At 42.3% G+C, this 144,179-nt stretch overlaps 1 protein-coding gene and 1 long non-coding RNA gene across 4 annotated transcripts; both read left to right on the top strand.

Moving 5' to 3' along the window:
- Nucleotides 1-31,170: 31,170 nt before the first annotated feature.
- On the top strand, nucleotides 31,171-125,213 carry EML4 (EMAP like 4). 3 transcript variants are annotated; one of them, XM_079968534.1, is made up of 24 exons: nucleotides 31,171-31,529; nucleotides 46,212-46,394; nucleotides 67,118-67,247; nucleotides 69,471-69,650; nucleotides 73,768-73,896; nucleotides 74,939-74,964; nucleotides 75,838-75,870; nucleotides 85,856-85,979; nucleotides 87,980-88,129; nucleotides 89,426-89,495; nucleotides 91,092-91,202; nucleotides 94,409-94,504; nucleotides 95,336-95,470; nucleotides 96,848-96,983; nucleotides 100,323-100,474; nucleotides 102,711-102,836; nucleotides 103,325-103,456; nucleotides 104,811-104,878; nucleotides 110,499-110,587; nucleotides 113,561-113,658; nucleotides 119,829-119,916; nucleotides 120,891-120,989; nucleotides 121,404-121,534; nucleotides 122,280-125,213. In XM_079968534.1, the coding sequence occupies exons 1-24, from the start codon at nucleotides 31,463-31,465 to the stop codon at nucleotides 122,748-122,750; spliced, it is 3,024 nt and encodes a 1,007-aa protein (XP_079824660.1). In that variant the 5' UTR covers nucleotides 31,171-31,462; the 3' UTR covers nucleotides 122,751-125,213. The 3 variants fall into 3 exon arrangements, with proteins under 3 accessions (XP_079824660.1, XP_079824661.1, XP_079824662.1); XM_079968535.1 differs by lacking the exon at nucleotides 69,471-69,650; XM_079968536.1 differs by lacking the exons at nucleotides 69,471-69,650; nucleotides 75,838-75,870.
- Nucleotides 117,458-119,533, top strand: LOC307212050. The gene is made up of 2 exons (XR_013836769.1): nucleotides 117,458-119,025; nucleotides 119,221-119,533. It is a non-coding gene; the product is annotated as an uncharacterized lncRNA (long non-coding RNA).
- Nucleotides 125,214-144,179: the final 18,966 nt, after the last annotated feature.

Here is a 144,179-nt window from a genome sequence, read left to right as displayed (position 1 = left end):
CATTTAATACTCTTCTGCCAATATATCAGTCTTTGGCTTATGCCTATGCCAAGACCTATTTACTTTTTGCTACGCTGGACTAATTGCTGCTAACAGTTGACTGTTCCACTATCTTCACCACCATCAATATCCTGTTCAAGTAAAAAACCTCCTTTTATTGTATCTCGCTGCAAATATCACCCTTCTGTCTAAGCTTGTAGAATACTCTTCAGTGCTCTTATTTAATGTTTTCTAACTTGCTCATATATATTTGATTATGTTGGCTCAAAAAGTTGTGGGAGAAATTTCTCAGCAACTGAATGTTGAAAACAGGTTGACATATTTATGTAAATTATTTGGGAGAATTATTCTGTAATGCAGGGGCTATAATGAGCCCCCTTTTCTGATTGGTATCAAGGACTGCTGCTGTAGTATATATCCTGCCCTTCTTCCCAAAGGAGTCCAGAGGTGCTGTTCATACATGTGCGCTTTTATCACTCAGTGGTCAGCCTGGATAGCTCAGTTGGTTTGAACATGGTGCTGATAACGCCAAGTTTGCAGGTTCAATCCCTCTATGGGACAGCTTCATAGTCCTGCATTTTAGGGGGTTGGGCTGGATGATCATCATGGTCCCTTGCAACTCTACAGTTTTATGATTTCCAAGTCAAGGCTCAAGGGTTGACATGCACGTGTGAATAAGATATGGGAGATCAGACACGGGTGCAAATGCATTCAAAACAAGTTGCAAACTGCCATCCAGGTAAGCAGTCTTCTGAGCCAACAGCAGTGCTGTCTTACCTGGATCAAGTTTCAGTTGTACCAATAAAATGCGGAAAACCTCTTTGGAACTTGAATGTTCTTGTTTGGCAGTCACTTTCATCTCATAGTTCTAACTAGTTGTAATGAAAAAAGTAAACAAATGGAAATTTTTCCTGTCTGCAGTATAAAAAGCTGGTGGGCGAGATGCAAGCTATGAAAAGGTGATGCATTGTGTAAGTGCTGTCACAGTGATCCTGTCTAATGGGCATAATAGAGTTTCCACTGTAAGAATATTTGGCTATTATTTTTGTGGCTTTGCTTTAGGGTAGGCAGAGAGGAAAATTATGTGTATGTTGTAAGGGCAGTATGTTAATGCATCTTTCTATAATGACACGTCTCCTACTTAACTCCTTAGTTGTTTCAAAGGTTGTGGGTGGTGGCATATTCAGGATATTTTGAGGTTTGATTAGGGATCTGCTAAGCTTAGCAAACAATAATGTCTTGTGGTTCTACTTTCACTTCCTGGAGAATCCTTGCTTTGTCTAATGTACTTTGAAACACAGAGAAAGTACATTACTGTAAAATACTGTAAAATAAAATTAAAAACCCTCTCCAGTACTTAAGGAACCTCACACATCTTGAAGCTCAAGAAGCAAATTTCTAAATTAAGGTGTGGCAGATTAGGCCCCCCCCCCCGGCTAAATCCAACCCACTGAAGGTGTTGCTTGGCCCTAGAGCTAGGGGAAGTAGTGTTGAAAGAGGCATCTGCGACAGCAAAGGTTGACAGCGAACTCCTGTAAGGAAGGGATTTTGCAAGACTCTCTGTATAAAAAAATGAATGTAAAATACTTCAAATGTGCGTCTGGTTATCCCCATACTGATGTCAAGGGAGGTGAACCATTCACCCCATCTGCATGGACCAACTTGGAGACGCGAATGTTGTGATCCACCTGTCGGACACCTGATGCCATGATGACCAATAGGTGGGCAGTCTCATTCACTTGTCACTGTTGACCTGTGGGGTAGGTGAAGCAGCACCCAGAAGGTTTCAACTAGCTAGCCACTCATCAACCAATGTTACTTAGTCATGTTAGCTGAAAGACAGGTGGGCATGGCTTGGGAGACACGGTCTTGCTAGATGGAGGTTTCCCACTCCTGCCACACATTCTTAAAAACACACGCAGTGTCAATGGGGACAGGGAGCTGATTGTATAAAATGAGCTTGGGAGCGCTGTGTGGGTTACACCACTTTTACACACAAGGAAGAAAGCATAAATTCTCCACCCCTCCTTCCTTCCCTTATATAAACCCATGTCTTCATAGCCAGAGGCATGACTACCCTATGGCACTCTGAGCGTTTGCTTGAAACTAGTTGGGATTGCTTGGTGGTACAAAATATGGCCACATCCCTTCTGTGGGCCTGTTTTAAATTGTCCGTTGAAAACACAGCTATGAACACTTGAATGCAAAGTCTGTACTTGCTGCAAGTCTGTAAGGATCACAAATGTAAAACTTTAAGTTTGTCTGGTTTTGATATCTTCTGAAGCAGCAACTAGGAATAGATCAGACATCCACTTTTGGATTTGTTAGTGGGATGTATGTTGAATTTTTCACATCTGTGCCTTTTGAATTTGTAATAATAATCTAGCATATTTTATTGTGTGTTGGAGAGAGAGCGTGTGTGTCCAGTATCTTGTTTCTACAGCTCATTGTTAAACATTGTCCCAGAAGACATGCAACCTCCACTTGTCTTCCATCTCTGTAAACATTTTTGCTAACTCCTCATTTTCCATCTGTTATAAGGGGCACTAATTACAATTTATTGGCTACGTTAAAAGTAAATTGGCCACCGCACGGCTATTCAGGTTAGCACTGCTTTTGACAATTCACTACCTTGGGTGGTATTAAAATCAACACTTAATGGTCAAATGGGCGTCCCCTACTTTTGCTGTACAGAGCAGAAAACACTGGAAATTAGATGGTGTCATGGACTGTGAATAGCACTTGGGTGCTTTTTCAGCGTGTAAATAATGAGAAAATTCAGCTTATTATTGGTACAATATTTCCATATTAGTTCAAAATGTTGACTCAAGACCCTTCTCCATGCTCCTGTCTCTCTATAGGTGGGTGGGTGTGAGACAGAAATGGAGGAGGATTTGTTTGTGCATGTGGACATCTTAGTTTGTTGCCCCTGGCCCACTGGCTGCTGTTTTAGATAGCCCTGTGAGCAAGAATGCCTCCCACAACATGTAACTGCTCTCAGAGGTGTTTGTTCAGTTGGTTAGAGCATGGTGCTAATAACACCAAGGTTGCGGGTTCGATCCCCATGTGGGCCACCTGCATATTCCTGCATTGCAAGGGATTGGACTAGATAACCCTCGAGGTCCCTTCCAACTACCCAACTCTATGGTTCTTTGAATCTTTGATTTTGCTTTGTGAAACTCTATAGCACTTAGCCTGCTTATCTCTTAAAAGGATCTGTTCTGCCACATGCTTGGACAAGTTCCACACCTTGAGTAACTGTCCTGTACATATGCTAAATCTGCCTCCTTGTCAATTGTTGCTCTTTGATTGTGTTGTAATTATTTTTAGTGCTTTGAGACATGTCGAGCCACGACTTCAGGTTTTAAAACACAGATTCTGCAGCATTGTTCGGGTGCAGTGTGCATCTTTCCCATTTAGTTAGGGTCGAAAGGGACCGGTTTTGTTTAGAAATACATTGTATGAACATTACATCCAGTAAATGGAAGCTTGAGCTTGTGGATGTGTCTTGTCTTTTTACTCTCTTCAACCCACTGTCTGAATTGTGCATTGGCTAAAAGGCTCCTTTTGAATATCACCAGCAAATTCTGCCACCTGAAAAATAAAGCAGGTTTGGAAGTAAATACAGAATTGAATTGTGACCTTTCACTATAGCTTGAGTACAAATCATCCGTGTGCTGTCCAGTCTAAGGGCCAGCAAGAACCACCTCATATTAGCATGTGGTTGCAAGCATGCGCAAGAGTCCACAAAGACCACCACAACCATAAAATTTTAACTCGGGCAGCTTCCCCTCGTCCTCTGGATGTTCATTGTGAAACGATCCCCCTTCCACTAAGCAAAATGTTAAAATGCATTCTATGTGTCCTGTTTTCTTTCTACTTTGGATCAGGGTCAGGACCTCATTGCGCAGAGAAAAGGAAGTTTAATCCCCCCCCCAGCCCCATGTCCAAGCCTTAGAGAAAATTGCCCCCTCTGCCCCAAAGCTAATTTTAAAATATAAAGCCTGTGAAGTGTCCTCTCCTCCCATGTGGTTGCAATAAAAGTTAAGTGATATGGTTTGAAGAGATCAATTATACCACAAGAAGTAGCCTTCAGTGTGCCATTGTTTGAGAATCACTGGTTTATAACTCCAGTACCAGATTCAATTCTGCATGTCAAATTATTTTTCAAAGTAGGGGCCTTTGAATTTATATGCACAAGAAAACAAATATTTTGCAGAGTGGGATTTTGCAGGAAACTCATAATCCACGTGTGATGTAGTCCTACCCACACTATCCTGTGAGTTTGATGAGTGGTTCCCAAACCTTTGCTTCCCACACACCTCCCGAACATAGCTGATTGTCTTGGCAGACCACCTAATGGTCCCCCTGCTCCAGGTTGTAGCAACTGTTATACGCTGTGATAGATGCTGCATGATTTTTAATTGCTTTTTTATTTCTTGCATTGTATTTTATAGAACTACAATTTGCATTCCATAGAATTCCAGTTGCAATGCAACAAACTGCAATGTAACGAATAAAAGAAGCAATAAGAATACAGTTGAAATCAATATGAATATTTAACATAGACATGCCACTGACCAACCAAATGAAGCTTGCAGATCGCTGGTGGTCCATAGTTTGGGAAACCCTGTGTTAGATTATCATTTATACAGCCGGGGGGTTCTTGGAAGTTTCCACTATGCTAATGTGCCTTTCTTATAATATGTAAATTAAAAAGTGGGTGGCCTGTTTAACACTCAGAAGCTTAAAATCTACAGTCTTATTCTCCTTGTTACTGGAGAGGTAACAAGGTACAGTGAGGTACAGTGAGATCCATGTTCAAGTCTCTGTTTTATCTATGATCCCTCTGGGTGACCTCGGACCTTACCTAACCCACAGCATTGTAGCAAGTGGAAGGTGGGTGGAGAACCTCCTACATGAGTTCTGTGTCTCCTGCAAAGTCCCCCTCTTATTGATAGGCATGCCATCTTTTTCTAGGTGTTCTCATATTATTATTTATTAATTTTTTATTGCAACTTTGCTCTTGGGGGCATTTTTTAAAAAAATAATCATCAAAACAATACAATTCAAAATAAAATAGAACAAACAAAAGCATTTAAAATTGTGGTGCGTAAACGAAGTAGTTGTCTATGTGAGGTTCCTCCCCATTGTTTTGAAATGTCTAATTACTCTTTGCAATATGATCACTCTGCAAAAGTTAATGCTGTTTCTATTGAACAACTAGGAACGCATTGAAATCAGGTAGAGGAAATGTTGCAATAAAGGTATATTGCAAGGTATGCTATTTCTTAACTGAAGTGCTACTTTGTTACACACAATTTACCTGAAACCTATTTGCATTAATTGCCGAGGAGGGAGAGAGTGCACCTGCCCTTCTGCCAAAATTTGGCACATGGGGTGGCAGTGAGAGATAAAGATCTGGCCCAGAGGGTCAGAAGGGCTCCCATCCCTGCAACAGAACATTTACAGGATAATTTCCCAGAGGATAGTTTTAAGAGCTAAGACATAAATGAAGAACCAACCAGGTGGTTAGCAAAAATAACTTCTTTTTCTTCCTTCCTCTAAAAATCCCTGAGCAGTGTACAAGGCCACCCAACATCAATGAGAAGTGGGTTAAGCAGAGAGTGAGAGATATTTTCCCAGAACATTATGACTGAATAATAAGACATCTCCAAGTTTGATGTTAAAAGGATCCATGCATTTATTTTCTACATTTCCTAATTTTGGTGTAAATCTGCACTTTTCACCTGCCTGGTGACAGCTTTAGGCTTGAGCTAGTGGCTTGAGCTATGCTCAGTCTGAATTATTATTATTAATTATTATTATTATGACTTAAGCTACAAATGCGAGACAATGTGCAAACGTTCTGCTCAAGTGGTATCCTGTTTTGTAGTACATCTCCCCCCTCTGACCTTGAATGCAAATTAGTCCCAATAACTGTTTATTACTGTAAGAAAAGGTAGCCTTGTCAGGTTTTCTTTGAAGACAGGAAGCCGAGTGTGCCAAAATTAATTCTCTTTTGACTTGGCCATGTAGGGTTTTAACAACCACACCTCTTTGAAGCTGCCTTCAGGTCTTTCTTGTAATATTTGTCCTTTCCTTTTAATAATATCTGGTGCTTGTATCTGTTGGAGTAAAGCGACAGCTGAAGCGTATTAACGTCCATTCTTCTGGAGCGGTGCTGGAAGTTGTAAAATTCCTTCAAGTGAGCACAGTTTTGCTGGCAGGCTTTGTTTGCTAATTGTATTCAGTTGTAGTTGGGCAGCAGAGTTTGATGGATTCTGGTAGGTGGCTTTTAGTACAGAGTACTGTCTATGGCAACTCTTGGCAGCACTTTGACCTTTTGCAGATTCTTTATTGAGGTAGTAAAGTGGACTTCAAGTTCCCTCCCCTCAAGCAATAGTTTGGAACTGACTGCATGAACATATTAGGCACTGGTAAGGTTTTACACAGATGTAAAAATGAGTGGTGCCTGCCCTGAAGGGATGCCATGTGGACTGACTGTTCATTTGACCATTCTTCTTTATTTCATCTCCCTGTGCTGCCAATGATACACAGCAATCTGTGGCCACACTGTATCATGCCGTGTTAGAAACTCAGATATATAAGCTAGGAGCCAAATGGCTCCTTAAACCAAGGTTACAGTCACCAAATGTCTAGTTGCCATTTTGGGGCGAGGTGGCTCTGAAGTCTTATATTTCAAATGATGGGCTGACTGATTTGATTCTCGGTTAAACATCTGGCTAGTTCAGATGACAACCTTGAGTTAAGAGCTTAGAGAAGAATAGTCACTTGATCCAGGGACATATTTTGGCTCATTCTGACCTCTTTTTCCTAATGATGACTGCTGTTGCTCAGGCTGCACCAAAAAAAAAAAAAAAAAAAAAGCATTTTGGTCCCAGAAATCAATTCTGATTGTGCAGATTAAATATAACTTGATAGAATTCTACAGGATGGGTTATTCATGTGTAAAAACAGTGCAGATCCAATTGTCCCTAGGCATGTAACTCCAGACAGTGGAGATGTCACGTGCCATTTTGGCACCCAGGCATTTGGTCTCAAGTGATCAAAAGCCAGGTGTATTGTTTTTAACACTCGATTGGGAGCCGCCCAGAGTGGCTGGGGAAACTCAGCCAGATTGGCGGGGTATAAATAATTAATAATAATAATAATAATAAAAATTAAAATGTACCTGGTGCCTGGCTAATTTCGAACACTGTGTGTATGCTCAGTCTTCATTGAGTTACCTATCCCACCTAAGCTCACACACTCTCAGATACCTGTATTTTTTCAAACTTTGAGGCCCCACAAACCTATGGATTTAATTTTTATTTTATTTTATTTAAAAACCTTTATAAACCACTTAATATTCCATAATTCTGATACCTCTCCTTATTGCATGGATAGCACTACATAATCGCTCCGTGAATTAGCTTTAGTATTACAGGACTAGTTTCCAGAGTTACTTCATTTCCTCTAGAGAAGCCTTTCTCAGCCTTGAGTCACATTAATTAATTAATTAATTAATTAATTTCCTATCAGAGACTCAAGGTGGCTTACAGATAAAATAAGAACAGTTTAAAAGATTGGGGGAAAACAAACTTTTTAAAAAATTAAACATTAATAGGATTAAAACCATATATAAATTGAGTTTGTGTGTGTGTGTATGTATGGATATATGTATGTATATGTATATATTCTGTTCTCTGGTTGATGGAAATCGGTTTATGAAGAGACATTGCCCCCAAAGTCTGATATATTCTTATTTTGCTAGAACATTAGTGAATATGATAGGGCTTCCCATTCCTTTCGAGACCCCTGCACTCCCCCTCATCTGCTCCAGAAGGCACCCAACTCGCTGGAGCAGATTTTGGTCATGCACAGGGGGCTATGGGAAGGAGAAAGGTAATCCCGGTTTGTACAAGCTGGAGTATTAAGTGGAACACCAGAACCGCATATTTCCTGTTGCAACAGTGAATTGTTTGCTTGAGCATTGCATGTTCAGAACGTTTTCTCTTGCATTATGGTCACACACCACTTCACATCTCTATCTGGGATTGTTATAAAAATGTAGATAATATTTTCATTAGCTCAGTTGGTTGGAGTGTGGTGCACCAAGGTTGCAGGTTCAATCCCTATATGGGACAGCTGCATATTGCTGCATTGCAGGGGTTGGACTAGGTAATCCACCGAGTCCTTTCCAACTCTAGAATTCTATGATTTTAGCAATCTAATCTAAAAGGGGGGGGGGGAATTCCTACTTGCTAAATTTGTGGTTAAAACAGGCCATCAAAAGAATATGCACCCCTTTATGCCTGCAGCAGTCCACACAGATATAAGCAAATGTGTAGTTTGCATATCAGAACAGTTGAATTTTCCCATTCAAACACTTTGAAAATTTGGACCCCAGCGGCAAATACTTCTTTGCCAAGTTCATGATTAATCCTTTTTCTCCAAACATGCCTATACATAATGTTTGCTTGAATTAATGATAGCCATCTTTACAGGTGTTGTAAAAATTGTGAAGAACATCTCATTTTTGATCATTCTGCTTTGCATTTTCATTTAATGAATCTGTGTTTCCCATTAACGTATGTTCTCACCTAGAGAAGTAGTTTTTGTGCCATTCCTAAAAGGCCTCCTCATTGACATAGTCCTAATGGGTGAAAAATTCAGTTCCTTAGGTGAGGCTATTTGTCAATTTGTCTACTTCAACTGGCAGCAGCTCTCCGGGGTCTTGGGTAAAAAAATCTTGCTCTTTGCTTGCTACTGGAACTTTCTATCTGGAAATGCATCCAAATCAAGTTGCAGAGTAGAAATTGACACATAAGAAATGCTCCACTAGTGAAAGACATTAACCTGGACAGTGATTAGGGATAGGGAGATACATCTACCCTCTTTAATGACGTACATAAAAGTTAGGAGAGGAGCCAGTGTGGTGTAGTGGTTAAGAGCGGTAGACTCGTAATCTGGTGAACCAGGTTCGCATCTCTGCTCCTGCACATGCAGCTGCTGGGTGACCTTGGGCTAGTCACACTCCTTTGAAGTCTCAGCCCCACTCACCTCACAGAGTGTTTGTTGTGGGGGAGGAAGGGAAAGGAGAATGTTAGCCGCTTTGAGACTCCTTAAAGGGAGTGAAAGGCAGGATATCAAATCCAAACTCTTCTTCTTGGAAGTTGAGCTTAACTAGTAAGGTTCTTTCAGGCTGTAGATTGTACCCTTTCACATGAATATCAGCAGCTGATTATGCCGAAACCAGATAATTGTGGTCTACACAAGCCCTAAGATGATGATCATGATTGCATGGACCTTTGCAACATAAAATTGAGCAGTGAAAGATTTATACGATCAAGGAAAAACAAGCCGACACAATCTACTATTGTGAAATTGCTTTCAGCGTTGACTTTTGCACTACTCTGCAAATAATTATAGGCCTCAGGATATGCCTGAGCATGCAGATGTACCTGCTTGCATCTTAATGACTTTACAGTTTATTTTTATAGCCCAAATGTTCTGGTTCTTCAGCTTTTTGCTGGTGAGTCTAATCCCTAAGTCAGTCTTTGCTAACCTGGTCTCCTCCAAATTCGTTTTGGACTATGACTTCTAACATGGGGGTGCTGGCTGGGGCTGAAGGAGTTGTAGATCAGAACATCTGAAGGGCAGCAGATTGGTGAAGATTGTCCCAAGTCATTGGAAAGCTACCTATCTTCATGCCCTGTAGATCATGTTCAGATGAAATGCTTAGCTTTGTAGTACGGGTAGATACCTGGCAATGGCTCTTCAACCCTTCCTTTTGTTTAACTGATTGCCTTTAGTAACAACACCAGTTACTGTCCTCCTTGCTGGATCCCTATAGAACTATGAAATCAACAGATCTGTGGGCACTGTATCATCGGTAAATTAAAATTCCTGTCTTTGCTCAAGCCATTTCCTGCCTTTGTCTAAAGTGGACCTTTTTAGCCTCACTAAAGGAGAAGATCTGGGACATGTCTACTCTGGTCCAGAGAATATCAACATGGATGATGATTTTTGTTAGGAGGAATGAGGATATCTGCAGCAGCCTCAAATACATTTTAGGGAGTGACTTACATGCATCTCCCCCCTCTTTGTGCTCACTCACCTTATTGCAACTGCTTGTGGAAAGGTCTGCAGTTGTTGACTAGTGTTCTCGAAATCTATCTTTAGCATACCAGGCAATTTCTAATTAAAGTTTAATTGCCAACTGGGAGTCTTGGATCAAATTAAACCGTAAATTGTTCCAATTTACACAGGGTTGCAAAATCAGCCTTACGCTAATGCAAGATGAAGAAGTACAGTGGTACCTCGGGTTACAGATGCTTCAGGTTACAGACTCCACTAACCCAGAAATAGTACCTCGGGTTAAGAACTTTGCTTCAGGATAGAACAGAAATTGTGCTCTGGCTGCACGGCAGCAGCGGGAGGCTCCATTAGCTAAAGTGGTACCTCAGGTTAAGAACAGTTTCAGGTTAAGAACAGCCCTCTGGAATGAATTAAGTTCTTAACCAGAAGTACCACTGTATACCGAAGAGTGAGAGGACTCTGTATTTCCAAATCTGCTTAAAGTGTACAAGAGATTTGTGCACATAATAAAGTTAATTAGGTCTCATTTTGTATCCAGTCCTGGGCGAACATTGTAAGCCAGAGTCAATTTTCCCCAGGATGAAATGTTAATCTGAAGAAGCCTGAAGATAAATATTATTAGGTACCTAGTGTGTTCACTTGCTTTTATTGTTTGCAAAACTTTGATGTGGAAAATGCTCAATATTTTTGTTGTTAAAAGTCTCCCATTCCCACCTGTTACTGAACATCTTGTCCAGATAGTATTTGATTTGCATGTTCTAAGAACAAGAATAGAGTAGCAGCAGGGAGCACACCATGCATCTGATAAAATGTCAATGGAAGAGCTAAATTTATCCTGGGAGATATTTTTCTCCTAAAGAACAGTACATTTATGACTTCTCAGAAACGTCAGGAGTCAGAACCGTCAAGGGGACTATTGGGTTTCCACTAAGAATCAGCTATGGAAATTTGCCTGATCAAAGATGACACCGCAGAGGTATAGCATCTGTTCTTTAGATGCCAGAGTACTGGTTTTCTAAAATAAGCAGTACGCATTATGTTTTATGACAAGCTGATGTGCTGGGATAAAGGGATAGCCTTTTTGAAACAAAGGACGTCCCTTTGAAACTTGGGGTGAAAGTCATTATGCATGCAGAATTGCCTTTTTCTTTTTCTTTTAACAGATTGCACAATATTGCAGAATTCATTTGTTTAAGGGGATTTTAGTTTAAAGACAGACTCGTGGTTTTCATACATTTACAAAATGCTTCAGTCTTGAATACTTGGTCCAGAGGTATGTGAAAAGCATTATACTGTTCCAGTACTTGGCAGTTGTTTTTAACCAAGACCTAGGAATGTTGGCATTATCCGGTGATGTCCTTTGGAAGGCTCCAGTGCATGCAGATTGTTCTCATGTTTGGGATAGCTTCTTTACTAGAGGCAACTGAGGAAGTCATTCCAGATGTATATTCCTCCCAGGTGTGCTCAGTGAATTGACATTGGTAGAAAAACTTCTGCGCCCAAAGAGTATTCACAAGCATTTGAGTATATGCAGATTGAAGATTCACACGGGTCTGATCATTTTTACTAATTTTCAGAGGGGGAACTGTGGTAGTCCATGTTGCAGCAATGAACGCAAAGTGTTCTATGGCATCCTAATGGCTGAAGCTGCATTCCAAATCTCCAATCCACCTTGTTGGGTGGGGATGGAGTTGGGTTGAATGGAGTGGAGGCCTTCCACCAGCAGAAGCTCCACCAGCTTCTGCCCTCAGAGTGATGCTGGCATGACTCCTCTGGTGTGGACCACCTTGTTTTGGCTGACAAAAGTGCAGTCCTAACCCTGGAAACCACTGGGATTCTGGGGTAGCCTGTGGAAAGCCCTAAAGCAGAGTGGTGAGAGGCTGACCTGAGATCCACTGGATTCCAAGCCGCCCCAGCTCCAAGCTGAAGTAGCATCTGCCCCTGGCCAGTGTGAGTACCAGGGCTGATAATGTGGAGTGGGTTTGTGGATGCACCATCCCTTGCTGTTGCCCAGTCAGGTTAGTATTGCTGTATAAGAAATTCATTATGGCATACGCCTTTGTGGACTGTAATCTGCATCATCAGATGTATTCTCAGTAACAGGTAAGCCTTGTTGAATTACCACTTTGTTTTAGAATCACAGAATTGTAGAGCTGGAAGGGATCCCAAGGAACCCACTGCAATGCAGGAAACCCAACATGTGGTTCCCCATCCACATTTGAAACCATACAAGACCCTGCTTAGCTTTGCAGATGTGCTAGCCGTTTTATTTCTGCACCACTTCACAGTGGCCAGCCAGATACCTATGTAAACCCTCCAAGCAGGACCTGAATTCATCAGCACTGCTTGTGATTTATAGCTATATGTGCACACATATTTCTGCTCCATTAGTCTTTACCTCTTTAAGTATCCTTGGACTTGGAAATTAGCATTATTCTTTGGTTTTCCTTTGACCTTTTCCTGTTCACAGCTTGGCCCTTTTATCACCTACCCACAAACATGCTTACTGTTACATTCACTTCCTCATTTGTGCAACTATTTTGCCTTCCTTCCTGTATTAGCATCCTGCTTAGAGCAACTGAAGAGGATGAGAACCAAAGGAAGGGCAAAAAAAAATTCTTTTGCCTAATAAACTTAAAATCAAATTGAGTTGCCAACTTTGAGGCTTAATATTGAACCATGATTTTGTGGGGAGGAGAGCATTCTGTGTCCCATGAATCCTATTTCCTTGGTGGATTGTTTTATATTTTATGAAAATTGTAAATTTAAATGTTGCGTGCTATTCTTAGTAGTGCTTTAACACCAGAAGGGCAGGAAATAAATATAATATATGATTTGTTTAATGTACTCTTTTTGACTCCAGCTCCCAAATGCAGCTTAGCGTATAGTGCACTGAGGGAAATCTCTAACATGCATTAGGCAGGTGATTGGAGGCTACATTCACGGGACTGCATGCTTCCAAGAGAACGTAACTGGCCCCAGTGCAGTGGGACACACTCCTGGAAGAGGTATCCAATGCCCATTTATTTTCTTTGTCTTTTAAAGCAGCACATAATGCAACACCTGTTTCATTTGGACTTGGAAAGTTGGGTTTTAGGATTCTGCTGTGGCCTCTTCTCCCACCTGCTGTCTATAAGTTGACTCCAGCCTTGGGTTCACCATGCATGGAGCCAAGGAGTGGAATTGTGCTTGCTGGCTACAATCAAAGCATATTGATGTGAAGTTTTAGAAGGATGCTTGTGTGTGCACACTGCAGCTGTATGCGCACAGGCCCTTTCACATGTTTGGTAACCTTGGCTGACCAGTGTCCCTGGTTGCATGGAATTGTCCATGCCCATAGAAGCCCATTCATGCCTTTGCCCCAGTATATGGAGGTTGGGGGCTGAGGTCAGCCAGTGACATGCTGTTCCTCCTACCTGCACATCAAGCATATGCGAGTGTCAGGTTTAGATTGGGAATGTTAGTCTTTCATATGTAAAGGTTTTGATTATACAGTGATACCTCGGGTTAAGTACTTAATTTGTTCCGGAGGTCCGTTCTTAACCTGAAACTGTTCTTAACCTGAAGCACCACTTTAGCTAATGGGGCCTCCTGCTGCTGCCGTGCCGCCGGAGCACGATTTCTGTTCTCATCCTGAAGCAAAGTTCTTAACCCGAGGTAATATTTCTTAGTTAGTGGAGTCTGTAACCCGAAGTGTATGTAACCTGAAGCATATGTAACCCGAGGTACCACTGTAATTTTTTTTAAGTGGATTCAACTGAGATATGAGAAGTCCTGAGTTTTGGAAATGTAGGATAAAAATGATCAAAGATCAAACTTTAAACGAAAAAGCCCTAAGGCATCCTGGACTGTAGCTTATGCATTGGACTTTGGGACACAAACTCTTTGGGCGAATGAAGATGGCTTTTGCCTCTGTGCTTCCTTGTTTCTATGAACAAATTCTTGCTGCCAACAAATGACATCAGGAAGATGGGAAGCTGCATTATGCTGAGTCAGACAGTTATTCAGTGTAGCTGATCACTGTCTACACCGACTGGCAACTGCATTCCAGGGTTTCAGACTAAGATCTCTTCCAGCCCGAGATGCTGGGGATTGAACCTAGAACTTTGCTTTATGTAAAGCAGAGCTATGGCCCCTGCCCTCATGGAGATTTTACATTTTCTCCAATGCTATAAGTGCTGAATGAGAATCGCCTGCTTATCATCTTGTAGGTCGAATTGGTCTGTCAGGTAGCTAACACCTCTCAAGACTCACTCCTCAGCTTGGACTATCCTGACCTCTCCTGGTCTATGTTTCACATTCCTTGTGAACCAAGTTAATCAATCTTCATAATGCAAGCTAACACAGCTTTCAGGCTTCCTTGGAAACTGAAATTTAACGCTGCCATTCCTTGATAATTGCAGCAGCAGTATTGCTCCTCTTTAAAGACCCTTGTAAGAATCTGGTTCCCTCCATATGTTATTTGTCCAACAAGCACACTTCTTGCTTCTTTATCCCTCTTTTTTGCTGAAGCTCTGAGCTGGCTTCACTGGACTGGATTGACTTTCCAGTGCTGAGAGACATGAGGATTCAGCAGAGGAACTTGCAGTGATGCCTCTTGACATTCTGTCCGCACATTCTTTTGACACGACCCCTTTGGCCCTTTCCTCATCAGCAAATGTGGCGCCGAAAGAGATGTTCCTTTGCAGTTTTAGAGCTTTCTCTCTCTCTCCCCTCTCCTGTCTCCATCTCCCTGGTGATGGGTTCAACAAGCCCTATTAGGAGCACTATTTCTTTTTTTGATCTCTGTTGGAGGAATTCAACATAGCGCTGCGGTATTTGTTCTGTCAGTAAAGCTTTTCAGCTTGCCGGATGGAAAGACCCCCCCTTCTCCCCCTGCATGCATGCTGGGTTTTTTTTTGGGGGGGGGGTTTCTCCTGACCCCCCTCCCCAATTCAGTTTGGGAGGAGGGGAAAGCACTAGCAGAGGCCCTTGTGCGGACTTCCCCTCGCAGAACTTGTTAATTGAATCTGGCCTTTGGTGCCCTTAGAAATATATAGATCGAACACTTTAACACTGTCTGCTTAGTGCTGTCATTGCCATCTTTTTGGCACCTACACAAGACTCTCTCTTTCTCCTTGGTATTTGTTTGTTGATCTTTCAAGCTTCCCTGTAGCTTTGGGACTATCTGCTAGCTTGGTTATATTTATGAGGATCATGTTGAGGTTGCGAAGTTTCTTTCTTTCTTTTTTAATTTAGTGCATTGCCATTTTTTGTTGCTCCTGTATGCAAGTTATAAAATTATGCTGTATAAGTTTTTTGCTTTTTTTAAAATATTGCTTACTGTACATTACCTTGGGGCATTTTGGCATACATAATAATAATAATAATAATAATAATAATAATGTAGGTAGATATGCAGATGAAATGCATGAAAAGAAATGGCAAAGTTAGTCAGGCCCTGGACTTCCAATCCACCATACTGCTCTCTATAGTGCTTTGGAAAATGTTTCATGAATTCTCCTCCAAGCTTGAATGATTTGCTATGCAGAAATAATAATAATAATCTTCAGGCAAAACAGCAGGGAGACTCAGAGGGTAGGTGGGAAAGATGATAGCAATAGCCCTCGGGACCCAGCGGGGCTCAGTTGGATTTGTAACAACTTGGTTTTGATTTACAGTGTTTAGCTTTTTGACTTGGGAGGAAAGGGAAGTGGGACACACTGGGAGACAAGTGCTACATCCTGTATAACAACTTATTGAAGTATGTTTTAGACTTGCCCTTTCTCTGAGTCACCACTGCACAATAAAAATTCACAGAATGTTCACTGGGTCAAGACAATTTACTGCTTGCTGCTTCTATTCTGATCGTGTTAAGAAAAAAGGAACTGCGGACCAGATGGCTTGTGTATGCAGGGATGATACCAAGGGTTTTTATCCAGCCAAGTTTTCCGTGTAGACCCATTGAAATTAATGGACCTAAGTGAGTCATATTCATTAATTCTATGCCAAGCAGAACTTAATTAGGAATCTTCTGTATACTTCTCATTTTTCTTCTTCTTTTAAACACACACACTTTTTAATCTTTGTAACATTTTTTTAAATCCAAAAACTATTCTCAAAGAAACTCTCAAATGTCTACCCCTTCTTCTGGAAATTTTGTATTGGTCTGAAATGCCTGTAGAACTAATGACTAATGGTGATGAAGGATCTTCTGGGACCTTTGTACACAGAACCCTGATTGATTGATTGGTTGGTTGGTTGGTTGGTTGCTTGGTTGATTGATTGATCGATGAATATGTTCTCATAGATGCAGCTTTTCCTTCCTTTCTGCATGTTCAATTTCAGGAGCAGAAGCAGAAAATCCAAAAGACTGAGCGTTGTGTATGGGTTGTTTTTTCCCCTTTCCCCATCTTTCAAGAAAAGGGTTCATGTCTCATAGACTGTAAATCCTTATTAAATAGAAGCTGCTTTGAGTGTGTTGGCAGAAAGGCACAAGGTGTATAAATAAACATCAACATTGGTGTTCCTTGCAGGGCTGTTACAAAGATTATGGAGAGAATATCTGTGAAATGCACTGAACGCTTAAAACTATTAAAAATTATTAAAATATTAATACACTTGGAGAGTCCTCCAGGACTCAGGATTTGATATTTCAGAGCTGCATAAGCATATTTGTATGACTGGTGCAGATAACTGGCTGATCTGTTTCTGTCGTGGGGAATGCTAGAGCAGGAGTAGACATCTGTACCTCTTGGGGTCTCTTCCTGCAGTCCCAGGTCATCCAGCTTGAGCTTTCACAGCTGTTGCTCACCATGAACCACCATTGACAGGACTGGCAGCAACAGCAGCAGATACCATATTTATACAAATCTCATGCACCATCAAATCTAATGCGCACCTCAGTTTTTAAAACCTAGAACCAATAAAAGTACTTACTGGCGAATGTAAATGCGCCATCAAATCTAATGTGCCCCCTAATTTTCACAGCGTAATTTGGCCCAAAAAAGGTGCACATTACATTTGAGTAAATACGGTATGGTCTGTGCATAAAATTTATTATTTTGCTAATTGTGCAGCATTAAGTATTCAGTTTATATTTGACTACCTTCAGTAATGTTTTCTCTGAAATTTGTAAGTTTCTTTTTTTTTTTTTGTTAACTGCTGTGTTAAAGGTGCATTCTGTAGTTGGCTTTTTTAATGTTTTCTTTTGAAAAAAAGTAACATATTTTGGTTTCCTGTTAATTTGAATGTATGCTTTATTTTTGACTTACTTCTGGGTTGTTTTGTTTGATGTTTCAATGTAGGTTGTAAACTGCTTCAAGATTTTTTTCTTAAAAATATGAATCAGTATAGAAATGAAATTAACTATAATCTTTCATGCGTGCACGCGTCTCTCTCTCTCTCTCTCTCTCTCTCTCTCTGTGTGTGTGTGTGTGTGTGGGTGTGTGTGTCTCAAATAACTCAAGATTCAGACTTGCAGCAAATGAACTGCTGACCCTTTTCATAAGCTTGGTGAGAATGAGTTTCCCTATGAAGGAATTTATATCTGCCTCAGTAGCCTCAGACTCATTTGGTTCTCAGGAGTGACTGCAGCCTTGGAGTGGTGCAATATTCCTATTGCTTGGGGATTTCTATGGATACAAATTCCATCCCTGGAGCAGACTAGCTGCTACTAACACAGATGAGTTTTCTCTGATTAATGGGACAGTTTTATATATTTTGGACGGGCAGCCTGTGTAACAGTATTGTACAGTTATGTAGAGACAGGGTAGGTAGCAAGTGGTTATTCTGACCATTTATATTCTATTATGTGAAACTGAAAAGTTTCACTACTGTGGATAAAGCATTAACTGGTACTGGTCTGTGGAATGTGAGGTGCTGAAAAGTAGATGCCTACTGGCAAGAATCTCGCGTGCTAACCTTGCCTGGTTGACACAGTTTTCTCTCTTTGATCCCTTTTCAGATTAATCGTCACGAGAGCCATATATCCCCTTTTACGTGAAAAAGATCTGTCGAACTCAAATTTGGCGTTCTTGTTCTTGGCACAGAAACGAAAATAGTGAAAACATTCTGCTTTTATAAGCAAATGAAAACTATATTTATTGTGCCTAAAGCAACAACGACATACTTTTGAAACATCTGTCATTCTGAGGGTGTGTGTGTGTGTGTGTGTGTGTGTGTGTATTCATTCTCATGCTCCATTTTTTATAAATGAAGCTTGCTTTTTGAAAGCATAAGCACATATTTCTGATTTATAATTCTCTCCGTACTCACCCACCCAAAGGAAGACTGGAGTGTGCGAATGAAAACTGAGCTGCAGCAGACTAGCATTTTGTCCCATGTGTGATTTTGCCTGCTGCGTCCTCTAAATTGTGGTATTGTGGCAGGACATAGACCAGAGAAGCCTCAGCTTCGCTTTGAAGCTTACTGAGTGATTTGAGGCGTTCATTTCCCCCCTCTGCTTAACATGGAACACCAAATGGCTATAAAGATAAAATTGGGTGGGTGGGGGAACAGGAGAACATTCATGAATTTTTAAAAAGAAGTGTGGGATGCAAATATAATTTCAAATACTGTATTCTGAGTTTTAACTGTTAGAAGTATGGTTGTTGTTTTTACTTGAACAGGAATTGCAGTGTTTTGTACTACATGCATAGCAAACTTCAGCTTTCTGTGGGATGTAAAAGCATCTTAACTGGTTTTGGAACACACTTTGAAATTAAGGAGAAATGGGTACCAATTTTCAGATTTTAACAATACATTCTGGGTTGGATCCAAAAGCCTTTTCTGCATATCAGATTGGATACAGGAAAAGCTCTTCTATTAAAGTAAGGGCTCCTTCAGACTTGATTGAAGAGTGTTGCATGAGAAAAGTGACTCCAGATGCAGATGAGTTACTGTGTTTTGTGCCATTTCTTCTGTAAGGCCTTGATAAGCTCATTCTCAAGAACTTTTTATGATCCACTTGGGTTAAAATGCACGACAGTCTGCAGTATATGCATTTTATTAACTGTTTTTATACTATAATGCAACCCCCCCATGTATAGTGGTGCTGCACTGCATATTCATGGAATAGCTTTTCTGAATTTTCTCCTTCTCGTTGTTGACTGGTTTGAAGTGAAATGTGTATATTTTTAATGCATTTATTTTGGAGAAGGAAACCCAGGAGCTGAAACTTCTGTGATATGCTTGGGAGTAAATAGTTACAAAGTAAAAAATAGATACTGCAGCCCTAGCAGAATGCAAAAACTATGCATTCCTTTGTGGAACTCCTAAAAAATGTTGTTTGTTCTTTTTATTGTGGTTTCTGCTTTCAGTCTGTGCTACCAATAATTGGATCTATAACATTTGTATTTAAATCTTGCCCTTTCCAAAGGCTTCAGGGTGGGCAATTAACTTTTAAAGTAAAATCCCAATTACAGTAATTAAAGCACGCTCAACTCACCTTATGGCACCATATTCCAGGCTGACAAAAAGTTATCTGAATGGTTTCTTTTTAAAAAAAATAATGAGATAAAAGCTGTTGGATTTTTTTTCCATGGTAGAAATGTTAACAAGGTTAAATTGAGCCTCCCTAATTTCACTGAAATCTGACACATCATTGTCCTTGGCCAGATTCCTTCCGTCTCTCTTCCATAATTCAAGCTACATGATGCCTTATCTTGCCAGGTATTTGAAATGTACTCAATGGCACAATTACTTTACAGCATGGTAAATACACCACATCCCTTTCAGGTGGAGTTAATTGCAGTTTTGTTCCATTTGATCCATTGTTCACAAAGAGTTTAAAAAGAAGGTGTTTCAATGTTCTGTTGGAACTTGAACACTGAAGCCTTGTTGGGAAATTGCATGTACTACAATTCATGGGATTGTCAGCTCTTGCTTGTGCAAGAAGAATTGCTTGTGTGGCCAACTGAGTTTGATGTTTTACTGCCGTATAGTGAAATGCCTTCTGTAGTAAATGGTAGACCGTGTACACTTTTAAAATTATCCCAATAGCTATGAAAGTGCATGTTTTAGAGCATTGGTGTTTGGTATTCACAGTTGACACACAGGTTGTCAATGGAACTTAAACACTTTAAAAAAATATGTCCCCCACTGTGTTCGTCAGCTCCTTAGAGAGAACATAAAATTAACAAAACATACCCTTTAAGAACACAGTCTCCGCTTCTATAGTGCTCTGCATCTTTGGTAGCTTTGTCAAATGTGCTCTGGAATTTAGAATCTTTCTGAGTTGAAAATGTGACTGACTTTGAAGGGTACGAATTAAAATTTTCTGCTTCTGGAAGACTTCTTGATGAAACCATGCTGGAACTCTGTCCCAAGTCCATTCACTTGATTAACGATGGGTACCTAATCTTGGAGAATGGCCCCAAACACAGGTTGCTGGCTAACCAGTGTGTTACCAGTGATTGCATACCTTTTATCTGTCAGTTTGGAACAAAACAGGATTTCCTGTCCTGTCCTGTTTTATTTTGCATTGTGCTTTCTACTACCTGTATATATCACCTTGTGATTTCAGTGAAAGATGGTCTATGAATATTTTAAAACAAATCATAACATTGTTCAGGTAAGATAGCTCACTTCTTTAGATTCATATAAACACACACATATAAATATCCCCAAATGTCTTTGCCTTCCAAAGCCTGACTGGGAACACTTTTTCTGTAAGTGTAGTGTAACACCAGCCAGGTAGCAAACCTAAATCTAAACAGTATTTTACATACAGACTAGAAATGTTCTTTTCATAATTGCTGGTGTATTTTAAACAAGCAAGATATCCGTTTACACTATTCTTTGTATAATTTTTATTGCACCATAAAAATTCCAAAATCTAAAATTACCACCTGGCTATTAACAAACTTGAAAAAAGGTCAAGTCTCGAAATGGACTGTTGTGCTTATATGATAAGTAGCATCTACTTTAGCACTGGGATAGCAGGCTTTGTGGTTTCCCTATTGTTCTGGACTGCTATTCACATCTTTTATTCCATTGCTAGTTCTCTGACTTGCTAGTTAACTTGTGACTAGGTCACTTGGGATTTTCCAGAGGGCACCAAAACAAGAGTCTTGTGGCACTAATAAAACCTATCAAATTTATTTTGGTATATGCACACACACTCTTTTGGAAGCCACGAGTGGTGGCAGCAACAGACTGTGAACATCAAAAGGAGACAGATTTTGTTACACAAATCGAAATGCTTCCACTAATGGAACCACATCATTGGATGTTAAGCAGTAGCTGTTCCTCCAAAAACAGCTGGTAGCACTTAACATCTTGGAACTGGCAAACCAATTCACACATGAAGTGTGATAAAAATCCATTGTCCTGCTTCAGTCCACAAGTGATGAATCATAGAATAGTACAGTTGGAAGGGACCCCCGGGGGTCTTCTAGTCTAGCCCTTCAATGCAGGAATCTCAACTATATCATCCATGACAGATGGCCATCTCTGCTTAAGAACCTCCAAGGAAGGAGAGTCCACAAACTCCCAAGGGAGTCTGTTCCACTGTTGAACATCTCTTACTGTCAGAAAGATCTTCCTGGTGTTTAGTCGGAATCGCCTGTCTTGTAACTTGAATCTTGTAACTTGGCATTGGTAGTCTTGATGAAAGTAATTCAGTAGGTTCACATCGCAGTCTGCCTTTGCGGTTCCACTGTGTCCATTAATTCCAATGAGTCTGCTCTGAGTATGACTTTAGATACAACCCTTTGAGTGTAAAACTGAACTTGAACCAGTGAATTACTATGCCCTAAGCATCAAAAGCTTTGTAATTTCAGCATTAGGAAGGACTCACACATTAATCTTGGGGATGCAGTAGGAAACAAGCCTGCCTTTCTGTTTGGAGAGGCTTACAGTCAGAGCCGGGAGCAGCAGGAGACTCTGCGCTGCCCTGCTGACCACACAACCATTCTTGGCTTCTTGAGATGCTAATGACATCTGACTGTGGTCACTGACTGGCCCAGGAGCTTGTTGATGGAGCAGTTCTTTAAACACAGTCTATGGCATAATTGCAGGGCTTAAGAGCTGTGGCGATAACAGAGTGTCTGTTGAACCAGGTGACTTTACATGCTATTTTTTTTCTGACATCGATGTAAGATTGGGAGTTAGAAGGGGAAGCAGCAGGCGAGTGACTTCCTTCCTCCGCATCCCCACCCCCAACTGATATTAGCTGGAAACACTGTGCCAGCTTAGTTGCATGCCAACTATTTGGAGCTGCTAGAAGTTTTTTTAAATCTGTAATTCTTGCTAGCATAAGGGTAGAACCCAAAGTGGGCTGCTCATATACAGAACATGAGATTGGCGACGGGTGGGTAGGAACTGGGGGGAGATGGCTGCAGGCATATCTGCTCCTGTGGCGTATGCATCTATGTTCCTGAATGTGAAAAACTTAACAGGTGTGAGGCATATGGACTGCCTTTGTGCCAAAGGAAAATTGTCACCTTCAAAGCCAGCTCTTGAGCAGCTCAGATACTAAGTTAGCCATTTATTTGTAGTGGGAAAAGTTGTAAGCGAATGGGCTGAATGCGCAGATCTGAAGTTTGACTGGTAGACATGTTTGTTTGTTTATTTAGTAATCATACTGTAGTAAACGTTAACAACTTAAGTTTTGATTATTTTAATTTTTTTAGGTATGTTCTTATTGAGCGAAATGCTAAACTAGAACCTCCATGTTAAACATGTTGAATTCCATTTCCACAATCAAAAGGGCTCAATCTTCAACTCTTTCCTAAAGCTACTATTAAATACTGTTTTTTTTTTTTTACATTGCACCAATAGAGTTTCTAATTCTGTCCTTCTTTCCTTAATTTGCACAAAATGCAGGACTTCTCCCATTTCTGTGGTAGGGAAGGTAAAAGAAAATACTTTTGTCATCCCAAGTATGTGAATCTTCCCTGGTTCTGTCTTAAGTGTTCTGCTTCCAAGTCAATGCTGACTCAGGAGTGGGGAACCTGTGGCCTTGCACATGTTATTGGACTATAACTCTCATCCTTTACCAGTGGTATGGTGAATGGGCTGATGGAAGTTGCAGTACAACAAATTTAGGAGGCCCATAGGGTCTCCATCCCTGATTTTATTTGCCATGCAAAGGGTACTTCTGAATCTAACATTTTAAAAAGTAGGGCTTCCAACTTTCCTGTGTCTTACAATATCAGTCGGCTAACTAGCATTGGCATCTGAAAACCCAGTAAACTTCCTATGCTTACAACTGTTTCTTTTCTGTGGCATACCATTCCTGTTGAGATATGACAGGCAGGCCACTATCTGCATTTTTCCAGAAATAAATGAAGACATTTTGTTCAGACAAACTTCCCCAGTTGGAATATATAGCTCTCTGCCACGGGTGTCTCCTTTTTATTGTTTTCCAATTCATTTGCTTTTGTTTTGGTTCTCGTATTGTTTCAGAAAGTGCAAATTTAACCATCTGGCTTCACGTGTGAACTAAACCCGCCCCCCCCGCCGATTAGCACTATTATAAAAGACCTTGGGTTAGCTGTGAGCATGGTGTGGTTTTCTTGTCGCCTGTTGTTTCCAAAAGAGGTCCGGGGACCCTTTCAAAATATTGTGGGAGAGGCTGCAGTAAAAAGGGGAGTGACTACAAATCAGGCAGAGTTCCTTGCATGCCACACACCAGCTGTTCTGGAGGTGTCTCGAACCCAGTGTTCGAAACTTCCATTTTTCTAGGCACATTTTGAGACAAAGAATTTCATTAGAGTGAGCAGTTCCTGAGCTCTGGGCGCAGTACTGTGCCTCAGATTTCAGATTAAAACTGAGGAGTGATTGTCAGAAATGCTGGAGTAAGATAGAGTAGATAAAATGCTTATACTACACAACAAGAAATGTGCTGCAGAGTTAGAAATACTAAATGGTCATGTTCCACAGTATCAATTGTCAGGTGTGGAAGCAACTAATAACATTTTATTGATTTTGAATTTTGTTGTCTATATTTTTGTGCTGCTCTCCTAGAGTGGTTATTACGTTTTAAATTGTACTATGAGCCCCCGCTCCCAACATTTTAAATATATACCTTGAACAAAATAAATTTAATCATATATGACTGAAGCCTGAGGCAGACCCATTTTTAAACTGAAAAGCATAGGCTGATCTAAGTGCATTACTTGGGACTTTGAAGCTCTTTTAAAGCAAGACTCTTGTGGAAGAGAATTCCTAGAGGGCAACACGGTCCTACAACAGACACACTGTGGAGAACCTTCTCTTTTAGTCACTCGCACCCTTTTTGCCAATGTCCCAAAGCTGTTGTGTGAGGGAGGTGGTTTTGGGTGCCATGAAAGGGAAGCAAATGGTTAGTTATCATGGGGAGGGTTATTTTTTTGTTTCTTACTATGTTATATATTTTTGGTTGTTTTTTAAATTGTAAACCTTCCTATTTTCCTTGGGTGAAGGGCAGTATAGAAATTTAATAAATAGTAATAAAGAATTGGACCTTTATTTATTATGATAAATAGTAATAAAGAATTGGACCTTGCCAACAAAGGTCTCTATAGTTAAAGCCATGGTTTTCCCATTAGTGATGTATGGAAGTGAGAGCTGGACCATAAAGAAGGCTGATCGCCGAAGAATTGATGCTTTTCAATTATGGTGCTGGAGGAGGCTCTTGAGAGTCCCATGGACTGCAATAAGATCAAACCTCTCCATTCTTAAGGAAATCAGCCCTGAGTGCTCCCTGGAAGGACAGATCGTGAAGCTGAGGCTCCAATACTTTGGCCACCTCATGAGAAGAGAAGACTCCCTGGAAAAGACCCTGATGTTGGGAAAGATGGAGGGCACAAGGAAAAGGGGACGACAGAGGACAAGATGGTTGGACAGTGTTCTTGAAGCTACCAGCATGAGCCTGACCAAACTGCAGGAGGCAGTGGAAGACAGGAGTTCCTGGCGTGCTCTGGTCCATGGGGTCACGAAGAGTCGGACACGACTAAACGACAACAATAAAGAATAGCTTATTGTTGAATTTTTACTACCAGGAGGCACCTGTGGGATTTTTCTGCGTCAGGTGCCAAAATAACTTGATCAGCTTTAGGGTGATTTTCAGTTGCTGCGCCACCTCAGGCACATCCCAATTTTGCCTCTGTTAAAGGGGCAGTTTTTGGGTATTGTTCCGAAACCTTTCAAACTCTGTTTGACCAGAGGCAGCAGTGCAGTTAAATTAAAATGCCCAACAATATGAAATATGATGCAAGTGTCATTCAGGAAGAAATATTGTCTATCTTCACTCAAAATTCCATCATAACCCCTCAGAATTTTGACTTTATCAAACTGTCAACAGCAGCCACCTAAGTATAAATATTTCTGTGTAGCACTTCCAGTTGCTCATGAATCAAAGCACATTTCCTCTGTCTAAGAAAGATGAAGTAAATCATGAGGGGGCAAAATAGTCTACAGAATGTTCAATTAACCGCAACAGAACAATGGCAATATTCTGGTAGAAAAATTACATTAGTATTAAAGAAAATTCACACAGTGTGATTACAAGCTGGCTGTGCATTTCTTACACTTACTATATGTATTGCACTGAATAGTCGGTTCATAAACCTGCTCTTTTTAAAGAAGTTAAAAATCATTATTTTATTTTTATTTTATTTTTCAGATCTGAATTTTCGCCTCCTCCTGAAAATGCAAATGCAGAAGCATCATACTAAATCAATACTCTCAAATATTAAGAAATCCCCACCTCTGTCATTAAATTAGTTGACATTAAATCCATTTACTCAACTCCTTGTCATGAAATGCTTGCAAAGACAAGAAAAGAACCTCATGGAAACATAGCGGGGGAATAAGTTTTGTTGCTGTGGGGGTAGTTCAGATAGAACAGTTACATTTATGAGTTATGGGAGATAGTGGTTTGTTTTGACGTGGGTGTATGCCTCATACCTCCATAAACAGGAACATTTAAACTTATCTAAAGGAAATGGTTTAGCAGAGCTATTTTGTTTACGCATCCTGCAATAAACCTAACTGCTGGGGGGGGGGGAGGATTACAAGCCAATATGTACCCTGCAGGGTGGGGCAAAGAGAGGCAGAAAAGATGTGAATAAGGGTTATTACTTTAAGTAGATATATTAGTGGTCTACTCATTCACACACACAAACACACACAAGTGCATGCATGCACACACACACACATACGAAGGAGACAGTGTTGGACAGCCACAGAGTGCACAAAACTTGCCCACATTTGAACTTGTCATTTATGGGTGAAGGGTGAAGGGAGTGCCATTGGAATTTCAAGGATAAAGTGTTGGACCAATACTTGAGTGAGTAGGAGGCTATATGCACAGTAGGGGCCTTCCCTACTGTTGCTTCTTGTAGCATCCCAAAAAGAAATTCTGGAAGGTTAGAGACATGAAAACTAGGAGCAAAATGGCACCTTAAACCTAGGTTATGGGCGCAACAATGGAATGTCTAGGTATGCTTTTTTATAACAAGAGTACAGTCATACCTCGGCTTACAGACACTTCAGGTTGTGTTTTTTGGGTTGCGGACTGCCGAAACCCGGAAGTACCGGAATAGGTTACTTCTGGGTTTTGGCAGTCGCGCATGTGCAGAAGCACTGAATCTCAACCCGCGTGTGCACAGACGCGCCGCTGTGGGTTGTGGACGCTACGGGTTGCGAGCGTGCATCCCACACGGATCACATCCACAACCCAAGCGTCCACTGTACAAAGCTGAAAATCATTTAACTGCAGCTAAAATATTATGTTCTAGTCCTTCCCCTGCGCACCCCCTAATATAATAGAGGTCTCTTCTCCAGTCTTCAGAGAGTAGCTGGAAGTGGGGAGGCAGAAAAGGGTCTTCCTTTCCTTTCACTCTGCAGTTTTAATCTGAAATCATAGGCGCAGTACTGCGCCCAGAGCTCAGAAACCGCTCGTGCTAATGAAATTCCCTGTCTCAAAATGCACCTAGAACAATGGGAGTCTTGAAAACTGGAAAAGTTATTATCTGCTTCCACAGGTGACAATTGATACTTACTGTGGAACATGACCATTTAGTATTTCTAACTCTGCAGCACATCTCTTGTTGTTGCATGTAGTGTAGTATAAGCATTTTATTTACTCTATCTTTCTGACAATCGCTGTCTTGTAAAACATTAGTAATTAACTGTAATGCCAGTTTAACCTGATTTTGCCTCTCTAGAATTCAGTGATTCCCAGTAAGCTCTGTTGGAGTGAGTAAATCAGTGCACTGAAACGTGATGACAACTGAGGGCTTTTTTAAATGCATAGTTATATTAAGTGTGAGAGAACAGTGCTGCAGTAGCGCACTAATTCACTACTGTATTATATGCTACACACCAATTTATGAATAAAAATGTCGTGTCTCTTTGTTAGCCAGTAAACATTATGCTAGTTCTTTTCTAGGGTTCCTTTTCTTTGTATTAAAATCTTTCGATGGCTAAGCGCTTGGAGAGATGTAAATTTCTTTTAACATATTTAAGAGATGTTGGGGGTGGAGAGTTCTCCACACAGTAAGATTGCTTTGTTTTGACATTTATCTTGCTGTGATCGTTCTGCCAGTTGGCTTTAGGCACGGCTACCAAAAGAGTGAACACATGTTGCATTCATTAACTTTCCTCTGGCTCTGCTCAGTTTTGCAAGTCAGACAAAAGCATGATCATATTAAATGGACTGTAGTGCAGTTGTAATATGAGTTCTCTCACACACTTAATGAAATGATAATCTTGAGAAACCTGCATCTCTCCCCATCCCCAATTGTTGGGAGTTACTATGCCTCTCCAACTCGGTGCAAATTCTTGTTTGTGCATGTGTTGCCCCCTCCTTCTAAATTAAAACGCTGCAGCTGTAGATGTATCATTCAGCCTTATTTGCATCTTCTCCTTCGTCCGTGATGCATTTGTACATGGGGAAATCCCATGTCATCCTTACAACGGTTGTGTGAGGTTGGCCGGATTGAGAGAGTGAAATCGACCAAAGTTTGCCCAATGTGCTTCTTCATGGTTAAGCAGGAATTCCAACTTGGGTCTCTTCCAGCCATTTGTAGTGTTCTGTCCAACCACACTAGATGTAAAACCACAGACTTAATGCCTTTTCAAACTGACTGTGTTGGATAATTTTGTTTATGTGTGTGAGCAAGTCCGCTTAGGTGCAGCTTGTTTGCTACGCACATTGATCTTTCAACGTGGATCTTCTTTTATCACTTATTTGTTGGATCTGTTGGCTGCCTTTCATCAGTAGTGGTCCCAGGACGAGTTGTAGTAGTAGCTACATAGCAAATGCCACAGCTGTATGCAAACTACAATTCAACTATACCATACCCTTCAACATGTTGATTCCCAAAATGGTGATGTACTTCTTCCCATAAGTGCTCCTGTATGGGTTAAGTGACCCGTGTGAGATCAAAGATGTGCTTTTTGGGGGGCTGTGCTCTCACAGCACCCAAAAACACATGTTTTGGGGTTCCGTGTGAGATCACGGCCACCAAAATGACCACTGTGCTCTCACCAGGGCAAAAACCTGGATGTCCTGTTTTTTTCTGGGACACGTGCATGGTATGCTATAATCATAATGGTAAAGGTAAAGGTACCCCTGCCCGTACGGGCCAGTCTTGACAGACTCTAGGGTTGTGCGCTCATCTCACTCTATAGGCCGGGAGCCAGCGCTGTCCGCAGACACTTCCGGGTCACGTGGCCAGTGTGACAAGCTGCATCTGCCGAGCCAGCGCAGCACACGGAACGCCGTTTACCTTCCCGCTGGTAAGCGGTCCCTATTTATCTACTTGCACCCGGGGGTGCTTTCGAACTGCTAGGTTGGCAGGCGCTGGGACCGAACGACGGGAGCGCACCACGCCGCGGGGATTCAAACCGCCGACCATGCGATCGGCAAGTCCTAGGCGCTGAGGTTTTACCCACAGCGCCACCCGCTATAATCATAAACATCCCTAAATATCAAAACACTAAAACTATAATTATATCAGCAGTAACAGCTGCAGTACCCCTGACTGGCAATACCCTTGCACAAAGAAAGGAGACTGTAGCTAATGCTAGTCAATAAGGAGGCAAAATAGGAAAAAGGCATAGCTGGGGGACCACTACTAAGAAACCGCTGCCCGAAGCCCACTTCCCAAAAGCTTCACTTGCTAGTGGGCCTACCAGAAGAGGTGCCACTTCAAGTGTTTAAGCCCCAAGTCATGCTTTTAGAAAGCACATGATAATATTTTTTTATCAACATTGACTTAACATGATTTCAAACCACTAGTGTCTATTTATTTTTTATTTTCTAGGTGCATTCATAGGAAGTACAGCTCTCCCTTGGCATACCTTTTGACTTTATTTCTCATTTTTAAAAGTAAAAATAAAATATTGCCCCTTTATTTGCCTCTTTCCCGGAAGTGACTAATTGTAGACGTATATATTTTATAAATCAAATTATGAGTTCTCTGACCGTAATAGAAGAAGAAGAGTTTGGATCTGATATCCTGCTTTATCACTACCCTACCCTACCCTACCCTACCCTACCCTACCCTACCCTACCCTAAGGAGTAAAAATGCCCAACATATGAAGGGGCCAAATTGCCCATCTCCTTATTTTGATGCTGCAGGAATGCAGCATTTGTTTATTTAACGTCTGATCTGCTGATTTGTGGGACATCTTTGGGAAAAGAAAAGGCTAAGTAGTAAACCCTATGCAAATCCGGAGTGGACTCCCTAAGACGGTGGGATGGCATCACGTTACACCTCTTTCTGGCAACTTTTGCAGCCAAGCTGTTGCCAAATGTATTGTTCTGCTTTACTTTGGACCACATCAGCGATGCTAAAAGTGGGGTCTTGTCATCTAAGAAGAAGAAGAAGAAGAAGAAGAAGAGTTTGGATTTGATGTCCCGCCTTTCACTCCCCTTCAGGAGTCTCAAAGCGGCTAACATTCTCCTTTCCCTTCCTCCCCCACAACAAACACTCTGTGAGGTGAGTGGGGCTGAGAGACTTCAGAGAAGTGTGACTAGCCCAAGGTCACCCAGCAGCTGCATGTGGAGGAGCGGAGACACGAACCCGGTTCCCCAGATTATGAGACTACCGCTCTTAACCACTACACCACACTGGCTCTCTAGGCATACACACTGTCCATGCTTGCACCCCGGAGACATCACTTCTGTGTTGATAACACAGCAAAAGCCATGTGGGAGGCAACCTTAACGAGTTACCGATCTCTGCATTCACAGCAGGCTCTCTGATTCTCCCAGCCGTTTAATTTCAGCTCTGGAGACACACTCCATTGTCTCTTGAGACAGAAGGATGCCGCCAACAACAACATTAAAAAAAATTTATACCGCCCTTCATCTGAGGATCATAGGTGGCTTACAAAATACAGAAACACAAAAATACATACCATAGTACAAAAACAAAAACAATACCCCCCCATTGGCTACAATTTGTTAAATTAGCCAAAGGTCTGGGAAAGGGGAGGGATGTTTTTGCTTGACGCCTAAAGATATGTAGTGAAGGTGTCAGGTGAGCCTCCATGGGGAGAGCATTCCACAAGCAGAGAGCCACCACGGAAGGGGCCCGTTCTCACGTTTCCGCCCTTCTTGTGGAAGAGGCAGATGAAGAAGAGCCTCCGATCACAGGGTCCAGGATGGCTCACACGGGTAGAGATCTGTTAAGCTGCCTGTGCAAATTGTGGCAGCAATTCAGCCTGATGTGAAGAAAATAAAGGAGCTTAAGATTTAGGGCTTCAAATGCAATCTCTTGTTTCAGCTGCTTTAAACAAAAGATTGGTCTCTATTATGTTGACACTGTTGTGTCCCAGTCAACTCAGCATGCTAGCTAATAATAATAATAATAATAATAATAATAGTAATAATAAATCATATAGCCTGCTTAATCACCAACTTTTTTAAAAAAAAGAAAGAAGAAAAAGCAAACTTTTATCCCTTAGTGAGCTCTTTAATTCTTACTTTGTACTGCAAGACAGATTACTGTGTTGTGTCTGTGCTAGTAAGTGCCTTTATTAGTGCATTTGTGACGTCTAAGGTTTAGCCACTCCTTACAACAGTCTCAGATTTTCTTCCCCCTCTCCCCTTATGTATCCCACCCCCTTCTGCCTCTCTCCCTCTCTCTCTCTAGCACGCACACACACACACACACGCTCGCTCTCAAACGCAGAAAGCTCTTTTGCTCAGTAGAGTTCCAGGGCTCGGAAGGAGCAAAACTGATTGTCGGGACTTCTTGCTTGTGCTCTGCATAAGTGCTTTTGTGGCGGGCCATCTGGACTGGCAGGATTTCCTCAGAATATTTAAAGTATGTTGTCTGATTTGGAAAACTCGGGATTGCCGTGAAACTCTGGGAAAGGCAGCAAGCAGGGAACGCAGACAGAACTGGTTCGCGGCTCGTAACGTAGGTGGCAGGAATGGAAGACACGTTGCCTTGCCTTGCTTCGGTGTGCAATTCATCAGCACTTATGAACTTCTGCACCGGTAAAGTATAACTTCTTTCCCTCCCTCCCCCTGCTTTAATTGGGAACACCAGTACAGCCACCGCAGTTTCTTGCTAACCCACAAGGGGAAAGGACTATCTCCCTCTCGTCTCTCCCCCCCCCCCCAAACCTTGGTTTTTTATTTTATTTTTTGTAAATCTTCCTCTACAACTTCCTTCACAAATACATACAAAGTTTGAAGAAAAGTATATACCTCTTTGCAGTCTTAGTTCTTTCCTAGCCTTAAAGGAAATTTGTGTTTTTTTGTTTTGGTTTTTTTTTTTTTTGCTAGTTAATGCCTTTCATGTACAATGGAAAGCAGAAACCAAACGATTTCGTTTGGTGAGACTACTCTTGCGGTATGAAAAATCCCATCCCATGAAATAAATCTGAATATTGCATGCTTGGAAAGGGGGGGGGGAGAACCTGTTGTATCATTGAATTTTAACATTCAGCATGTGTTAAACATGTTTCCATATTTGTGTGCAAGATGCTTCAGTTAGACTTAACTTTCAGTGAAAGGTTGAACCCCTAGAGGAAAGTTTTGGATTGCATAGGGGGCCCCCTCAGGAAGTAGTACCGTAAAACATCTATGCACAATAAGTCATTATGTATGCTGCAGTCTTGAGCATTCGCAGCACGGTTTGTATTTCTGCACAGCATGTGATATTTTCCAGACCAATTTATTCCTGGCTTTCTTGTGATTGTTAATCTGCAATTACTGAAGCATCTCAGCACAACTTCATATGCATACATCATTATCAGTAGCTAGATCTGTGTATATAGCAGAAAGCTGCCTATAGAAGCTCTTACTTCATAGAGTTTTTGCAGTGGTTGTTTAGAAATATTGGGCCAAGAGTACAGAGCCAAAACAAAATGTGGAGGAGCTCCAAATGTGGAGGAGCTTACAAATGCACCTAATGATAAGTGAGTATAGAAATATTCATCTTGCTGATTTGTCCAGATTAATACATGTGTAAAAAAGGCAGGCTCTTTTCTTTTTTTTGGGGGGGGGGGGCAGTTTTAGAGCATTAAGATGAAGAGAAAATGACTTCTGCAGAAAGATATAAAATGTTAAAATAGAAATTGCTTCGAACACCAAAAAAAGTTATATCTTTCCACACTTACTTTTATTGGTAGGGAAAAAACACACTTTTGAAAATAAATTCTGTAAGTAATGTTCAGTGCTGCAAAAACAACAAAAAACAATGATAGCATAATATGTAATACCAAGGTGCTGAAATCCTGGGGTGGGGGGGTGGGGGATAGTTGGATTTTGTTGGTTTAGAATGCTTGCTAATACAAGAAGTTAAGTACTCCCATGCAGGATAATATTTGTTCCCTTGGATTATGCAGATATGTGGCAGGAAATGGAGTGAGGGAGGCAAGAGATTCACCTTCTTTGTTTCCACTGAGTTCCATACTGGAGATTGCAAATCCAGATCCTGTTGATACTGCTGGCACTGGGTTACATTTGTGGGCTTTGATAACAACTTTTTAAGGACTATTATTTTCCAACAAAAAAGCACTAAACATAGTTGGGGAAGGGTTGGTTAAAGTTGAATGACGAGCTTGAGTTGCACATGCCACATGTCGGTCTACAGCCCTTGAAATATTTGTGCTTACAGGTAAGCAAGCGGGGAACCTAGTTTGCCTGTGGCTGACATGTACATTGCATTTGTATTTATTTTGACACCTGTAACCTTGCTTTGTATGCTATTCCAGTTCGCCCCAGTACAGGTTTGGTAACTGGTTGTGTTTCATTTCATGAGCAAAGCAGCTTTTAAGTGACCTAAATCATTAGCACTAGATCAGACATAACCCACAGATATTATAAAGGATGCTTTTAGATGAATATAACAGGGGAAATAGTTCCATTTGTAGCATGTTTTTTTGTTTAAAGTGAGTTGTACCCTTAACATAAAAGGTCGTTTCAACCTTTTTAAGAGGGCAGAGTATAGAATCCTGTGCAAAAGCAAAATTTGTATAATTGTGGGGGAGGAATGCATAAAATAGCTATCGGGCTTTAATTGTACATGTTCACAATTTCATTTTACTTGGGAAGCTGGTGGGTGTTTGTTGTTGTTCATTTTTAACACTTGAAACAAAGTTGAGCACTCATTTTAAACCGGTCACCTGATTTTATTTTAAGGCTATGGTCCGAGTAAAGTTGGAAAAAACATTTTATAGAAGTTCTGGTTCTGTTATGGTTCACAAACAAACTTTTTTATTAGTTCAGTTTGACTCCCTGCAGGTAAGTATGTTTTGTGCTGTAGCCACAATTAACATAGAAGTAGTATGGGCCACATCCTGTCACACATTTCTGCACTTAACGAAACAGTAGGGGAGGACACTGAAAGGTCATCTGTGGATCAATGTTGTGCAAAATCAATTCATTTGTGGTTGAGCCAAATTAATAATGCAGGATCAAAGAGCTTTGCAATACAACCTGTAATTTTGATTACAATCTGACATTACAAATCAAACTGGTGAAAGCAAAATAACTAATACAGTCCACTCCATATATTCTTATAGTCTTACTGTGGACAGATACATATTCTGGAAAATCATTTTCCTGGTGGTGACAGTTACTCTCTGTAAGTTACTGTTAAAACTATCCACCAGGCAATAAGGATCTGTCTATAGGTGCCACTTCTAGAGGATAGTGCTGTATGCACCGGATCTTTCATAGAACCCGAATACAAAACAAAGCCACTTTTAGTGTAAGGTCATGATTAGGAAAATATTTCACAGCTGTTCACCCCACTGCCTGGAAATTGCTTGACTTAAACACCCCATATATAAGAACCCCGGGTACCTAGTGGCCTGGAATGTTTCCTGCTTAAGTCCCAGGCATGACAGCAAGAATATCTACAAAGACCAGTGTTCAAGCCTTAATTTGAATATTGTGCATACTATGGTTGCTGTGTCTCTTAATACTAATTGTTATTTTATTTTTAAGAGAACTAGCAGTGAGAGTAAGGTTCACATCACAGGTATAAATTTGTGGCCCAGGTTTCAGTGATGAAGCATATTCCCGCAAAGACTTTAGGAGTGTCTATTGCTCACATATGATATCATTTTTCTTGTTTGTTAGGGTAGTGGGGAAAGATGAGGAAACAACAAGATTTTGAGAACAAATGTGTTTTTGCTATCAGGTGCTATGTATCTCCAACTTTTGCCCTTGATTCCGAAAAATAATCCTAGGTGCTTCACCTGGTGCCATGAAATGTATTTATTCCATAACATTTATATACCCTTTGATAGTAAAAACAAACAAAACAAACCTCAAACCAGTACTGAATTGGTCTTGTGTAGGACTGATGCCTGAAAGAATTATAGTTGGTACATAAGAAAGTGTGCAGTGTGCTGTTCAAAGAGTCTTGAGTCTAAAGGTTCCCAGATGGGATAACTCTCGAACTGTGTGGAAATTGATCTAAGCTCCTCAGATGAAGAGTGGGGTATACACCTAACTCATAAAACAATTTCCCCTTTATTCCTATTAATACCTTTGATATTAAATAAAACCAAGTTGGACCAGCAACAATATATTGCAGGGTAGAATACTTCCTGCTTAGGATCCCAGCTCCATTCCAGTCTGCTTGGTTTGGTTTCTTCAGCCAACATTTAGTCAGTATTTCACAGATATTGAGATGGTGGTGGTTAAATTTATTGAGGTTGCTGAGTTCTTATTTGGCCATTTTGTCCAGCTTAGGTTTTTCTCCTCCTTAAAGTTCCCCTAGGGCTGAAGATTTCGCTGTCTTGTGGGTTGATGCTGCCATTTTGGCTGCATGAATAATGCCCCTCGCACCATGAACTTTAGAAATAGTGGAAGTGATTATTCTGACAAAGGAGGTGAGAAGGTGATTTTTTATTTTTTTGGAGTTCCAGATTCAATATTTTCATCTGACAGGATGAAAGGAAGATTGTGGTAGGATGGTTGTCATCCAAAGAAAGTTGCTTGTTTACACTTTGTTGTTTAATCGTTTAGTTGTACCCGACTCTTCGTGACCCCATGGACCAGAGCACGCCAGGCACTCCTGTCTTCCACTGCTTCCCGCAATTTGGTCAAACTCATGCTGGTAGCTTTGAGAACACTGTCTAACCACCTCGTCCTCTGTCGTCCCCTTCTCCTTGTGTTTACACTTAGCTATGGCATTATGTGCAAACTGGGCAAATGAATGGCAAATAAAAGCAGCAAATAACAACTTGTGCCTCTAGAGGTTTTAATTTTAATTTCTAAAAAAGAAAGAAAAGACCCAACCTGTAATGCTATCTTGAGAGGTAGCTTAAAACACTTGCAAATATGTTAGGCTTGTTCATTATAAGTGAGAAGATGCACATATAGATAAGTTTTGCAAACTGTGGTTTCCACTGTGTATCAAAAAATGAAGGGAAGTTAGTAACTGCTTTTCTTCAGGGTTGTCTGGATCAGGCCCACAATTTTTATATTAAACATACACTCTGAATGCTTTTCTGATTTGCGTCTCCCTTTTCAGGTAACTGATACCTCAGAGCATGTCTTGCCTTTTCCAGCTGTGCCCAGAATAACCTAGACTATGTCAGAACTGTGCAGAATGATGAGCAAAGCCTGCCTTTAAGACTGAACAAACGATTGTTTAGCTGAGCAGCGTAAACCAGATAATGTAATGCGTAGCTTACAAAGGCTCTCCTTTTTGGGGGGAGAGAGGAGACATGGCTCTTCCGGCCTTAGTGTGGTTTCTAAGGCCACTATATGGTTTGGTATTTGACTGCAGGAAGTAATTTCATTAAAGAGATTAATACTTGCATAAGATAAATATGCAGAGATTATAGGAATTACAGTTCCCCTCTCACACTTCTCTTTACATAATGGGTTACCTCTGTGTAACCTCAGAGAGCAACCAGGCAACATTAGTTAATTATTATTATTATTTTGAAGCTGCTGGTCATAATTACACTGGTGACATCAGCCATCCATCATGTGCTGCTTGCACTCCCCCTTTGTAATGACCATAATAATTCATCCAAATAACTAGGAGCAGGGAGGTTGATCAGAGTATGATAATGAGTAATATACAAAAAAGTATTTAACATTAAAGCAATCTTTGTTTTAGGAAAGAGTAATTCTGGAGTTAATTGATTCTTAATGAGTATCTGTAAATCAAGAAAGTGCATAACCTAGATTCCCTATTTATTATTACACCGTATTATACATACACCATATTATTACATACTCTTTACACAATTTCACAGAAAATGCCCATGTTCCCAGTTTGCCACCTTAGTAAACCAGAAACGATGAATTCTCCTTCCATGTGAGGTTGACCACCAAGGAACTGAATGAGCACGTCTGATTCCTATCTGAAATGCAGAAGATACTTCCTTAAGGCTAATTCAGACATGCAGCAGAATCTCATGGCACAGTATTTCCATTGGACTGCATGCGAGGGAATTTGCAACATTTTATTTCTCCACTGAGCAATGGTTATCCTGAACCAAGGATGGGGAACTTAGACAACAACTAGCATGATCTCTGCCTTGGCCATGTTTGGCTTGTGGCTGGTGGGAGTTAGAACCCAAACGCACCTGGAGAACCTCACGTTTCCATCCTTCACCTGAGCTATTCTCTGTGAAATGTTAGGTTTTTGTATTCTTCATTTTCATAGTAGAACTTATAAGTATGTGAGCTCCACAATAAACAAATATTTAGCCGGATAGTGTAGTATTGTCTAGACTGAACCTATGTGATTCTGGCCATGCATTACTGCATCTCTTGGGATTAGTTGTAGTTTTCCCTCCTGACCTATCGTGTGTGTGTGTGTGTGCGCGCGCGCAACAGTTTGAGCAAAATAGACGTAGATCCATTACACAGGGTCTCCTTTTTATCAGTTGGAAAGTGCTTTTTAACCTCACAGGAAACAGCATGGAATCTGAGAGAAAAGCAAGATTTGACAACTGGGGCACTGAAACTGTAATAGCTGAGGTCTGATTTTCACTTATAAAATGCACATTCACTGCAATAAGTGGCAGTGGCGCATGCCTATGGATTTGAGTGAACATTTTCTCCTACACATACACAAACACCCTTTTTAAAAAATAACTAAGTGACAACCTGCATCTTTCCCAGGTCCTGTTTCTGAGTTTTTTTAAATAATAATAATAATAATAATAATAATAATAATAAATTTTATTTATACCCCGCCCTCCCCAGCCGAAGCTGGGCTCAGGGCGGCTAACAACAATCAAAATTTTCCCCCTTTAGAGAATTGTGCATCTAAATAGTGTAAATGTGTGCCCTTAAGACCTGACACACACACACACACACACACACACACACACACACACACACTTTGGACATGTGCTGCATGTTTCCAAAAAGGAAGAATAGGTCCTGTTGTAGCAGGTGAGGGTGATCAGTGGGAGCTCAGTTAACTTGGCCTGGGAACGGAGGGTTTTTAACGAGCGTATGTAAACGTGGCTGGTGAAATTATTCTCCACCTGGTACCAGTTAGTCCACATAAACAAAGCCTTGTATGACATCCTGTATTTAAAAACAAAAGCGATGTGTAAAACAGGATTTATAAATAGCACATTCATGCAAATGATCCCATACGTGGAGCTTTTCTAAACATACCAAGTCTATGATGTGGGACTAAATTAGAACTCTGTGTGGAATAATGGGAGCAGACGTCCTGGAAGTCTAGGCCACTGAAATGCAGCTGTGCTCTTGCTGCATGTGATCCTAACCAAAGGGTCTGAGCAAAACTTTCCCATGCAAAAAGATTGTGCAGGTGGGGTTTGGGGGGTTGTTGATTACGGTACTATCAAAACACGTCCAATAGCATATGGAATCGAGAAGTGAAAGGTTTTAAAAACTTATTTTCAAAGCGGAGCTCGTTGGAACAGGAAGTTCCAAGAGCAGCTTGTTGTCATTTCACATGCGTTTGTTGCAGAAATGATAGGGTAGTAGGATGTGAACAGTCTGGTCTGAAGTTCTTTCCCAAGGCCACACTTCATTTGAGTTTTAGAGTCCTCACTTCTGCTTCAGAATTTGTTCTCTTGGTGACCGTTCTTCGGGAAGGTACCTTTAATTACTTCTGCAACTGGAAAGCTAAAATTACACCATGGGAGAGGAGATAAGAGGGAGAGTATTCCAAAAGCCACTTTATATCCAACGCCTGTGGATCCTGTGCACATAATATGTCCTTACTGCCACAAGTATGTGGTATGTTCCAGTATTGTGAACCGCCCTGACATCTTCGGATAAAGGGCATTATACAAATTCAATAAAATAAATAAAAAAACCAAAATATTGTGGGATTAAAAACAATACTTGCTTCTGCATGTGGTGCCTGAAACACATTCACTTGAATCTCTCACTAACCATTCATTGCGTGTGCAAAGACCGTTCTCTGTCTGAGTGTTTTCAGTATTGGTTAACCTCAGCAACTCACCCCCAAAAAGAACTGTGTGTTTTTTGTCAGTTTTAAGTGGTTGTGTGGACATCTAGCTGGTTATTATTTTTTTCTGCTGCTCAAGTGTTTTGTTAGACTTACCTTGTACAGTGGAACCTCTACTTAGAACCATAATCTGTTCCGGAGGTCCGGTCATAACTAGAAATGGGGCCTCCCGGTGCCGCAGCGCAATTTCTGTTCTCATCCTGAAGCAAAGTTCTTAACCCAAGGTACTATTTCTGGGTTAGCGGAGTCTGTAACCTGAAGCATCTGTAACCCGAGGTACCACTGTAACATACTCTTTTGGAAGTTCTAAAAAATAATAATATAAAGATCTATGTACAGGGGGATGAGCATGTAAGAACTATTCTCCTCCACCCTGTGCACCCAAATGTGCCTAGTGCAGTCTACATGCTTTTTCTTTTTCTAATTAAATTTCGAGTTTCAAGATGACTTAAAATTATTTGAAAAGTGTCATGAAAGCTATGAAAGGAGGGATACAGAAAGAGAGCTAAACCACAGTAGTGAAGGAAGGGGAAATTACACTAGTCAGAATTGGGTTAAAAAAAACACCTTTGCAAATAATAATGTGTTACTGAAAAGAAATAAGGAGTTAGTGCAAACGAAGACTAAGGAGATGGCTTTTCACACTCATCAATACATGAACAACTGCATTTTGCACCAGTTGAAGCCTCCAATCCGTTTTCAAGAGCAGCTCTGCCTAAAGTACACAGGAACCAGTGCTTAAATAAAAGATCAAAATCTGAGAGAGGAGCTCGGCTAGCTTAAGCTGGTGAAAGGTACTTTGGGCCTCCACAATCACTACCTCTGAATCCAGCAGTAGTACCAAGTCTTGAAGAGATTCCCCAGGATTATATATCTGTACCTTTTAAGGGAAGTGTAAACCCATCCCAAATTCCAACCCAGCACTCTGAATCTGCTAAACTATCAAGTTCTCTTTATTGGCCCTTAAACAGCTCATAATGGTACTTGGGCAGTATTTGGGGAAAAAACCTGCCTGGCTATTTACTTCTAGTTCTGAACTAAGTAAGAAAAAGAGTCTTACGCCAGAATATTGCCTGCCCTTCCTCACTCCTGCAGAATTTTTTTTGGGGGGAGGGGGGTCCTATAGTTTGCCTTTTTCTGAAAGTTCTTTGAACAGGCTTCCCAGAAAGATTGCCTGACTTTTAATGCCTCTTCCTGTCTTGAAGCCTCTCCACATGATTCCCTTCGAAGATGTGGAGTTTCTCATATGGCACACACTGCTGGAAGCTGGGATCAAACAAGAGCTTTGAAGAACCACTTGCAATTCATGAGTCCCATTGAAATCAACCAGACTTCCTTCTTAGCAGGTGTTTGTGATTATGTTTAGAAATGTTGCTGCTTAGATAAGTGAGCACCGTAACTTTAGGGCTTGGGCATCCCGCCATCCTATGCCCATTGTGTTTAAACTCTTTGCTGCGACCTACTAGCATGGCTGTTTCACAGAAGCTAATACCTAGGAGAACAAAAAGTCCAGGGAGGAATTCAGTGTTGTGCTAAGGCGATTATTCCGTATGGGAAAGCATTTCCACTTACCAGATGGAATATGATCCCTGTTCCTTCCACCTGCTTGCTGTTCTGCCATTTCTCCTGGCACACACACACCATGAGCCAATTTCAAGGGAGCGGGGAAACCCCCCCCCCCCCGTACAAATGGAGGTCCTTCTGCTGATGGGGCTCAATTGTTGAATCCCACCCATCGTTTGATAACGTGCAGGTGAGTTTCAAGCCAATCCTATGCCTAGTATAATAGCTTATACTAGTCTTCCTCAACCTATTGCCCTGCAGATATTGGTGAACCTGCAGCTCCCATCTTTTCCAGCCAGCATGGCAAGTGGTCAGGAATGATGAGAGTTGCAGTCCATCAGTGGGGGCAAAAGCTGGGGAGAAGCTGGCTTAGTGATCCTTGAATAAAACTTGGCTGCAGAATAGTGGCACAGGCTGCAAGGGTCTGTAGTGCTTACCTGTCTATATCTTGTTCATTTCAGCAAGATGTTAACATCAGCATATCACTGGTACCTTTCAGTGCTAATTTTATTAACAATGCTTGTTTTTCTTTTTAAAAGCAACTTTAAGTGGAGCTGGAAGAGCTGATTCAGGTTAATTTTTCTTTTGAGCTGACTTCTCCTTAACAGCAGGATTTTCTTGCTTTACTACCTTGAATGGGAAGAGGTGGGAGTGTTCTGTGCTATTTGCATTTTAAAATTTATGTCTGAACAGCAGTATATTTCTTTGTCTCCTCCTGTGTTGGTTGTTGTGAAATGAAGTTGGTGGTTGTTTTTGTTAGTAGTAGTAGTTCACAATACAATAAAAGAATACAGAAAACAATTGCATGTATAACAATGATTAAACAACTACGTATATAAAAACAATTTCAAATCCAATCCAGATACTACCTGGGATAAATATTCCCATTTAAAAGGCTTGTTATAAAAAACAACAACAAAAGTCTTCAACAGGCATCTAAAAGACAATAGGGACATGATTGATATATAATGAGAGAGAATTCAAAAGTGTAGACCTGATTCCTATATTCTGAAAAATGGACTTCCTGATGAACTATTATCTTCAAGATGCACATTCCTGCAGAGCGTAGCAATCAGCTGTGTATATATTGTATGAGACTAACCGTTAGGTATCCTATTGGAATATTGGATCCTGTTGGAATATTGTAAAATTGGGAAGTGTTCCCCATAGAGTGCCAATGTGGTGTAGTGGTTAGAGTGCTGGACTAGGACCCAGGAGACCAGGGTTCAATTCCCCTGCTCAGCCATGAAACACACTGGGTGAGTTGGGCCAGCCACACTCACAGCCTTAGCAAACCTCACAGCGCTGTGTTAAAATGGGGAGGAAGAGAACCACGTATTCCTCCTTGAGCTCCCTAGAGGAAAAGAGGGGTATAGGTTTGGCAGATAAATAAATGTGACCTTGTTTTGGGAAGGAAGTTCCCTTAATTTCAGACTGCAAGCATGTCTCTGAGTTGGGAGAGCGAATAGTTGCAAACTAACATCAGTGACACAATAAAATAAACATGAGTTCATAAATGAAGTGTCAAGCGTCCACTGTCTTAGATTATCTAGCATAATTACTTCAATATTTTTTCCTGTTCTGTCTTTGAAATGTTCCAGAATTGATCAGGAAATGATGGGTTTAAACAGCACAACTCTGCTTCTAGGCAGAAATGTTCTACAGGCCACACACCACTTTTTTTTTTTAATTGCCAAAGTTTGTTATTGGAATAAGCAAAACATGTTTACTAGGTTTGTAAAAGCTTTCTGTGGTGGTTTGAATAAAACTTCTCCTAGCAGTACTTTGGATTAATGTAGTTTACAGCACAATCTCTGTCACAGGAAAGTTGCTATGTGCACACAGTGCAAGCAGGGCACATTTGCTCAGAGATGCATGCAATTGAAGCATGCAGTCAAAGACTCTATTTACCCAAGCAGTATTCAAAATTCATTCTCTTTTTCATGTCCTTCTAGTTCACAGTCATTATGTTTCTAAAGCTTTTACTTCCTGCTAGCCCCATATGAAGCCAGCCAATGCTTCTTTCGATTCCTTCAGCTCGTTAACTCTGCTGGCAGATTCCTGCAGGGGGCATGAATCACAAAAATCACGATGCAGGAAAAAACATGAAGCCAGCCCATGCCTCTACATAACTCCATCCATACTTCAGGCATCATTATATCTCAGTATATTGTGATGTTTAGGTGGTGATATGTCGCAGTGTTAAAAACCAGATATTGCCCAGCCCTAGCTTAGAAGCAAATTGCCTTCTCTTGAACATGAATCATATAAAGCTGACTTCGTCGGTTCAGCCCAGTGTTGTCTCCTTGACTGACAGCTACACCCCCAGGGGTCTTTTTCCACCACCTGCCACCTGAGTTCCTTCTAAGCAGAGATGTCAGGATTTAACCCTTTGGGCTTTTGTGTGTAAAGCAAAGAGAGCCAATGTGGTCTAGTGGTTAAGAGCGGTAGACTCGTAATCTGGTGAACCGGGTTTGCTTCCCCGCTCCTCCACATGCAGCTGCTGGGTGACCTTGGGCTAGTCACACTTCTTTGAAGTCTCTCAGCCCCACTCACCTCACAGAGTGTTTGTTGTTGGGGAGGAAGTGAAAGGAGAATGTTGGCCGCTTTCAGACTCCTTAGGATAGTGATAAAGCGGGATATCAAATCCAAACTCCTCCTCTTCTTCCACTGAGTTATGACCCCTTCTCCATGAGCAGATGCCAGAAGTTCATCTTTCTAAGACAATGTGCAGTTGCTAGCTTCCCCATGTTCCCATTTGATTGCTCCTGGGATACCCTCACATGATGATGATGATGATGATGACGACGACGACGACAACAACAACAACAACAATTATTTATTATTTATACCCCACCCATCTGGCTGGGCTTCCCCAGCCACTCTGGGCGGCTTTCAACAAAATACTAAAATACAATAATGCATCAAACATTAAAAGCTTCCCTAAACAGGGCTGCCTTCAGATGTCTTCTAAAAGTCTGGTAGTAGTTGTTCTCTTTGACATCTGGTGGGAGGACATTCCACAGGGCAGGTGCCACTACTGAGAAGGCTCTCTGTCTGGTTCCCTGTAACTTGACTTCTCACAGTGAGGGAACCGCCAGAAGGCCCTTGGCGCTGGACCTCAGTGTCTGGGTAGAATGGTGGGGATGTAACCATGACTTAGCAGAGGGGAAGAATATCATGGAAGAGAAAAAAAGAAAATTTAGCTTCTATTCTTTCTCTATTCAAAACGAGATGCAAGTTCAAGTAGTTTCTCACCCAGGACTTAAACCTCGGTGGGCTGTGTGCCAGGAACAGCAACTCTATATAGAATCAGAGAGTTGGAAAGGGTCCCCAAGGGTCATCTAGTCCAACCCTCTACAATGCAGGAATCTCAGCTAAAGCGTTCATGACAGATGGCCATCCAAGCTCTGTTTAAAATCTCCAAGGAAGGAGAGTCCGCCGCCTCTCATCGGAGTCTGTTCCACTGCTGAACAGCTCTTACTGTCAGAAATGTATGAGAGATGTTGCCATAATATTTTTTTAATGGTTTACCAATTTATTATCTTCTACTTGCTGTTAAAACAACCAGTTTCTTTCTACCACTTATAAAACACATCAAGTATCTCTGTCGCCAGGAGTACAGCTGCTCGAGACCCCAGGAGGGTGGGGTTGGCACGTGAGATGTAAAATGTTAAACAGTTCTGAAATGTCCGTAACGGCGTGATATTTGCATATGTTTGCAAGCTATTTAAATCCCCTTTAAAGTTACATGAAAGCCAGAAATATGTATCTGTTGAATCTGGCTCCTGTTGAAATAGAATCAGGAGTTGGAAGGGCAAATTCTCTAGAACATCGCTAGACATAACAGGTGTTATTCATCCTCTCGCTAATAACCTTTAGAGATTCCACAACTTCTTGACTAGTCTGACTCCCCAGCTGTAAAGCTTTTCCAGCTCAGGCTCTTTATATTTATGTGATGGCCCCCAACTGCCCATTGTATTTCAGCAGAGCTGAATGTATATTAAAGAAAGTGTTCTTGTTACTTTTGCATCTTGCACGTTTTGCTTCTGATAGTAAGCCCAAAATAGCACTTTCCATGCAGTGGAGTCACATTTCTGCCACGAGTCGCTAGCACTTCTTTAGATTCTTATCTGTGGAACTGCATTATTGCCGGTTGATTTTGCATTTGTAAATCGGGCCTGTTTCTTCTTCAGTCACCATTGTATTAACTCGCTGATGTAGGTGCTGAGCAGCTATCATAATTATCGCTTAAAAATATAAATCAGTTGATAATTGCCAAATTTAAAAATAATACTGGCAGTGGAACATCTTGAAATGATCAGCAGTGGGAGATGTGAATCAGACACCAGTATGAGTAATCTAGAAATAGACCAGTGATACTTTGAATTGAGTCTGTGGTAGCAGATTCGCTTTAAGTACTGATTCCTGAGTAATTTCATCTTTCGGTTTGTTTTTGTGTGCCTTCATTTGATTATTACAGGAGAGTCTTTAAATGTGTTTCTGTGTTGCTCACTAGCATCATTTACATTCAATATTCTGCTCACGAAGAACACCAGTTGTAACTGGAGCAGGATGGTATGAGAGTAGGGGCATGAGCCAGAAATTAATGTTGTTCAGCAGGAAGGATCAGGCAGGTGGTGGTGGGGTTCACTTCCTCAAATTAATGAAACAGTGGTGGTAAGTTTCATTCTATGGCTTATATCCTGTCTAGCAATAAGTAACAACCCCGTCAACACAAGGATTTCTGCTTATGCAACAGGGCTTCTCACTGCGCACCATTTAAAACCATTTTGGGGGTTCACACAACCCCCCGGAGCAGATTTAGGGGAGGGGGCAGGGCAGGTGGAGGACAGTTCCCGCTGCGCAAGAAGAAATCCTTCCGCTGATTGAACACTTACTTAGCGGTCCTTTGGATACAAGCCAATGTATTTTTGACCCAGTGACCTCAGCATATTCCAAGGGCAGGTTTTGAATGTCTACTTCATATAAGATATCCCCTAAGATCTCAGATTGTCGTTAATAGCGATGCTCTATTCAAGTTGAGATTCTGCATTTCCAAAGATTAAGATTCTATAGATGGTTCATCCCACTTTCTTGTTCAGGAGCCACCCTTAAAAGAAAATTTTAAGTCTGATGTTTAGAGCAGCTTCAACTCAGCACTGTGTCGGATCACATTTGCGTGGCACTCTACCCATGAGATAGTCCACTGGGAGAGGCGATTTTCATCAGTTCCTTTTGCAGAGCCCTGCTGTTCTCCTGAAAAGCTGCTTCAGAAGGACAGAGGACCGCCAGCACTGGGAGCTCTAAGGGAAATTGGCAAAATCTAAAATGCTAAACAGTTCTGAAATGTCCATTAGCAGTGAAGCTGTTTAAAGCTGCCCCTGTGTGGTGGTCCTAACACAAAGCCAAATGTCTTAGAATTGAGCTTCAGAGCCTTTCCTTCTGTCGTGCATTTTTGCTGACTTTACATTCTATACTGTGGCATTGCTTAATGGTGTTAAGTGGACTGGTTATTTTTCATGCCGATTTTGCTGCCTTCCACTTTGGGCACTTTGTATAGAAGGGTTGGGGTATATACATGACTAATGATTTATTTGCATTCATTTCAAAACCCTGCACAAACAGAGCTTTAGAACGCCGCATGACTTTCCTTCTGATTATTTCTTTCTTGGCAGATGACAGCATTTCTGCAGCAAGTACATCCGATGTCCAAGACCGCCTTTCGGCTCTTGAACTGAGAGTGCAGCAACAAGAGGATGAAATCACAGTGCTGAAAGCAGCTTTGGCTGATGTTTTGCGGCGCCTTGCCATCTCCGAAGATCATGTCGCATCTGTGAGAAAATCGGCACCAAGTAAAGGTAAGGCAGGCCTCGAGTCCACATGGTTTGGCGTTCATTTGGGGGGTGTTTATTGATTTAAAAAGAATTTGAGAGTGGTGCGCAAAAGCACGAAGGAAAAAGAAAAGCTAATTCACAGAACACATTTTAATAACAATCATTAAAATACAAAGCAAGACAAAGGCAAAAAAAACACCCACATGAACAAACAAACTAAAAAGCAGTTCTTGTAGAAGATTAGTGAAGCTGATTGAGCTTGACCCAATGTACCATAGGAATGTAATAGGCTCGACGAAAGACGAATGGCAGACGAAATTAATGGACTAGGCAGAATTAGATAAGATGACAGGAAGGATTTGAAACCTGCGGGACCAGAGATTCTCAGAAGACTGGAATAAATATGTGAACTATTTGAAAAGCAACTGTAATCAACAGATTACTAGAAGGACTGCAAGCAGTTTTGTAAGGAGGAATATATGAAATATTGTAAGGAAGGCTATGATGAGAGAGCTAATAGATAAGATAATTAAAAGCAACAGTGAAATTAAGAAATGTAAAATAAGTGAAGAAATTGGAAAATTTTCAGATGTGGTTGATGGAAGTCCAAAAGATTGTATAAGGTGTGAATTATGTTGAATGACTGTTGAAAATGATACATTAAACAACTAATGTAAAAGGCTGCCTTGTGCAGAGTCAGACCATTGGTCTATTAGCTCAGTATTGTCTACACTAACTGGCAGCAGCTCTTCAGGGAAACTGAGTGCATTTTTATTAATGTTCTTAATTGTTAATCATAGAATTGTAGAGTTTCAAGGGACCCTGAGGGTCATCTAATCCAACCCCCTGCAATGCAGATGACCATCCAGTCCTCTTAAAAATCTCCAGTGATTCAGAGTCTACCACCTTCCAGCAGAGTCTCTTCCGCTGTCAAACAGCTCTTACTGTCAGAAAGTTCTTCCTGAGGTTTAGTCAGAATCCCCTTTCTTGTAAGTTGAAGCCATTGGTTCGTGTCCTCCTCCCCAGAACAGGAGAAGACAGACTTGTTCTATCCTCCATGTGACAGCCCTTGAAGATGGCTATCATATTTCTTCTCAATATCCTCTTTTCCACGCTAAATGTACCCAGCTCCCTCTATTGTTTCTCACAAGGCTTGGTTTCCAGACTCTTGATCATCTTGGTTGCCCTCCTGCACACATTCCACCTTGTCAATATCCTTTTTAAATTGTGGTGCCCAGAATTGGACACAGTACCCCAGATGTGGCGTGACCAAGCCATAATAGAGATACTATGACTTACCTTGACCTGGACACTAGAATAGCATTAGTTTTGTTCGCTGCTGCATTACAACATTGACTCATTTTAAGCTTGTAGTCTGCTAAGATCCCTAGATCCTTTTCACGTGTACTAATGGCAAGCCAGGTGTCCCCCTGGCTTGTTATATCATTATTGGCATAGCAGTCACTTAGAATGAACATATGGTAGGTAGGGTTGATAGAGTGGCTGGGGAAGCCCAGCCAGATGGGTGGAGTATAAATAATAAATATTATTATTATTATTATTATTATTATTATTATTATTATTATTGGTCCTTTCCCCAAGGTGCTTACTTAGAGTAGGCTCACTGAATTAACTGGGTCTACGCTGAGTATGAGTAACATTGAATAGCATCCTAAGTTCATTGGCTAGACTATGGCTTAGAATCTTCTGTAATTCACCGAAATTCTGTGGCAGCTTGCCAGCAGGTTCTTCACAGACAAGTCGGCATGGACGTTCCCTCAAGGCAGAAACTCAGAAAACCACAGACGCGCTTTCTCTAACACAACCTTTCCCAACCTGGTGCCCTCCAGATGTTTAGAACTGCAGTTCACATCAGGCCCAGCCAGTTTGGCTGCACTGGTTGGATCTGATCAGAGCTGTAGTCCAGAACATTTGGAGACCACCAGACTGGAGAAGTCTGCTCTAAGAACTAGTTTGTGAGCTGTTTTCAACATGATACTGTAGAAAATGTATGAAGCTGTTCTCTGTATGGACAGAATATTTGTCCATCTGTCTCAGAATTGTCTATTGTGACTGTTAGTGGGTCTCTAGAGTCTCATACAGGCATCTTTCCTAGTCTACCTGGAGATTTTGTGACCTTTTACATTCAGAGCATGTACTCTACTGCTGAGTTGTGTGCCTTCCTCATAAAAAATATGAGAAAAGCTAGCGCTAGAAATGAAGGAAACAAAGTGTGCATGTTGGGGGGTGAGGAGGATTTTAGAAGTACATGTAAAATGCAATTTGCAGATTTTTTAAACAAACTGTAATTTTCTTTTGCAATCTTGCCACAAATTAGCAGTTACTTCACCTGCATACTATAATATTAGTAATGGCAAGAATTGCCGTGCTGCATTGTTATAAAGATTTATTGGCCGTATTCCACAGTAAGTGTCCGTTGTCATTTGTGGATGCAGTTAATAACTTTTCCCAGAAACGGTTTAGCAGCACCAAGAAAGCTATACCGCAGAGGTAGGTGCTAGTTCCAGTGTGGTGTAGTGGTTAAGAGCGGTAGTCTTGTAATCTGGGGAACCGGGTTCGAGTCTCCGCTCCTCCACATGCAGCTGCTGGGTGACCTTGGGCCAGTCACACTTCTTTGAAGTCTCTCAGCCCCACTCACCTCACAGAGTGTTTGTTGTGGGGGAGGAAGGGAAAGGAGATTGTTAGCTGCTTTGAGACTCCTGAAGGGGAGTGAAAGGCGGGATATCAAATCCAAACTCTTCTTCTTCTTCTTCTACTTGCTAATTTGGGTCATTCATCTGGCTCTACCGATAAGATATGAAGTAAATACCGTATTTTTCGCTCTATAAGACACACCAAACCATAAGACGCATCTAGTTTTTGGAGGAGGAAAACAAGGAAAAAAAATTCTGAGAATTCTCAGAAGCCAGAACAACAAGAGGGATCACTGCGCAGCGAAAGCAGCGATCCCTCTTGCTGTTCTGGCTTCTGGGATAGCTGCGCAGCCTGCATTCGCTCCATAAGATGCACACACATATTTCCCCTTACTTTTTAGGAGGGAAAAAGTGAGTCTTATAGAGCAAAAAATACGGTACTTTGCTGGCAAATAATCAAATGCATATTTGGGCATGGTACAAACATCACCGTTGTAGCACTAAGTCTGCTTCCTGTAGGTATTTGTTCTTCCCTCCCCATAAAATAACAAAAAAAATAGCAATATTTATTCAGTCCAATGTGAATGAAAATGTTTCAGCTATTGGAACTTCGCAGTAGTTTTGATACATAAAATGGGGAGGATTCACAATACCTCCAGAGCACATGTCTGTACTTAACTTGAGAAAAGCTAATGTATGGAACTCCTTGCCACAAGCAAAACTCTACAGTAAATATGTTAGCAATTTCCAAAGATAAATTAAATATCAGTTTTTTAAAAAGTTAGTAATTACGCCAAACTCTGACTCCCATCTGCCACCATTTTGTTACTGGTGTGTTTGCAGTAATTTCTATCTTTCTCAGGTGGGGTCCTGGGGGCAGAAAGTTTGAGAAACCCTGATATAGGCCACATCTTGTATTCTTGTGCATCATTCATCAGTAGGAGGACAGCTGATATTTCATCTGTAACTCATGGGACATACATACCACAGTTTATTATATGTACTATAATTTATGCATTGGCTGATACACCATCCATAATATAGCCTAGTGAACTGATCAACAGATCCACTGGAAACTGTTTGGCACCTGAGAGCCCCAGGTGAATTTTACTATATTAAAAGCTTGTAACTTTTATGTTAAAAAACCACCCAGGGTCTTATTGGCTTTCTGTAGGCCACCTCCTGGCCAGACACTCTTCTTTGAAACCTATGGAAGGGTGTCCTGATATCTTGCCCTCCTATGGGCTTAATAATGTTTTTAAGGTAAGGGCAAGAAGAATAGAGAAACCTCGAATCCTGTTTCCTGGTTTCCCACAGGCACCTGAGGGACCACTGTGAGAACAGGATGCGATACTAGATGGGCCACTGGCCTGATCCAGCAGGCTCTTTTATGATTCCAGGAACCCCTCCCTGAAAACTGCCCTCACGATAGTGGGAGGGAGGGAAACAGCCCTCCATTCACAGTTTCATGAATGTGTGGGGTTTTTTCCACAGCGTTATTTAAAGTATCTCTGTTGATCAAGGAGTTAATCTATTATGTGTGGGGAAGGGGGGAATGGTTATTTAAAAGTATTTTGCATCTAGTTTAAAGCAGGCCAAACAGAATGAATATAATGAGTTGGCTGAAGGCTGTAATCCCACCCAGAAAATGCTTTTGATGAAGTAAGCTGATATCATAAGAGGATCCATGACAAGTACATGAAGCAAGATGGCATTTCTAAAAGCAAATTTGTTGTTTTAAGAGCCATTAGCAGCGTTCTAGTGCCTTTTGTTATTGGCAGCAGTTACAAAGAAATTCTTATTCCAAAGTAGAAAAGCATAATAAATGTGTGGGCCATTAATTACAGGAGCAGCAGGCTGTTTCAAGGTCTTAAGAATTAGATGGGTAGCATGAAGCAATCTTGTAATCTTGTGTGGAAAGCACATTCAGCACTGTGGGCCACAATTAAAATATATAATATATGCAAGGCTGAATGCTTCTTGGGTGTTGGTTTTTAAATGTAATTGTCTTTATATGAATGCCTTGCTTGCAAAGCCACTCACGTGTTGTTCATGTTATATTCATTCTGCATATGGTCCTTGTGCTGGCAGCTTCTTGTAGCAACACAAGAGCTCAGTTCAGACGTCACACCAAGCCATGGTTTACATGAACCATAGTTTAGAACCCAAACCATGATTTGTATTTCCAAACTATAAGACAAACCAGAGTTTTGAACTGTTTGTCTGTTTTGATTTTCCGTCTGCTCAGCTCTTCTGCTTGCAGAAACAGCTGTACCATAGAGACATAATTATGGCTGTGTCTACAGTTTGTCAGTTCAGATGTCAGTCATGGCAACCATACTTAAGATTCCTTTGCCATGGTTTGGCATGATGCCCAAAGGAGCAAAAAAAGAGAAGACAAGTTTTATCTCAGACGGCTTTAAAAACCAGCCATGCTATTTGGCTGATTGGAAGAAATATAATTCCTGTGGCCAGCAATGCTCATGGCAAGCCTTCAGGAAAAAAAAGAGTTCAAGAGAGACAATTCTGTTTCTATTAGATCCTTAAAAAGCAGATGGGTGTTTTTTTTTTAAAGTCTCAGTAAAAGAAGAATTTTTTCTTCTGCAGCATCAGTGCAGCAAAAATTATTTCTGTAAGCAAGCACATTCTAATTTATCCAATGTCATTGTGAATTTTGGGTCATCTTATGTAGAAACAACATTTATTTGAAGAAAACTAGAGAAAACTGAATGGATTCAAAATTGATAATCCCTCTCCCCTCCCCCCACTCCACTTATAAACAGAAAAGGTCAATTCAGTTATTGGTATAGATTTTACAGTACTGTACCTAAACAAAATAGGGTGCAAATACTGTGACCAGGAAAGAGACTTGAAGATTCTGAAGCAGCTGTTATTACTTGCACATTATCGATGGAAACCACTTCAGCCACTGTGCATTTAAACTGAAAATATATATTAAAAAATTGGAAGCAGAAATCTTGCAACAGAACATTAATTTGGGGGGGAGGGGAGCTTCCAGAAAACTGTCTGGCAAATCACAGAAGTTGGTCTAGGTCCAGCAATATTTCAAAGTGATTCATGCATGGTTAGCCTGTTACCCAAGTCCAGTTTGGGGAATCTTGGTGGCCTGGCCACAGTTCAAGCTACCATCGTGGCTGAGTGTATTGTCTAGAGTCTAGACCAGTCATTTACCTCATTGACTGAACATTGCAAGGGCAACAGAGGGCCCTTTAAACGCTTTGGATTGGCTGTCCAGCCCAAGGTAATTCTCAGGTACTCCATGAGTTTACCTACAATGCCCACTTCTCTCTTGTCAGTCAACCAGTTGGAACATCAGTTACGGTCTATTTCACATGTACAAACGTCACATTTCTGAATGTCAGAAACTTGGTTTAAATTGCCTTTCCTCAGTCTGGTGATCTCAATATGTTGCAAGACTCTAACTCCCATCAGTCCATGTCAGCATGGCAATGGTCAAAGGTTATAGGGATTGTAGTCCAACAACATCTGGAGGCACCAGGTTGGTGAAGGGTGGATTTTTTCCAGCACATTGTGTTTCACTGCATCAACAATTGCAGAGCCTTGTTCGTTGTACAAGTTTTCTAAGGATGCAGAAATCTACATATGCAAACCAGAAACCTACAGTTCCCGTTTCCTTTTTTCCCTTCTATTGGTTGCCTTGAAATGGATGTGTATGCATTCTGTGAAGTATTAAACTGGAATGTTGGGACGAACAAACAAATATGGAAGGAACAAAGTGCTAAGTTCAGTTTTATTTCCTCATTCACACTGAAGGATTGTTTCATCATAAGCTTAAGACTCAAAGTCTGTTTCTTTAGGGGTGATTTTTTTCAGTACTGAGTGTTGTCTTGTTTTGTTATGCTGAAATAATTTTAATTAATCTGTCTTCACCCTCTGTTTGTTTAAGTACATTTTGTCTTCTGTGTCCTTCTCAAACCCCATGACTTTTCAGTTCCACCTGCATGCAGTTGACATCCAGGTCTACCCTTCTCTCTTTCACTACCCCAAATTATCCCCCTCACCCCATAGAATCATAGAGTTGGAAGAGACCACAAGGGCCATCTAGTCCAACCCCCTGCCAAGCAGGAAACACCATCAGAGCACTCTTGACATATGGTTGCCAAGCCTCTGCTTAAAGACCTGCAAAGAAGGAGACTCCACCACACTCCTTGGCAGCAAATTCCACTGTCAAACAGCTTTTACTGTCAGGAAGTTCTTCCTAATGTTTAGGTGGAATCTTCTTTCTTGTAGTTTGGAACCATTGCTCCGTGTCCGCTTCTCTGGAGCAACAGAAAACAACCTTTCTCCCTCCTCTATGTGGCATCCTTTTATATATTTGAGCATGGCTATCATATCACCCCTTAACCTCCTCTTCTCCAGGCTAAACATGCCCAGCTCCCTTAGCCGTTCCTCATAAGGCATCGTTTCCAGGCCTTTGACCATTTTGGTTGCCCTCCTCTGGACACATTCCAGTTTGTCCGTGTCCTTCTTGAACTGTGGTGCCCAGAACTGGACACAGTACTCCAGGTGAGGTCTGACCAGCGCAGAATACAGTGGCACTATTACTTCTCTTGATCTAGATGCTATACTCCTATTGATGCAGCCCAGAATTGCATTGGCTTTTTTAGCTGCCGCATCACACTGTTGGCTCATGTCAAGTTTGTGGTCAACCAAGACTCCTAGATCCTTTTCACATGTACTGCTCTCAAGCCAGGTGTCACCCATCTTGTATTTGTGCCTCTCATTTTTTTTTGCCCAAGTGCAATACTTTACATTTCTCCCTGTTAAAATTCATCTTGTTTGTTTTGGCCCAGTTCTCTAATCTGTCAAGGTCGTTTTGAAGTGTGATCCTGTCCTCTGGGGTGTTAGCCACCCCTCCCAGTTTGGTGTCATCTGCAAATTTGATCAGGATGCCCTTGAGTCCATCATCCAAGTCGTTGATAAAGGTGTTGAATAAGACCAGGCCCAAGACAGAACCCTGTGGCACCCCACTAGTCACTCTTCTCCAGGATGAAGAGGAACCATTGATGGGCACCCTTTGGGTTCGGTCAGTCAGCCAGTTACAAATCCACTGAGTGGTAGCATAGTCAAGTCCGCATTTTACCAGCTTCTTTACAAGAATATCATGGGGCACCTTGTCAAATGCCTTGCTGAAATCAAGGTAGGCTACATCCACTGCGTTCCCTTCATCTACCAGGCTTGTAATTCTGTCAAAAAATGAGATCAGGTTAGTCTGACATGACTTATTTTTCAGAAATCCATGCTGAATATTGGTGATCACAGCATTCCTTTCTAGGTGCTCACAGACTGTTTGCTTAATGATCTGCTCCAGAATCTTCCCTGGTGTTGATGTCAGACTGACTGGGCGGTAATTATTTGGGTCCTCTCTTTTCCCCTTTTTGAAAATAGGGACAACATTTGCCCTCCTCCAGTCTGCCGGGACTTCGCCTGTTCTCCAGGAATTCTCAAAGATGACTGCCAGTGGTTCTGAGATCACATCTGCCAGTTCTTTTAATACTCTTGGATGCATTTCATCTGGCCCTGGAGACTTGAATACATCTAAACTAGCCAAGTATTCTTGTACTATCTCCTTAGTTATTCTGGGCTGTGTTTCCTCTGCTGAATCATTTGCTCCAAATTCTTCAGGTCGGGCATTGTTTTCTTTATCGGAGAAGACTGAGGCAAAGAAGGCATTGAGGAGTTCAGCCCTTTCTGTGTCCCCTGTTTGCATTTCACCATCTTCTCCTCCGAGTGACCCCACTGTTTCTTTGTTCTTCCTTTTGCTACGAACATACCCATAAAAGCCTTTTTTGTTGCTTTTAACCTCTCTAGCAAGCCTGAGTTCATTCTGTGCTTTAGCTTTTCTGACTTTGTGTCTACACGTGCTGGCTATTTGTTTGAATTCCTCTTTGGTGGTTTCCCCCCTTTTCCGTTTTTTGTACACATCCTTTTTTAATCTTAACTCAGTTAAAAGTTCTTTAGATAGCCACCCTGGCTTCTTTAGGCACCTTCCATGTTTCCGTCTCATTGGTATTGCCTGAAGTTGTGCTTTTACTATCTCCCTCTTAACAAACTCCCAGCCATCATGAACTCCCTTTCCTTTTAGTATTACTGTCCATGGGATCTCACCCAGCACTTCCCTAAGTTTTATGAAGTCGGCTTTCTTAAAGTCAAGAAATTGAGTCCTAGTATGCTTGGCTGCTCCTTTCTGCTGTATAGTAAACTTCAGAAGAGCATGATCACTCGTGCCTAATGATCCTTCCACTTCTACCCCACTAACCAGGTCATCAACATTGGTTAGGACCAGATCTAAAATGGCTGTTCCTCTTGTTGCTTCTCCCACTTTCTGGACAACGAAGTTGTCTGCAAGGCCAGTGAGGAATCTGTTTGACCTTATGCTCTTGGCTGAGTTTGACATCCAACAAATATCCGGGTAATTGAAGTCCCCCATTACTACTATCTCCCTTCCTTTTGCATGCTTGGCCATCTGTTCCAGGAATGCATCATCTATGTCCTCTGTTTGGCTTGGGGATCTATAGTAAACTCCCACAATGAGGTCCCTGTTATTCTTCTCTCCCTTAATTTTGACCCAAATGCTCTCACTTTGGCTTTGAGGTTCTAAATCTTGGATCTCTTCACAGGTATACACATCCCTGACATATAACGCCACTCCTCCTCCTTTCTTGTCTGTTCTGTTTCTCTGAAATAGATTGTATCCCTCCATTATTACATTCCAATCGTGGGACTTATCCCACCAGGTTTCAGTGATGCCTATTATGTCATATTTAGTTTGCTGTACCAAGAGCTCAAGCTCATCTTGTTTATTACCCATGCTTTGTGCATTAGTGTACAGACATTGAAGTCCATTAATCATTCCCCCGTGTCTCTTATTTAAGGATTTTTCCTCCCACCACTAGGTCTGCGTGCTGTTTGCTCCATTTGGTCTATGACATTTGGATGATCATCTTCATCAATTGATAGACTCCTACCTTCAGGAGCACTGTCTCCCTCCCCCACATTAGTCAGTTTAAAGCCCTCCTGATGAGGTTTCTGAGATTTTTGGCAAAAACATTCCTCCCAACCGTTGTGAGGTGCAGCCCATCACTTGCCAGAAGTCCATCTTCAAGAAACTGCAGTCCGTGATTTAAGAATCCAAACCGTTCCTGTTTACACCATTTGCGAAGCCAGCTGTTCACTTCCACTATTTTCCCCTCTCTCCCTGGGCCACGTCGTTCAACTGGGAGGACAGATGAGATGACAGTTTGTGCATTTAATTGCTTCAATTTCCTGCCCAGAGCCTCGTAGTCTCTTTTGATCTTCTGGAGGCTATTGCTTGCAGTGTCATTGGTTCCCACATGAACCAAGAGGAAGGGGTATTTGTCAGTGGGTTTTATGATTCTTTGCAGTCGTTCAGTTACATCTTGGATCTTAGCCCCGGGGAGACAGCATACTTCCCGAGACATATTGTCAGGCCCACAGATCACTGCTTCTGTTTCCCTCAGTAGGGAATCCCCTATCACCACTACACGCCTCCTCTTAGGTTTGGTTGGGGTTCTTCCGTGAGCTGTCCGTTCCAAGGTCGCCTGCATATTCCCTGAGGACTGACTTTGCTGCTCGTCTTCATATACCTGATCGACTGTAATGAGGGAGAGATCCTCAAATGGAGTCTGCTCTTCGTCTTCCATGCTAGGGGAGAGGACCTCAAAGCGATTGTGTATTTCTAAACAATCAGAGCGAACCCTGGGCCTCCTACTTCTTTGAGTCATGTTTCTCCATATATCTGGCTCTTGTGTTGGTGAACTAGCCTCCTTCTCAGAGGAGTCCCCTGTCTCCTCCTAGGTGGAGACGGTGTGCTCTGTTGCTTCCAAGAAGAGCTCCAGCTCTCTAATTCTTTGGAGCGTAGCTACACGTTCCTCCAGTTGCTGGACTTTGTCTTCTAAGAGGGCAATCAACATGCAATTGCTGCAGGTAAAGCTGCCTGCAACCTTTGGCAAGATGGCAAACATTGCGCAGGAACCGCAGGCGACTGCAGCTGTTCCCTCACCCTCCATCTTGAGAACGTGTCGTTGGGGGTGGCTACAGCGGTCCTCCATCATAAAAAGCGTGAAGACAGGACAAATAACCCCCCCCCAAAAAAAACCTAGGTCTCCCCCAACAAACGTTTGAGACTAGCTCCCCTAAATCTAAAAGATGGATCAAACTCTTTTTGCTCCTTCTTCAGCTGCTGCCCTGCTGAAGAATTCTACAAGAATTCTACTGAAGAATTCCCCAATTCTACATCTCTGGTATTTCTGCTTTGTTGCTTTGTTGTTGTCTCAAACACAGTCTGCGCAAGACTTAGCTTCCCTTAGTTTCTCCCAAGCCTTCTTCTCCTGTGCACATTCTTTATCAATTCTTTGGCATCCACCCTGTGGAACAAGCACACAGCCTTGACTTTAGCTTTGATTGCTTTCTCTCTCTTGCTTTCATTACCCATATCCAGTCTGTTGCCAAAACGTGTAGCTTCTTCCTTTTACAGCACTGCAAAAATATGGCCCCATTTCTCAGTCACCTCAGCAAAACTCTGGCTTCCTAGCACCTAGACTACAGTAATCTTTTCCTTTCCTTGTTATTCTCTTTCATTGTTTCATCCTGGTCCCTCCCCTTCTATCCAACGCTGTCCTGCAAAAACCAGTTTGCAGAGACCCCTCTTTTTTCTTTGATCATACAACACACGGTCTTAAATGCCTTCACTGGATTTCTGTCATCTGGATCCAGCACAATCCCCCATGTCCTTGCCTTCAGAGTTCTCCATGGTCCTGACCCAAGTCTCTCAGCCCTTGCATCCCAATATATCCCTGCACCTGAGCTTCTCTCCTCCAGTTCCACCATCCTCCAGTGGCTGAGAATCTCTTTCTTCCGCCAAAAGACTTCATACTTTTCTTTCTTGCTGCCTGTACGCTTGGAACTGTCTCCCAGAACACCTGTCTTGCTTTCTTCACATTTTCCATGAAGACCTAATGTGTAACTGAGCTTGCAAATAAGCCTAAGTAAGTGTAATTGAAATACATTGCTATCAATGTGCAGATGACATGCATCTCTGTTACTCCTTTTCATCTATGTCAGGGAAGCAAAGTGTCTTGGAAGAGGGGGAGCTGAATGAGTGCTAATAATTTGAAGCTTATTCCAGACAAAACAGGTGCTCCTGGTTAGAAGAGAGGCGGATTCTGGAATTGTTTTGGGATGACTTTTAATGGATAAAACTAATTAGCACAAGGATTTCTGTCTGTGCAATGGGACTTCCGCTCTTTGTCCAATCTCCCCACCCCCTGTTCTGGGGAGGAGAGGAAGTCCTGTTGCACAGACAGAACTCCTTTTGCTTAAACCCTTTATTTTGGATGGGGTGTTAATCCCCTTGAAAAATCAAGTTTATAATCTGGAAATGATCCTGGATTTGGGGTGCCTTTTAGTCTTCTAAATTTGCACTTAGATTAAAACCACAAGGTGATCTCTTAATAGGTATTTAAGAGCTTGTGTGTTGTAGCAGTTAGAGTGTTGGAACAGGAGCTGGGAGATCGTGGTTCGAATCCCCATTCATTGTTGAAATTTACTGGGGGCCTTGGACCAGTCATTACCTCTCAGCCTAACTTACCTCAAAGGGTTGTTGTGAGGATAAAATAAGGAGAACTGCATACGCCCCCTTGAGCTTCTTGGAGAAAAGGCAGGATATAAATGAAATAAACAATTTTGAACTCTGACCTTCCACAGGTGTACTTTTTTGTAGTATTTTTTCATGAAGAAATTATTTACACATGATAGGTTCCTATATATCCCTACCAGCAGAGGTTCATGCAGGTGTGTATTATGCAGTGGGACAAACAGAGAGGCAGATCAGCAGCATCTCTTGTTCCTGCTAGGATGTTTTGCCTTCTGGAAAGTCTCGGAATGTCAGTATTTCATGACTTTTCCCTTCACACTACAAAATGTTGGCACTTGCATAGTATGCCAGAAAACGACAACCTGAAAGCAGCGGAGGAGGAGAAGGAGGAGGAAGGTATACTCTGGCGCTTGTGGCTGCCAACGAGATAGATTGCACCACAGCTGGTGTCTGGGAAATGCATTAGGACCTCATAGGGTGTCAAAATATATGTAACATAAGACTGCAGGCCCGGACTGCAAAGACATGTCCACAGCACACACAATGGCACTAGTTAGAGACTGCTTGGATTAAGCCTGCATTTGAAGGGCAAGATGAAGGCTACTGTGCCCCCTCTGAAAAAGCTGCTTCCAGGCTGAAAGCCTAGGGTAATGCATCTGACCCCAGAGGAAGATAAATGGACCAGCCTCTCTTGCTGAACGTGGAGGCAAAGAGCTGAGAGTTGGCTTAGATGGAATCTCTAATGGCGAAAAATTCTTTGCACTCTGTGTGCGGAGAATAGGAGAGTATAAGAATGTGATATGTTATCTGTCTCCCACATAAGCACCGTTTCTGGAGATGCAAATGTGTGTCACAGCTGGATGGAATTGTCTTACAGGAGAAGTACAGCCAGGGTTCAGTTTACATTTGAATGAATGTACAACTTTTGTAGCGACTTTGAAACTAGATGGCTCCCCCCCCCTTCTTTTCTTTCTTTTTTTAGAGAATTTCCTGTAATATCAGCTAGAAACAGAATCTTTACATGTTGATTTGGGGAATATGTTGACAAATAACCAAAACCTTTTTTGAGTAATGATCTATGGTGCAGATTTACCCCCCCCCCTGCAAATTGCGGTTTTAAAATGAAAAGATCTCTCCCCTTCCTGTTGTTCAGTTTCCTTTCTTTATGTGCTTTAACATTGCCTTATCAGTACAAAGGCTGTACCAGAAGAAGAAGAGTTTAGATTTGATATCCCGCCTTTCACTCCCCTTCAGGAGTCTCAAAGCGGCTAACATTCTCCTTCCCTTCCTGCCCCACAACAAACACTCTGTGAGGTGAGTGGGGCTGAGAGACTTCAAAGAAGTGTGACTGGCCCAAGGTCACCCAGCAGATGCATGTGGAGGAGCGGGGAATCGAACCCGGTTCACCAGATTACGAGACTACCGCTCTTAACCACTACAGCACACTGGCTAATGCTAACCAGAGTTTTCATTCTTAACCAGGGTGCGTACCCCGGTTTCAGATGAAGATAGAACTTCCTCAAAGTTTACAAGGGAAGAAACTGAGGAGTCTTGAACCTACCTCCTCACCCTTGTGGGGAACCCCTGGTTGTCTTCTGCATTGAGTTTAATTATTTTCTAAACAGTCACTCAGAATTTTGTTGTTGTTTAGTCGTTTAGTCGTGTCCGACTCTTCGTGACCCCATGGACCAGAGAACGCCAGGCACTCCTGTCCTCCACTGCCCCCCGCAGCTTGGTCAGACTCATGCTGGTAACCTCGAAAACACTATCCAACCATCTCGTCCTCTGTCGCCCCCTTCTCCTTGTGCCCTCCATCTTTCCCAACATCAGGGTCTTCTCCAGGGAGTCTTCTCTTCTCATGAGGTGGCCAAAGTACTGGAGCCTCAGCTTCACAATCTGTCCTTCCAGTGAGCACTCAGGGCTGATTTCCTTCAGAATGGAGAGGTTTGATCTTCTTGCAGTCCATGGGACTCTCAAGAGTCTCCTCCAGCACCATAATTCAAAAGCATCAATTCTTCGGCGATCAGCCTTCTTTATGGTCCAGCTCTCACTTCCATACATCACTACTGGGAAAACCATAGCTTTAACTATACGGACCTTTGTTGGCAAGGTGATGTCTCTACTTCTCAAGATGCTGTCTAGGCCTGTCATTGCCTTTCTCCCAAGAAGCAGGCGTCTTTTAATTTCGTGGCTGCTGTCACCATCTGCAGTGATCACGGAGCCCAAGAAAGTAAAATCTCTCACTGCCTCCATTTCTTCCCCTTCTATTTGCCAGGAGGTGATGGGACCAGTAGCCATGATCTTCGTTTTTTTGATGTTGAGCTTCAGACAATCATCAAAAAAAACCGAAGAATTAGCATTTTGCTAACATTTAAATTGATGAGAGAGAAAGGATTTTGCACAGATTTTTGGAAACTCCCCAGTATTTTCTAAAGAATTCAGTAAAGAATGCACAGGGAGGTTTTATGCATGCATTTCTTGATCAGACCTGTGTTGGATTTGAGAATCTGGTTAAAGCCACTCATTGCAAATGGATCTTGCAATGGAGAATTACTGGTAGTATATTTTATTCTTAACTGCTCCTAAATGCTAGAGGTCAGGGGCCATTTAGTCGCTTCAGAGATACTCCCAGAAGCAATGGGATGGATAGTGCCAGAGTGCTTCTCTTTGGATTTCTTTTGTAATGACATGGAGAGATAAGTGGATACCAGATGCTTTGGACACTGCCCAGGAAGTATGAAAAGCGGAAGCGCTTCTCATTCACACTTACTCACAGCTGCCGTTTCTATTTTAATGTAGAAGAGCCTACATTTGTTTCCCTTTTGAAGAAATTATTTGTGAACGTAATAAAAAAATTCCCTTGATTATATTTTTCAGTGAGTATGAATTATGAGTAAAATGATGGACTTCTGATTAAATGTGAAAGATGCTTCGATTTTTGTTTTTAAAAATTATTCATAGGATGAGTTTTGCATTAACACACATATAGAGGCCATCATGTTCAAATAGGGAGTTTGGGTGGGGAGATGATATGAAACAAACCAGTTAATCAACAGTTTGTGTGCCTACAAAATTGAGTGTTGTGAAGTATGTCACAAGGAAAATAACAGACCTGACAATAGCCCTGTCCCTACAAAACTCTCACTCTCTCAACTGACAGGATCACGCCAACTATCTTAACCACATGTCACGCACAGTGCCCCCTGATGTCTGAGTATCTGTGCAAAGTCTTCTGGAATCTAGAAGGGTTCCAGATTTTGTGGACGCCGTCATGCATACAGCTGTATACGTGAAAGCTTCCTCACTGCAGACATGCTAAATGGGTAGGCATCAGAAGGTGAGGCAAGCTAGCATTTGCTAGTAAAGGCTAGTTAGTATGGCTGATCTGTTCATGCACTGATGGAACATGTTCTTCTTATGAACAGTGCTAATATTTTTAGTTAATCTGTGGGGTTGGTTGGTCCATCAGCCGCTCATGGCAGACAGCATATCGGAAATTATGAATCATAGGCTGGAGCAGTACAGTCATACTTACTTTTTGATAAAGCTAGAAAATCTGATATCCCACCCCGTGCATTGAGTTTGTGCATTTGTAAACATTAATTAAAGAAAGCAAACAAGTACATTTTACACCCCCGAATATACTTTTGGTGCAGCAGTTTTTCATTGAGGAAAGCAATGCTACTATTATGCATGTGCATTGGTGCTAAAGAATTATTAAAGTATAGTAATAGCCATATTTATAACATATGTTACGTATCAGGGCGGTCGGGGATTTGGATGGCAGATTTGTAGCAAAGTGGAAGCTTTAGGGTATGAAAAGTGAAGTTTGGTTTTTAATAAAGTCATTTAGTGCACAGCCACAAGGTACTGACAGCTTTATTTCCCTTTTCTTGCCTCACCCTTACTATGTATGACCACCCGGTTCCCTTAATCTCTGTCAGTTCTATCCTGACTCTTCTTGATCTTTCTTCCAGTCCTGTGGCACTGAGCTGTCTTAAAGCTTCCAAGGGTTTTCATAGTAGCTTTCTAACGTACCCTGTAGTCCTCCTGTCTGTAATTTTTCTGTGTATCTAAAAATGCATATTCACCGTTGTTCTCTAATGGCAACCAGTTCTGCCCATAACAGCCTGTAGCCTGCAAGTTCTTCTCTGGGTGCAAACATTCTCAAGTTGTTCTAGAGTGAAGATTGTAAGATTCAGGTCAGTTCAGACTGTGAAAAACAAACAAACAAACAAACATATTTTTTATCTCTTTGCAAAAAGGGTTGTGGAAAAAGAACGTTTTGTTACTTTATTATTTTTATTGTTCATTCGTTACGGTTGTATTCATTTCATGATAAATTCCATTTGTCTTCAATGTTCCTTTTTGTTGCTTTTCTTTGTACTTAATTTCAGGGGGAGTATAAGAGACAACTAATGATGTCTGTTATTTTTGGTGCTTTTCACTTATTGACACGGAACGTTTCAGATCTCCTTACCTTCCAAAGCATCAAATGTGCCAAATTTCAGACTGGCAGAGTGGGAAGAAGATCTCTCTTTTCTTACAGATAATTAAAAATGCCATTGCAGGCACAGTGTTAACTCTTTTCTAAACTGAGAGGGGAAATGGGGCAGGTAGGGAAAAGCACATTGTGGAATAGATTTTAAGAGCTTAAAGGAACTATAAGGTAATTGAGAAGCTGGAATTTTTGTGAGGACAAAGGCAAAGCCCAGAGGAACCCACAAATGTTCTGTTTCCCAAAGAGCAATGTTCATGCATTCTTGCAACAAAATTGGCCTTAATCTTTCTCTAGCCATTTCTGTTCTCTGATTATGTGCCTGTAGGAGCAACATAAAAGGTTTAAAGAGGGCTTTGTCTAAATCTATGTTATCTTTCATTCACACACACATACTTGACAGGTTTTTAATGAAAGGGGTCTCTCAAGCTTGGCAGATATTATTCTATGAAAATTATCAGAATGGAGATGGAATCCATTATCTGTGGAAGACATTTTCACTACTTTGATCTCCAGCAGTTTGGCTCTAATCCTCATTGCCCAAACACAGGATCTCATTTTACATTCAGCTTGCATCTGGCTCCTGTCCTGAGCCAAAAGATAACACCGAGAGCTAGTCTAGCTGTAATGGTTCGTTCTGGTTTGGCAATTTACATGCAGCATAAAATCAGATGGTTGTATGTATAGTAAGTGCAAAAATGTTACTGTGTTAGGGCTGTTTGAGATAACCAAGTTCCGTTTGGACTTTCATAAATGCCCCCTGCAGTGGTTACACAAGCTGGATTGCTCAGTTGTTTAGAGCATGGTGAAGGTTGCAGGATTGATCCTCGTAAGGAACAGCTGCAATATTCCTGCATTGCAGGGACTAGAGGGTCCTCAGCGTCCCTTCCAACGCTTATGGTTCTATGATACATGCACATGGTCATTTGTGGTGGCTAATGCAAATGGAAAGCGTCACCAAGGCATTGTAAGATTGATGTCATGTAACATATCATTCCAGAGGGCTTATTTGTCTGTATAAATGCTGCTGACACTCAGCAGAGTTTAGCCAGGTGTAGAGCACCTTCTTACCTGAAAATCCCCTTTAGAATAATGACTTGGGTCTCAGCATCCTTGGATCATGCTTCTCATCTTGGAACAGGGCTTCCCTGCTTTCCATCCGGAGTCTGTTGGATCAAGCCAATGGCTCATCTATTCCAGCATCCTGTTCTCATAGTGCTCATCCAGATGCCTACAAGTAGAACTTGAGTGGGAGATCACTGTCCTTTCTGTAGTTTCCAGCAACTCCAACCATGAAGATGGAGCATACTCATTGTGGCTAGAAGCCATTGTGATAGCCTTAATCCCCCATGAATTTGTCCAACCTTCTTGATGGTCCTGTTGTGCGCCTTCCTGGAAACCTTTGGGTGAAGGGCCATCTAGAAATATAAACAAATACAGTGGTACCCTGGGTTACATACGCTTCAGGTTACAGACTCCGCTAACCCAGAAATAGTGTTTCAGGTTAAGAACTTTGCTTCAGGATGAGAACAGAAATCATGTTCCGGCGGCGCGGCAGCAGCAGGAGGCCCCATTAGCTAAAGTGGTACTTCAGGTTAAGAACAGTTTCAGGTTAAGTACGGACCTCCGGAACGAATTAAGTACTTAACCCGAGATACCACCTGTATTTGCAAACAAATCACACAACGCTACCTTTTATGCATCCAGTAAGTAAAATCTATCACCCAGGACAATTTGTTCTGTTGAATGTCATTGCAACACAAATTTAGCCCTTTCCAGGTAATTCAGTGTGACCAAGTGAGGGGAAAATTGATGTGGGAGGCAGGGAGCTCGTGTACCAGCCCTTCCCCCTCCCAAAATTATAATGCCTACTGGTCTCTCCCACTCCATTCCCATCTCTCACGTATTTAACATAAAGGTCAGATGGGGGCTTGTAAGCATGTTTAGCAGAGCAACCTTAGAAGCCTCTCCCCAATCAGGAAGCCTTTATTCTTCAGTTTTTATGGATGCTAGTGATTTTAGGATAAATGAAAGGGGAAAACATTGACATCTCCCCCACCCCAATTCTTTCCTTTCATCAAAGCAAATTTTATTCCTCTTGAACATCTGATAAATGCCTGTTTAGGTTCTGAATTTATATATTTCCTGTGAAATTTGAAAGCATGTTTTTTCTTTCTTTCTGTCTGACAGGAAATTTAGAGCTGTGGTAGTTGTGTCCCTCCCATTCACAACTCCATAGAACTGGCAGCCTCTGAGGTATTGATCTATTATGGTAATGCAGAATGGAAGGGAGTTCACCTACAGTTCAAGGGCGAATGAAGCGTCTCAGATATAGTTTCTGCCTTTCTGATCCCTGGGAAGGATCTCAGAAATAGTTTCGTTAATAGTACTCGATGGCACCCAGCCAAAATTTCCTCAGGTTGCTGCGTGCAAAAGGAAGTTGCTTTCGCTCTGAAGTGGCCAGGGCAATTCCTGTTCTCATTGAGCAATGTCTGAGCCCAAGTGACTGAGTACACATCAGACCTGTTAAATTATTTTCATAATGTTCCATGTGCAGTGGTAACATTTAGACATTTAAAGAATATCATCATTCTCCGTACCTGGAATTCTCATCATGGTGTCTGTGGGCATCACAATACCCACAGACACCCCCTTGGCACCCACCAAGGCCCCTGGTCCTTCCCAGTTTTTAAATGCTTTTCTGAATTTCCAGTTCAGGGAGGGGGAGTTGCCTCCTTTTTTGTGTGTCGTTGTGTAGCTGCTCTGCCTGTTGGGGAGCTCTCTTTCAAACTTTCTTCTGTGAAATTTATGGTGCCCACAGCAGTTGGTTAGATTGCCAAATATGCCACCAGACTCAGAAATATAAATATATTAGATATCGTCGCCATCTCCTTATAGAACAGACAGGGCAGTACGAGCTATTAGTGTACATTCTTACATATTCATTGTCATCAGACCATATTAAGTAAATAAATGTAATGGTGAGCTGTCATGATCAGGTGTGCAGTGGGAAAATATTGCTATGGACAGTAGCTCATCTTATTAAACTGAAGCAGTATGTTAATGATGGTGGTCATGAAATAAGAGCCATCTGGTGGCCAAAACCCATGCAGGGTTTTGAAGAATAAGTTGCAAGGCCAAGTTATTAGAAAAGAGAGGAAAAATGACAAAGACCTGGAATCTTTTCTGTAGATGACAATGTACTCTGTCTTCCATGGAGTCACAGTGCTGGGCAAAATGCATTTTAGTCTGACTTAGTGTGTGTGTGTGTGTGTGTGTGTGTGTGTGTGTGTGTATAAATATATTTGTATTCCTAGACTTCACTTTAATTGTAATCTTGCTCTCTGATCTAGAGTATGGGAGGATCCTTTAAAAATAATAACCCAAACAATCAAATGACATCTGGCAACCTGATGGTATTTGGTTTATTTTTATTAAAAGAAAGAAACTTTAAAGTTAAATTTTCCATTTCAGTATTTTATACAACAACAAATGCACTCCAAGTTCTGGTCAGCAAGTTACTTGTTTTGTTAACTGTGCATATATAGAGTTTTGATTATTAGTTTCTACAGTATTCACAACCTTTGCAGAATAGGACAATGTTGAAAGCTTGGGTGGGCGGAAAAGTGATATTTAGTTTGTGTGAAGGAAAAATGCTTCCTGTATAAAACGGGGGTGGGGGGAGCAAGTTATAACTGTTTTTCCAAATGGTGGTTTATTGAGTTTTAAGGATATCAAAGGGCTGTTTTGCTTGGATTCTGCTCAAGTACCGTTGTTGACTGACAAGCCGGCCACACATATACCAGATGTGCAGCCTTTTTATCTTCACTCTTGTTCTATCAAAGCCAATTCAAATGTGATAAATCTCAATTTGAATGTCAGTGGGGGATGTTTTTGAAGGCTGTTACGAATTACCTTCTCATTGTGTTTCTCGTAGGTCAGCCGGGCCTCCGTGAAGCTATCTCCCTGTCCTGCATCACTAATGGAAGTGCAGGAAGCAGAAAAGCTAGCCATAGCCCTTCCATACCAATAGCTCGAAAAGAAACACTTTCGTCTGCTGCTAAAAGGTATACCTCGTCCTTGAAACAATAAATACATAAACTTGAGAAATGTGGAACACAAGTCAGAGTGTACTCAGTTCACAGAGCAGGGTTCAAATCCCTATCCATCCAGGAACCTCACTTGTGAATAATTCGCAATAATTTATGTGCTGCTTAATTGTAATAAAAGCCTCAAAGCAGATTACAAAAAGAACAAAACTATAAAATTAACCATCGAAAAAAAGCAATTTATAACATTCCAAAAATAAATAAAGTCACTGATAAAATTAAAGCACATTTCTACATTCTACAGGCACAAAAAAAAAAAGGAGTCTGACTGATGTCAGTTGTCAGCACGGATATTATTATTGTTATTGTTATTGTTACTACTACTATTACAAGTATTACTACTATTATTAGAAATTTTAAAAAATGGCTGGCTATATCACTTTGTAGCCTATTCTGCCTTCATTCTCCCTTTGTTTTGCCTCCGTTTTACCTGCTTCCTGATTTAGGGCCAATTATTTCCATTTTTGTCTATCGAAAGCCCAAGGCATAAAAAGAGATAGGGAGGATAGAAGTTGAAGTTAACTACTTTTCTTAACCATTTGCCTGATGGCCAGAAGCTAACAAAAACATGTTTGTGTGGTATTCTGATATATTTATAGGTCCTGGGGATTCTGGGCTTATTTATTTATTTTAAAGCTTTCTGTTTGTTGCATTTGAAAATCTCAGGGCTTTTCCTAGTAAAGACACAAAGCTGAAGCAGTTTCTCTGAAGGTCTGTGTCATATATCTGCCATGTGCCCATTTGCATGATGATGATTGTGTTGGTATCTGCATTGTTTGTGGTTTAAATACAGCCTGTCCCTTAATCCCTTCTGCCTTTGACCTACAGGAATGGCCTGTGTTGTTGTATGTGCAAATAAGTCCAAATTGCTGTTCTTTGAAATTTCATTGCTCTATCCATGATGGAATAAGATAGTTTCGCAGTATAGCAGAGATGAGGAACCTGTGGCCTTCCAGAATGGCCAGTGATCAAGGAAGATGGGATTTGTAGTCCAATGACATCACGAGGATCAGTTTTCCCATCTCTGCCCCAGGAGTTAATGATCTTAGCTCATGCATGCTGAATTTAATATTCCCCATCAAGTATGATATATGCCATATTAGTAGAAATGCTGCTTAAATCATAAATATTTGCAACATATTTTAATAGCACGCAGAACATCAGTGGTTCCTTTTGAAGTCTAGCTGTCACTTCCAAACGAGTCTTGATTCAGGATGTAATTACCCTGGAAGAGACAAAAAAGAAAGAAAGACAATATTTGATTCACTGTAGGATAACTGGCATGATGACTGTCACAATACCAGCAAGCAAGAGCTGCCAGTACATCTGTCATAATAATAAACTTCAAAGTTGTTTTCTCTAGTGGTAAGACATTTCCTACGGTTTGTTTTTCCATACAATATTGCTTTGTCAGAGATCCTGGAAAAATTTGAAAGTTAATTGCAGCAGTGGTTTTACCCACCCCTTCTTCTTAACTTTATTTTTCAAAAATGTAAACTATACTTGCATCCAACAATATTGCTTATGCCGATGGAAGGTATTTTGGTCCAATGGGGGCTGTAGGGGCTGTACAGCATGGGGGCTGTAGGGGCAGAAATCTCCTCCTCACTGTTCTGCTGATGGATGATCCCTGTTGGATCAAAGAGCCTTCCATCAGCAGAAAGGAAACCATTGGATTCAACCCTTCAAAAAATTCATAAGGAAAAGAAATATGCATGATGCATTTATTTCTTAAGCAATGAGACCAAAGCTCTAGTTTATTCTTCAGAACACTAAATGTGCATCTACAGAAGGTGAGGACATATAATTTTGATGATTTAGAAGTATATTAGACATAAAAACTACTCTGTTGCAACTGCTTGCTTTTTGCAAAATAATAAAAATGATATGTGAACACCAATACAGCACATAACAACCTATACTTGTGAGTTTCAGATGATTTATGTAATCTAAAATAGAGCCACTTTTTATGTTTGGTAGATAAATAAAAGATCTTAAAGCAAGCTGTTTATGAAGAAAATGAATTCCATATTTGATTTCTGTAGCTGTTAACCTGACATATTATTTCTTTTGCACAAATGTTTTCATTGTGTTGGGTTTTTTTTCCCCTTTCGCTTTTCTCCATTTTGTGTTCATTTTAAAAATACAATCTTTACCTCTTTCTTATACTTTGTTTTTCAGTGGTACAGAAAAAAGGAAGGAAAAACTTCACGGACAAACAGAGAAAAAAGAGGACTCTCATTCTAATGATCAAAACCCACAAACTCAAGCATCACCTTCACCTTCTCCCCAGCCCTCTGCACAGACTCTCCCAACACACAGGCAGACCCCAGAAGTCAAGAGCTCTGCTCCAGGCAAAAGGTTTCCTAAGTACCCAAGTACACAGCTAGGAAGTGGTTGCAACGATACTAACATTGCGCTTTGCTCCCAATTAAAAGCATGCCTATGTCTTTTATAAAACCATTTTCCAAAAGATTAGCATAACGGGTTGGTTTGCACATGGTGCTAAGTCATGCTTTTAGTGGCACAGCATATGTGTGAGGTGGAAGAAGTTTTAGGAGAATCACAGACTCACATGTTGTCTCTCTGACAATGACGCTCCCCAGCTCCAGTCCCTGGGAAATGGACTACTTCAGAGTTTAGGTTCACTTTTCATGAATCCTGGCTTGTTGGAACCAGGGGTCCTGGTTTATGACAAGCTCTGGTCAGTTTCAAAACAGCTTAGCTGCACACTGTGACTTTATGACGGTGGCTTTTGATGAAGCACAATCCATGGTTCTTGTCCAATGGCTAGGGAGGTTTTGTGGAAAATAACACTTGAACCCGAGCCAAAAGGGGGGCAGAAATGAGCCCATGGAGCAGGCCCATTCCAGGCCGTGAGCATAACTCAAAGCCATGGTTTAAAGTGACAGCCAAATGAGGATAGATATTCCCTTTCCTCTTTTCAAAGGAATGGTATTCCACTGTTTGCCAGAGAGTAGCTGTCCCCCACAGGTCCACTTCTGAGCCCCAACCCCAGGGCTTTATACTACAGTAAAGCATCTGGCATGAAAGGGGAAATTCGTGTGAGAGTGATGGGGCTGACCCAATCAGCCCTGTTGAGCATGGACTCCCTATTCTCAGTGGCATTTGGCCACTCAACTGAATTCTTTATTTAATGGGGAGGTAGAGGGCAAGAGCTGGCACATCATGGTGCAAACATACTGACCGAGCCCATCCAGAGCTCCTGCTGGTACATAGGCATCATGCCTGCCCTGCTGCTGCCTCGCCCCTCTGCATCCTAATAAGAAGCCGCAATGCAGTCCCACCAGCCACTGCTGCCACCTACTCTGACTGTATCAGCCTCTACCCAACCACCCTTGATACAACTGATTTTCTTGTAAACGCGGTAGAGACACTTTCAGTTTAATGAGCTCGAGCCCAGCATTCATGTCTATGACCATAACAGAAATCTGCAAAGATTACATTTGAATCTAAATGCGTTCCATAGTTTCTGTAAACATATCTAACTAATACTTTGTGCTGCCTGTGCGTGATGGCATACTAATAGCTCTTGGGTCTGCTTGGTATAGTTTGCAAACTTTAATTTTGGCTCCTTGACTGGATGCTATTGCACACTGCTAAACCAAGCAGCATAAGAAAGTGAGTTCATGGCTGGATGATGTGTGCATTACGACCTCTGCACAGGACTGTTCAATGGACAGATGGGTTATAAATTCCTGTCTGAAGTCTCTGCACCATTCCCCACAGGGTGCTGGGAGAACGGGGACAATCCAGAGGCACCCCTAGACCAGTGCACTGGACTTTTGTTATCCCTTTTTCATCAGTTTACAAATTCAAATGTTGCTTGCTGCTGTACAAACATGGGGAGTTTCTTACACCAACCGGGTCAGACTGTCCAGTCCAGTATCTGGTTCTCCAGGCAGAGGTCCTTCAGAGTCTTAGAAAGAAATCTTTCTCATCACCTGCTACCAGACTCTTTTGGCTGGAGATACCAGGGATTTTCTGCAGGCAGAGCATGTGATCTATCGCTGAGCAGTGGGTTCTCAGCAAGGTTAGGGCAGAGTGCAGAAACAGCAAGCAGCACTCCCAGTGCACTTGTAGTTCTGGGGCACACACCTCTCTGGAAGAGAACAATAAAGCTGGGGAAAAATGAACTGCTATGTCCTTGGAATAAAAATTCTCAGTGCTTCTGAGCAATAACTATATAAACTGAATATAAACAGAAACAGACTGAACAACCTGAAAAAATACAATGCATGTACTTTTCTAAACCAAGAAAAACTTTTAACAAAAAATATACATAAAAGATAAAAACGAAACAATAATCCTTTCGCAACTGAAAGTAGCAGTTGGAACGGTCTCCGAAATTATTCAAATACAGTGGTTGTTGTTATTCTATCTTGCTGTTCTTTTTCAAGAGAGTGAAACCCCATAGCAGGTCACGACTATTAAACCTTACCTTCAAAATATATCAAATTTTAGTACCCTAAAATAACTCCAGAATTGGATAATTGAATCCAGTTCAGTTGGATAATTGAATCAAATTGAATCAAATACCAGCTGCCTGACCATCTCCTTAGTTGCTGCATAAACACCATAAATTTAAAGCACACAATTTTCCTGCCAAAGAATCCTGGGAACTGTAGTTCATTAAAGGTGCTGGGAATTGCAGCTCTGAGAGGAGCAAATTGAGTTCCCAAGATTATGTGAGGGAATAAGTGTGCTTTAAGTGTATGGTGTGTATACGGCCAGTATTGTCTCATAGGCTCTCAGGGGCCTTAAGCAAAGTTCTGTTCCATTAATTGCTACCCATTCATGTTAATTAAAGATGCCAGGCATTGGAATCTGGGACCTTCCAAACGCAAAGGAATATGGTCTGTTACTGAGAGCAGCGCCAGAAAAATAACCCTTAAAATCTCTTGCTAAAATCAGACTTAAATGCTTTACACAGAACAACCAACCGCATCAGCAGTTAAGAGTTGTCGAAAAACAACGATAAGAGTTACATGAATTAAAGCAGAAATTCTAAAATTCATTTAACTTGGTGGAAGGTGCTTCAAGATCAAGGGGGGGGGGGGAATAACTTTAACTCTCCCTTAACAAAGGATTTCAAGAAGATGGTTGCATCAGTCATACTTCCAAAAGGGGGAGCGGGGAGAGATTCCAGAAATTCTTACTTCAAAGTTAATTCAATTATTATAAACTTTCCTACACCGCTTGGCTCCTAAGACACATAAGCAGAATTCCTCTTACTATACTGGTCTTTCCTGCCCCTTCCTTCTCATTGCATCATTCTGCATTCCTTGAAAAGCCCACGTTGAAGGTCTGAGGACCCCCAGCAGCGTGAGATGGGGCCCTGCAGGCTTCAGCTTAAAGAGGGTATCTTGCGTGAGTGGAAATGTCTGCTTATTGCCAGAGTACCTTTGAACTGAAGCCTTTGTATACCTGTGACTCTTTCTGCATATGTATACCTGCTGGGACACTGCAGCCACATATCATTTCCCAGCACCTGGACACATAGCAAAGTAGATAAACTTGTAATTGCCACACATCCGGCTTGTGTGTTTTTCCTCTAAATGGCAATGCTTCCTGCGTAGGAAAAGCATAGTGTTTGATATAGCCCCAACTAATGCATGTTTAAGTCTTTCATAAACTCTTTCTCTGTTATCTTGCACAAACTTAAAGTGGACTTTGGTCTGTTCTCCTGTCTGGCATTTGGCTGTACGAAGGCATTTGTTCTTGGGTTTAGCATATTAATCTGCCAAAGCAAAAAGAAATGTCTGTGTGCACTTTCCCCCCTAACGTTTGACTTCCTAACTTTTTTGTCACTTTCCCCCCTTTTTAGCTTCTGAAGGTCTTGCAGAAATAAACTTGCCGTTGGTAGCTTTCGCATACCATCCTTCCGGAAATTGTTTTAACTGGATAAGTTGCTAGGCTGTCTGTTGGGCAACTGTGGAATTGTGATGTGAACTAGCATCTTCCCCTATAACCGTTCTAAATCTAAAACCAAACCGAATTAGAAGCATGCTTTTAACAAATCTGCATTTGCAGAGTTTTGAATTGCAGATGGTGCATTGGATGGTCAGACTACTCATCCATGAAAGCCTTTGTTACATTTAGCATGAATAATAATAATAATAATAATAATAATAATAATAATAATAAATGCAGATTGCCAAGTATGAGAAAGCATAGCGCATAATTTTTAAAAATGGCATTTACATTGCACTTGACAGTGTTCCAACATTATACTGATGAGGTTTGAAGTTGCCCTTTTGACGGTTTTCAAACATCCATTTAGATCGCTTTCTCTTATCCTTATTTCTGGGGTCTTCTGGATTTGCTTGAAGGATGTCCTGGCCTGGCCTCTCTTTCATCTGCTGCTGCTTGAGCTGCTGTGTTTCCAGTACAAATTGTTACGTGGCAGCATTCACTCCTGCTTTAACATCGGACATAAAATGTGCTTGTTTTCTAGTGTAAAGAGATCATCAACACTTGAAAAATCACACAGTGCATGGGAAAGTTCAGAAGAGAGTCGTAATAAACTAATGAGGGCAACCTCTGCCTCAAAATTGATATCAAAAAGTGGCAAGAATGCAGACAAGTAAGTGCTTGATTCAGTGCCAAACATTTTCTCCTGAGTTAATGCTAAAGTTCTGTAAAATGTGTATTATATCATTGTGTGGTCCTTCACCCTGATTTATAACTCCTGTCGTTCTTCAATACAAAACTGATGCTCCTGAACATTAGAATTTCCCGCTTTTCCAGTTCGTGTGTTACACTGAATGAGTATACAATCAGAGTATACAAACCCTGTGTGCACAAATAGTTAAGCTATACACTCATACAGTTACTCACATGTAGCATTCAGTGAGTGCACAATCTGTACACAAGCGTTTGAGCTGCATACTGTTTCACTCAAAAACTTGTGCATTTGTAGAGACAGCTTGCACCAGTCTTCAGTGCAATGTATGATCAAAGCTCAAACAATGCAGCTCTATCTATTGGGTGAAGCGCTGCATGCATTGCAGCCTTCTACAATAAATAAATAGATGATAGATAGGTGATAGATAGATAGATAGATAGATAGATAGATAGTTGGAACCGAGTACTCTCCCCCCCCCTTAAATACCTGGCTTGGAATAATCAGCTCTTTATTGGATTAGTATTGCTTAACTGGATATTTTAGCTTGAATTCCACAATACACCAGGTTACTTTAAGAAGAGAAATTTATTTAATTAGAGCTTTTAGACATGTTATGTAATTGTAAAATGCCATTTTAAAAAATGTGTTTTATCCACCTTTCTGATAGAGCGTGACTATGTAATTCTACTCACTATAGTTAGGTGTCTGTTCCAAAGCTTTCTTTCCCAACATAGTTTCATAACATCAACAACTTTGGGGTAAAATTCCCCAAAAAAACTCAACAACTTCAATCCTAAAAAAAGGGCAACAATTTTACAACTTTGTCGGCCCTCACACATGTCCACTTCATCAAATCTGGCCCTCTTTGGAAAAAGTTTGGGCACCCTTGACTAGGCTCTCAAACTAACATTTAATAACATCTTTCATTTTCAAGTTAATGTTTATATATATAAATATAAATATATATATATATTAATTGAACCTGCATTTCTCTCCCTAGACACAAAGATGTCATCGTCAGCCAAGGTAATTGGAAACATTTGTTTTTGAGTAGACCTTTACTCAAGGTCAGCTTGTTGCTTCTGCTAAGACTGATAACTCTATTTCTATGTCCAGTTCAGATAACTATAATAAACCTACAAGTCGAGCCATGTTTTAATATGATGATTAGGGCTTGCTTCAAAGTACAGTGGTACTTCAGGTTACAGACGCTTCAGGTTACAGACTCCGCTAACCCAGAAATAGTACCTCGGGTTAAGAACTTTGCTTCACGATGAGAACAGAAATCGTGCGGTGGCAGTGGGAGGCCCCATTAGCTAAAGTGGTACCTCAGGTTAAGAACTGTTTCAGGTTAAGAACGGACCTCCAGAACAAATTAAGTTCTTAACCCGAGGTACCACTGTATACTGCATTCAGCGGCATTTCTCTACTGGCTCCAGACCTATAAAGATGAAAAGAATATCCGTGTCTCAGAGAAACTTTGCATGCATGAAGCTCCACCTGCTTATAAGTGGTTTCCCATTTAAGCTGCTCCACATTCACGTTCCTTTGTGGGTTTGTATCTGCTGCCTTCATGCTTATAAACCAGCGAGGCTTCTCACATGTCCAAACACTCTGAAGAGCGCACATAATTCACACGAGGCTCTGGATCAGAGCGAGAAACTCCTAAGCACTCTTGAAATTGGCTTGGTCTCAGCAAAGAGGATTCTGCCTCTTGTGAATGTTGTATGCTATTCATTAAAAAAACAAACCAAAAAACAGGAAAATCTGCAATGCGTATATGATGTGCTATATCTGTTTCCCATGTGCATTTTAAAAATACTAGATTGGGTTTGAATGGTAGACTTCACCCAAGGCAGGAGACACCTGTAAGCTGTTTTATTTCTGTCCCATAACCAGCAAAAATGTCAACTCGAGAAAAGAACAGCCAAGGTAAGGATTAAAATTATGCAAGCTGGTTGCTTTCCTAGTTAAATGCTTTTTTGATCTTTTATTTGGCTTTTTAGTCTCCCAAAGCACATGGGTTCAACCTATTCAATTTCAATAGAAACCTATTCCTGTATTTTTTACCTAAATAATGCAATATTGTAATTAAGAAGCATCATATCCCTCCCCGCAACCCACACCCTCAAAATCTGAAATGTTAATTGATATATGCTTAATTTCCTCTTTTCGAGAATGGACATGATATACATGTACATTAAACATTATCCAGGCAATTGTCTTCTAACAGTATCCTGAAATGCCAACTAAAAGATCCCTTTTGCCCTCGGTATTCTGGGTTACAAATTGTGTACTATGCAGTCAAATAACAGAAAATATCCTCCTTTGGTAACAATTAAAAAAAAAAAAAGATTAAAGTTTGTTTCTATCAGTAAATTCTGTCTGGCTGCTGCTGGCTTGTTGAAAGAGAGAGAGAAAACAGTGTATGCATCGTTACTGTCTGCTAAGAATATTATTCCTGATTGAGAATGACTGGCTTTGATCTGCAAATGTCACTGAAGCATGAAGCTTGAAACCTGGAGCATGTTGGCTCATGTGCATGTCATTATAGAGCATAGCCATTGCATATATTTCTTTAAAAAAAATCACACACACAAATTCTGTTCTTTATGCTTTCCACAAATCTGTAGTCTGCACAATTCCCTGCTGGAAGAAATCTGGGGATTCCTTTCCCTGTACTCGGATCACTTGCTTGCCTTGTAGCAGCTATCTGTTCTGTTCCGCAACTGTGTCATTTGTTTGCTTCTGCACTCCTCTTGTGGCACACTGTATGTAGATTATTATATATAGGGTATATGATATGTAGCAGAGCATAGACCTTAATGAGCTTGTGGGTTTCCCTATCCCTAGAACTCAGGACCATGTTTGGGTCCAATCTTACTGACTTGCTCATTTGAACAAACAAACAAAAATTCAAAATGGGGATAATGGAGTACAAAATAGGTCTGAGCAGGTGCTGATAGGACTGTTTCTGTTAGATCTTGCTTTTTCAGTCTTGTATTACTTAACTGTGTGCTTAATATCTTAATTAATGTTGTTGGTTAGCTGGTTTGGATGCAGATGTGAGTAGCAGTTCAACGCAAGGTGTCTCATCTGATTTTCTTACGTAACGACTGATACGTTTCAAACGGCAAGATGTTGAGAAGGAAAAAAGTGTGATTGTGAAACTGAAAGGCTATGACTTTTGGTAATTGACATATTATCCCTGTTGGAGCTTTCTCTGGTAGCCTTACAACTTTATAATGCCCTTCAGGCATTTTCCTAATCTTGCTGGTGTAGTTGAGAAATCATATTGGAAGAAGCTGTAAATTCTCATTCCATTGTGAAACCCAGCTTTAGAGCTCTGAATGTCATGTGTGGAGGTTAACTACCTGCCTTTTTCTGGCACCTCAAATGTGTAACACTTACAATGGCATCAGCAGTCATGCACTAGAGTCCCCTTTGTCAGATGTATGAACTAATGGGGCGCTGTCTCTCATATACCCTGTGTTGCAGTGAAGTGATGGACTATCTTAATGGGAACGAACCTACATGATTCTTGGATTCATGTGCTTCCCTTTACTTGTCACTTCTGGTTCGTCTATGTTCTTTTGAAACAAGGCAGCTTCCTAAGTCAAGATTTGAAATTGGTTTCAATAAACCGTAAATAAGACTGACCTCAGTTTGCCCAAAGTTGGACATAAAATTCTTTGCTCGGAATCTGTTGTCTCCATGGTTTTTCTTTACCTGATGACACCAGAGATCGAACATGGAACCTTTTCCGCAAAAGCAATGCATGCCCCTTCTCCTACTGACCAGAAGTTTCTAAGCTATGGCCCTTCCCCCTGGTGACCTGAAAGTTTCTGTTCTCATAAAAAATCAAAAATAAAATCAAAATGACATTCCAGAGTAGAACTGATGAATTAGAACTTGTCTACAAGCATTATTTCTGTTTGTTTAGGCCTTCATTACATATCGTTAGGTGCCAGTCAAAAATGTTTGTCTGTAACCAGAGCTTCGTTTAATCAGCCAATCCATGGCCTTTTATATGTGTTTTGTAGGAGGCGAGTTATTGGTTTGTTTTCATTATGTATTATGTGTCCTCATTTTGTAGTTTTATGTTGTGATCTTCAGATGAAGGGCATTATACATGTTTAATAAATAACATAATTATTATTTCCTCTCCTAGCAGTGCTAGAATAAATTACAAATTACTGATATTGCAAGTGGTCATTGTTCCAGTTGTGTACACATTTAAGGTTTGCATGAGTTATCATAGGCTAGCTGGTGGTTTTATTTTATTATATTGCTGTTTGGCCCTGCTGTCTACTTTCTCTCATTGCACCTGTATATAAATGTACTTGCCAGCTGAGGATATCTGATGAGGTAGACTCTGGTCATGAAAGCTTATGCCAACCTTCTTACATTTGGGGGTGGTTTACATACAGCCTCACACATCCAACTATAACAAGTTCAACTGTGGGCACTATAAACACATATGTAGATGGGAATCTTATCGTTACTCATGTTTCCTGTTGCCCTCCCACGGTGTTGAGTCCAAGCCACTCGGCAGCTCTGAATTCCTTCTAGTTTTTCAGGAGTCTCTGGTCTTCAGAAATAACAGCAGTTACGAAGGGGCAATAGCATTCTTTCCTCTCTGGCGTCTGCTGTCCTTTTGTAATTGTCGCCTTCAAATTCAGAAGATCGTTTAAAATATTTCTTCTGTTTAAATAAAAGAATTCATCATGCCCCTTGCATGCCCGTGGGGGCACCCTTGCCTTTAAACCACTTCAACTCTCGTAGCAGCTATAGCCAAGTGTACGTGCATTTTTTAAAAAGCGTACAAATTCCTTGAAACTAACATCTAGAACATGCCGTGACTTTTAGAATCTGTTCTAACGGTTTAATAAATTTTCTGCCATGTTTGGCTTTAGATCAAGGATGCAGTTGTGTGCCAGTACCTATTTTAAGGACTTTGCTTTTAACTTGGCTGCACGTGAAATACAGCCTTTATGCTTGGCTGCCAGTGGCAGCAGGTCTCTACATGCAGATGCCTTCAGCAATAATGGTGGAAATGAGATACAGGATTACATGTTTAAGTACCTGATTTGAATGTATGAAATTATGAGGCCCACCCCCTCCCTAAAGCTGGGTTTCTTCTTGAAGCACTTTGCAGTTTGTACATAGAGCTTTTTTTAATGTAGGGAATTTATTTATTTTTGTTCCTTAAAACCAACAGAATAAATTGAAGGAAGGGTTTTTCTGACCTCTTATAATTCCGCACTTTGCAATTTACCTTTCTAGTGCAGAATGGTTCTAAAAGAGCTCTAAAAATTAAGACCATGTGCCCGTTCAAACATTACTGCCTTTGGATTTCTTTTAATTTTAAAAATAGCACATTGAAAGTGGCCATAGAATAGAGGTGATGAACATCTCTGGGTCTCTTCCTAAATGCACATCTAACTTACTCCGCATTGCAAAGATGCGTATCTCATCTCTTACTTGGTTGCATTGTTGCATTTATTTTTTTCCACCTCGAGTTGCAGCAAGGAAACATTGGAGACAACTCTGCAATTATTGTAGAAGGAAAACCTCCTGCAGAAAAGGCTGCCAAATCAATTAAGTGCTACTACAACACCACAGATTGGTGCCGTTGTTTTTCCAAAGTGGAAAGAAGACCATTGGATCAGAATTTTAACAGTAGGATCTCTTTCCTTAGGAAAATAAGAGTTGGTCTCAACATGGCCTTAAATCATATAGGGACTGCTTGGAATTGCCTCTATGTGACGGCTTTCCCCCACTGCAGTATGTAGAAGCATTTCCATTTTGTACTGCTGAACTGTGTGGAGTGTTTGGATACCAGTGACGTGTGTTGCTGACATGCATACCTCATGATGCCCAAGTACGTTATGGCAACCGGCTCACATCTGTTAACAGCAGCAGCAGAACTAAACCACTGAATGGTCCATTTCAAACTATCATTGCATGATAGTTGAATTAGCAGCTGAATCACCATGGAAAACACCAGCTTTCCCATTCCCCGCTTGAACATGACACCAATAAGAAACTGTGAAAGATTCTTCCTGATTGCTCTAATTATGCTATGGTAGCGAGCTTTTGGGTTACACGATTTTTCTGCAGGCAGCAACAAGAGAAAACCTCCGTGTCTTGCTTTCATGGGAAGAAGAGTTCTGTGTACATGGATGTAATAGCATGCAATCCATTTAATATGCATAAAACAGGGGTGGGCAACCTGTGGCCCTTCCATAAGCCCCAGCCAGCTGTTGCAGCTCACCAACATCAGAAGGACCAGGCTTCCTCAGCCTCGGCCCTTCAGATGTTTTTGGCCTACAACTCCCATGATCCCTAGCTAGCAGGACCAGTGGTCAGGGATGATGGTAATTGTAGTCTCAAAACATCTGGAGGGCCGAGGTTGAGGAAACCTGAGAAGGACCATAGGTTTCCCATCCCTGCTATGTAAGGTATCATCTTGAAGCAATTCAGGGCAGGTTTTTTGTTACAAACATTCCATATCTGCATTTACAGAGCTTAATAAAAGGTTGCGGCTCCCACCAACTGGATGATGACATTTAAAATTAAACCAGTGTCTCCTCCTTCTTACAAATGCTTTGGGTGTTTTGTTTTGTTTTTCATTTTGGTTCTATTTGTTTTAAAACGAGGCCTTTTGTTTTCTTATTTGGACGAAAAAGGGCAGGGGACAAGAGGGTATAGGAAGTATGCTTGAGGTACACATGAAATACTTCATCTTATTATATCCTTAAAAAAACCCCCACAGTTAAACAGTTTGGGAGGGGACCAATAAAGTTCAGTTTGATGTTCTAGAACATGGCAATTAAGCTAATATAAATTAAAAGGGAGTTCAACTGCTGCTTCTCCTAGCTTGTATTTACAGGAATTTGTCCCTGGGCAACAACCTTCTGTTTGGTAAAAATGCTTTTGTTGATACGCTGCCATTATCTGTACGGTTTCCAAAAAAAGTTTTGCATTAATGCTATAATTGCCCTGTGGGCTTGTATACCTAAGAGAACGTTTTGTAGTGTTGGATTTCAAAAAGAGAAACAAGGATGTGTGTGAGAGGCTTTACTGCCCCCATGTAAGGTCAATCAAAATTTGTTTATACAGACTTTTTAATTTAGAAAGGTCTGAAAATGCGCTCAGTGAGTTCTGTGAAGTTTGCGTAGCCTACCAGAAGAAAACAATGCTACTTTGGTTTTCCTGTTATTTCTTTGGGGTGAGGAAACAGGAGAGATGCTTGGTGTCTTTTGTCAGTGCTATTTATAACCTGAACTTCCACAGCACCACACTTGAACCTCCTGTTTCTCTCGTGACACTTCTGAGTTCACTTAGGGCAATAATTGCATTTCATTTATTTCAGTCAATAACCAGTTGAGAAGGAGAGAAGAAAACAAAACACATAAGGCACAGTATGGTACATTAAGTACAATCTTAAATATAGAATTTAAAAGCAATGTAAAATATCAAAACACTAGGAAATATAAAATAATTACAGTGGGGGGGGGAGTTGATGTGCATTATAATGAGTGAAATAAGTATTTGATCCCCTGTCAACCAGCCAGATATCAGGTTACGTGGTATCTTCACTGTATGTAACAAGCTGAGATTAGAAGCACCTGCTGTAAGGGAGAGGTCTTACCTGTAATCCCAGCTCGTTAACAGTACCTGTACAAAAGACACCTGTCGACAGAAACAATCAATCCAGCAGATTCCAAAGCAGCCACCATGACCAAGACCAAAGAGCTGTCCAAGGATGTCAGGGACAAGATTGTAGACCTGCACATGGCTGGACTGAGCTACAAGACCATTGCCAAGCAGATTGGTGAGAAGGTGACAACAGTTGGTGCAATAAATCGCAAATAGAAGAAACACAAAATAGCTGTCAACCTCCCTCGGTCTGGGGCTCCATGCAAGATCTCATCTCGTGGAGTTGCAATGATCAGGAGAACGGCGATGAAGCAGCCAGAACTACACGGGGGGAACTTGTCAATGATCTCAGGGCAGCTGGGACCATAGTCACCATGAAAACAGTTGGTAACACACTACGTTGTGAAGGACTGAGATCTTGCAGAGCCCGCAAGATCCCCTTGCTCAAGACAGCACTTGTACAGGCCCATCTGCAGTTTGCCAGTGCACATCTGAATGACCCAGAGGAGAACTAGGTGAAAGTGTTGTGGTCAGATGAGACCAAAATCAAGCTCTTTGGCATTTGTAGGAGGAGGAATGTTGCCTATGACCCCAAGAACACCATCCCCACCATCAAGCATGGAGGGTGACATATTATGCTTTAGGGGTGTTTTTCTGGTAAGGGGACAGGACACCTTCACCGCATGAAAGGGATGATGGACAGGACCGTAAATCATCAAATCTTGGATGAGCACCTCCTTCCCTCAGCCAGGGCATTGAAAATGGGTCAAGGATGGGTATTCCAGCATTACAATGACCCAAAACACACGGCCAAGGCAACAAAGGAATGGCTCAAGAAGAGACACATTAAGGTCCTGGAGTGGCCTAGCCAGTTTCCAGACCTTAATCCCATCAAAAATCTGTGGAGGGAGCTGAAGGTTCGAGTAGCTACACATCAGCCTCTAAATCTTACAGACTTGGAGAGGATCTGCAAAGAGGAGTGTGACAAAATACCTCCTGAGATGTGTGCAAACCTGGTGGCCACCTACAAGAAACATCTGACCTCTATAATTGCCAACAAGGCTTTTGCCACCAAGTACTAAGTCATTTTGATTGGTTCAAAATTGGGAAAGGAGTACGACAAGGCTGTATATTGTCTCCCTGCTTATTTAACTTATATGCAGAATTCATCATGCAAAAGGCTGGGCTGGATGAATCCCAAGCTGGAATTAAGATTGCCGGAAGAAATATCAACAACCTCAAATATGCAGATGACACAACCTTGATGGCAGAAAGTGAGGAGGAATTAAAGAACCTTTTAATGAGGGTGAAAGAGGAGAGTGCAAAATATGGTCTGAAGCTCAACATCAAAAAAACGAAGATCATGGCCACTGGGCCCATCGCCTCCTGGCAAATAGAAGGGGAAGAAATGGAGGCAGTGAGAGATTTTACTTTCTTGGGCTCCATGATCACTGCAGATGGTGACAGCAGTCACAAAATTAAAAGATGCCTGCTCCTTGGGAGAAAGGCGATGGCAAACCTAGACAGCATCTTAAAAAGCAGAGACATCACCTTGCCAACAAAGGTCCGAATAGTTAAAGCCATGGTTTTCCCAGTAGTGATGTATGGAAGTGAGAGCTGGACCATAAAGAAGGCTGATCGCCGAAGAATTGATGCTTTTGAATTATGGTGCTGGAGGAGACTCTTGAGAGTCCCATGGACTGCAAGAAGATCAAACACATCCATTCTTAAGAAAATTAGCCCTGAGTGCTCACTGGAAGGACAGATCGTGAAGCTGAGACTCCAATACTTTGGCCACCTCATGAGAAGAGAAGACTCCCTGGAAAAGACCGTGATGTTGGGAAAGATGGAGGGCACAAGGAGAAGGGGATGACAGAGGACGAGATGGTTGGACAGTGTTCTCGAAGCTACAAACATGAGTCTGACCAAACTGCGGGAGACAGTGGAGGACAGAAGTGCCTGGCGTGCTCTGGTCCATGGGGTCACGAAGAGTTGGACACGACTAAACAACAACAACAACAACTAAGTCATCTTTTGCAAAGGGATCAAATACTTCACTCATTATAATGCACATCAGTCTCTGACTTTTGTCTTCTGGGTTTCTGGGGGTTTTCCTGTTGTTATTCTGTCTCTCACAGCTACAATAACCCTACCATTAAAATTATGCACTGGTCGTTTCTTCGTCAGAGGGCAAACAGGCAAATTTAGCATGGGATCAAATACTTTCCCTCCCTCACTATATATTAAAATGATGAGGGACAACTTAAGTGTTAATAATTTTAAAATTAGGGCAAGATCCTGCTCTGACAAGCTATGGCTACCACACAAAAACTAGCTTCCTTGGCAGTAATCTCAGGAGACCGGTCAGCCAAAGGATAATCAATATAAAACACTTGAATCAGCCTTCATAAACCTTTGATCTTCAAAAGTTGTTGGACAACAGTTCCCATTATCCCTGGCTGTTGGCCATGCTATGTGGGGATGATGGGGGCTGTAGTGCAACAACCTCTGGGGACCCAGAGTTGCAGCAAGGCTGCCTTAGACAATAGAAGGGTGATCCCACCCCTTGAAAAATATTGATTTATGCAGATTTAAGAAAGCTTGAATAGAATAAAACTATAATCCCTTTAAGTCAGTGACAGCCGTAGTTAGCTTTACGTGAACGTTTATCAGTCTGGTGATAATATTGAGATGCGTAAAAGTTCCCCCTTGGTAGGTATTACAATAAAACACCTGAAGAAGAATAAAGCTTGCTCTTAAGAGTTTAATTGGGATGAGGTGTATATATTATTTACCGCATAGGCCTTACCTCTCATTTTAATAACATATTTTCTTAATAGACTTGGCCTTACCTCTCTCTCCTATGAAATACTTTCTTTTTAGGCTCTAAAATGTAATGGTCTCTGTTTGTGGTGTCATTCACACTGCAGGCTGCATACATCTTGACTTTTTCAGTGTGTCTAATCCATGGGTGGGACGTGCGGGTGGCACTTTGGGTTAAACCACAGAGCCTAGAACTTGCCGATCGGAAGGTCGGCGGTTCGAATCCCCACGACGGGGTGAGCTCCCGTTGCTCGGTCCCTGCTCCTGCCAACCTAGCAGTTCGAAAGCACGTCAAAGTGCAAGTAGATAAATAGGTACCGCTCCGGCGGGAAAGTAAATGGCGTTTCCGTGCGGTGCCCTGGTTCGCCAGAAGCGGCTGAGTCATGCTGGCCACATGACCCGGAAGCTGTATGCCGGCTCCCTCGGCCAATAAAGCAAGATGAGCGCCGCAACCCCAGAGTCGGTCATGACTGGACCTAATGGTCAGGGGTCCCTTTACCTTTACCTTAATCCATGGGTAGGCAAACTAAGGCCCGGGGGCCGGATCCGACCCAATCGTCTTCTAAATCCGGCCCACGGTCAGTCCAGGAGTCAGCATGTTTTTACATGAGTAGAATGTGTCCTTTTATTTAAAATGCATCTCTGGGTTATTTGTGGGGCATATCATTTTTATTTTTCTTCAAAATATAGTCCAGCCCCCCACAAGGTCTGAGGGACAGTGGACCAGCCCCCTGCTGAAAAAGTTTGCTGACCCTAATCTATCTTTTCCATTCAACGTGCAGTGGGTGGGGGTGAATAATCTCAAAGTGGAGACAGTCTTGTACTCAACCACAAAGGAAGTAAATTTTCTATATGGTCCAGAGCCCAAGTTGGAGAAAGGTAATGGGATGGTTATGCCAACCTGAAAAGCAGTGGGATGGCATCTCACCCACCAGGCACGGCTTAATGAGCCTCTTCCTGAACCTGTAAAAATTGGTCCTTGCTTCCTGCTACTTGCACATTTTGCTTTTTCTTAAGTTGTGCCTTGGGCTGGAAGAAGAGAGGTTTCAGTCTTGCTATCCTTAGAAATTTTAGGAATGGCCATGTAGAACTGTTAAATGAATGGAGAAGTGGGGAGAAGCAGCAAATGTTTACAAAGATTCAGTGCCTTTCAGTAAGAGGGCAGCAGCCCATAGATTACATCCATCGGGCTTTGAAGTTGATAAGATGGTCAGAAGCATATCTTGGTGGGTGGTGAGAAAGAAGGATGTATTTGTTGCACCTCATTGGGTCTGAGCCAGAAAAGTTGTACTGATGATGTCCCACCAGGATCTGTATCAAATCCATAGCTTACAATTTTTTAAAAATGTAGTTCTTTACAGGGTCTGTTAACATTTCTGCTTGCAAAGCAAACTCACTTACAGTGCATGCTTTTGTTTTGTTTTGACAGAAGGAGAGTACATCAAGATGTTCATGCGGGGACGACCAATCACAATGTTTCTTCCTTCGGAGGTAGACAAATATTACGAAATCAAGACAGAGCTGCCTTCTGAGAAATTAAAACTGGAGTGGGTGTATCCTTATCACAAACCTAAAAAAACCAGCAACTTGTTTTTTCCAGTGGTTTTTTCTTTTTTCTTTCCCCACCCCTCCTTTTTCTGTCTAGTTTCCTGTTTTCTTTTATCACTGTGAAGCCTGCATAATTTAATAGTAGTGTAAAGAAAAAGAAAAGTCCTTCCTCTAAGGGAAAAATAATTTTGGGATCACTAAATAATAGGCTATTGGTTTTCATCTGGTAACCGCTCATAGTTTCCTGGTGCTGTTTGTGTTGACTTCTTCCTTCTTGCTTGGCACAGGCATTTTCCCACAGTCCCTCCAATGCTTTGCACATTCCACACAGTTAAGCACTGGGTTACTGTTTCGTTTGAGAACATTTAAGAGTTTCTTTGCAGGATCAGATCCAAGCGCCCATCTAGTCCAATCTTTTCCAACCTGGTTGGACCTCCTGCCCCTTCATCCCTGAGCGTTAGGCATGTTGTCTGGGGTGGTGGAAGCTGGAGTCCAGCAGAATAGGGGGTGCCAAGATTGGGGAAGATTGATTTAGTTCAGTAGAGGATATCTAGTGCTGACACCCCAGAAATGTTTCCAAATAAAATATATCAGTGCAACGAGATGTATTAAGGCACCTATACCTTTGTAGCTTTTAGTTAGCCTGGAGAGAGCGAAACCATCAACCCAGATTTGGTCAACATACTAAGCCAAACCATGGCTTAGCAAAGGAGCCATGATCTCCTCTAGGTGATGCATCCTTGCTAAACCATGGTTTGGTTTAGCATAATATGCAATTCAGGCCAGTGACTTAGTGCTAACCATGGTTTGTGAAGGTACCAGCGCAGATACTATGCTGCCGCTATGCTAATCTCCTGAAATAATAAGGGTGTGTGTGTGTGTAGGAGTATTTTAGCTTCTAATCTCCTTATGTTTTATGTGTATTTATTTAAAGCATTTTTATCCCACTCTTTAGTCAGAAAAGACTCCCATGAGTAGTTGACAGATTTCAGTAACCAGACAGTCACTGCACAAAACAAGACAAAAAGGTAAAAGAGATTTGGAGGGAAGCAGTAAAACGACAACAGCTAGACAGAATTATTGTAAGGAGCAGCTGGAGTTTATAAAGATTTCAAGGAGAGGAGAAGGCAAAAGTTGCAGTTTTTTCTGCAGAGCAGGTGGAGAGGCCCTGCAGCCCCATCTCTCTGCCTCCCTCCTTTACCTGGGCCTCTTTTATTCATTTATATTAAAAAAAGAAAAAAGAATATCCCACCTGTCTGTCATGTATACAGAATTCAGGGCAGCTCACAACTGAAACCAACAATATAATAATAAATAGAGACAGGTAGCAGAAACTAAAAAGAGGCGGTGGATAAATATTTTATTTATTTTCTTCATGTTTCTATTGCGCAGAAGTTGTTTTATTTCACACCATATTTTTAAAAATTACCTTTCTCCTGCTGGAATCCTAAAAAGGGTTCTGAATATTTTGCAATTGCTTAGCGGTGTCTTGCCACCTTGCGAGGAGCTTTTGGAATTTTCACACACTTCTTTTAAAAGGCCAAATGGAACTGATACACTTCCTCTCCGGAATGGAGCAATAGGAAGGCCTATGCTGTCTGATGCAATTCCGTGGCTGCAAAACAGGTTAAGGTACTTAAAGGTTGTGCAGCGGCTTCTATTATTGTCTAATGAAAATTTCATATTTCAGGTTTACAAACTTGACTCTGTTTTAATCTTCATACTTTTGGGTAGTCTTCGTGTGTTTGTTTTATACTCACGCAACTTGCAGTACATTTGTTTCCTATGTGGCTTTTATTTAACACACACCAAAAAGCAAGGGGAATCTAAGTTCCCAAAAGTTAAAATATATGTATGGCGGAGGTACTGTGTTTCACATCTGAGGCAGATTATGAAAGAATGGTCTATTCATTCCCATTTCCACAGACCTTCACGGTGTGAGATTTGTGGAACTGATTCTCTCTTAATATTCATGGATTTTAAAAACCTTGACCTAAAAAAAAAGATACGGCTATCGTGGAAGGGACTGTCGAGCCAATGTTTACCTCCTTCCTACTGGAGAAATAGTATATTTCATAGCATCCGTGGTAGTACTGTTTAACTATGAGGAGAGGACTCAGCGCCACTACTTGGGACATACAGACTGCATTAAATGGTTAGTGTTGTGAAGTTTCTGTGGTATGTCTTACAAATGTGACTATTCATATTCTGTACCAGATTTTGCATACGAATGATCTGCTGAAAATAGTAGCAAGGTCATTCGAATCTGAATTAGAGCAACAGGTGTTTTTTTTAGTGAGGAAAAAGAAGAGTCTCCTTCTCTGGAGCTTGGTCCATAGCAGGCATGTGATACATTTTTCAGCCTTAAGACCACATTTCCTCCTGGGAAACCTTCTAAGGACCACAAACCAATGGCAGGCTCTTCCAGAGGGAGAAGCAGGTGGAGCAACAAATGCAATTTTTTCTCCATTGTGGAACAGGATTGGTTCTGGGCACATTCACACACACTCCTCTCTGTCCAGACAAACAAGGGTTCAAGGACACATTCCAGCCAGGCAAAAGCACTTCAGCTGCAAGGCAGATTCAGTGAGGGTTGTGGCATGGAGAGAGATCTGAAGGCTACAGAGGCCTAGGAATACATTGCAGGCTGTTGAACTAGATCAGGCATAGGCAAACTTGGCCCTCCGGATGATTTTTTGGGACTACAACTCCAATGATCCCTAGCCAACAGGACCAGTGGGCAGGGATGATGGGAATTGTAGTCCCAAAAACATCTTGAGGGCCGAGTTTGCCTATGCCTGGACTAGATGACCCTTGTAAAGGTAAAGGTAAAGGTACCCCTGCCCGTACGGGCCAGTCTTGACAGACTCTGGGGTTGTGCGCCCATCTCACTCAAGAGGCCGGGCGCCAGCGCTGTCCGGAGACACTTCCGGGTCACCTGGCCAGCGTGACATCGCTGCTCTGGCGAGCCAGAGCCACACACGGAAACGCCGTTTACCTTCCCGCTAGTAAGCGGTCCCTATTTATCTACTTGCACCCGGGGGTGCTTTCGAACTGCTAGGTTGGCAGGCGCTGGGACCGAGCAGCGGGAGCAAACCCCGCCGCGGGGATTCGAACCGCCGACCTTTCGATCGGCAAGCCCTAGGCGCTGAGGCTTTTACCCACAGCGCCACCCGCGTCCCTTAGATGACCCTTGTAGTCCCTGCCAATTCTATGATTTTATGAAATCTTCGCCTTCATCACCATATAACAGATTTAGCACACTCCAAGCTGCACACGGACCGCACAAGCCTCAGAACCAATGTGCTGCTGTTGTGCTAAAAGCTGTTCAGTGACACACTCTTCTTTTCTCAGAACAGGGGTTCCATGAAAGGGCATTTGTAAAAGCAAGTTGTTACCATGAATGTTGGCCCACAACAAGTGACTTCCTTGTTGGCATTGTGTCTTCTAGCCTTGCTGTGCACCCAGACAAAATCAGGATTGCAACTGGACAGCTAGCTGGAGTGGATAAAGATGGAAGAGTAAGCTTTTAAAGAAATCCTGCCTCAATAGCTGGTTTGTGTTTATGGGAACCAGGGAGGCCTTGTGGAGTGTCCACTTTTCACTTCTGCTCACCTCTGGTGCATAATTTGAAAAGCACAAGTTCATGCATAATCTTGCGTTGTGTGTTGCATATTTCTTGCAGAAGGGCCACGGGGCTCTTGAAACATTTATTTTAGCCAGACTTCCCGTCCTTCTTCTCTCCCCTTCTCAAAAGGGGGGCGGGGAGCAATTCTTACTGGAACTGTGGCTGCCCATGTGCTCTCACAGCTTCAAGGAAAACAAAACATGACCTCGTGCCTCAGTCAAAAGACCCAAAGCCTTTGGCAAAAAAGCACAGCAGGAGCACACAGCAAAGTGGCAGCACTCATAAACAGTCCAGTGTATAGCTGTGATTGGCACTTAAAGCCAATCTCATCTCTGCAAAGTATATATAGATGGACGACTTGGCTGTTGGGAGGAAGAGACACTTTGACCGAGGTCACGTTTTGACTAATTCACTCCAAAGAAATGTAGTTACACCAGCTGATAGTTGACCTAATAATATAATAATAATTTATTATTTATACCCCACCCATCAGGCTGAGTTTCCCCTGCCATGCTGGGTGGCTCCCAATCAAGTGTTAAAAACAATACAGCATTAGATATTAAAAACTTCCCTAAACAGGGCTGCCTTCAGATGTCTTTTAAAAATAGGATAGCTGCTTATTTCCTTGACATCTGATGGGAGGGTGTTCCACAGGGCAGGCGCCACTACCAAGAAGGCCCTCTGTCTGGTTCCCTGTAACCTCACTTCTCACTGTGAGGGAACCTCCAGAAGGCCATCAGCGCTGGATCTCAGTGTCCGGGCTGAACAAGGGGGGGTGGAGGCTCTCCTTCAGGTATACAGGACTGAGGCCGTTTAGGACTTTAACACTTTGAATTGTGCTCGGAAACGTACTGGGAGCCAATGCAGATCTCTCAGGACCGGTGTTATGTGGTCCCGACAGCCACTCCCAGTCACCAGTCTAGCTGCCGCATTCTGGATTAATTGCAGATTAATCTTTATTGCAGAGCCTGTTGCATCAGTCATTTTTGCTAGTTTCATGATTTATTAGCTTTTTTGTGTCTGTTATCACAAATCCCTCAGGGGAGGCTTTTTTTGGGAGGGGGTGAACCTTGTGATGTGAACAGATTTCAGCTTGTTCAGCTCTAGATCCCACCCATTGCAAATATTGTTTTACCAAATACCTGGTTAGTTGCTATTCAGACTGGGGTTTCAATGCACTTTCCCCCTCTCGTGACAAGGTGTTTGCAAGTAAGGCTGAAATCCTATACCTACTTGCCTAGGAGCAAGCAACATTGGAACTTGCCTTAAAGCAAACGTATAAGATTACACTGTAAATCCTGTTTCTGAAGGTTGATCTGAAAAGCAGCATGCTCAGTTACCCGTATTGTTGCCAGGTCTTCATTTCTCAGTAATTGGTGGTGTTCACCTCAACCAAAAGATTAAACTTCTTAATGTAAGGCTAATTTTGCCTGTCTCTGTTTTCAGCTCCTTGCAGTAACCATTTCTATGAAATTGTTTTCATTTTCAGTCTTTGCCTCCCCATGTTAGAGTATGGGATTCGGTGAGTGTGGCAACTCTGCAAGTCATTGGCCTTGGGACTTTCGAGCGTGGAGTAGGATGCCTGGATTTTTCAAAAGCGGTAAGCAGGGAAATGCATTTTTAAACAAACGAAACAAAAAAAAAAGATACTGGATTTTACAACATCACCCCCTCCCTCTGAATCAAACCAGAATCATGTAAGATACAGCAAGGAAATAGCTGACAGGCATATATAGTACACAACATCGCCTTTTTAAAGAACTAGCTACTATATGCAGGGATGCGGGTGGCGCTGTGGGTTAAACCACAGAGCCTAGGACTTGCCGATCAGAAGGTCGGAAGTTCGAATCCCCGCGACAGGGTGAGCTCCTGTTGCTCGGTCCCTGCACCTGCCAACCTAGCAGTTCAAAAGCATGTCAAAGTGCAAGTAGATAAACAGGTACCGCTCCGGCGGGAAGGTAAACGGTGTTTCCGTGTGCTGCTCTGGTTCGCCAGAAGCGGCTTAGCTGGCCACATGACCCTGAAGCTTTACACCAGCTCCCTAGGCCAAAAAAGCGAGATGAGCGCCACAACCCCAGAGTCGGTCACGGCTGGACCTAATGGTCAGGGGTCCCTTTACCTTTAATATATGCAAGGTTGTATGAAACTCCTGTGGATTTGTATGTATTTTGCTAGTTAAGCAACAAAACTTGATATTGTATTACTTCTGTGGACTTAAGGGTCTTAAATAGCTTTGAGGGTTTGCAGTATGCTTTGTGCTAACCTGTTTCTAAAGTTGCATCCAGTGGCAGATAAAGGGAGTAGGAGAGTCTGCCCCATCCATGCTGCTAATCAGTTCCATTTCCACTATGAAAGAACATGCTTCATGTTGTGTGCAGAGTACTGTACTCACGAAGCTGGTGCGTGGTTTCCAACTCAGTCCTGTCCAATTGCAGCCATCCTCAGAGGCAGCTTCTGTGCATTCTTCTTGTTGTTTGCTTGTTTGCTAGTTAACTGCACCAGGGCATTGTAGCTTTGTACAACAAAGCTTTGTCCTAAGGTTACTGTCAGCCTAGCAGTTCGAACCAATCCTCCCACAGCAGCATGGTGCGCTGGATCAACACATGACATGCACACAGTACAGTGGCATGGGAATTGTGGTGCTTCAGCTCAGGGATGGGAAACCCATGGCCTCCCAGATGTTACTGTATTCCGGGTTCTGCCAGTGACCATTGGCAGTGCCTGGTTAGGGCTGATTGGAGTTGGCATGCGACAGCATCGAGAGGACCATGGGTTTCCCCAACCCAACTTTAGTTCTCAAGCAGCCAGATCCTATGGAAATCTCCATCAATTAGTGTTCTGACAGTTGCTGACAGCAAGTCTATGCTATGAACTTGGTCCCCCCCCCCCAAATTGCCCTAATTGTGAAAAATAATGAAAAACCAGAATGACATCTATGATGTCACATAGAGGAGGGAGAAAGGTTGTTTTCTGCTGCTCCAGAGAAGCGGACACGGAGCAATGGTTCCAAACTACAAGAAAAAAGATTCCACCTAAACATTAGGAAGAACTTCCTGACAGTAAGAGCTGTTTGACAGTGGAATTTGCTGCCAAGGAGTGTGGTGGAGTCTCCTTCTTTGGAGGTCTTTAAGCAGAGGCTTGACAACCATATGTCAGGAGTGCTCTGATTGTGTTTCCTGCTTGGCAGGGGGTTGGACTCGATGGCCCTTGTGGTCTCTTCCAACTCTATGATTCTATGATTCTATGAGTCACCTAACATGCAGCTTAAGAGTGTTGAGGACTGTGGGGATGGGTGTGTACATTCTACTCAAACGCGGCTCTCTAGAGGGTAGATAGCTCTCCATGGTGCAACACAGGACAGATGACTGAACAACAACACACGAAAGAACCCCACAAAGTCTGCAAGCAGTGCCAGAAATAGAAATGAAGGCTGCATTGTGTATTTGTTTCAACACCTGCTGAAAGATTTGTTTCTTGTAAGGAAGTTCAGGAAGGCTAAATTTTGGCAAGCTCTGATACAAAGGATTTGTTTTTCCCTCTGATGTTGGATTTGACCTAGAACAGGAAATAAGGAAACCCTTGCTTTGCACTTCTGCCCTTTTCGAAAATAGCTTAGCCCTATCCATTTCTTTAAATAGCAACTGTCTAGTCTCAGTACTTCAGCATTGGCCATATCAGTGTTTGTAGCATAAACATTTGTATTTCTACATCTCTGGTGGGGTGGTGATAGCAGTGCACCCCACATTTGTCAAAATAGTGAGGTTTTGTAGAAGAAGAAGAAAACAAGTATGAGGTTTCTCAGGTCAAAGGTGACCCGACTTTAATAATAGTTTTTCTCTAACTTAGCACCAATGGAGCGTGTGCACGTGTGCATCTTGGGCACATTTAATGTACTTAGGGATATGTGGCAGTGGACAGTATACTAGACAAAGGTAGAAAAGAAAATCAGCTGCTTGGATTGACTTTTAGGATGTGATAAGATGTTTCCAACTTTTCTAATGTTGGGCATGTTATCTACCCTAAGCCTATCCAGATGCGATTGTATTCTTATGTTACTGTGTGATTGTCTCAGGGTCACCTAGTGTTCTTCACAGCTGAGTGAGGATTTGAACCCTGGTCTCCCAGGTCTAGTCCAACGCTCTCAACTACTACACCACAGCATGAGCAGCAGCTGCTCTGGTGTGCTAAGACTTTACACGTAGCTGCTTGAGAGTCTAGCAGAAAGATTAAGCTGGCTTTATGGAATTTCACTTGTGGGCGATTTCCTTCCACGTTCAGAGTCATTTACAGATTGAGCATGTAACCCAAGCCATGCTGTTGTTGCACCTGGTTTGTGTGTGAATCTGCACTTGAAAGTAAAATGTCATTGTAAATATTGAATGCTAGGTATTAATAACTTCAAATAATCATCAATATAATAGGGAAATGGATTTGTACAAGTTTTATCTGCATACATCACACTGGCCTGCTTCTTATGACTTGGTAGGCCAAACTGTGGCTTACCAAGACCAGCAAATGTGTGGACTCTTGGAGTGACGTTGCCGCCATTTTTTTTCCTCCTCAGCCCTTTTTAGTGCTGCACCATAAGGCAATATTTGGCTCATCGTGTCATCCAAACTGGGATTTGTGGTTAAACTATCTCCCCACTAGGAAGGAGCAATTGCAAGGTCTTCTCCACTGTCTTGATAAACGATTGTTTGACTTTGTTTGATAAATGATTGTTTGACTAGACCTTTTGAATTCTATCTGACTTGTAGCTTAGCCTACATCTAATGACGACATGCTTTGCTAATTTCTTCTCTTAAGGACTCAGGTACACATTTGTGTGTGATCGATGATTCTAACGAGCACATGCTGACTGTCTGGGATTGGCAGAAGAGATCAAAAGTAGCCGAGATTAAGGTAATTAGAAGAATTCATATATCCGGTATCCTGTACATATATGTACAAAATCATTACACAGATACACATGCCATGAACTGTAGTAATGTTTGTTTTCTGAGACCACAGCTTCTTCAGTGTTTGATATTGAGAAATGCGAATGGAAAACTTAGAAGCCCATGTAGGTCAGATAATCTTAGAAAGCCTATTTTAGAGCAAAATATTTGCAAAAGTTCAGCATATATGCTGTTTGTTTTTATTTATTTGGTGCTTTTACAAAGCCGCACGTGGTTTCTGACACAGAAGTTATCTTTATGAAGGATATTTCATTGTATGTGTCAAGAACCTAATGTCATTTTCTCAATCCCTCGCCCCATTTTTCACATCTGCAAACTGAAGAGAGGCTAGTGTGTGTGTAGGTGGGATTAAACACTAGATCTCTTCTGCTTTCAGCCTCATATTATTAGCATTGGGAAATTAATGTATTCCAGATAACAAGGGCTTGGATCATGTGACAATTAACTGAAGGAAGTTCATGATGGAAGGTTTTCCATATTTCCCTTCCCTCTTCGGTGATTCTGAAAAAGCCTCTTTTCAAAGTAGGAAGCCCTCCTTAAAAATATGGGACAGAGTGCAGGGGCCTGGCAGCAAAGATGGAGTACATTCAAAGCAGGCATGTGCAGGGGACAGTGGCTTGGAGAACCCCAGGTAGCAAGAATGAACTGCTATTAATAAACATACTCATTTGCATGCCCATTATGTGGTATTTGTTTGCATAACGGTGAATTGTCTCCACTTATCTGCGTAAGCAGGAATGTTAACCGTGGTAACTGCCTTTTGTTGTTTCAACAGACTACAAATGAAGTTGTTCTTGCAGTAGCATTCCATCCAACTGACAAAGACACAATAATAACATCCGGCAAATCCCATATTTTTTTCTGGACTTGGAGCGGCAATTCTTTGACAAGGAAGCAAGGGATTTTTGGGGTAAGCATCTTTCCTCTCTGGGCAAGCTTCCTTCCTTGGTAGTCAAGATCATCTGAATTTATCAGACTGATGACCCTTAGATAACTGTTGTGGAGAAGAAAGGACTGTTCTGCCTAATAGGTCCCATATCTAATATATTGAGTGACTACACAAAGACATGCATTTAACTACTTCCAATGTAAAATGCATGTAGCAAAGCCTCGAGAGAGTGATTTTGGGCAGGGGGTGCAGGGTCACTAAACCTTGTGAGCCATATTCCCACTCATAATCATGTCTCCACCTCATGCAATAACAGGGTGGAGCTCTCTAGGCCATCTTCTAGCCCAGCCATCAGCTTGACATAGGGAATCCAGAGAAAGAGTGTATCCCCCCTCAGATAGCTGTCCTCCTTCCATTTGAAGACCTGTAGGAAAGGAGAGCTCGCCACCCTTCTAGGTTACAATTTCCATTGCTGTCGAAAGGTTTTTCATAATATTCAACTAAAGTCTTCCCTCCTGTGATATCAAGCCTGTTAGATATAGTCCTGCCTTCTGAGGCAACGGAAATCAAGTCTTTGTCTTCTTCTGTGTGGCAGCCTTTTATTTATTTGAAGAGCACTATCATGCCCCTGCTCAGTATTCCTTTCTCCAGGCGAAATATACCCAATTCCATCCATCTTGTTGGACTTTTTTCCCATACTCAGCTGTACATCTGTGCTGCCCTCTTCAAAAACCTTTTCTGCTTTCTCTAGCACCTGTATTCTCCTCATCCCTGTGGAGTTCGAAATGCATGTTCAGTCTCCAAGATACAGGTCTTGAACTCCACAGAGTGGGGTGGGGTGGGGTGGGGTGGAAGCAGCAGTGAAAGCAGAAAATGGGAGAGAGCAGCCTAAGCATCTTGTCCTGCTGCTGCTCTACTCAAGAGCCAGTGTGGTGTAGTGGTTAAGAGCGGTAGACTCGTAATCTGGGGAACCGGGTTCGCGTCTCCACTCCTCCACATGCAGCTGCTGGGTGACCTTGGGCCAGTCACACTTCTCTGAAGTCTCTCAGCCCCACTCACCTCACAGAGTGTTTGTTGTGGGGGAGGAAGGGAAAGGAGAATGTTAGCCACTTTGGGACTCCTTAAAGGGAGTGAAAGGCGGGATATCAAATCCAAACTCTTCTTCTTCTTCAAGTGCTACGGCATAATGAATGGCAGCCATCCCTCACATTTTCCAAAGCAGTGGTTGAAATGGAGAGAGGCCTACCATGTTTGAAGCAGCCCACAGAAATGTCTCGAGAATGGGATAACGGGATGTTTCAGATTATGCCCGTTTTGCTTTTTGTACGTCTGCCTTGCACATTGTACTTCTTTAAAAAAGTGCATTTTGTTGTTTCCTTTTTTCTTTTTTTTTTTTAGAAATACGAAAAACCCAAATTTGTTCAGTGCTTAGCATTTTTAGGAAACGGAGATGTTCTCACCGGAGACTCAGGTGGGATAATGCTTATATGGAGCAAAACTGCTGTAGAAGCCACTCCTGGGAAAGGATCGAAAGGTATGGCAATTTGTTAAACTGGCTTATGTATATAGGGGCAGATAGGCTTAAAAATTCATAAAATGCAAGGAATTACAAAGGTAATTGAAGGAATTTTCAAGTGCATGCAGGTTTCATACATCTTCAGCCTGTTGTGTCAATTCATGAAAAAACACCAGATGACTCTTAGTGAACTGCCCTCCAGCAAACTTTCTTCCCATTTTGACACACTGGAGCAGCAGCCATAATGATTTAAAAAAAAACACCATGCTTTCATATTACAGGCTAACCATACAATTTTCTCCCAGGCTGCTCTGAAATCAGCAAGCGCTTAACTTTCCCATTCATGCTTCTCAGCAAGAATTTTTAAACAAGGTTAAAACCCACAATTTTTACTAGTATACTTCAGAAGAGACTTGGATTCAGGACGGGCAAAATGAAGCTGCTACTTCATATGCTTATTGGAAGTCGCTGCTGCAGTATGTGGGGGCAGCCACTGGTTTAGATGAGATTAGACAAATTCATGGAGGGTAGGCCTGTCAGTGATTATTTGCTACCTCCAGCAGTTTCAGGGACACCATGGCACTGAAAGCCAGTTGCTGGGGAGCAGAAAAGGCAGAGAACAATTGCCTTCCATCTCTTGCTTGCAGGCTTGCCCAGAGGCATCTGGCTTTCCACTGTGAAAACTGGGAAGCTAGACTAGATGGATCCTTTGGCTTACCTAGCCTGGCCCATCTTAAATATCAGCATATTATACACTTGGTCTCCTTTCCTTAGGGACTCAATCAGGTACATGTGGCTGCCTGCGCCGTCATATGGGCTATGAGATTGTCAAGAATCGCTTCTGCAGTTGCTCAGTGCTTAGGATGAGGCACACTAAGAAATATGCATGGGCAGTGCAAAACCTCTTAACTGCGATGTGTCATGTATCACATTGGAGAAGATGTCTTAACATAATACAGTTTTATATAGCAGTATTTGGTCTTTAATATTGACACACACATGAAAGGAACACGTAAAAAAAAATGCAATGTATCAGATACTGGCATTAGAGTTTGCTCTAATTTTAATTTTCTGCCTTTCAAGTTAAGCATGCTTTATAGGCCAGCGTTTTGTTTCAATTTAAAATTTTAAAGAAGAATTACTATTTGCAACCAGCCATATGCAGGTCTGGCATTGCTAAGCCCTAAGGTAGCTCTTAAATCCAAGGATAATTGTTGTTTTTGGCAGCTAATTAAAATGCTGGGGCTTAAATGGGCATGCCAGAAAAAACATACTGTCAGAACAGGACGTTTTAACTGCAAATATATATATTTTCAGCAAATTTTCTTTCTGAAGAAAAGAATAAAATAAAAATTTAATTATAAAATGGATCGTACATTTAATATCATAATAACCCGCCTAAAGCGAATGGCTCTTTGCTATAGTTGTCATAGCAAATATTCCATAATGAAAAGTTGAATGTATTAATTATTTAAATGGTTCCAGGATTTTGTTGAGTTGGGCTTTTTATGGCTGATGTGTGCTGTTGAATTTATCATGGCTTTAATGGAGTTTTAGGTCTGTGTGTGTGTCTCCGTGCATACATCTAGAAATAAAGCAAACTGCTCCCTAGGGATGGCCTGCTAAGTAAAGTTGGCATCTTTTACTTTCACTTGGGTTTTATGGAGAGCTTTGAAGCTAGGCACACATTTGTTATATATACATTTTATCCTAGAACAGATGGTAGTTCACACCTAATGGCATCTGCCCTTTAAAAATTAATCTTGAAGATTAACAAAAAAAACAACCCTTTGCAGTAGCAGCCAGATGAACTAATGTTATTTGGTAAGGTTTTCTAATTAAAATATCTGGGCACATTGTTACGTGCAAAGCCTTTACACCAGTAATCCAATTCACACCTGAGCTGCACTTAATGCAGGTTTTGTAGAGGTTTTTTTTACATTTGTTTCTGAATTCATCCTGCAGTGTTTATGTAGAAAATTAGCAAACCCTATCATTCCCAACTTTTACTAAAGCCACCCTAGACATCCCCGGCCCCCACAACACACACACACTCCTCTCGCAGACACATCCTCTTGTTTTTGAAAATTTGGGCAGATAGCTTCTAGTCATGAGAGCTATATGAAGCCTCTGAGCTCAGAAGCATCCCGTACTCCCTCCAAGTACCTGGCGTTCAGAATCCTACTGCCTCCGAGCCTAGAGGTTCTATTTTATCTATCAAAGTTAAAAAGACATCAATTCATTTTTAAAAAGCATATATGTAGCTTTATTCAAACCATGATTCACCAAGGCAGTTAGCCCCAGAATATGTTTTAGTTCCAGAAGTAGTTTTCTTCTTTTTCTTTGCTGCCCCAGAAGAAAGGACTAGATCTTAATGGACTTGAATTAACAGCAGAGCAATTTTTGGTTGAACAATAGAAGAAACTTCTTACTGGAGCGATTTGACAATAGGACCAGTTATCCAGAGACGTTGTGGGCTGTTATTCACTGCTGCTCTTCCAACAGAAGCTTGCCAGCCATTGCTTGGGAGGAAAGGAAGGCTCTTAGCTCTGGATTTCCTACCTCCAGCAGGTGGTTGAACTAAATGGCCTACAAGACATTCTCCAATTCTTTATGATTCCATGGCCCAGTTCAGATCATCACATTAGCAAGCCAAGATAAGCCTATGCCTGCACGTGCAGCCATTTCCTTCCCCGCCCTTGTCGGCACACCACAGTTAAACTTACAAGCCTATAGTCTCTTGTTCCACCCAAACCAGGAGTGTGGTTTAAGATTCCAGCTTGTCCCAAATCTGGAAACCCTGGTTTCCCAGTTCAGATGCAATGGGAAATCATAGCTAACTGATGGTTTCCTAAGTTACTGCTGAGAAAGGAGGATGGAAGGGGTTAGCGCAAGCGTGAAGTGTGCAGGCGGAAGCTTCTTAAACTGAGACACGGTCATCCAAACTGACTTCGTGCTTTTGTTATAATATTCAGAGACGACTTTGGTCACTACAGAATGGCAGTGGGAAGCCTCTGCCAGTCTAGGATCTAGGGCAAAAGATTCCACAGCATAGTTAGATTGCAAATTCAGGCAGATTGAACCCATAAAATCTCTGTTAGGAAATTGACCACCAAGTTCCCAACAGGAATGATCATGAAGCCATTGGAAGTTGCTTTGTAAGCACTTTCAAGTTCCAGTTTTGGCAGGCTAGAAAATCACGGTGTTGAAACCATCTACATAGGGAAAAATACCCACCCACCCACCCCCCAAAAAGTGTCGGTCTTTAACGTCATATTTTCATTTTTCTGATTATTCTTCTGTGTAAGCTGGCAAAACCATTATAGCAACTTAGTACTCTTTCTGTTGTGACCACAGGTGTGTACCAGATCAGTCGACAAATCAAAGCTCACAATGGCAGCGTGTTCACCCTCTGCCAAATGAGGAACGGGATGCTGCTCACTGGAGGTGGGAAGGACAGAAAAATAATTCTGTGGGATCATGACTTGAACCCTGAAAGGGAAATAGAGGTAGGCATATTACTGTCACCAAAGAAATGGAAGCATGTAGCAGTTGTGGTACTGCTGTTACTCTTTTTGTTATTGCTGTGCTACTTACAACTTCACTTACACCCCCCCCCCATTGATTTCGTTATTAACATTTTTACCTTATCATTTCTCTGATGAGCTTAGGAAAGTATACAAGATTCCCACCCCCTTCTGTTTCTATCTTCACAACAACCCTGCGAGATTGGCTAGGTCAACAGTCACCTAGTGAGCTTTATAAGTTGGTAGGGAACACAAGACCCTTGAGCCTATTCTGCCCACATGTGGCTATTTCGCTTCTCTCATATTCATACAACTTTGCCTGCTAACTTCAAGCCCACATTTGCCGTGGTGGACTCTCGCCAACACATGTCTGTACCACAATACGTTTCTTGGGGCTCAATCCAGTGGGAACTGTTCCTTGGTAAGCCCCATTGAATCAGGGTTGTGTAAAGTGATGTCTGTGCAGCTCTGCTCCATCTTAGTGAACACCATGCAGAGAGATGTTGCTGATTAATTCTGCCCTTGGTTTTATGTGTGAAGCAAGTTCAGTGCCACTCCCAGTTTACAAATGGGGAAACATGACAGATGCATCACAGCTTGTCTTGAAATCCACAGGTGATCGGCAGCTTGAACCCAAAATTGCCAAGTCCCACTCCAGCACACCCCTCACCTGGCCTTGGCAACTCCCAGTAAAAAGCAAAATGACGTTTTAATCTCTATTTGCGGTGATGAATTCACAGCCTCTGGGGCTGTTAATATACCTGTTGGGTAAGGGAAATGGCTTCAGAAGAGTCATTTTAAAAAGATAATTAATAAAATCAACAAGTTTGATGCCAACTGGATATAAATCACCATTGAACTTGGTAAACAGCAACCTGAGTGATGTAGATTGTTATCTCTCCTAATCCTATTCCCTTTGTTAACGTGCCATGTTCTCTGTATACAGCTGTTATTTGATGCTGAAAAATCCTGCCAACTCTTCTGGGAAAAATATACTAGTTAGATAAACATCTTTGCATTTTTTTAGTTTGAGGTCCCCCATCCCCCGTCCCCCATTTTATTTCCTCTTATAGTGCTACTTGGCATTAGATAGGCAAGCAAATCGAACATTTTAAAAAAGAAAATGTAAGGAAGCAGCCAGCAGATGTTAAGATTCTTTATCACTCCCAACGCTTGTTCCTCACATGTTGAGAGATGTCTTTAACATACTTGCATGAGAAGCCTTCATTCTATTGAGACTACTTAAAACGGTGTGCAGCGAAGAATTCAGTATAGTAGGTTCTTCCTTGTTTGTATCCATTCTGAAGTCTTCTTCGATGCTTGTGTTTCTGAAATCAGATAGCAGTGCAACACAACTCCTTAATGGTACATTCTAAGAATCATCCCCACCACTTATAGAATTTAGTGGGATTGCTCCTTTTAAGTGGCCTTTACAAACATAGTTGCCAGAAGAGTCTTGCCAGATGTGGTGGATCCACTATGCTAGCTTCCTGGCAGGTCAGTTTCATACCAGGAGGGGCAAGGAAGTGGAGAGGTCAGTGTGGTGTAAATGTACAGGCAGGAAGATCAAGTTGGCTCCACTGTTGCATTTGCACCACACCAACTTCCCCTTCCATCCCGCTCACCCCTCCTTTCCTTGCCAGGAAACTAGCACTGCAGCTACACTCAACCCAGCAAGCCACTTCTAAATGCTGCTGTCATCGGCACCAAGGAAATGTTTTATTGATGCTTCAATAATCCAGGCTGCTCCTGTTGATGAGTAGGGACATTTGAGCAGCTCTGTATGAGGCAAGCACAGTTTGCCCTTTAAGCACACCCATTTTCTAAACTGGATCTTGCACTCCTGTTTCTGGGCACTCTACCTTCCCTGCCAATCCCTCCTCAAGTCCAGAAAAGCCTTGCTTTGGAAAAGTGGGAGGATAAGTTGGCAGCAGAGGGTCTAACCAGCAGGGATGTCCCTCAAATCTAACCACTAGCCTTTTAGGCAAATATTGATAGCTGTCCTTACTCCACTCCATTCAAAGTGTTCTTTACAAGTATTGTAATGTATGTCATGAGTGGAGCACTAGATTTAAAATAGTTTGGTGCCGATTTAGACCCATTTCCAAATTCCTCCTCAGCTCTGCATGTGCTTCAAGATGCTATTGTTTTTAGAAATTATAACTGTTATGCTCTGAAGACTAAAATAATTGAGCTTATGGGAAATCTGTTTTATTAGGTTCCTGATCAATATGGGACAATCAGAGCTGTAGCAGAAGGCAAAGCTGACCAATTTCTACTTGGCACTTCGCGGAATTTTATTTTGCGGGGAACATTTAATGACGGTTTTCAAGTGGAAGTACAGGTGAGTTCACTTCGCCCCCTTTCCCACCCACCCACTACTTCAACTGCGCCATTGAGATTTAATCGGTTTGGTACAGGTTATAGAGGGACGCGGGTGGCACTGTGGGTTAAACCACAGAGCCTAGGACTTGCCGATCAGAAGGTTGGCGGTTCAAATCCCCGCGACGGGGTGAGCTCCCGTTGCTCGGCCCTTGCTCCTGCCAACCTAGCAGTTCGAAAGCATGTCGAAGTGCAAGTAGATAAATAGGTACCACTCTGGCAGGAAGGTAAACAGCGTTTCCGTGCGCTGCTCTGGTTCGCCAGAAGCGGCTTAGTCATGCTGGCCACATGACCCGGAAGCTGTATGCCGGCTCCCTCAGCCAATAAAGCGAGATGAGCACCGCAACCCCAGAGTCGGTCAGGACTGGACCTAATTGTCAGGGGTCCCTTTACCTTTACAGGTTATAGATAGCTGTCCAGTAATTCAGGTTTGCTTTGCTTACATTGTAGGGGCACACAGATGAGCTCTGGGGCCTGGCGACACATCCCTTTAAAGATCTCTTCTTAACGTGTGCTCAAGATGGGCAAGTTTGTATGTGGAACTCAGCGGACCACACACTTGAATGGACCAGGTTGGTGGAGGTATGCGAGCTTCTTTTTCTGAAGTTGTCAGCTGTTATCGTAGGATGCTTCCCTTCCTACACAAGTAGAGCTTCCTCTTAGGGGTGGAGCTGGCCTGTACTACTACATCGCATAACAAGCAATGGCAATGCCTTTGCAGTGTCAGGGGCGGGGCATAGCTCAGAAGTAGAGCACGTGTGCTTTGTCATTGGTGTGGAGGAGGGTTTGGCACTGTTTTTGTACGCATGTTATTAAGAACAATAGAAAAGTGTGGCATTAATATAGTCTGGTAAGTAGTCATCTGAACATGGAACCTCAGGATTGTAGACATAGGCCTATTGGAATTATTGGACAGAACTAACTTCAGGTCATTAGTTTCATTGGGTCTGCTCTGGGTAAGGGTTAGCTGAAGGCAACCCTAAGTTTCTTCTTCATTTTGCATTTACTTACATTTCCCCTTCATTGAAGCTAGTAAGCTTGGCATCTTCTTTGCACTGCACACATATACTGTGCTTTAGTAATCAGGGACAGTGAAAACGCTCTTGCATTGTCCCCTTTAAAATTAGGCATGAGGTAGGGGTGGCTCTGTGGGTTAAACCACAGAGCCTAGGACTTGCCGATCAGAAGGTCAGCGGTTCGAATCCCCATGACGGGGTGAGCTCCCATTGCTCGGTCCCTGCTCCTGCCAACCTAGCAGTTCAAAAGCACGTCACAGTGCAAGTAGATAAATAGGTACCGCTCTTGCAGGAAGGTAAACGGCATTTCCATGCACTGCTCTGGTTCGCCAGAAGCTGCTTAGTCATGCTGGCCACATGACCCGGAAGCTGTACGCCGGCTCCCTTGGCTAAAAAAGCAAGATGAGTGGCTGCAACCCCAGAGTCGGTCATGACTGGACCTAATGGTCAGGGGTCCCTTTACCTTTACCTTTTAGGGGACGATTAAGATTTCTAGCCCTCCAGATGTTGCTGAACTACAGCTGCTACCATCCCTGACCATGCTGGCTGAGCTGATGGATTGATACCCAACAACAGATGGAGGACTACAGGTTCCCCATCCCCAAACTATATTCTTCTATTGAATCTCTTACCATGGAGAGTTGGAGTACAGTTCTTTCCATTTCATCAGGGTACCAGAGTGACTAATTTATTCGGAAATGTTATTTTTGCGGGAAAGAGTTAATTGATTCAAATCTTACTACGAGGACAATAAATATTGCAGCAATCACTGACTATCTTGCTTCATAAATTAGAACTGTGGTGCTTGCGCCATTTTCCTTTTTTTCAGTCCAGGTGAGGCAGTTTGGCATATATGTTGTTTTTGTGTGAATGTTAACTGGGTTTCAGCCTAAATCGTAAGACCAAAATGTGTCTTTCAGGAACCAGGACATTGTGCTGACTTCCATCCAAGTGGAACAGTGGTAGCGATAGGAACACACTCAGGAAGGTAAATGCTTTTGTGCCTCTGCTCAGCTGAAGCAATGCGATTATTATATCTCAGGAAATTGTTCTGGTAATTTGTTTGTTTCACCCCAATGTCTTCTCCTTTCCCTACATATCAGGTATGTAACCTCCTCTGGGGAGGTGGGGGGGAAGAGAACATAAAAATATAATGGTGACACATTAACACGTTTATATATTTTTTGAAGCCAGTGGAGTTTATCGTTACACAAGCAAAACAAAGTTGACCTACTCCAGTTAGAGATCTCGTGTATTCATATTTTCATCCTTTGTTTTTTCATGGTAGTAAAATGCAAACGTTTTTTGGAATAATAAGGAAAACTCCTTAGATCAGATGTTCTCCCAAACAGGACTCTGTTTTTCATACTCAGTTTTGCTGATACATAAGAAAATTTTGTCTTCTCTGTAGGCTGGAGGAACTGAGTACTTGGGAGGGGGTAGGAAGGCCTGTATTGTGATGATCAGCACAGTGATATGTTACGATGCAATCCCATTCAAATTTTGTCAAGGGGGAGCCAATGAACCTTGCAAAACAACAACACCACCACCTATATATGTTGTCTTTTTACCCTGTTTCAGCCCTACAGACATTTATCATGCTTGCTCTGCATTCAAACTGCCAAACATCCATCAACTGCTTAACAATTGAGTCATCAATTCTACAAAGCCAAGCACAAGAGATTTTTTTTTTCCCCCCAGAGAGCTGCGATTTCGTTATTGCTTGGAGAATTATGGAGTGTCTTTTTTCTTTCTTTCTTCATTTTCTTCTACCAATCAAAAGTATTAATGTTTAGTTTGCAGCCAAGCCCAACATTTCACAGCCTGCTACAACTTTACTGGGCTAGTTTACCATCTGCTTGCTGCCTACGTTTTCACTTGGAAATGAGAGATCCTCGAAGAATGTATATTTTCCCCAAAGCGAAACCCAGCTGTAGTAATAAAAAGCTCCAGCGGAGCTTTGCATGTGAACTGCTGGATTTTCATATACAGGAAATTCATTTCACGGAGTCGTGGTCTGTATAAGCAGACACCTTCCATGCATGTATCAAGTGAATGAAAGAGCACCAGTCTTCGTTAAAAGTAGGAGGTTTGGGGCATTCATTGTCTCGTATGTCGACAGTGCCAGACATGTAGCCCAAGTTTTGTAAGTTTTAACAGGGCTGACCAGGGGTCTACAGGATTGCTGGTTTTCTTTTTAAATTAATCTCATGGGGTTACTCTCTTATCCTTCTATCCCACCCACTTCTTTAAAAGGTTCGTGACAGCACATGCACACACTATTCATAAAAAAATAGTTTGCAAACAATACTGCCACAAGTGAACTTAACACCCAAATTTGCTCTCTGCATGCTTATTACAGGAAAACGTAGCTGCTTCTTTCAGTGTATTGATTAAAATTAATTATCTGGCAGCTAAGATCCCGGGAGCTGTGCTAGAAATTGCACCCATATAACTAGTTAATACTCTGTGCTGTCCTAGGGGTAACATCAAGAGCACAATAGTGGTGTAAGCAAAAAAGAAAGAGCTCCATACTTTAAAGCAAAACACCCATAGAGTCCCTGGCAACTTCATCTGTGCCCAACAGTCATAATGTAGATTCATGTTAATGCTTCTCCATTAGCTATGCCTATGTATGGATGGCACTAATCAACATGCTACATTGATGGGAGCAACATAGTCAATGTCCTCTCTGGCTAGCAACAAAATGCAAACTTATATGTTTGGGGTAAAGATCACGGACGTGCTCCCATGTCTGTGCAAATGCACATGTGAACCCTTATCTTGCATATGTGTCCATGGGAGTGAACTGCACAGAGGTTATGGTAATGGGCATGGTTACTTCAGAAACACCAATTATTTCCTCGCTTACTTTGGTGAATTGGCAAGAGCCTACAGGTGCCAATAGAAATGAATACAAAATCTTTATTTGCACACAGTGGCAGTAAAATAGCAAGCTTGGAGCTGTAGTGCAGAAATATAAAATAGCGGGATAGATGGATAGGTACCACAAGTTGCCCAGAATAACCAAGCCCCGCTGTTCCTTGTGCCCTTGCCTTAGGCATTTGACTGAAGTGTCCAGAGGCAAAGCAGTAGGTTGGCTTCACCCAAACCAGGTTGTTCTGTATTCCTTGAGACTCAAGCAGTGCAGACTCTAAAATTCTGGAGAACCAGACTCTAAAATTCTGGAGCAGATACTGCAAAATCCAAAGATTTGCACTGGCTGCATTCAAGCCATCAAGATCTTGGCTTAATAAGCAAAGATACGGACACGTTTTATGCACCCATATGCAGATACTTTGCATGATCAGTGAAGCAAGCCAGGAAGCCATGGTTAACCATAGCTTCCTATTGCATCTGAACTGGGAAACTAATATTAATGGCTTCTAAACCAGCTGGAATATGAAATCATTGTGTAAAAGTTGGCTTCCAGAAATCCTGGTTTGTTTCGAAACTATTCACTTCAATTCACCGTTGGGGCGTAACATGAAGATATGGTTAACTCTAGTTCCTGGCTTGTTTACTCATGTAAAGTGAAGAATGAAGCGGTTGTGTGCAGCTGCCTGAAGCTCCTGTACATCTTGACTATCGGAACCAAGCCACTGATTGTGCAAAGTAACACAAGCTTCCTATATCAGTGGCTTCTTGTGGACCCACCAATGAGCATGCACAGAGCTACTTAAACTATAATGGATATGCCATTCCATTCACTGAAGAATGCAGATCTGCACATCCCTGCCTTCCTTTGCTTAGATATGTAAAATTAATGCTTAAGGTCCTGGATTGGCCTGTTCCCCTGCCCCCCCCCAAAAAAAACTTCTTTAAAATCTGTAGCATTAAGTTGTCGTCATCCGTGACAATTTGTAGAATCAATTTTAGGAAAGGACACAGTTTTCCTCTTCCTGGTACCCTTTGCTAGATTCTTTCTTCATTAAGTTCACTTTTTTAAATACTTGCTGCATTATTTAAAGTGAATAAGAGATCCCAAGTAGATGACAAGCTGCATGTATGGTGGTTTTGTGTGCCTTCGATAAAGAATTAGCACCTTCCCTACTTTAGATCTGTCGGGATTTAACACGAATAGCAGAAGCAAACACCAGCAATTTCGGTGGCATTAAAAAAAAAAAAGCTTGAATGTTATTCAACACCAAAGCAGCAGGCTGAAACATGTCGGTCATCCAGCTGCAGTACAAAATTGGCTGTAGGTGAAACCCACATTTTTGCGTTGCCCCCCGTGATATTATTGAAAGTGGTTTCTGCTGCTGTCCAATGAAAATATTTCAGCCATTTTTTTCCACTGGTTCCATCCATCTTGCACACAGCATATTCACAAGCTGTGGTGGTATGCTGAGCTGCTTCATGTTTTATGTCTTTCATGTGGTCCCTTAACCACAAATTGGGTCCAAGCCATTTGGAATAGGCCATTTTCCAGATATCTGGTTTTCAGACTTGGGAGTGCTTTTTGAAAATAACGAGGGATGACTTCTTCTTGAGAACTTAACTATGTAGCCTTGCCCGTGATGTGGATTTTAAAATGTCAAGATGAATTTTGTTTTGCTGTCCCATGTTTTTAATTTTTTGCACACTATTTATAGATGGCAGTCTGGTAGCTTAAGTAAAATGGCCCCAGCTGCCTCTGGCCCAAGAAAAATTCAGCATCCTTGCAGATTTAAGAGCACTGCATTTACAATGTTCAACCTTTGTGGACTGCAAATTTAGTGCATCCCAGTGCATGCAAATGGGATGTTAACGATTACTTGTAATTGGTCTCCTTGTTGGCAACCTGTTCATGAGCGGCAGCATACAGTTTTCTTCACACAACAGGTGGAGAAAATCAATCCATATGGATTTAAGTTGAGTGCTGTGTTATTCCATCATAATAACACAGCTCTGAAACCATACCTTTTTTGTAGGACAAAGCTGTAAAATTAGCTTTTTGCATTATTCCAGAAGCCTATCTTCTTTACGTACCTCTTCTTCTGAGGGTCATAACTAAAGTTTTGCAGAGCTTAGTCACAAAGAGAAGTGTTTCTCCTTTTTTCCATTCTTGGGGTGCTTTCCCCCCCTCAGGCATGGTTTCAGACTTGTTACTATTATCATGCAGATATTGCAGGTGGGACTAAGGTGAAATTCGAGCTGCGACTTGCATTCTTGAGCCACTACACATTGCCAGCTTCCACGCTGTCTGCTGCAGTTGAGAGTTTTGTTTGCTCAACTTGAGCATGACAGGCCACTGGCAGGTTGAGTCAATCACGTTCCTTCGTGTTCCTTTGGAACTATGAAGAGTATTCCGTTTTACATGCATGCTTTAAATGTAACAATGTGTGCTGTAGAATCACAGTTCTATATTTTTTATGTTGTGTTCATAGAAGAGATTCCAAGGGTCATCTAGTCCATGGGTCAGCAAACTTACCACGCTTTGCGCCAGTGTCTCCAGCGCTGATTGCATGGCGGGCCGGAGGGCAGGGGAGCGCGTGCCCATACACATGCGCACAGGCTATTTCCAGCGCACTTCCAGGTCAGAGGAGCACCGGAAATAGCTTGTGCACATGTGAACGGGCCTCCTCTGACCTGGATGTGCACTGGAAATAATGCTTGCACATGCACACAAGCTATTTCCGGTGCTCCTCCGACCCGGAAGTGGGCAGCCGCACAGCACAGCGCCGGTAAGAGCAGGCGGCGGCAGCGGGTGGTGGGGGTTGCCTCAAGCCAGATAAACAAGTCCCTCAGACCTTATCCAGCCCACAGGCCTTAGTTTGGGGACCCCTGATCTAGTCCAACCTGCTTTAATGCATATACAGCATTTGTATACGACCCTTTAATACAAAATTATTGGGGCAGTTTACAATAGATAAGTAAAAAATAATTAAAAACAGAGTTGCACCTCAAACCATTGAAAAAGAACTATTATTATTTATTGAATTTATATACCACCCTATACCCAAAGTTCCCAGGGCGGTTCACAGAACAAAATCAAAATATAAAGCCACAAAATATATAATCAAAATAAAAACAACAACCCAATAAACCTCCCCTCCCCAAAATAGCCCACATTTTAAAAGGGCATAGGATGTTAGTCAAATCAATCAAAGGCCTGGTTAAAAAGGAATGTTTTTGCCTGGCACCTAAAGGTATATAATGAAGGTGCCAGGTGAACTTCCTTGGGGAGAGCATTCCACAAATGGGGAGCCATTGCAGAGAAGGCCTGTTCTCGTGTTGTGTCCTCTGGACCTCTTGTATTAACATTAATACAATGGAATGGAACTTTCCACACATTCCCAAAGTTATAAACCGATTTCAAAAACAGAGGCCTAGACTACCTAAGTCCTGACCGAACAGAAAGGTCTTCACTTCATGCTGAAAAGACCACAAAGATGGTGGCAGGCAAACCTCCCCGGAAAGACTAAAAATGTGTCGTATTCAGAAAAACATATCACAAATATATGCATGTACTACACACACACATATTAATAAAAAATATATTTTTCAGCATCGCATGTCTCTAGGAATGTAATGTCAGAGGGATGTGATCATAGCCCATAGAGCCTTAAAAAAAAAATTGGTCATAGCTTTTGCTAGAATGTTTCCCTTCTGTTTCTTCTTAACAGGTGGTTTGTTCTAGATGCCGAAACAAGAGATTTGGTTTCTATACATACAGATGGCAATGAGCAGCTTTCGGTGATGCGCTACACAGTAGGTAGGCAGAACTGCATTGAATTTCAGAGTTTGCATCCTTCCAAACACATGTTTAGATTTATCGTTTAAAAAACAAACAAACAAGGTAACATTACATAGGTCTTAGTATGGCTTTAACACTCATGTCAGATTACGTTCCAGCATTAACATAGTAGATCATTTGTAAAGCAGGTGCAGAAATGAAGGATTTCACTTGTGTTTTGGCTGCACCTGAATCAACAGTGTTGTTTGCCAGCTTCTCTCCATGAATAGCAGGCTAAATAAAGCATTTTGAGATGTTAATTCAGATGGAAAATATAACCCACCAGGTATATAAGCAATGGCAGGCCTACAAAAATGGGACAATTTGTTATGGAGTTATGATCCAAGCATGTAAAACAGCTGCTGAATGGGTCAACCTCAGCAGTACAATAATCTTTGTGTATTGCTAAGTTGTTTGTGCCCTTAATATTGTAAGTCTCTGATATAATTTGATGTACTTACCTATTTTCATATTGCTGGGAAATGACTTGGGATGGCTTCAATAATCCATGACAGCTCCCCCCCCCCCCCCCAGGAAGCAGCACAATTCTTATTAGTTGCCATTTCCTATTTTTTGCAAAATATTTTAGGGGGAAGGAGAATCAATGGAAGTTTTTGCTCTGCTGCTTTCATGCCAGGTGCCCCATTGATTTGCCAGGCATGTAGGCCATTTGTTTTGAGCCTGACCCTGGATAGCTCATTCATGTCCTCAAGTGGGGCCCTGCTAATACTGAGAGCAGCATTCAAAACTCCCATTGTTCTAGGCGCGTTTTGCGACAGGAAATTTTGTTAGTGCGAGCAGTTTCTTTCAAATTGAAACTGCCACTGCTGGAAGGAATGGAGGACCTTTTTCTGCCTCCCCACTTCCAGCTACTCTCTGAAGACTGGGAAAGAGACCCTCTTAAGAATATTAGGGGGGCGGGCAGGGGAAGAACTGGACCATGTGAAAACTGAACATAATATTTTAGCTGTAGTTCATTCATTTTCAGCTTTGTATTACTGTTACAAGAAAAGCACACCTAGACACTCCATTGCAGCACTCATAACCTAGGCTTAAGGTGCCATTTAGCTCCTAGCTTTCGTATCTCACTTTCTAACACTGACTGAGAGTAGCCTGCACAGGAGGTCTTTCATGCTGTAGCGGAAACCAGGAGTTCCTTGTCTGAAAAGGAACTTTTTTCTGTGTCATAGTGTGCCAAGCATAGAGGCTACATTTGCGAGGAGAGGTATACTGGAGCTCGATTAGATGCAACTCTGCATGTTGTAAGATTTTGGCTGAGATTCTCTGTGGGAGGCAGTCAACATAAAGTCTCTTCTTTCCCCCCCTGAGCCTGTCAAATTGTCACTTTACACGGACAGCTCTTCCATTCCTGATGTGTGAATCAGCTTACTTGGAAATCATTATCATTTGCAGACACTTCAGAGGACTCTTTTGTCATGTTCCAAGCCCATAGCATGGCCAATTGTGCTTTAAATTAAGGCGTTCAGATGGACAAATATTTTCGCAATCCAGTACTGAGTTCTCAGTTAGCACAGGTGCTTCTTGAGCTGAATGCAAAGTGTGAAAAAATGCCGGCATTCTGCAGGAACACCCAGCTATGCTAGTCTTACTCCAAATAGCCTTTCTGCATGTTTAGAGTTTTTATGCATGGAATAATCTTTTTTTTAAAAAAAAAGTTCAGTAAATCTGTATCCCACCTTTCCAAAGTTTTTTGAGACTGCTTACAGAAATCATCATAAACCTTCCACAGAGCCTTAAACAACACCTGAGCAACATAACAGGAGGTTTTTTAAATAAGAAAAGAAAAGGAGGGGAGCCCAGATTTCTATTGGCTAACCAGGCTTAAATTAGCAGGGAATGGTCAGAAAACCTCTGCTTTGGAGAGGCAGACTCACACATGGACTGCAACGACTCTTGGTTTGCTACAAGACATACACTCAGTAGCTTTGCCAGCCAATCCTCATTCTGGTGCATTTGCCTACCACATACATACTTTTAATTGAATGCTAAAAAGCAAAAGCAAAACCTGATTCTTTCATAGTTTTTTGCACTATGGCCAGATTGTGGTTCCTGAAAGTAGGTAGGGGCGGGGAACCAATGTGGGTTGATGGAACGGGGAATGCTGAAAACTGGGTGCCTCCATCTGAATTTGACCACTTCTACCCAGCGTGGGTGGCACTGTGGGTTAAACCACAGAGCCTAGGACTTGCTGATCAGAAGGTCGGCGGTTCGAATCCCCGTGATGGGGTGAGCTCCCGTTGCACGGTCCCAGCTCCTGCCAACCTAGCAGTTCAAAAGCACCTCAAAGTGCAAGTAGATAAATAGGTACTGCTCGGCGGGAAGGTAAACAGTGTTTCCGTGCGCTGCTCTGGTTCGCCAGAAGTGGCTTAGTCATGCTGGCCACATGACCCAGAAGCTGTACGCCAGCTCCCTCAGCCAGTAAAGCGAGATGAGCGCTGCAACCCCAGAATCGGCCACGACTGGACCTAATGGTCAGGGGTCCCTTTACCTTTACCCAGCCTCCAGAAATGGCTTTCAGGAGTTGCAGGGGGAGGAATTAGGAAAATTGCTATCTGCAATCTTCCTTCTCCTCGCAGTTCTCTGGGGCCAATTTGGTAATGGATTATGAGAGGCTATCCTGTATGGCAGGGATAGGAAATGCGTGGTCCTCCAGATGTTATCGGACTCCCAACTCCCATCAGCCTCGGCAAATGTGGCCGCTTGTGAGGGGATGATGGGGCTTGGGTCTCCAACAACATCTGGTTTCCTATCCCTGCTGTTTGCATCATGTGGTGTTTTCAGTCCTCCTTCATCACCAACAGCGAGGCCACCCCATGAGCTCTGGATGATGTTATACAGGGAGGGAGTTGTTCAGCACATCTGGAATATGTTTGGTCTGCCAGTCGGCAGTGGATATCACAACATAGAGTTTGTTTCTGATTTTCATTGCAGATGGCACCTTACTTGCAGTGGGATCCCACGATAACTTCATTTACCTCTACACAGTGACAGAAAATGGAAGGAAGTACAGTAGATATGGAAAGTGCACTGTAAGTTCCTATGCAAGATGAATTGGTTACAGTAAAAGGATTTTGCATGCAACATAATGGCAACCAGTGTGGAATTTTTCACATAATGATCAGGAACCCTAATAATGCCTTTAAAAACTGTGGTGGGGTAGCATGTATCTCTAGAGCAGGCATGGCTAACCTGCAACACATGAGCCCCCATAATAGTTCCTTCTGCCCCCACAAAAACCCCAAATTGTCACTTAGGCAAATTCCATTTTATTTTATTTGTTTTTTAAGTCTGGCTGCTCCCATAAGTCCTCACTGTGGTACTGTGATGCCCAAAGGTTTTTTTGTGAGTCACAATCCACACCCCGCACAATTTCAACAGGCAGGGAGCAAACAGCCCTCACACTACTGGTAAATGTCAACAAAGTTTGTAGGAGGAACTGATGTTGTGCACCCACATCCAAAACCATAACATGATCCATTGCAGCACGCTAACTTCGGGATTCGTGTTGGTTTTTAAAAGGCAATGAAAAATTGGGGTCTTCCCACCCGCTCTTTCCCTTCATACGTTGCTGCAGAAGCATAGCAATTCAGCTGTGATCATATTAGAAAGCGGGAAGCATGTGGTTGGGATCAGTGGCACAGGTCCTTCCCTCCCATGCAATATGGGCTCTTTTAAGTGCATTAACTGTTAGGAACATGGGTGTCAGAGATTACAGTTAACTCTGGATGAAATGCCATGTGAATTTTAAGGGAAGGAGTGTCACTCAAGGGTAGGAAAACTTTATAAGACAGAGCAAGACTTTGATCCATCTAGCTCAAATTTGTCTGCAATGACTGCAGCAGCTCTGCAGGGTCTTGGCCAAGGTCTTACTTGGCCCTGTTTGTACATGCAGGAGACTGAACCTGCAGCATTCTGCATGCAAAGCTTTAGCATTGAGCTGCAGCCTCTCCCCTGAGATTCTGAAGAGCCTTAGTTAGTCAGAGTAAGGAATACCAAATTGCTTTCTTCAGCGATGAAGCACAAGGCAGCATGCATATGGTTCCAATCTGTGTCGTCTCCCACTAAGTAGACCCAGACCTGTTTAGCTTCGGCAAGGTTCCTGCACCGTGTGCCTTCAGACCATCCTCTGGGACCAGGGCTCCAGCTTGTCAAAAATGCAGGCTTCCACTAAGTTACACAGGAAATGCACATAACCTTTTCACTCACGCTGCTTTCAATGGTTGCTGCGGACTTTTATCGCACAGCATTTATCCTCTTCTTCCAGAGCGCGAGGATTGTGTATCTGTAGAATCTATTGCCCCCTTGTGGGGAATTTCTAATTTAACATAATTATTTGTGAAAAGAACCGATGGTTGTTAAACATTCAAACGATGCATCGCAGGCGCATCTGTTACAGAATTCCAGGTTTTCTTTCCCCTGGTTGTTTGGTTGGTATTTGGTCATTTTTAATCCTATGTTACCCTTGCAGTGCTGTATTAGGTGTACTTATGTAGATGCTATTTCCAAGAGAAACAAGAGTCAAAACTGGTAGGCTGACACTAGATCACAGTGACATTGTTTAGGACATTAAGAAAGGTCATGAAACAGTATAGCAGGTCACACTGGCACCTCTGGCTACAACCACTTTGACATGGTGGGAACTAGAAGGGGTGGCTGTTGTGTGTCAGGAATTGGCGCTCATTCTCTGCCAGACTGCTTTGGTGGTTATTTTTCCTCCATGGTCCCAGCCTCCAAATGCTACAGCTCCCATCAGTCCTAATATGCATGGCCATTGGCCACGGATCATGGGAGTTGTAGATTGGCAACATCTGGCGGGCCAAAGATTCCCAGCACCTGACTAAAAAGGAAGCGAGGGAAGGATGCCGGTGGACTTATCAAACAGATGCCTGGCATTTCTTGACAGTCTTTCATACAAAAGTCTCCACTGCTGATCCTGCTTTAGGGTTGCCGTTGTTTTAATACTTGCTAATACTTTCCCAAGCCTTGTCCCTTCTGTGACCCCTTTCCCCAGTATCTGCCTTGAATTCCTTCCCAGCCTGGTCTCTACGGCTGCTGCCCCCTCTTGCCTTTCTGCCCTGTTATTGTTGCAGCCAAAACATACCTCCCAGACTCTGAGCCTTCTGATGTTGCTCACATGTGCTGTGCCCTGCCTGAGGCTGCAAACACAGCAAAATTATCATGTAGCTGGCCAGTGGCCCATATTCAGCTTCGCTGGCTAAGTGTTGTGCAGACTTGCTTTAGATACGGGATACTCTTATTTTGCCTAACTCCTTACACATGATCTTGTGCAGGCAATCCTCTTCAGGGTCCCTTGTTCCAACACATGGAATCAGGGCCAAGCTTTGCCACACAGTGTCATGGGTGGGGTGATCTGTGCACCTTGGAAAAGGGCTGCAGCCCAGTGGCAGAACGCATGCTTTGCATGCAAGCAGGTCCTAAATTTGGGTTCCTTGGCATCTCCAGGTAGGGGCTGGGAGAGACACCTTTCTGAAACCTTGGGGAGCCACTGCTAGTCAGTGTGGGCGGTCCTGAGCTAGGTGGACCAAAGGTCTGAATTGCTAAAGGCAGCTTCCCATGTTCTATGCTTTGGACAATCATTCAGACCAACAATCCAATGGAGAGCCATTTCCGACACTACAATTCCTATTAAAAGCTCTGAATTGCTTGACTCTTGATTTCTCTGCCAGTTCATAAAAAGGTGTGTATTATGTTCTTCCCAGTTTAAATGAATTAAAAGGCTCCTGGAGTTTCAGTTTCCATTATTTCACTTGCTAGTTCTGAGAGTGTTTTCTTGTTCAGAGGGATTGTTTTGGGTGCATATTTTGAATATTGAATCATTGTAAAATTGCCTCAGCTTAGCTCATCCCTGCTTTGGTTGTTTGTTCTGTAATATGATGATTCCAAACACTGATCAGAATAGGTTTGGTCTGTGTGTTTAGGGCTCTTTTGTGTGCCTCGTGTTTGGGTACCAACCAGCTCAACATTCCTACCGCCCAGGAGAAGGAAATGCAAAATGCAATGCACTGTGCTATCTCCCTTGAAAATGGGGGCATTGGAGTGGAAGTTTGAAGCTTTCTGTCTTTTGAACCGAACGGAGTCCGGAAAATATGTAGTTCAATGTGATATCTCCCTTGCAATCTCGGATATCTAAATGAAAACTGGTGTGCTTATTCAGAATAAAATTTTGCATTCCATGTTCAAACCTGAGGTCAGCCCATACAGATGTTGTCCAGATGGCAGGGAGGATGTCAGGGCTCTCTAACACTGCGCCATACTTACAGTAGTACATAATTCGTATTTCTAGCACCAGAAGGAGACATGGCCTTTGTGCATTAAACTGTATCTTCTGTGTACAAGGACAGCATTGTATCCATGCACTGCCTTCAGATATTACCGTCACATTGTGTGCAGCACGCACTTGTGTGTAGATGCATATGTCCGTTGATGTGTACTATGTAACAAGATGACACTGTATCCCTGTGGTTGCTTCAGAAACTTTTAGCAAACTATTAGCAAAGTCTTGCCAGTGTGGTGTAGTGGTTAAGAGCGGTAGATTCGTAATCTGGGGAACCAGGTTCGCATCTCCGCTCCTCCACATGCAGCTGCTGGGTGACCTTGGGCCAGTCACACTTCTTTGAAGTCTTTCAGCCCCACTCACCTCACAGAGTGTTTGTTGTGGGGGAGGAAGGAAAAAGAGAATGTTAGCCGCTTTGAGACTCCTGAAGGGGAGTGAAAGGTGGGATATCAAATCCAAACTACTACTACTACTACTACTACTACTACTACTCTTCTTCTTCTTCTTCTTCTTCTTCTTCTTCTTCTTCTTCACATTGTGGAGTCCTAATTATTTTTTGTTTGATGAAATGGCTTCATTCTGTTTAGAGTCTGTATGGATGGTTTTATTGTTCTTAAGAGTTTGTGCTTTGGCGTTACTGTGTGCTGTCAATGGCTTTATGCCATGAAGTGGTCTCTAAATAGGTATGATAATACAATATATGCAGAGTGAGAGGCATGTTCTGGAATTTTTATGGGCGTGTGAAGGTTCAGAGTGTGGAGGGGGCAGGGCTGCATGCAGAATTCCTGCGCCAGCATTCTTGCATGTGCTGCGTACCTCTGCTTGTCCCCATCCTTTACGCAGTAAGGAAAGACTTCAGAGTGCTTCTGCTCATATATACAATGGTACCTCGGGTTACATGCGCTTCAGGTTACATGCGCCTTCAGGTTACAGACTCCGCTAACCCAGAAATATTACCTCAGGTTAAGAACTTTGCTTCAGGATGAGAACAGAAATTGTGCTCCGGCGGCGCGGCGGCAGCAGGAGGCCCCATTAGCTAAAGTTGTGCTTCAGGTTAAGAACAGTTTCAGGTTAAGAACGTACCTCCGGAATGAATTAAGTACTTAACCTGAGGTACCACTGTACTTGAATGTGAGTGAGCTTGTCTGGCCGTTCAACATAAATCACTCTAACAACTCTTAACTCCTAACATTCTCTCTCTCTCTCTCTCTCTCTCTCTCTCTCTCTCTCTCTCCTTGTCATATCCAAGAAGACTGTCATTAGAGATGAGAAAGGGAGCTTCCCTGTTCACTCACTCAGTTTTACTAGCCAAAGGTGCCAGTAGTGATTACTCTCACTATGTGAACCGTAGATCAGAAGCAAAGTGTAATATGTCTCTCACTGTGGTCGCTGCCGAGGGGAGGTTTTTTCCTTTCGAATGGAATGCAAAACTCTGCTATTTCAACTATTGAAGCAATGTGGTGTCCAGACCTCTCCCATCGCAGTTGCTGGCTCAAAGGGATTTTCCGACTCAAGAGCACCCCTTCCCAATTGGCCCCCCCACCCACCCATTCTCTGCCTCCCCTCGGAATGTTTACAGCTGCCAAATGTCTGGCAGGATGTAGTAAATGGTGGTCCCCACTCTCTCCCCGCACCTCCCCCCATGTCAGTTCTAGCTTCCAGCATCTTGAAGATTCAGGATGAGGAGAAGGAGCAGGGGAAGGGAAAGAAAGAGAGAGCTTTTGCTTTTTAACCCTGGAGCATGTCTTCCAAACCAATTGAGGACATTTTTAAAAGCTAGTTCAAATAAACCAGTTGCTTATTTTCCCCCTCTATCTGACAGATCTCCCTGCATTTTGAATCACATGAGGAAATCTTGGTTGTGAACCAGCCTATACGTAGATGAATCTCACAGCAACAATTTCCACTTGAACTGCAGCTGGAGTAATTGCAGAAATGGCTGCTGCAATGTGTAAATGGCTGCTCAGATGTGTAACACCAGACCATGGATTGGCAAAATGTGGATGAGTGGCATAATGTGGATGAGCCCTGAGTTTCCCTTCTTGCTCCCTATTTAGTAGTAAATTATAATCTGTCATTGCATGAGAACCAGGCAAATTATGTTTTGCTGAAATGTTAACCTGCTGGCAAATTACGATTTGATACTGGTGGAATCTACCCCACTGTGAAAATGCTTTTTTAAAAAACGTTTTGAAATATATATTGAATTTGCCATAGCTCACCATCGCCATCTAGTGTAATATTTTTATATTGCACTTTACAACACACTTAAAACGTTTTATTTGCAGCTGTATAGCTGAGTCCACTGAGTCAGAAGTAAGAAGGGCAATCAGAGATGCTGGACGACGAGGAGGGACAGCCTAAGCGCATGGCTAAACCATGGTCTGAACCTACTTATAGCTCAGGTCATGGGGAGACTTCAAAGCAGCAAAAGCTAAACCTGCTGTAGACGAAAGCTGCTGTTCTTTCTCTCACCATTTGCCAGATACAAATTTAGCTTCAGACACTTCAAACAGTCCTTTGTTACATTGCATTCCTGCATATCTTCTAGCATCCCATCAGCTTGCTTTTGTTAAAGATTTGGTGAAATTTTAACACAGCATAAAATCCAGTTATCTATAATAACCAGGCAGAAGAACTTAAGCATTTGTATCTGTGGAGTGCAATCAGCAGGCCCTATGCAGTTCAATTCATGGGCTTCTACGTGCATTCCATCAAAATGAATGGGTTCTCTGCAGCGATAGAACTTGGTAAATTACTCCTACAGTCAGTCGTGACGTTTTGCTTCTATGAACTTCTCAAAGGGGGATTAAACAGCGAAGCAGGCGGAAATACTTCTTTCTGCTGATCGGAATTTTGATAGCTTGCTTGTTTTCTCTTTTTTGGTGTTTGTGTGTGTTTTAGGGACATTCCAGCTATATTACGCACCTTGACTGGTCCCCAGAAAATAAGTATATAATGTCAAACTCGGGAGACTATGAAATACTATACTGTGAGTACAAAGCTGTAATTACCTCCAGGCTACAGGAGTGCCTGAACATTCATAATGGGAGGCAGTGGGGCGGGAAGGTGGAGGGAGAGAGGTGGTGGGGAGAGCTGATGCAAGTCAAGCTGTTGGTGCAAAACGCTTGCTGACAGGGGATACTGGCGTGACCTTCTGTAACCTGACCTTCTGATATTATTCAGAGCTGCTTCTTGCTAACAGAGCTTCCAAATATAGCTTACATCTCTGCAGGGACATCAATCAGTTTAACAGTTTATAGGGGAGAGTGGTGCTGGTGTGTGATGTGTCACGAAGCAGGTTTTCAGCTTCAAAAACAACACACACCCTTGCCTCATTAGAGCCCTGTGTCACTTACTGGTGCGGACACCTGCTGGCATTTAAAAACTTCACTTTTGCAATGGAATAATGCTACTTGGCATTTATTTAGCATTCTTTCCTTAGCACGCCACGTGCTTCGTGGCCCTTCGGCCTGCCCAAAGGCAGGACACTGGCAGAGTGTAGCAGCTTGCTGGGTCTCCATTAACCTCCTGTGTTTCCAAAAATGGGGTGAAGTTGAACACTTGGGGACCCTGGTACTTGGCTGGTAGCTGCATGTAGCTTTGTATACATTCTCTCCCTAATATTTGGTATAGCCCTGCTGGTTAAGCCAGTGTTTATATATCCATGTGAGAAAGACAGGCTTGCCTTAGACCAGGTGCGGGAGACTTGTGGCCTTGCAGATGTTGCTGAACTCACCCAAGCAGCACAGCCAGTGGTTTCAGGGACAGGAGTTGTACTCCAGCAGCATCAAGAGACCCATGAGTTCTCAGTTCATACCCTTAAAGCTATAGAAATGCTAGAAGATGCACTTGGATGCTTGTTCAAAGAAAGAAAGAAAAAGTAACACTCTTAATGTCAGAAACAGCTAAAACAAATGTAGCTTATGTGATTCCAATAAGAGTCGGGCATTTTTTTTTTTGAAGGGGACATTCCAGCCGGCTGCAAACTAATGAGGAATCGTTCTGAGTGTAAGGATATCGATTGGACGACGTACACTTGTGTGCTGGGATTTCAGGTGTTTGGTGAGTAGCAAAGAAGACCCTTCTTGCATTTTAAATCAGGGGTGCTCCGGAAAGCTAAGCTAAGTGTTAACTGTGAAGCACTTTCTTAGCTCTACTATTTAAGCAAGGATGCAGCTTTTCAACAGAGGCTAATGTTGCAAAAAAGAAGTGTCCTTGTGAAGAAAATGGCCTCTCCCACCCTCTTTTTCAAGAAGCTGCTTCCGAAACTGGTAGTTGCTCGACTTTTTCTTTGCACACAGTGATTTAAGCCATATTCCTCACTCTTCAGCCACTTTCCCTTGCAGGATTCCATTCTGTGCATCATCTAAACAGTGCCTCTGTCTCCAGAACTGCCTTGCTCACTCATGTGACTAATCAGCAAAGATTTCTTCAAGCAGGTGACAACCCTAATTTGTTGGCTTTCCTCTATTGAAGGAGTGTGGCCTGAAGGATCAGACGGGACAGACATAAATGCTCTTATCAGGTCCCACAACAGGAAGGTGATCGCAGTTGCTGATGACTTTTGTAAAGTCCATCTATTTCAATATCCCTGCTCCAAGGCAAAGGTATGTCTAAATGACACATTTTTAGGGGCAAGGGTGATACATGCATGTGTGGAACCATGTGTGTGCTCATACTGGAGTGGTAGTAAACTTGTTCCAGTATCACATCTAAAGGCTCACCAACTCCCCCTGCTCCCTTCCTCCCCACTCACAGAAATATTCTCTTGCTCCCAGGGTCATTGGTGCAAGTGGATTTTTGCCCCCCCAACCCAGTTTTTGATTGGGATGCAAGCTGTTTTTGCTGGGGGTGGGGAAGAGATCCATTGGGCTTCATGGGAGAAGTGGGAGGGGATTGTTTCAGCATTGCTTCCCCAAATCACTGGTTTAGAGTGCCCATGAAAAATAATACAGTGTGATTAAAGTCTAAACCTGTCATCCAAAATGAAAAATCCCCCTTGCCTCTCAACCCACGGCCCCCTGGAGCTCAGAGTATTAACTTTGTTGGCCTTACTTATTTTAAATGCAGCATTTTGGGGGTACCAAAGTCCACAGACTCAGGAATCTAGGGAGTCCAGCTTGAGATGCCTTGTTAATAGCACCATCCAACTCAAGACTATGAAAATCTCCCCTGAATCACCCCTACTTTCCTTCTAAATTGGGAGATTCTTAGATTGGCCTTGTAAGAAGCATATTTTTGTTCCTGGGTATATTCGCAGTGTTGAAATGCTGGCATGAAGCTGCTATTCCAATTGGTCTTCTGATCCTCATCAAGTAGCACAGACTGTCATTTCCTGGTTTGTTTCAACAGGCACCAAGTCATAAATACAGCGCCCACAGCAGCCACGTGACTAACGTCAGCTTCACTCACAACGACAGCCACTTGATTTCAACTGGAGGCAAAGACATGAGTATCATCCAATGGAGACTTGTGGAGAAAGTAACTCTGCCACACAACGACATCACGGTAGATATGGGCACGGCCAAAGTGCCAGCTAGTGCCAGCGAAAGCTTTGTGCAGCCGAGTACCCCCATTCCCCTTGCTCAGCCGTTGGACGGAATGGCAGCCAACGAAAATGCAACGGACGGTTCCCCGACGTCCTCAGAGAGTAATCTGGAGCAGACTGTGGAAGCCAATGAAGAGCAGAGCGAGGAGCAAAGTGAGGGGAGCAGTCTGGATCCAGGAGAGCCAAATGGTGAAGAACCATCCAACGAAACAAGCGAGGAGCAGAGCGAATCCACTATTACGGAAGACCAGCAGGAAACCTCTCCGTTGTCTTAACAGCTGCAAGTTCAAGATGGTCTTTTTAGAAGAAAAGAAAATCCCCTCAGTGTGCATACTTTTGTAAAAGGGAGTAGGGTTCAAGAAGGGGAGAGGGAAGGGGAAGCATCTCCAGTCTAGGAGCAACCCAAGTTGTTGGGTTTCAGTTGACGACCTTTAGTCCGATCTTCTGTTTTCAATGCATGGAACTATTGTAAGGACCCGTCTTGGCAGTTCCATTCAAGAGCTGGTCAGGATAGTAGGATGTAAACATAGATTAAATGTAATTCTGAAATTGCCGTCGGAAAGAGGCATGGTGCAAATGGCCTGGGGCTAGAGGAGAAGGGGGAATTAGCTCCAGCTGTATGCTGAGGGGCGGAGGGAAGCCTCCTGTGAAATAACTTTTTAACACCAACCAGAAGGACTAAGTCATACCTTCTGCATAATGCAAGCCGGGTGCAGCAAAGCCAATAAAACGGCAAGCTGTTGATGGGAGCTCTTCCTTCTTTTTTTATATTAAAAAGAGAGGAAGAAGCGAAGAGGACAACATGATCGCGCATCATGCCCTCTGCCTTCTTTGTTAACACCTATGCAATTTTCTAACACTACTAATTCCTACTAGCCACCTGGGTGCTGCTAGCTAGCTCTAAGGCAACTCATATTAACGAACACTTCTCCTTCCCCGACAATGGATTTTAAGTTGGGTCTTTTAAGACAACCACCTTCACGTAGTTTTTCTAATTGACAGGCACCGTAGGACGTCTTTTCCAGGGAGCTACTTGCCTAGACATATTGAAACTCAAGAACACCTACTGTGACCTTGATGTGAACTGACTTCATTGCATGATGACACAAGTTCAGATTCTCAAGTTAAACTTGGCCTTCAGACGATACAGCTCATTCTCTCGCGAAGAGGCTCAATGTTAGAGGAATATCATTGTTATGAAATCTGGTGCTTGGGATTAACATAACAAATCAATTGCTTACAAAAACCGTCATAATCAGAAAAATTCAAATGGGGTTTTTTACAGCCTCCTTTTTTAATTGCTCTAATGTAAATGTCACATTAACTTGGATTATGTAGGATATTTTTGGATTTTTTCTCTTCTGCGTGCTACAGGTTTTTTGTGCTTGTTTTATTCCTCTTGCCCAGTTGCTGTAAATCTTGCAGCTCTGAGATGGCTGGACCCTGGCCAGTTATGGGATACCATGGCATTTTATTATGCATTTGGAAAAGTACCATTTAAAACAAAAAAATACACAAAAAAATCCTGTCGGCTAAGTTTTTCTTAATTACCTAGAGTTTCCTACATTTTAAAAAAAAGTTTTCTGGAAAAAAAATCCTAGTTGTTTTATGTTTTGATTTAATAGGATCTTCTTTTTTATTGTGCTGATATCTTAGAGTTTAGTTTTTAGAATTGTTTTTAGAAACTTTGGATGAGTTTGTTAAGTCTTAAGTGTGCAAGCGTTTACGTGATTGTGCCATTCCAAAGTGCATCTGAACTGTCATTCCCTTCTAGTATCTTCTCAGGAGTAATTACTACAGATCAGGTATCTATTCATCATTGGTAACATTGAGAACTCAAATGAACTCCCAAAGGACACTTGTATGTATGCATATACATATATAGATAGATATATCTCCTCTTTGTTTACATCCATTCCGGAAAACCTCAGAATAATTCTCTTCAAACGGGAGAGAAGCGTGGATTCCAAGCAACCCATTTATCTGTTCGTTTTATTTTAAAACTGTGCTGTTAAATAGTAATGGTGTTGGAGAACTCTTGTGTGTGATTAGCTGCTTTGCCAAATAATGTCAGTGGGCAAGGCAGACGATTGCAGATGATTGTGTCAAGGTGTAATGCACAGATGGAGAACCTGGGCTGCTCCAGCTGGTTCTTGGACTTTCCCATCAGCTCCAGCCAACATGGCCAATAGCCAGGGATGATGGGAATTGTAGTTCAACCATGTGTGAATGGCCACAGGTTTCCCATCCTAGTGTAATGGATTCCTTTAAAAGGAATACACTTATGGTGAAAAAGTACTATGTAGTAATGTTTTTTTCAAAGCTTATTGGACGCATAACTCTCTTTTTCATCCTTGATGAGTACCATGAAACAATGCATTTCATTTTGAAAATATCTATTACCTGGGGGTTGCCATGTAAAATGAGAGAGTTAACGTGATTTTTTTTTCCCTCATGCTGTAGTCTAAAGGAGGGTTGTTGTTTTTCTATTATGCAAAAAAAAAAGCCTTACAGCTTTCGATTGCTGGCAACTACTGTTTAATGGATAATTTAATCTGTGATAATGGATGGAAATGGGTGGGATTATGTTAACTGTAGATGTTCTAGGGGGAAATTGTGAATGAAATATGATTTAAAGAGTGTCATGTGAAGATGTTTGAGCCATTTCTATCATGCATTCCTGTCTCATGGCAGAAAAAAATTTGAAGATTTAAAAAATAATAAAAGAATCAAAATAATGTGGTACTTTTTTCTCTTTGGGGCTGCACCTTGCACGTGTTTTTAAGTACCCATCTTCTGCTCACCTGAATTGTTGGTTCCAGTTTACGTGGGCTAGCTGTGCAACCATTGCACAAAGAGAGCGTTCATCCTTTTATCCCCATACTAATTCACAGGCATCAGGAGAAGAAGTGCAAGTCTTCCGCAGACTCTTCTTTGGAATGGCCAAAGTGAATGTTAGTGGTATGGAATCACTGCTCTGTGTAGATTGCTGTAGGTGGAGAGGCATTTCTGGGATAGCTTCACCCAAGCAACCAGCTTTTAACTCTGGAGCAAGCCAGAAGGAATGTCAGAAAAGGGACTAGGAAACAATTGGCTGGGATGTGCCCAATAAATTTTGCATGTAAAACCCTTTTTCAGAGCAACCGTATAAGGTTACATCTTAAGACAACTTTTTGAAAAGAAGACATTATTGTGCATAGTTTTCACCTTATTTGGTGTGGTTGTTTTGTTTTGTTTGAATCGAGTTGTGTGTTTTTTAACATTAGGAGCAATATATCAGTGATTTATCTAATTGGCTTGTTCAGAATTGTTGCCCAATGGAGCCCAGTTTCACTAAAATTAGTATGACATGAGCTTTTAGAACTAGATAGCATTCCTACTGCATTTGTTCTAGAGCAGGGATGGGGGATTTTGTGTACCCATCTCACCCAAAGGTGCTTTTGGACTCCAGTTCCCATGAGCCACAACCAGCCTGGTCTTTCAGTGTCGATTTAGTTGTGTTGGACCAGACCCAAGGTCCATGTAGTTCTGCCAGATGCTTGTGGAATTTCAGATTCATCTGGAAATGGCCACTTCTTGGCATTTTGGTAAGGGGATGTTTACAGGCTCTTGAACATGGAAGCCCCATCCCTTGCGATTATAACTTAATGTACCAAAAGATACGATTGCATCTGCTTTTTTTTACAACAAAGTGCTTTGAAAACAATGGCTTCTTGGCATTGGAGGAGTTAACAGCTGGATGGAAAACAGAATTTAATTGCTTGATGTTTGCTCGTTCACATTCCAAGCGAGATTGAGGAGACTTCATTGTTTCAGTCTTTTATTTGTGACAGATGTTTTGCTTGGGCTTTAATCATTAAAGAATGGGGAAGCTGTAGAACGGATTATGGCATTCTGAAGAATAAGCGCTTTCCACGATCCAATCCACTTTTTATATGGGGGAAAGGCAAGCATTTGCTCACAGATAAGGGGTTCCTGGGGTCCTTTCTCTCAGGCACTCTCTTTGGTCCTCTGGCCAAGTTTATTGCTAAGCTGCACCCATCCTTGGTGCTGATGTTCTCCTTCCACTCAACTGTGTTCGTTTGCACAAACACTGCAGAATGCCATTCATATGTCTCTAGAATGGACCGGGCAATAGCCTTCAATTGTTTAATCTGGTGTATACTTCCACTGTATCTGGAGGTTTTACTAAGTTCTATTGCAATAGAAGAGTGGAAAAGTGGGGAGGGGGGGCAAGAAGAGAGCTGCATTTAGGAACAGACAGGAAATGAGTGTTGGGGTTTAAGGAAGAATGTGTTTCACCACCTGTTGCTCTAACATAATGATGACAACAGGGACCCATAAAGGTGAAACAATAGATGAAAGAGAAGCTTGTGTTACTCAAGGTGGGAGATGATCAAGACATGAACTAGAGCAGGCATAGGCAAACTTGGCCCTCCAGATGTTTTGAGACTACAATTCCCATCATCCCTAGCCACTAGTCCTGTTAGCTAGGGATGATGGGAGTTGTAGTCCCAAAACATCTGGAGGTCCGAGTTTGCTTATGCCTGAACTAGAGACAGGACCAGCTGAGCCATTCGGCAAAATAATTGCATCAGGCAGTGTGGGGGGCAGTTATTGTTTCCTGGGACCCCAGTCAGGTATCTCGTCTGCCACCACTTCTCTCGCTTCCTTTGCTCCTAACATTTTGCTGCTGCCTTAGCATGCCTCCATTTTCTCTCTGGGGAAGGGAAGGGAGCCTTTAAAAATGGTTAAGCGGTTTGAAAAGCGAGTGTCTAACCACCTTGGAAAATTGCAGGGAGAGGAAGGAGAGGCATGTTTTTGCCACATCAGCAGCAGAAGCAAAACTTAAAAAGGGATGTGAGAGAGAGCGAGGAAGGGCAGCTGTCCCTCTCGCCTCAGGTGGTGCCTTGTCTCAGGCCCAGACTGGAATTTTTGCCTAATTGCCAGAAGAAAAGTAGTGGGTGGGTGTGTTTGAGATGCTGCAAAGGGAGAAGCAACTTCATCTTGGTTAGTGCTCAGCTTCCAGACTTCAGTTCTCTGAAACTGTAAACAACGAACAGTTGGGTTTTATTTACATAATGCGGCAACAAAGGAACATGAAGTGCTTTTCATTCCACTTGGTTGGAGAACTCCATTTCCAGTACACGCACTCTCCATTTTGGAGTCTCTGTCGGCTGCAGCAAGAACACTTGCTGAGATAAGTTTGGAACAAGATCAGCTTTGCGGCTTCTGCAGACTCTCTTCCTGGTTTCCAGCAGCAGTATTTTAAATACTCTCAATATGCCAATTTTTAAAGAAAATGAAATTTTCAGAAAATTTGCTGTTTCTGTCTGTTAGTCTCTCACTAAGTGCAAAAAAAGGAGAATACTGCCAAGTTTTTCATCAATGACTAATAATGTTAGTGGTCTCAGGAGAAACCTGTCTGTAGACAGCATGGTGCCCTAGGAATTACCTTCAGCTTTCCCACATATATCCCTTGTCTTCTATCATTTTATGGGTCAGAAAAACTCCAAAAACAAAGTGAGCCATGTGGACACAACGTTTGTGAAGTGGCATAACATACAAGCTGAGTCCCATACAGTTTGACTTCTGTGGGGAAACCACATCTCTTGAACAACGTATGAATGTGGAGATGCTGCTGCGATAGTACCTCATGAATGCAGAAATATTACTACTAGTAACAGTAGTATTAACTGTCCTTCATCATGAGATCCCAGGGCAAGTTTAAACAATTTTTAGCAATACAATATTTAAAACGTACAACAATTGAGAATAGGGTGGGTCCTAAAATATATATCTCGGATAAAATGCCAGGGAAACAAAAATATGTTTTCAGCATCTGATGAAAGCTACATAATGAAGATGGCAGACACACCTCTGTGGAGAGGGACACTTAGGAGCTGCCTCAGAGTATGCTCTTTCCTGGGTTGCCATCACACACAGATCCTGCAGACGTCTGAAGATGGTGGAGCTTTCAAGGGGTCTGCCTCTGTCAATCTTAACACGTGAGGGGGTCTGTAGGCAAGGAGTCACAGTCGCTGAGGTATTTGGGCTCTGAGTCCTTTAGAACCTTAAACACAAACACGAGCACCTTGAATAGGGCACAGAAACAAACTGGCAAGTGATGCAGCTCTTCCCAGCCAGTAATCTGGCCAGCGCATTTTGGACCAGTTGAAGTTGAGTCCTCTTCAAGGGCAGCCCCACATTGCAATAAATCCAGTCTGGAAGCAGAGAGTGGTTGATAGGTTAACTTGGCCATTAGGTATGTGTTTCCTGCATATTTCAGGAAGTGGGAAGAAACAGTGGGTGGCCATTTTGTGGTTCCTCTAAGCACCACTGTTCTCGGCACTTAGAAGAGGTTAACTTGTTCACTGCCCTTTCCGAGGCTCGTGCATGGACCAAATGAAATAATCTTTTGTTTTCCAACTATATCAGTAGTGGACTCTGGTGCTGAGATGTGAGGGCTAAAGGCCATGTAGCCACTCTCAAGCTTATGGAGTCCCTGGTGTGCCTGGAGAAGACTAGTTGATGGTGTGATCTGACTCGGGAACAACACAACGTTCCCCAAATTGCTTCAGTCCACCTTGTAATGTGGGGTTCACACACAGCTGATACCCAACCATTAGTATTTCACCAACGTAAAATATGTCAATTGCCCTCTCCCTTCTCTTCCTACAGCAAGATGTGCTCTGTACGCAGCACTACAGGGTGGGCTCCCTGCACTTAGAATATTCCATCAGTTCAGAAAGAAGCTGCTCCAGAGAGATTGGGAAGGCCTGTAGAGCTTGATAACTTACAGGCCTGCTTTTAACTCTTAGCAGGACTCAAGCACAAGGGAAAGAGGATTTTGCCTTCTTCAAAGGACAACATCCAGCCCCATCCAGAACATGCAGCTAGCAGATCTTCTGGGCACAAAAACCCCAGCACCACCACCCACAAAAGGGGGCTGTCTTCCCAGGGTTTAAACTCTGCTTATTGGCCCTCATCCACTTCATAAAGGTGCTGTTCCAGGGCTTGTACAGCCTATCCTAATTCAGATGTTATGGGGAAGTATGAGCTGCATGTCAGCATGCTGACAGCCCTGTGCTCCAAAACTCCTAAGGCCAAACCTGGGCTAAACACAGATAGGCGTGAATCTAGATAATCCAGTGCCATCCAGGAACACTTACATTTGCTCCTCCATAACTATTCCCCCTAAAAACAGTATTGGTGGTAGGTGGCTTGCACACAATAATAAAGACCACAGCTAGATACATATTTATTTATTTTATATCCGGCTATAGAGAGCTTGTAGAGAAAATTCGTCTGCAATGCCCCATAACCTATAGTCCTTTTATGAAGATAGGGTTATTGCTCTGCAATTTTGCACAATTCTGAACAGGAGACAAGCTTGGACTATGCTCTACTACCCATACTTTATATGCACATGTTTTCATTACAGATTTTCCATGCCAGGTCTTGTCCTGAAATTCATATTTTACTACATATAATAAAGAGTGAGAATGAAAATCAGATGCTCGGTGCGATTGCTGCAGGTTTTTTGATCGACTCGGCGTTGGCGTTTCATAACTCCGCATTGATTTGTTGTTCGCTGCGCCTACAACTTGCCTGGCGCTGGAGGCCTATAATTCCCCACCCGAAGAGAGGATGTTTGGGAGAGCTACCATTTGCCATATTGATTCCATATGAAGAACATAACAAAATGGTCTCTTCAGAGTCTGCTCAGTGGCAGTATTAGTGAATTCAGATTTCATCAGCCTTCTCCTTTGACTTTACCAAGTCATAGACGGAGAGGTGGGAAGAAGATGGATCTTGATTTAAAGGAGTGAAAGAAATGCCAGCTCCCAAATCATTAATCGGTGAACAATAATGCTAAAGACAGCAACTGTTCTTTTGAATAAGGGCAAATGCAAGCTGCAGTTAAATCCAGCCTAAAGTCTAGCCGTATTCAGGCATTACACTCACAAGTAAGTGCAACACAAGTTCTGGGCTTGAACATGTGAGCTCTGCCATCCCAGCAGTTGGTCCCTTACCTTTCCTGCCCCGACCTGGCCACAGTGATCCATGCAACGGTCACCTCCAGGCTTGACTACTGTAATTCGCTCTACGGCTGCCCTTGAAGCTGTCCCAGAAACTCCAGCAGGTACAGAATGCTGCAGCGAGGCTCCTCACGGGGTTTCTGCCATGGGACCGTATTCACCCAGTGCTTTTCAAGCTGCACTAGCTCCCAGTGGAGTACAGAGTCAGATTTAAGGTGCTGCTTTTGACCTTTAAAGCCCTTCATGGCCTGGGACCCTCGTACCTACGGGACCGCCTCTCCCGGTATGCCCCACGGAGAGCCTCAAGGTTCATAAATAGCAACACCCTAGTGGTCCCGGGCCCTAAGGAAGTTAGATTAGCTTCAACCAGAGCCAGGGCCTTTTCAACACTGGCGCCTGGTGGAACGCTCTGTCTCATGAGACCAGGGCCCTGCAGGATCTGATTTCTTTCCGCAAGGCCTGTAAGACAGAGTTGTTCTGCCTGGCCTTTGGCTTGGAGCCAATTTGATTCCCTCCCCCTCTTTCTTTTTTCTTTTTCCTTTCTCCTCCTGTGATGAGGCTGCATTTTAATATTTTAATGTTTCAATATTTTAATGTTGTATTTTAATCTTGTTTTTAAGTTGTATTCATTCAACTTGTTTTTATTATTGCTTGTTAGCCGCCCTGAGCCCGGCCTTGGCTGGGGAGGGCGGGGTATAAATAAAAATTATTATTATTATTATTATTATTATTATTATTATTATTATCCCTGTTGCTCTCTATGAGGTGGAAGAGGACACACTGCATTTGTTGGAGAACTGTTTTGCAATGTTCAGATAAGTGCATCACAACATTCAGATAAATGCAAATTTTGAAGGATCCATTTTCTGGTTCTGTAGAGGAAAACCAATCTTCAATAACTATTTTGGGGTTGCAAAACAGCTGAAGCAATATATTACTGAGAGGAGCAGACAGGAAACTAGCAGTGTGTCCTGCTTAAGCAAGTCCTCTGAGGAAGCAGGCATTTTTACATTTATTTTTTATACTTGTGCATTGTTCTGCTACAGATAAGGAATTTAGGCAGGCCATTTCAAAGAACAAAGATGTTCTGAGCTCATCAGATAAAGCTTATCTTGCAGTTTTGTTCTCTGCAGTTACATTCCAAAAATTTGCTTGCAGTAAAAAGTTCAGAGAACATTGCATTTCCTTCATCATGTGTGCGTTCTCCCCCCCCCCCTTCCCTTCCATTCATCACTTGTCAGCAAATTGAAGCAGAAAGATTCCAGGTTTAAGATTTGAGACCTGGGGTCTTTTACTCCTGCAGTTCTCGTAATTGCACCGTAGAGTGCAAATGTGATAAATTTGGCTTTGAACACGATATGAATCCAATTTTCCACATCTAGGATTTCAGTAGCCCAGCAATGAAAAAAGTGGGGGGTGGGGTGGATCCATATTTGCGGTATAAGAATTTATGGACTTTGACTATTGTAGGGGAAAAAATAACACCTTAGTTTCATGACTCCAGAGGGATGGGAGATCCAGAACACATCTGGAGGGATTTTATTTCTTAGGCTTCGGACTTAGATGGCCAACATTCACCATCCATGACAGGTTGGGATATATGGATGTCCTGAATTGTATTGGCCTGTTACCATTTCCCCCTCTTACTAGTTATTTATTGTTTGCTCACTTTGTATACAGTATGATGTAATACAGTGGTATCTTGGGTTACATATGCTTCAGGTTACATACGCTTCAGGTTACAGACTCCGCTAACCCAGAAATAGTACCTCAGGTTAAGAACTTTGCTTCAGGATGAGAACAGAAATCGTGCTCCGGCGCGGCGGCAGCAGGAGGCCCCATTAGCTAAAGTGGTGCTTCAGGTTAAGAACAGTTTCAGGTTAAGAACGGACCTCCGGAACGAATTAAGTACTTAACCTGAGGTACCACTGTACCCTGTTACTGCAACTCTGGGTTGTTAGTAATGGTCATTACGTTAGAATAACATATATATATATATATATATATATATATATATATATAGTTACAGGTAGGTAGCCGTGCTGACCTGCCGTAGTTGAAACAAAATAAAAAAATTCCTTCCAGTAGCACCTTAGAGACCAACTGAGTTTGTTATTGATATGAGCTTTTGTGTGCCTGCAAACGAAAGCTCATACCAATAACAAACTTAGTTGGTCTCTAAGGTGCTACTGGAAGGAATTTATATATATATTTAAATCCCCCATCCCTCCATTCAGAACACACAATAGCACTAATGCAGCTTCCCAAGGCAAAGATCCCATATGCTCAGCAGGACATCACCCAAGCTTATCTGTGCACCCTCTCCAGCTGCAGCAGCTGAAATCCTCACAGCCCTCTATGATTCTTTAATGCTCAGCAGCAGATTTCCTCCACTTGCTGGTGGCTCTTGAATGCTAGTGCCCAAGAACTTCAACATGTGGAAGCTGAATGGATGTGCTTATTTGGGGAGATCCTTTTTTTGTAAACATTGGTTGGCTGGCGAACTGCATCGCAAAATTCGAAGAAGTGCAAATTTCAAAGCTGTGTTTTGGTTATCGTACTGTTTCAGAAAATGTGATTTTTAATAAATTCCGCTTTAAATGGATACTGGACTGGATTTTCCCGCCATCCCTAGTCATGACTAACTGGTTCGGTTATGCATAGGGATGTCACTCAGTTTTCCTCCCCTTGGCATAGGACAGCATTATGGTTCCAGAAGTTTCGCCTAGCACAGAATGCAACCCAAACTGGAAAAGACCTCCTCACTCCTCCTTACCTGGCTGTTGCTCCAGCAGTGGGAGAAGAGGCAGGCAGGGAAGTGTGGCACATTTGAAGCAGAGTTTCCCCTTCAAAGAATTCCCCCGTCCAACACTTTTATGGCAGCTCAAGCTGATAGTCATCATGGCTTTTTCATTAAAAGGGGGGGGGGCTTCCTTTTTCAATAAAGCCCTATGAAAGTATTTATTTTCCTCAGCACTGCTGGAGCATTGACAGCTGCCCTCTTGATCTTTCTCTTTCAGGAAGTGAATTGCGAATGGTCTGGGGATTGCTTGCTGGCGTTCGTGTCCAGCTGTTATTTGGGAGACCTTTCAAAGCTCAAAGGCCACAGGGCCTGGTGGTTGGTTTCATTCTGATCTTGTGTGTGTTTTCTCTTCCTTTACTGTGACCTTAAAAAAGGCAAGAAACCAGCTGTTTACCAGCCTTAAAATGGTGTGCATTTGTGTGTGAAAGGAAGAGCAGAGAGCTCAAGCCTTCCCAGGGTACCTCATTTGAAACGCGCAGGCTTAAAAAAGAATTGGGTCACTTCTGACTGCTACCATCTGGCCCACTTCTCTCAAAGATTACCCTGGAATGCATTTCACATGTGCGTTTGGAACAAGAGTATACCCTGCCAAAAGCCAAAATACTTTGCAGCTGAGTGTTGCCTGGAAGTCTAAATATTCCAAATGCAAGAACCAAGAGCGGCTTTCATGAAATAGCACAGCATTTCTGCATGAGCTATGGGATCCAGAGCACTTCTCATTGGTTTCCTTTTTTTACAAGTCAGAGATAAATCCCCTTTTCTTACCTCTCTCCACTCCCCCCCCCCACCCAGTAAAATATACTCCCTTAAAATGCAGAAGAATAACTGATGCAAGTTTTAGTGAAATGGCTGTGGAACTGATGGGCTGCTTCCAGACAGCCTGTTTATTGAGCATTCATCCTGATTCATTTGCTGGAAGGTTAGATGGTGTTGGCTATATGTAAGGAGTATTTCTTATCTGCTTGTGGGGAGGTTAGAGCAAGTGTTGTCCCAGGTTTTCCAGTACAGTGGTACCTCGGGTTAAGAACTTAATTTGTTCCAGAGGTCCATTCTTAACCTGAAACTGTTCTTAACCTGAGGTACCACTTTAGCTAATGGGGCCTCCCGCTGCTGCCGTGCCACCGTCACTGCACAATTTCTGTTCTCATCCTGAAGCAAAGTTCTTAACCCGAGGTACTATTTCTGGGTTAGCAGAGTCTGTAACCTGAAGCGTCTGTAACCTGAAGCATCTGTAACCTGAGGTACCACTGTACATTCCCACCTCACTTTCCTTATTTGGCAGGAAAGTCTGACCTTTTGGGGAAACAAGTTTTTTGCATGAGACCACCTGATCATCTATAATTGTGCAACCTGAATTTGCTGGTATGTGGATCCCACCTGAAAACAGTGGTACTCTGAAAGCACCCCAGAAAATGGTTGCTTGCACAGAAAAGGACATGAGGACAAAATGGAGTCCTCTTCAGGCACAGGGACACAGGGGGCGGTGTGGTTTCTAAACCACTGAGCCCCTTGGGCTTGCCGATCGTAAGGTCAGCAGTTCAAATCTGCAAGAGAGAATGAGCTCCCATTGCTCTATCCCAGCTCCTGTCATCCTAGCAGTTCAAAAGCACACCAGCACAAGTGGATAAATAACTACGACTGTGACGGGAAGGTAAACAGCATTTCCGTGTGCTCTGGCTTCCATCACAGTGTTCAGTTGCAGCAGAAACAGTTTAATCATGCTGGCCACCTGATCCCGAAAGCTGTCTGTGGACAAATGCTGGCTCCCTCGGCCTGAAAGTGGAGATGAGCACCATACCCCATAGTCAAATTCGACAGGGTCTTTTACCTCTTCAGACATTTCTTTTGATCGTCCCACAAACGACATGCTCTACTTCCCTGACACCCCACCATCACCACTGCAATTATCTGCAGCAAGGGAGCATATTCTCAATGTTTTGGGTCCAGGGGTGCCAACTTGAATAAAATATGGGGGTAAGCCCCCCACCCTACATAATTTAGCACAGTGCCACACACACACCATTTGAATGGCAATGCCCATCAACGTTGGGGTGGCCCAGCCTCTTCAAATATTTTTTTGGGGGGGCGGCGAAGGTACCTCAGCTCCTAGGAGTTGGCTCCAATGGTTGGGTCCTTGCATGGTGTAGAATCCTTGAAAATCAAGGCCCTACATTGCTCAAAGATACCTGAGGCAAAAAACAAGATAGACAGTGTCTATCACTACACTTGAAATGCCTAAAAAATTAATAATCTCTGAGTTTTCTAAAAGGGAGAAAGCAATGGGGACATCAGCTCTGTGGGCTAAGGCTGCAATCCTATATACTCATGTCTGCACAGACATGTAGAATTGCACCATAAACCATGGAACATTAATTTAATATTTACAATAGAGACAGTGTGGTGTAGTTGTTAGAGTAGTACTGGGCTGGGACCTGGAGACCAGGGTTCAAATCCAGTCTCACTCAGGAAGCTCAATGGAGCCACTCTCCCTCAGCCTAATTTACCTCACTGGGTTGTGGTGAGGATAAAACTAGAGAGAAGGAGAACTGTATGTGCCACCTTTAGATATTTGGAGGAATAGGGAGGATATGAATGTAGTAATAATAATAATAAGTAAAATATCTCCTCACACATTCATCAAGCTTAATTTTAAAAGTTTAAAGTTTAAATATTGTTTCCAGAATTCTGAGTGCTGGACAGGTCTTTGGGCTCCTAACATAAGGATATGAATAATTATTCATATAATAATAATTATAATCTGCTTACACCGGCATTGAGCAGTGCTCAGATTGCTGGATTTGGAATGGCAGGTTCCAGGTTCAAATCTCAGCTATGATAAAGCTTCCTGGTTGCCCTTGGTTGCCCCAATCACTGTTGCTGATCCCAACATACTTCAGAGAGTTTTTGCACTCCTCAAATTCTTTTTTATGACATTACTTTCTGTCTGCTTGCATTTCTTTCGCTTGTGTTCTTTTTGGTTCTCATTTGGACAAGGGTTCCATGTTCTAGAGCAGTGTTTCCCAACCTTGGGCCTCCAGCTGTTTTTGGACTACAATTCCCATCATCCCTTGCCACTGGTCTTGCTAGTCAGGGATGATGGGAGTTGTAGTTCAAAAACAGCTGGAGGCCCAAGGTTGGGAAACGCTGTTCTAGAGGAAGCCTTCTTGCTTCTGATAGCTTCTTTGACTCTCTTGGGAAGGGAAACCCATAGTGTACAAGTATAATGCATTTTTTAATGCCCAGATTTAAACCTAAATACTTTCAGAAGAGGCCCTTTGTCTATGTCATTACAATGATTTTCTCATTTCCACTGTGTCACATAAAACAGGGCCATCACTGTGCCATGACCTAGAAGCTATGATTGCATATTAAGCGGGCCATTTTGCAATTGGAGCCTCACTGCAAATGTAAGGTAAGTAATAGCTTCAAGAATAGGCTTTTTATATAATAATAATAATAATAATAATAATAATAATAATAATAATACGCGTCAGTGTGCTAAACCTTAATTCCAAAAGCAACTAAGCACTAGATGGAGCTCTGCTGTAAGCTAAGAGTTACAGCCCTCTTTTCAGTGAAGTGAATTTGCAAAACAGTGACTGGATTCAGAGCCTCGGAATTGCGCTTGCAAAAGAGTCCTTGAATATGAGGCTCAGAATTGATGATGGCGATGATTTTGTGTTTATATGCACAGCATAATAAAAATACAGTAGCTACATCATTTAAAAACTACGCCACTAAAACAGCATTGCACAGTAAGCACGACACTGCCTAAAACTGCTAGATCCGAGGCAGATTTATTTCCCCAAAGCCTGGAGTGATTGTTGCTTGAGCCGAAGATGGTATTTGCTTTTGTCAGTTTGTCTTGCTCAATCATTGAGTCTGTCATTCTTTTTCTGTGTTCAAAGTGCCGTGCGATTCTTACCTGTTTTAAAGTATCATTTCTCAAGGCTGCAAAAGTCTTTACAGATAAACAGGGCACAGATCTCTGTGTGTGTGTGTTGAAATGAAAGGGTGAAGTAGCTGGCCTATTTGATACTATTAAGCCATTTTCTGTTCAGTTGTGGCTCCCCATTTGTGGAGCACTCTCCCCAATGAGATCTGCCAGATGCCATTGCTGACATCTTCTCAATGCCAAATAAAAACTGATAGTCCCACTTTCCAGGCTTTTGATGGACTATGATGTTTGTTGTTAATTGCTTCCTGGTGAAGCTTTCTGCCGCTCCTTGTGATTTTTTTTTTAATTGAATTGCTTGGGGGTTTTTTATGTAAACGTGTTTACATTTTTATTTTTTTTTACTTATGTCTCTCCTTTTACATCTATGAACATAAGAGGCTGCTAGATCAGACCAGTGACCCATCTAGTCCTGCATCCTGTTCTCACAGTGGCCAACCAGAAGTCTGTAGGAAACCAGTAAGATGGATGTGAGAAAGAGAGCCCTCCCCCTTTTTCTGGTTTCCAGCAACGGATATTCAGAAGCATTGCTGCTGAGAGGAGATATGATAGCCATCTTCAAGCATCCTTGTTATGTACTGAAGTTCTCACCCTGGCCACCAGGGGTATTGTGTACAGTGGTACCTCGGGTTAAGAACTTAATTTGTTCTGGAGGTCCGTTCTTAACCTGAAACTGTTCTTAACCTGAGGTACCACTTTAGCTAATGGGGCCTCCCGCTGCCACCATGCTGCTGGCATGCAATTTCTGTTCTCATCCTGAAGCAAAGTTCTTAACCCGAGGTACTATTTCTGGGTTAGTGGAGTCTGTAACCTGAAGCGTCTGTAACCCGAGGTACCACTGTATATAGTTTTCACTCAGGTCCACGTAAGTTATCGTATTTTTTGCACCATAACACACACTTTTTTCCTCCTAGAAAGTAAGGGGAAATGTCTGTGCGTGTTATGGAGCGAATGCCTGCGGGTGGCGGGGGGGATCTGCTGCAGTCATGAGCAGAGGATCCATGGTTCCCCTTCCTTCCCTCTTCCATGGTTACAAAGCATGGATCCACATGGATCCTCAGGATTTTTGCATTGGGCTACTCCAAACTCACTGTCAGATCACATGTCTATGGCCACAGCATGAACCACAAAAATCATATATCCACTATTTCATTTAGAATATTTTTTTTCTTGTTTTCCTCCTCTAAAAACTACGTGCGTGTTATGGTCTGGTGCGTGTTATAGAGTGAAAAATACAGTAATTTAGGCGGGAAACCCTGGGTTGTTTTTACAATGTTGACAGCCGGTTGCCTATAAAAGCAGGCCGGCTGAGCTGTTCAGTTCAGTTCAGTTCAGTTCAGTTCAGTTCCAGCTTACTATAAAGAACCACTTGGAGAAATCTCTGTGTCGTCTGCTATGTCCACTCACAATTTAACAATCCTTAAGGGCTGCCACATGGAAGAGGGAGCATGCTTGTTTTCTCCTGCTCTGGAGGGTAGGACTCGAACCAATGGCTTCAAGTTACAAAAAAAGGAGATTCTGACTAAAGATTTGGAAAAACTTTCTGACAGTATGAGCTGTTCGGCCGTGGAACAGACTCCCGCGAGAGGTGGTGAACTCTTCTTCCTTGGAGGCTTTTAAGCAGAGGTTGGATGGCCATCTGTCATGGATGCTTTAGCTGAGATTCCTGCATTGCAGGGGGCTGGACTAGTGTGCTGGTCCCGGGGGGAGGTTACCGTGGGGCGAGGTCCAGGACCTGAGTCGAGGGTCGGCAGACAGTCCTCCAAGGGCGAAGCAGCATCCAAAGCCAGGAGCCGGGCAAGGACAGGAACTCTGGAGGAACAGGACTGGGTGCTGGCCGAAACAGCTCCTCAACAACGTTGCTCCCGCAACCTGGGAGCGGGCTGACAGGCCTTTATCTTCTCTGAGGCCAGGGGCGGTCCCGGCCCCCAGGAGACCCGCCTCTCCTGGCCTTAAGACGAGCACTCCTCCTGGGAGAACCCAGTTCCCTCCGCCTCTCTGCCCTGAGCCTCTGCAGCTCAGGAGAGGCTGGAGGGTTACTGGACCCAGGGGGAGACTCACCTTCCTCTGACAAGGCTGGGAGAGGCGCACCTGTAGGCAATGCGTCCTCAACCACCTCTGGAGCCAGAGTGGATTCACCTGGTGCCTGCTCCTGAGGATCCGGCACAGGTGCAGGCGCTTCAGAATCAAGGCCCTGCCCCAGTTCAGCCGGCCCTGGAGGTGGGGTCTCCTGTGCAGGCTGGGATTCCTCCGGTTCAGCCTCTGAATCGGATTCCCAGGCCATCACAACTAGATGACCCTTGGATCCCTTCCAACTCTAAGATTCTATTATTTTAGAATCTTAGATATATGGAGGCAGAGCACAGTCATCATGGCTATTAGGCATGGACAGTCTTTTTCTCCAATCCTTGGTGGCCATCCTGCAGGAGCGAGTTCTTTTGCACATTTTTGGAGATTTTTTTTGTAACAAGTAACTAACAAGTTCAAAAAGAAGAAGGAATGATGATAATTAAACAATTGTAGTTTCAACATCCATAAAACTGGAGCATTTGGCTTCATACACTTACCATTCTACTTCCAAGGAGGTTCCACTTTCTTGGTTTTTGTTTAGTTTTGAAGCGTTCTGGCTTTATTTTACTGCCAATAGGAGTAAATATTTCATTGCAGCTATTCAAAGTTGCCCATCAGCTTGGTAATTCAGAAGCTGCTATCATTTATTCATACCGCTATCAAGCTGGTACAAGAATAATACGTTATTGTGATAGGTTAATATAATAGCTACATAAAGAGGCATTAGAATTAATGCTTAATGGGAAATTGAGATAGGAATGAAGGAAACCCTGTCAGATGAAAGTGTTTTTGTTTGGCCAGTTGCTCTTTAACAGATTGTGGAAGGAGTCTCTCATTTGAACATGATTATGTTATGCTGAATATACTCCAAGCCCCTGGACAGCCCTGGAGCTCACTCTTGTTGCCAGCATGCAAAATGATTAAAAGCTTTTAATGCAAGGCCTGGGAGTCGCTCATCTGCAAAAGCACATTGCCAAATGAAGACGATAATTCAACCAAAATAGTTGGAATTCAAATGTATAAAGAGAAGAGAAATGTATCATTAGCTCGGAAGAATGTGCTCCAAATCCAGAACACATTACTGTGCCAGGACAGTATTTCATTGTTTGGTGAGTTGTTGCATGTGCATATTCCGCTCTTGAGTGGGTAAAGGGCTCAGTGCCTCAAATAATAATAGTACGGAGAATGATCCCTGACTCCCAGGAGCCTCCAATGACACAGCTGGATCCAGAAGCATCCTCAGACTGCGAACTTGCTCCTTCGGGGGAAGAGGAACCCCATCCAGAGTAGACAGTTGACCAATTTTTCAGACATGGAAACCACTCGCCCATAATGCCTCTCTCTTGCATCAAAAAGCATTTAAAACCAGCAGTTGAAAGCAGTTTGGCCTGACAGAGACCCAAGTGATCAGCACCATCTGCATCTTAATTTTCAAATGCCTGTCTGAATAAGGTCTTAGCCTGTCAGTGGAAGGGTAACAAAGAGGGAGCCAGTCTAACCTCTCTTGGGAGGGAATTCCATAATATGGGAGCAGCCACAGAAAAGGCTCTGTCTTTTGTGTCACCACGAACTGTGCCTCTGGTGTTGATGGAACAGAGAGAAAGTGCTCACCCAAGAATATTGGCACCTGGGCAGGTTCAACAAAGTCCTTTATTTGAGTTTACAGACACCTGCTGCCACTGAACTAGCAGTGAGATATTCCATCTCTTAGACAAGAAGTAGATTATTTCATCCAGATCATCCTCATCTGCCAGCCTAACCACCAGGAATATCTTTCAAGGCAAGCTGTTATATCACAACTGAGAATGGCAATGACGTTCATGTTCAACCCCTCCAGATCCACAAATAAATAAATGTGAATCTAGAAGAATTTTACCTGAAATAGTAATGCTACGAAGGCCTTTAGGAAGTAGGGCGATGTCAGATCATACAAGTTGCTCATGAGATGCTGTAAAGAAATGGGAGGGGGGAATGGTGAGAATAATGGTTTCTGGATTGATTCTGCATCTTGGCAAACTTACAATTCAAAGAGCCTGCTTTCAATATATTTATGCACCTGATCCAAGCTCTATTTTTTAGAATTAGAAAATCAATACCAAATGCCTGGTTTTTTTATTTCACCATGAGGCATCCAGCTATTCTGCTTTTTATTGTATCCTGGCGCCAATATCCAGTCCATCCATATCCATTTAAAATAGTAAAGCAAACATGCCATGAAGATGCACATCACAACAGGGCATGAGCTCCACATTCAGATATTTTCCAGTATTTAAAGATCCTCTGACTTGGGAAACTTCCCAGTTTCATCCCCATAAGTTAGCTGAAAAGCATTTTCCCAGCATATGCCTTAAGACCTGGGATGACCAAGTTAGATTCTTGCTTACTTGGAAATCCAACATGGTTTGTGAGGGCATAAGAAACTGCAGAGTCAGATCACTAGTTCATCTTTTGTCTTTTCTGATTGGCTAGTGGTTCTCCAGGATTTCATCTAGGTTTTCCTCTCAGACCTACCTGGAGAGGCCAGAGATCAAACCTGGACCTCTGTGTATGCAAAGCAGATGCTCAACCACTGAGCTACAGCCCTTCTGACTGGAAAAGAAAATGTGTATTTTGTTGCAGACAGTGTCATCGCCCATTTTGTCTTCATCTTCAAGCTGTTAGAGTTTCACTTGTGGGTGGGCTCCAAAGATAATCACACTTGATGTCACAAACAAACAAACATTGTATATGGCTTTTGCCTGTGACACACCATCCCATCTCTCTAACCCTAACTGAGCTGTAGGCTGCAACAAGACCCTAGCTTGCATCCAACACTGCCATTGTGAGAACGTAACAAACCTCTGCTCACATAATAGGACTTTCTTTCTCACCCCACATGTGGAATCTGCTACTGAGAGTTGGGGGATACTGGGAGCGATGGGAGTTGTCATGGCAAAGGCTGAATTATAGGTTTAAATGGAAAACTATATTCCTCAGGATTCCTCGTGGCAATGGATGTGTCACGCCATACATTTAAAGCACTATGATACCACTCTAAACAGCCGTGACGTCTTCCCCCAAAGAATTATGGGAGCTGTGGTTTGTTAAGGGTTGTTAGCAGATCTCTTTTCCCCTCACAGAAATGTGATTCCCAGAGTTCCTTGTGAAGAGGGATTGATTGTTAAGCCACTCTGAGGACTGTAGCTGTTAGCTTACAAGCCCCCTCCAGAGAGGCTGGCCCCTCTCACTGCTCTCGGAGCTTGCTTACCAGTAACCTCCTCTGGCTGACATCCCAGACAGACCAGGGATATTTTGATAGGCGACATTTTCCCAGCATGGGTAAATGCACACCCCCTCCTCCTGCTTCTTCCCTAGCAGGGAAAGGTGACAGAAACGTTTATTTACATTCTTTTATTTCTGACTACAGCACTAGAGAAAAACATGTCCGTTCAATTCAGTTCTTCTAGCAAGTCTGACAAACTTCCTGTACATACGCAAACGGAAGGTTTCAAATTACACTCTTCACAGAGCTCTGAGAAGCCTGTGAACTTCCGGGGAAATTCTTTCTCACAGCTAGCCGCATCTTGTGATGTCAGCAAGCTGGCTGGCTGCAGCTGCGATGTTCTCATATACTGACAGTAGCTCTGTGAGGGGGCCTCGTAACAACTCTCAGCACCCTTAACAAACTAAAGCTCTCATAATTCTTTGGGGGAAGCCATCACTGTTAAAAGTGGCACAGAGGCTTCCATAGCTACTGGGGAGCAAGGAAAATTATGGGTGACATTTCTGCTGCTGCCAGCCTTTCATTGGTAGTTCGTAACCTCTCCTCCTTCCTAACAAAATAAGTTTGAAAAGAGAGTTAGCTGGGTGGGGGCAGAGACATGGTTCACCATTTAATGCTCTCAGCTGCTGCAATTTTTAAATTGGACCATAACCGTCTAATGTAATTTGCTGCTGCTTCATGAGCAGCTGTTTGTATTCACAACTCTGCATAATAATCTGCCTTGGTTTTATGGTAGCCTTCAGTATCTGGCAGCTCTCCTTGCTTGGTCTGCCTGCGCTCCTCATCACACCAGACCACATTAAATATCGAGCTATTCAAGAAATCCGCTAGCTCAGGCTTTTGTTTCAGAATCCAGGCTTCACAGGCTGCAATCCACCCCATACATCAAAAGCATGATTATACTGCTTTAACCATCAAGGTTACCCCCAGAGTATTCTGGGAGTTGTTAGCAGACCTCAGTTCCCCTCACAGAGCTACAACTTCCCAGTGTTCCCTGGGAAGAGGGATAGATCGATAAGCCATTCTACACTTCCCAGAATGCTTTGGAGGACACCATGACTCGTAAAGTGGTGTAATGCAGAATTCAATACAGTGGTACCTTGGTTGTCAAACGCCTTTGTTGTCAAACAAATCGGCTCCTGAACATCGCAAACTCGGAAGTGAGTTTTCCAGTTTGTGAATGTTTTTCGGAAGCCGGATGTCCAACGTGGCTTCCACTTGAGTGCAGGAAGCTCCTGCAGCCAATCGGAAGCCGTGCTTTGGTTTTTGAACCGTTCCGGGAGTCGAATGGACTCCTAGAACAGATTAAGTTCAAGAACCAAGGTACCACTGCATATGCTTTGGATGTGGTCCTGGCGTCCTTCAGACGTGTTTTACTGTATTGATTTTGTTCATTGTTTTGATATGTCTGGCTGCATTGTGTATAGTGTAAATCACTTGGAGACTGTTCATTCAAAAGCAATATAGGTAAAGGTAAAGGGACCCCTGACCATTAGGTCCAGTCGTGGCTGACTCTGGGGTTGTGGCACTCATCTCGCTTTATTGGCCGAGGGAGCCGGTGTACAAGGTCAT

This window comes from Podarcis cretensis, assembly GCF_951804945.1.
Source record: "Podarcis cretensis genome assembly, chromosome: 3".
NCBI lineage: Eukaryota > Metazoa > Chordata > Lepidosauria > Squamata > Lacertidae > Podarcis > Podarcis cretensis.
The sequence above is the reverse complement of the archived record's forward strand: the minus strand, read 5'-3'. Positions and strand labels throughout refer to the sequence as shown.

Excerpts from the sequence above, each read along its gene's own strand:
- EML4 (XM_079968534.1), top strand. The coding sequence starts at position 31,463 with ATGGAAGACACGTTGCCTTGCCTTGCTTCGGTGTGCAATTCATCAGCA. Across the intron at positions 85,980-87,979 it reads AAATTAAAACTGGAGTGGGT|ATACGGCTATCGTGGAAGGG; the intron begins GTATCCTTATCA and ends CTAAAAAAAAAG. Across the intron at positions 110,588-113,560 it reads GGTGATGCGCTACACAGTAG|ATGGCACCTTACTTGCAGTG; the intron begins GTAGGCAGAACT and ends TTTTCATTGCAG.